Source organism: Amblyraja radiata, chromosome 12, assembly GCF_010909765.2.
Source record: "Amblyraja radiata isolate CabotCenter1 chromosome 12, sAmbRad1.1.pri, whole genome shotgun sequence".
Taxonomy (NCBI): Eukaryota; Metazoa; Chordata; class Chondrichthyes; order Rajiformes; family Rajidae; genus Amblyraja; species Amblyraja radiata.
In genome coordinates this window covers 19377850-19492328 of record NC_045967.1, presented here as the reverse complement: position 1 = coordinate 19492328, position 114479 = coordinate 19377850, and the positions used below count along the sequence as shown (strand labels likewise).

The following is a 114479-nucleotide window of genomic DNA, read 5'->3' as shown; positions in this document are numbered from 1 at the left end:
AACCCGGGTCTCCGGTGCTGCAAGCACTGTAAGGTAGCAACTCTACCACTGTGCCTCCATGCTGCCCATTAAACTTTGGAAATTATGATGCGAAGTGGGGATTACTATACATGATACGCTTAAGTTCTGGTTTCTCTCCAACTGACTCTATAAGCAAAAACAAAGCTTAAGATGCATAATAAAGTACAATGCCCACCCCAAATCTAAGCCAAGTATCATTAATAATCACAACCACATACTCACAAACCACTTAGTTACCATGAAACACTGCTGTTTTTATTCTTTGTGGCAAAATAATAAATCACCAGAATTCAAATATAAATGGACAAGTTATAAACCAATTTTTTCTAAAGAATATTTATTCATGTTTTTTGAGGTTTATACAGAAGCTTATTTTATATATAAAATGTCAGCATACATAATTTTTCAGACTGTAGTTCAATTAAGATCCAGACTTTGCAGTTTCTTAATAACTAGACTACATCTTATGGACTCCTATATCTTCTGAATTATAAACATTCCATATCGGTAAAAAGTGAACAATGCTGACTTTAGGTCATGCTTAAGACAGTTACCACAGTTTAGAGCCCACCTCAATTCCTACTTTACTAATTTAAATTAGTTGGTTTTAAATAAAACTAAACAAATCCACTGGAGGTACAGACAGGACACACTTGTCTTCATTCATGAGCATCAATTGATCATTGGTTTAGCATTGAAAAACATGCCTATCTACCCAGATCACTGACTTTAGACCATGGAACATTTGAATTACACTAGAAAAAATTAATATGTAAAAAACTTGCCAGGATATTTCTTGGTGCATCACTATAACCAAGATTTAGCAAACCGTTTAATCCACCCGATAGTAAGTATTTACAGGCAACATATCACTTAAGTACAGGAAGCTGTTATAACAATTCATAAATTTGACAATCCCTGATTACTGAAATGGAGAATAAAATGTGTTTTGGAAGAATGACAATTCAGATGTAATCAATGTCAAACTTTTTTGCCCCCAAGATTTTTTTTGTCCCAAATTGTGTTACATACTGCATTACAAAGCCATAAAACAAAAATAAACTCAGTCCAGTGATTAAATTAAAAGTGCATTCTTAGAACACATCATATTACAATTTCTGATCTTCATCAGAAAATCTTCACCAATGTAAAATTCATATTCAGATACTCTTCAGATGTCCATTTGGGGTTACTTCCAATCAGTTTGTTACCAACTTTTAATATCAGAGGCACAATAGTGTAGAAAGTGGTTTCAATATGGATTTATCAATCCAACTGCTTAAATATTTCTTCACAGCTTAATCAGTTCTTCAGATTTTTTACTTCAATTAAAGAACTATCTGTAGTATATCGAAATGCCAGCAATTCAGGCACTGCATATCTTACACACTGTAAAGAGAAACACAGAGTGTTACTTTCAATGTTTATTGAACTAGTGCATCAGACATAAACATAATAGATAGCTAAAAGTAATCAGGAAAATAATGAAAAGGTCTGTGGACATAAAGGATACTCATTCATTAATTATTTACTCCAAGTTTAAAGCAAACTGGTTTCCTGTGAAGCCAAATTACTTTCTTGGATACTTGCTTTGGCTAAAAAGAACATTTTTAAAAGTGCATTAAGTAATCACATTTAGAAAGATTCCTATTATTTGAGTGACATATGCAGTGCATGTATAATAATGACAGGGGCTTACTACCAACTTCTAATTACAACTTATTTTTACCCTTAAATATTGATAACTATTGGATTATTGGAATTTAATTCAAAAGATTTACTGTGTAATATATGCCACTTGCTAAAGAAGGATAATAAAGAGGTAAATTATTAGTGAACTCCCTGGAAGATTAAAAGCTAAATAGTTAGAAGCCAAAGTTGCCTCGGTTTTCCTATACAGTAATGAAGAACTGTTTAGGTTTAGCGGTACTCCAAGTCAGATTACTGGTGTCAAACTGTACAGAAGGCCGAAATGTGGCCTGAGTTGCAAGAATCATTGAAATCACCTTAAATTCTTATAATTTCAACAGATAATCACATTGTTTCAAATAGATTAGCAATTCCCTCCAAAATGTGATTGCATCTCAGCTCAAAGCTTTATTTTGGGCTGTATTTTCTTGTGCAATTAAGATGCTGCAACTCCCTGCAAAATGGATTTGAAACTAAATTTACAAAAATAAGGGATATTAATGCCTTAGATGTGCTGGAGTAACTCAGCGGGTCAGGCAGCATCTCTGGAGAAAACGGGGTGATGTTTTGTGTTAGGACCCTTCTACAGACTCCTTGTTGCCATATTTTGCTCCAATCTGTGTTAATTACAGTTTCTTTAAAATATTGCTATTTATATATCTTTCATCGTGCAAATTTCTTAGTTTTAATCTTTCTTAGACTCAGAATTACCCAACTTCAGGATTATTTCGACAACTGAATCAGGAATATTAATTTACTAAATTAAATTTGCTTCCAACAGATTTGAATGCACAAATAAATGCAACTTCTCTAACGTGTGTTGGTGTAACGGCAACCTGATAATTAGTGGCATTACATTGTCAAGAGAAATTGTTGTTCTTTTAAATTCCTTCCTTCCACCAAAGACGAGCACATTTTTTTTTAATGTCAGGGATAGCCTTCTAAAATGGCTTTTTTTTAATCCGCTTGGCAATATTGATGTTCTATCCGGTTCCCAAATCACGAGGTTACACAAATTTAGTATTCATGGAATTCAGAACTGATATATTCTAGGTCCAATAGAGATAACGTTCAAATTATTTCCAACTTTGTGAAGGTCTAGTTTTTCTTTGCCAGCTAATTCTGCTTGTAATCGAAAAACAATAAAATTGAAATGAAACAAAGTCCTTAGATAAAAAAAGTAGCTGGTCCATCCAAAATCAAAGGACATTACAAGTTACTGTACTATTTTAAAAAAAATGGTATGCTTAACATGCAGTAATTAAATTCAAAAACAAAAGTATCAAACAGGTCTTTATTTCTTTAAGACAAGAAAGTCCAGGAAAAACACTAACACTGCGCAATTTCCAGGTTTGTCTGGAATATCAAATCAAATGAAAATCAAAAAGTAGCAAGAGAAAATAGTGAGAAAAATTCACATCAGGGCAATATCAAAAGTAAGTTAGATTGACTGAAGGCATGTGTTTAGACTTTTGCCAAACCTTCCCCCCATCTCAATTTCTACCCTTTTTCCCCTTGCATGTTTGCTGCTGTAGAACAAAAGAAGTTTAATGTGCAAAAAAGTCATTTGCTTGTGCATCTACCCTGGCATTTTCCTGATTGTACAATGAATACAAATCTTAGCATTGGAGTTGTCCATTTCAACCCTTGAATCCGTTCCACTCTTCAGAGTGGTCTCCCAACTGATCTCCATTTGCAGATTATACTTACATTTTACACAAATTACATATCTTCCTTTGGCCACACATGGATAACAAAACCCCATCAATCTCATATTTAAAATTAGTTTATCTGTCTCCAACCGCAGGACACATAAGGGAATTTATCCTGTGCTACACTCTGCTAAACTCATCCCAATACAAAATATTCATCAGATTATTTGCAGTAATACCAGAGCTAGAAAGGGCTCTTAAAGATAGCAGAGTCAGGGGATATGGGGAGAAGGCTGGAACGGGGTACTGATTGGGGATGATCAGCCATGATCACATTGAATGGCAGTGCTGACTCGAAGGGCTGAATGGCCTACTCCTGCACCTATTGTCTATTCCCCAGTCAGCAGCCGTTTCTCTCCAGCCACCTTTAATTAATTTTACTATCTTAGAATCATCTTTTTCATCAAAATGACAATATAAATGTGTGCATGCCCAAAACAATAAATGTGCTAAAGGGTTAACATTGAAACTGAAAATGGGAATAGGCCATTCGGCAAAACAGGACTAACCAAGAATGCAGTGGGATCGATGATCCGCACTATCCGGGCCATACCCTCTTCCTGCTACTACTGCACAACAGGAGGCACGGAAGCCTGAAGTACCACATTACCTGGCTCAGGAACAGCTACTTTCCTACATTGGTCAGGTTTCTGTTCCAACCTGCACAACCCAAATCCTACCTCAGCGATGGAACACTTCGGCCCACCTCATTCACTATCATGAAACTTTTTTTTTGAAATTGTTTTTCTGCTAGTGCCTTACTTTTTATGCATTTTTTCCTTTTAGAATTTGATATGTAATTTCTGTATAATTTATGTATGGTTTTGTATTTGATTGAATCTATATGCCTGTGATTCGACTGAAAGCAAGATTTACAATGTACCTGTGCTTCATTGTACCTGTGCATTTGACAATGTTTGACTGGACCTGTTAGACCATTAAAAAATCAGTGATCTGCACTTACTTTCTTCCCATAATCTTTGATTTCTTTAAATATGTGCAGGAAGTATTATGCAACTAATAATCTGATTTCTGTAGTCGACAATTCTACAGGTTTGACATTCTCTGGCGAAGAAATTTCCCCTCATCCCAGTCCTAAATGGCTTATCCCATATCCTTTGGTGATAGTCACAGAGTAATACAGTGTGGAAACAGGCCCTTCGGCCCAACTTGTCCACGCCGGCCAACATGTCCCAGCTACACTAGTCCCACATGTCTGCACTTGGTCCATATCCCTCCAAACCTGTCTTATCCATAGAACCATAGAAACATAGAAACTAGGTGCAGGAGTAGGCCATTCGGCCCTTCGAGCCTGAAGCGCCATTCAATATGATCATGGCTGATCATCCAACTCAGTATCCTTTACCTGCCTTCTCTCCATACCCCCTGATCCCTTTAGCCACAAGGGCCACATCTAACTCCCTCTTAAATATAGCCAATGAACTGGCCTCAACTACCTTCTGTGGCAGAGAATTCCAGAGATTCACCACTCTCTGTGTGAAAAATGTTTTCCTCATCTCGGTCCTAAAAGATTTCCCCCTTATCCTTAAACTGTGACCCCTTGTTCTGGACTTCCCCAACATCGGGAACAATCTTCCTGCATCTAGCCTGTCCAACCCCTTAAGAATTTTGTAAGTTTCTATAAGATCCCCCCTCAATCTTCTAAATTCTAGCGAGTACAAGCCGAGTCTATCCAGTCTTTCTTCATATGAAAGTCCTGACATCCTAGGAATCAGTCTGGTACCATGTACCTGTCTAACTGTTTCTTAAACGTTGGGATAGTCCCAGCCTCAACTACCTCATCTGGCAGCATGTTCCATACACCCACCACCCTTTGAGTGAAAAGGTTACCCCTCGGATTGCTATTAAATCTTTTCCCCTTCACCTTGAACCAATGTCCTCAATTACCCTACAATTCCCCAAGAGACACTGTGCATCTACCCGATCTATTCCTCTTATGATTTTGTACACCTCTATAAGATCACCCCTCATCCTCCTGCACTCGAAGGAATAGAGACCCAGCCTACTCAACCTCTCCCTCTTGCTCACACCCTCTAGTCCTGGCAACATCCTTGTAAATCTTCTCTGAACCCTTTCAAGCTTGACAATATCTTTCCTATAACATGGTGCCCAGAACTGAACACAATATTCTAAATGCGGTCTCACCAATGTCTTATACAACTGCAACATGACTTCCCAACTTCTATAATCTGACTGATGAAGGTCAATGTGCCAAAAGCCATTTTGACCACCTTATCTATCTGCAACTTGACCATGAAGGAACCATGCACCTGCACTCGTAGATCCCTCTGCTCTACAACACTCCCCAGAGGCCTACCATTCACAGGGGGACTATGTATAAACACTGCTGTAATTTCTACATAGTGAAACCAAAATGTATAAAAATGGCCTTTATCAAAATCTGACAATGTGCACTTAAATTACATGTGATTTTTTTTCTATTACAAATCTCAAATTGTGGAGTACAGAGGCAAATAAATAAATGATGGGTCTTTGTCCCAAACATTATGGAGAGCACTGTATCGCTCCTTGGTGAAAATAAAGCAGCCGTAACCAGAACACTTTCAAAAGTTATTCCTTAGCTGCATCATGGTTCCTTCAAGTCAGGATATTCCTACCCAAATAATTTGAAATGACAGCCAGCAGATTCAAAAAGGGTAGATCCTGTCTGACTAACATCAGACGTTTGAAATAAAGCTCTGTTGAAATTAACAAGACATGGGTAAAACATAGAACAGTGGCATTCCCATGAAACAAAGAGGACACCAGGGATCAATAACAAGATGGACAGTTATGACCAAGCTACTTCAGGCAATATCATTTAATAGAAAATATAATTAAGGTGGGAAGAAACCATTTTGATCAAAAGTCAGTTTACTGAAATTACAGATAACTCCAATTAGCATTTTTATCTTTAAAAAAAATAAAGCAGAAAAAGCCTTATTACATTTAAAAAATATTGACTACTTCAATGTTGAATTAGCAAATAAATGTTGGGGAAGGAGCCAACCAATTTGTGCACAAAGAAATCCACATTATTTTTAAAGATTAAAAAAAATACTTGGATGGTATTGTTTGCGAAAATATTTGGTTTAAAGCTTTCAAAGTGAATAGAAATAATGAAGTCTGTTTTCAACATTCACTTGAAATTGAATTTTCTCCCAAAAGGTTGACCATCTAATGATGTGGTGCTTTCTCAGAACCTTATTGGAATATTGAGCCAGAAGATGCATCGTTGGGTGGAAGCCTAGCTGATTTTAAGTTGGCTGACCACATTAAAAAATTGCATTGCCTGCATTAACAGTATACAGTTTAGATTAGAAACCAAAGGCAGTGCTGCAGATGTTGGAAGTCTGATATAAAAACAGAAGCTCCAGGAAGTACTCAGATCTGACATTATATTAACTGTTTCTCTCTCCACAGATGCTGCATGACTCGATATGCATTTCCAGTGTTTTGTTTCATTTTGAATCAGATTGTGGACCATACTCAGCACATGGTTCCTCAATGGACATTTAAGCATTTATTATTTTATCTGGGTAAAAGGTACCCTGATCTACAGTTACTGTGTTACCATCAATAGAATTGATGGCAAATTATTGGACAAAGTCAATTCCAACTACATGAGTGTGTGCTTTCTAATCATACAGATTACAGGGGACTCACATGATGGAGCTCGATAGCAAACCAGTTTCACTGATTCAAGGCATAGCGCGATGAAGGGAAAAAAAGGTTAATTTTGCACAAGGACTTTACTAGTTCCTCAACATCCCCCCCCCTCCCTCCCCAATAACCAAAGTTAATGCACCCAGAAACTACCTAGGTCCCACTCATTTTACATTTGGTTCATTACTGTATATTTTCTCAAATATTAAATATCATATTAATGCATCTAGTTCAGAATACACCACAGAAACATTACATAATAGGATATCACATAAATGGAGGGCAACAAATGACATGCACATGATGCTCGCTCAACAATACTCCGTGCTGGATTATCGTGCATCTCTTTATAGCATACCTGGCATTCACCAAAGCAGTTTTGCATGCAACAGATTGAGCTGAAGCCATATTCATGGGTAATGCATGAGTAACAAGCCCCACACCAACAGCAAATAAAAAACTTTGCACAACTCTGAAAACTGAAGCACAGTGGCTGTTTATTCATCTGTACCTAGAGATGCAGGTTGATAGATTGCACAATTTATTCTTGATATTATTAAAACGATTAATCAACCTACTTAAATGAAAATCAAACTAATCCAAATTAAAGATCAAACTAGGAGATAACTATTAAAATACCAGTACCTGTCAATGCCAATCATGATTCAATTGAGAAAGATCTTGCAAGAAGTGGTTCAACAGGGGATCTGGGGGTCGTAACTGAATCAGCAGCCTTGTTATAGACCAAATATCTCTGTAACAACGAGGTGAACAACTTAGAAAACTTCTATAGCACAGATTGTGTTGGTAATAGTTATCTAGGAGATTACATCACTACAGAAAGGGCGTTTTCAGTCTTAAGTTTACAATAAAAATCTGAATAGCTGCCACAAACACCTGAGCTAAAATGGAAAAAAATGAGTGGTGTAGATACTCCGCCTCAAAAATTAATTTGCATTAATATGTTTCTAGCAGCATAAGAGAAAATGAATCAAATTGATTATAACACAATAATAGCTTGGCGAATGTTTAAAAGGTACTACGGGTTTACCAATTGATCCCTTCAGCTCCTGTTGAACAGAGCACAGTTAAAAGCCTAAACACAAAATGCTGGAGTAACTCAGCAGGACAGGCAGTATCTCTGGAGAGAAGGAATGGGTGATGTTTCGGGTTGAGACAATTCTTTGGACTTAAAAGTTAACAGTTAAAAGCCTTCTTTCTAGCCACTCGCCCTTTCCAAATCTCACTCAAGGGAACACTGTTCACATTGGATGGTTAGCCATCAAACTGTACAACTACAAAGGCATAATCGAAGACTACAAACATCAGACTTCACTGACCAGTATCCCTATCTTGAGTCTTGTTTCATTTTGTTTGAAGCAAAAACATTCAGACATACAGTGCCCTCCATGATGTTTGGGACCCATCATTTATTTATTTGCCTCTGTACTCCACAATTTGAGATTTGTATTAGAAAAAATTCACATGTAGTTAAAGTGCACATTGTCAGATTTTATTAAAGGCCATTTTTATACATTTTGGTTTCACCATGTAGAAATTACAGCTGTATTTATACATAGTCCCCCCATTTCAGGGCACCGTTATGTTTGGGACACATGGCACATGGCTTCACAGGCATTTGTAATTGCTAAGGTGTGTTTAATTGCCTCCTTAATGCAGGTATAAGAGAGCTCTCAGCACCTAGTCTTTCCATCACCTTTGGAAACTTTTATTGCTGTTTATCAACATGAAGACCAAAGTTGTGCCAATGAAAGCCAAAGAAGCCATTTATGAGTGAGAAACAAGACTAAAACTGTTAGAGACATCAGCCAAATCTTAGGCTTACCAAAATCAACTGTTTGGAACATCATTAAGAAGAAAGAGAGCACTGGTGAGCATTCTAATCACAAAGGGACTGGCAGGCCAAGGAAGACCTCCACAGCTGATGACAGAAGAATTCTCTCTATAATAAAGAAAAATCCCCAAACACCTGTCTGACAGATCAGAAACACTCCTGGGGAGTCGGGTGTGGATTTGTCAATGACCACTGTCCGCAGAAAACTTCATGAACAGAAATACAGAGGCTACACTGCAAGACGCAAACCACTGGTTAGCCTCAAAAATCGGATGGCCATGTTACAGTTTGCCAAGAAGTACTTAAAAGAGTAACCACAGTTCTAGAAAAAAGGTCTTGTGGACAGAAGAGACGAAGATTAACTTATATCAGAGTGATGGCAAGAGCAAAGTACGCAGGAGAGAAGGAACTGCCCAAGACCCAAAGCATCCCAACTCATCTGTGAAACACAGTGGTGGGGATGTTATGGCCTGAGCATGTATGGCTGCTGAAGGTACTAGCATAATTAATTCTGAAGTGTATAGACACACCCTATCTGCTCAAGTTCAAACAAATGCCTCAAACCTCATTGGCTGGCAGTTCATTCTACAGCAAGACAATGATCCCAAACATACTGCTAAAGCCACAAAGGAATTTTTCAAAGCTAAAAAATGGTAAATTCTTGAGTGGCCAAGTCAATCACCCGATCTGAACCCAATTGAGCATGCCTTTTATATGCTGAAGAGAAAACTGAAGGGGACTAGCCCCAAAACAAGCATAAGCTAAAGATGGCTGCAATACATCCTGGCAGAGCATCACCAGAGAAGACACCCATCCATGAATCGTAGGCTTCAAGCAGTCATTGCATGCAAAGGATATGCAACAAAATACTAAACATGACTACTTTAATTTACATGACATTGCTGTGTCCCAAACATTATGGTGCCCTGAAATGGTGGACTATGTATAAACACTGCTGTAATTTCTGCATGGTGAAACCAAAATGTGTAAAAATGGCCTTTATTAAAATCTGACAATGTGCACTTTAACCACATGATTTTTTCTATTACAAATCTCAAATTGTGGAGTACAGAGGCAAATAAATAAATGATGAGTCTTTGGAGGGCACTGTATTATTAAAACCCTACCGTTAACTTGGGCAGCAGCTGAAGCCCTTCTGGTATCAAGGTCTGTGCCATAAATACGCTAGATTCACTGAAGTTCACTAGCTAGATTAGCTTGGAAACTGTTCAAAACAATGCATTTTAGTTTAAAGGGAAAAATAGTGATAGATTTGCACAGGGCCTTCCAATGCAGGCATGGGTGTGTGAATTATGAGAAGCAGGCCAATTGCCTCTCAAACCTTCTCAGTCATTTAATAATATAATTGCTAAAACATCCCTTTCAACAAAGTGATCATGGTGTTAATTTGCCTACCAGTGAAATTTACAACTGCAATCTTTGATCCAATGGTTAGCTGGTTCACAAAAACCTTGTGCTAAATCTGCATTAACATCATTGTGTTTTTTTTTAGTACATTACAACCACAGCACAATCTATTATTTGGTCAATGATATAATTACCATGATGTTATTGAACTCTCCTGTGGGCAAACACCAAATAATGGACTAATTCTTAGTCAATCTTTTCAAATTAAAATGTAGGCACTTAGTTTATACTTTGTGGGATTTTCACTGGAATTCTCCCTTGCTTGGCTATAGTCAGCATAATAACTAACTGTAGCAGATAAATTGACATGACCTCAATTAAGCATTTAAATGGAGAAAATACATTTACATTTCATTAAATTTTTGTCAGCACAAGTATTTAAAAATAAAATCATGTGCTGCTCTTGCTTACTGACTCAATAAAGACATGATCAATTTTTAAAGTGGTGACACGCACAAATAAAATTGACTAAGAGTTTTCAAAGTGTTCAACCAAGCTAACCAAAAATCTGTGCAGATGTAATGTGTCTCATCTCTAACCAAATCACAAGAAAGCAGGTTCACTCCTGGATAGCACTTTGATGGTCTCTTCTTCTTGCGAATGAAACATAAACCAAAGGAATAGTTAGATCTCAAGCCGGGTGTTGAGCAGCCAGGTTGTTGTCTCTGCGTCAATGTCTGCCAGGCCCTGAGCTCCATTTGATGGTAGAGTCCTGCAACAACAGATGCTGTGGGTCTACCTCAAGGGGGCGGAAGCTCCACCTGGTAACCTTAATTAGGAATCATCTTTAGGATGTCAATGGTGATAAGACATTAATCATTTGGTGGCCTCAGGATCAATGTTGGCTTTACAAATGTTTATTTAATTAAAATGGGGAAATCTTTCATGCAGTCAACAGAATAGAATTTGGGCTGTCTTAGTGAGTATATGTTACTGTTTTGATCTGACAGGGTTTTTTTTGCTGAAATGTTTCTACTTGTGAGTGCAGATATAAACAGCAGAATTTATTTTCTCAGTTCATGAATCTCTCAAATTTTCCATCTCAACACTGTAGAGGATGCAGCAGTGCATAGACAAGCCAATTGTTGGACTGCAGGTGAGCTGAAAGTTACAGAGAACATGGAGGAAAGTGGAGCTGAGCGAGAACCTGGCCTACTTTTACTTATTATTCTTGTGGATGAGTTAGCTAGAGCAAGTTGGATTAACAATCCACCAACTCAGAATCACGATCCACAATGGATGTAGTTTTAGTTGCGATGCTATAGGCACTATTTATTCTTAACAATCATGCATGGAGAACAAGAGCTCTCCACAACCTGGTTGGCAAACTACTCAATATAACAAAGAATTATAAAGAAATGTCACCATCCTTCTGATGATGACATAGTCACAGGCTATACCATCTATACTATACTATCACTGTTTGGAGTGACAGAAGCAGTTGTTTATCAGCTACAAGTGTCATATTTTATATCTAGGCATTAGCTAACAAATACTTTGGCCTCCAAGCTCAGGGTTCCACATTTGTTACAGCACAGCTTGGCTGATTCGCTATAGCTAGTATGTGCCAACTACTGATATTATCTGAAAATCCGAATGAAAAAGAAGTGGCTTGAATTTGATTAGTAGCCAGCTTCTGCCATGTTGATGGTATCGAGCAATCTGAAAATCAATAGAATTAGGAATCAAAGCAACGTAGGTACTCTCCTGAACTGGAGACTCCTCAAAAAATTAAATACACTGCTAGTGTGAGGCATGAACGACAAAGCAAATAGCCAAGCACATACAACGTCAAGGCATGTAGATGAAAACCAACATTGAACATGCTTTTTAAAATGCATATGAAATGGGAAATGAACAGAACCAACCATGATACTACTTAAATTACGCTCTCACACTTTTTGGGGCATCAAAATAAAATAGACGACCCAGTTTTAATAACTTGCCATTTGCTATGTACAACATTGTTATTAGCTATTCTTCCCACATGCAAGGTATACTTTTGCATGATGAAAGGTATATGACTTCCCTGAAAAGGTAATTAACTGGTATCATTGCTAGTTTTAATGTGCTACCATGTTGAGTTCACTTGGCGTTTTCAGAAAAAACAGAATGAGAACCGTGGTAACAATTTACGAGATAATCTAATCCCGTTATACTGAGATTACTTCAATAGTTACTTATTGTGCTGTTAAGTCTTTATTTTCATGTTTTTGGTCAGCAGATATTACACTATAAATGTCAGAAATCTACTTCCAATAGCTTGATTACTGCTTGCAGATCCAGTGACACTGAAAACTACTGGACTGCCACCAGGCAATAGAGAATAGATATGCTGGCTCCCAATTCAAATTAAAATATATAAGCAGTCTTAGTTTATAAGCATCATCACCCACGATTGTCTAGTACAAGATTTCACAATAAAATATATATATAGCTTTTCACAATTTTATACACATGTAAGACCAGTGTTATTTCAGAAAGGTGCATTTAAATAAGTAAACATGCACACAAAATCCATCAAAATAAAAGGTGGAAAAATCCATGACAGGCAAAAAAGAAATACAAGTTATACATGGAAAGGAAGAGAGATCACCTCAATCATTCCAAGAGAAACTCTGGTTGCTGGAGGTTTGTGAGAGCATAAAGACTGTAGACTGTCTGGAAGAAGGCAAGTGATGTCTTGCCTGGTTCAGAGTGAGAAAGGAGAGGGAAAAAAGAAGAGACCCAAATGGGGATTATCAGGAATATTTCAGGCAGGCATGTTAAAAGATTTTAAAGAGAGAAGGAATTGCAAGAAATCAAGAGAATCCCACAAATTAACACTGCTTTGAGCAGTCATGCACCACAAAACTTAATACAGCACAGATTCTTCTGATCATCGCCATTCAGATGCAATTGAAAATATTGTGAATAACTGCAACATTAATTGCCATCTTAAGTTTAGCATTAAAAATATTACATTGCTTGGAAATATTCTCACATTGGAAAGGTTGGTGATTTTTCTTACATTTTTCTGGTTCTTTAAAATAGTGCGCTATTTGATAGAGAATTTTGTAATTAAGTCCAATTATGCCATGCTAGCGATTGAAAATACTGCATCCTTGGGGGCAGATATTTTATTAGTGTATCCTCAGAAAAACTTGAATACATTCCAATAATTAAGTCTGCCTCATCTAGATTTAATAGTTATTATTGCCACTTAACGGAAGAATCTGTAACATTATTCAAGTGCTGTGCAAACATTTGTATTTAACGAGTCAATGTCTATCATCATTTAAATTTACGATCTCTGGTTTGTTCCTCCAAGAGCTCATTTATAGGATTAATGGAATATGAGCTCAGATTTGACGACAATCCAGTGCACATGCAAACAGATCCTTTGTAAACCATCAAATATTTTAGATAGGTACATCAAATCACATGACACATTGATGAAATACCAATAAAATTGTAGATTAAAAATGAAAACAATTTATCTGTCAATTAATAATTTCATTCTTCATTGCAGCTCAAAACAGAATAGAGTTGTTACCTATAACAGAATTCTACCAGCATTGTCCTTATCCCTGCTGTTTCAATATTATCTTGATGACTTAATTTCTCCATCTCCACTATTCTCCTTTACAAGCAATTTACCATACAACTGTAAGAAAAGCAACACTGCTCTTTTATCTCTTCCCTTCCCACCACCCAGGGACCCACCAAGTCTTTCAAGCTGAAGCAATTCACATGACTTCTTGCAAATTAGATAGTGCATTCGCTGCTCATAACATGGTTTTCTCGACATTAGAGAAATTAAATCCAGATTGGATAGCCAGTTTACAGAAGACTTCCTTTCAGTCCACAAGGATTATCAAGTATTCACTTAAAATTCACTTATCACTTAAAATTCTACATCCCAATCCAAATCTGATCTCTATCTATGGCACCCCTTACTCCAATGAAGCCCCATGCAAGATCAAGGAATGGCAAGTCATCTTTCACCTGGGTATATTAAGGCCAATCAGACTCATCATTGGATTCATTCTATATCTTCAAATCACAGTGCAGAGAACAGTCTTTCTAACTCTTTGAAGTTAGACTGTAATGCTCCAATCTGAACACTAAATGTACTTTGATTCACTTTTTTAATTTCTATCTGTAACTGGAAACTTTTATAGTAATTGGTACCATGATAACCATGATCTGCATCCTATCACAGACAATCTTGTTCTCTCCACCCTTTCTGCAACTTAAAATCCATTTGTCTTCTCATTTTCCAGTTCTGATGTAATGCCCTGGATCCAAATGGCGACTGCTACTCTGCCCACTGATACAGCTCACCTTTCTAAGTACTTTCAAGTTGCTGCCCTGCAAATCTCAGTGTAACTTAGCATTTAGTTGCATTCAGATCACTTTGCATGGCCCTGTGCAAAAACACTACTGGCAAGGCAAGAATAAAATGGCCCATGAACTTTTAAACAAGAGTCATTCTAATATATTCATGAAAATGACTGCACCATTTCCTTGTCTGGACTCTTTAAATCCACCTCTCAGCAAGTGAACACTTATTGTAATTGTGTTTAAACATTAATGTTTCTTCTTTCAAGATTAATAGTTAAAATTTAAAGATGAACCGAGGGACATTTTTCCATGATATGAAACAAGTTGCCAGAGGAAGTGGTAAAGGCAGATACATATAAGAGGCATTTGGGCAGGTACTTTGATAGGAAAGGGGTACAGGGATGCAAGGACTAATGAGGGCAAATGGAATTAGCAATGAAAGGCTTCTGGGTCAGCATGGTCATGGGCCCAATTTCTATGTTGTTTACACTGACTCTGTAAGACTAGTTACGTTTAGTTTGGACTTATACCCAAACATTTCCCATCTTAAATTGTCAGATACAAATACCCCATTTGCTAATTTTTGTTTTTTGAATTTTCCACTTGTTTCGCTTACCTTCACATTAAGAAAAGCTACCACTTTCTACCATCAAATCCCGTTCTTTAAGTCTGTACAGAACAAGCTGAGCTATGGTGAATAAGGCTCAACTACCCTGGGTGCTCTAGTAAACATTAAATGGAATACGAGAAAATTATTTTATACCCAAGTCGTAAGAGTTCAGTTTATGGTTTTAAAATTCCAAGAACAGAAAATAGTTTTTCCAACTGTTAGAAGCTAGATTTTAATGCTCCAAAACATCAAAACCTATGCACAAAATGTATACATAACTGCAAGTTTGCTCGGCTTAGTTTCAATAGAGTTTACGAGTAGGAAAAAAGTAATTTATTTTGCTGCTGTCTTATTCAGCAGGTTACCTTACATCATTATTCCAGAAGGGACACATTTCAATGTAGGAAATGTAGCAAATCTGCTTCAAGAATGCACAAAATATTCCTGTATTTTAATTAGTTTAAGATGAAAAATCTGTAGGTAGGAAAACCGCATTTGGTCAATGAAACACAGCTTTTCCAGATTTTGAGAGAATCTTATGTGAAAGTTAAAATAAAACACTTGAGTTTTTTGGAAACCATTGTGGTTAAGAGAACAACTAATGCGTTGCAATGGTTCACAGAAAGAAAATCTATGATTAAGACACAATTTTATTGCACTTTAAGAAATTATACTGTGAAGAACCATATTACATTGCTAAAAACATTTTTTCTTCAATAAATAATATCACCAGCAAAAATGTTAAGAGCCATCAGCCACAAAGGAATACGACCAATTCCCATCGTTAAGTTCCGTCCTTACTGCTTATTAAATGCATGTTAGAACGTTTAAATTTCTAGCAGAACTAATGAGTGTAAATTAAACTATCACTTCTGGTTGCAAAAGCAACTATAAGTATCTTCAGGTTTTGGGTATTATGACAGCTACTTCTATATTATCTGCGTCTAGTCTACCATTTGCACAAGAGTTCTCTAATAGCCACTGTGAATTAAAAAAAGTTAAATACAAGTAGATCAGTCCATCACATTCTGAGGGCTTGACACTTACCTGCAGCTGTCTTCTGCCCACTGGTCTGCTCAAGAGTTTTACCACAATATCAGGCACCAAGCTAACAATTATTAATAAAATTATAGCCAGCCATGCTGAAATAGAAGTCAGCATTTGTGCAAACACAAAGTGCATTCTCTGTTGTTGCAGGAAAGGCCTGTCAAAAAGAAATTAAAACAATTAAGTTTAGTGTTTTCAGGCCATATGTGTTATACCAAAGTATAATGCAAATCATGTGCCAACGTTGATATAGTGATAATATGAAGGTCTAAATGGTTTAGCAAGAAATACTGTTGAAATCCACATTCAAACAACAATCTGTGAACTGTCCTGTTACTCCCACACTTTTTTATATTTTAATGGATTTCTTCAAATCCCTCCATGGCCAAAAATGGTGTATTTGGTAAATACACCAACAACTTTAGCAAGATACAGCTTTAATGGAATTACAAATATCCTTATCTACTTACCATATAATGCTACCCCAAAAGAAAGAGAAAACGACAAAAAAGGCTAAAGAGCCCCATATTACAAAGTGGTTGGCCCATGTCCAGTATCGTGTGTCCAATACCAGCTGAAAATACAGTAAGACAAAATATGAAAAATACATTATCCACCGAATACTACTGATGCAAACATGCATGACTTTCCTTTAGCATTTTGCAGCAAATAAAAAATACTGGAAAATTGTGTTTCAACTAAAGATAATATTGGGAAAAATTAAAAAACACAAAATAACATCTGCATGTTCTAAAGGGAAAAAAGTAAGAACTTTTCTAACCAAATCAGTGCCAGTTGACAAAAACATGCACACTCCACGTACAGTATCAATTTAAAATACATTCCCAATTAGTTTGAGGAAATGGAAAGTTTGAGATTGCAAACACAGAGAAATTAGCTATGTAGAAATAACTGCCAACAGATGTTTAATGAAGCTAGAATATGGGAAACTGAGGTGGCGATCTATAGTTTGTAATCGAGTAGACTGGAACAGGTTTAAGACCATTTCTTTCAGCTTGAATGAGGATACCTTTTGTCATCACTGGTGCATTGCTGACTGTGTAACAACCAAGACAATTAGGGTCCATCTTAACCAGAAAGCTTGCATGATCCAGGAGATTCACACTCTGCTCAAGACCAGACCCAAGGTTTTGAGATGACGGCTTCATACTGTGCAAGAAGGCCAAGTATAAACTCCACAAAGGTGATCAGGAATGGTGAGAAGGAATTCCCAAACAAGCCAGAGCTCAATTCAATCGAGCAAATGCCAGACTGCGGCGGGGTCTGAATATCACCCCCTCTCACTTTGATAGTCTGGTGTTTTTATTTGCTTCAAAGAAACCACTGTCATTACAGTCCACAAGAAAAATAGAGTGATCTCTCTCAATGACCACCACCCAGTCCTTTAACATTATCCATAAGTGCTTTGAAAGATAGATAATGGCCCACATCTGTGCCCAGACACCTTGGGAAATGGATTGGAAGAATATCTCTCTTGCACCCCATTTAGCTCTTAATACCCTTAGAATAAGAACACCAAAGTCAGGATATCAGCTTAGCCTTCAACGCCGAATAAACACATCCCTCAACCTCTGGATCTTGTTCTTGAAGCCCTCATCTTCAATTGGCTGCTGGGCTTCCTGACCAGCAGACATCAGTCGATTCGAATTAGTTATAACATTTCCTTCACCTTTACCCTCAACACTGCTGCTCTTCAGGGCTTTATGCTCAATTCCTAGCACACCCATGAGTATTTGGCAAGTACGACGCCAGCTCAACTTCAAGTTCCTTGGCATCTATATCACCAGCAACTTAACCTGGTCCATTTACACTGATGCAGTGATCAGGAAAGTGCATCATTGTATTACTTTCTTAGGCATTTGAGAAGATTTGGCATGACCAAAGGATTCTCTTAAACTTCTACGCATGCGCAATACAAAGTATTTTGACAGGATGCATCTCAGCCTGGTTTGACAACTGATCAATTATCATAAAAGATCAGGGTTCAATTATAAGGAGCAATTACAAAAAGTATTGTTTTATTTGCTGTAATTTACACGATGGGTGATTTCATTGAAGTTTTTGAAATATTGAAGGGAACATTGTATGAAGAAAGTTATTTTTTCTCATTGAATCTCAGGCTACTATTTTGAGCTTGTTGTTTCAGGGGTAATATTAACTGACTCTTCCACAAGCAACACAAAATGGAAGATGTATCTGAGAGTATTATCAATATGGGCCAATGTATATGGCCACAGATCAGTCACAATCTGATAATTGTGCACTGGTTCCAAGAGTTATGAAGCTTGTTCATGATCTTAGGACATCACTTAACTCGATAAATCAGGAATAAAATTATGCTGGGACACTGTGCCAGGAAGTTTGAAGAGTGATTTTCACAAATGCAAGATAATTATAAAAAGCACAGACCTTGAAATTAACTGTAAATACCAAAACCGTAAAGACAATTGTTCCAAAAGTCCAGTTCCCATAAACCTGTAATAGATAACACAAAATCAAATACAAGACCACATAAGAATGCAGCCAACATTTAATTGTTTTAAAACCCAAATTAAAAAGACTAATGATAATAATTTCAGAAAAAAACTCATTTTATTGCTGGCTATGGTCTAGAAAATAATATAGTACTCATTGTTGCTAGTGCTTTCACAGATACACAGGGTGGTAAAGAAGGCTTTTGATAGATTGGCCTTCATCAGTCAGGGTATTGAGTATAGAATGTAATAAAAAAAAAGAACTGCAGATGCTGGGTAATACCAAAGACAGCAATTGTTTATGTTAGGTATAGAAGTAGGAATATTATGTTGCAATTGTAGAACATGCTGGTGAGGCCACATTTGGAGTATTGTGCTCAGTTTTGGTCACTCTGCTATAGTAAGGATATAATTAAACTGAAAAGAGTGCAGTGAAGATATACAAGAATGATGCTGGGACTCAATAGCCTGAGCTATAGGGTGTGGATGTGCAACCTAAGAATGTATTCATTGGAGCAAAGGAGACTAAGGGACAATCTTGTAGATGTGCATAAAATCATGAGTTATTGATAGAGTGAGCACATATCCTTTTACACAGGATAGGGGAATCATAGATTTAAGGTGAGATGGAAACATTTAATAGTATCTTAGATTCATATATTAGAGGGGCAACTTTTTCATTCAGAGGTTGGTGGGTACAAGAGATGAGCTTCCATACGAGGTAGTTGCAGCAGGTAGTACAACACAATTTAAAAGACAATTGGACATGGGCAGGAAAGGTTTAGAGGGGTATGGGCCAAATGCAGGCAAATCAGACTAGTAGATGGGGCATCAATGCCCAATGGACGTTGGGTTGACAAAAAAAAGTTTCAATACAAGTTGCAATGGGGATTAAATAACTATGCATTATCCTTCAGCAATAAAACAGGCACATTTTCCAAATTTCAACTGCAGATAAGAAAATAAAATTGGAAATTCATCAAACGTAACTTTTTGTTTTCACAAACAGCACAGAATGTGAAATGCAAACTTATAACTAAATTCATTTTCAGTTTCACCCCAGGGCACACTACTGCTCAGTGAGAATCTGAACATTCTCACCGTTACACCATTTGCGAGGTCAAGAGCAAAACAAATACAGAGCCACAAACATCTCACTTGTCACCTTCACTGTAGTCTACACAGAGCCTGAAGCAGTTTTTTTAAATCGTGAAGAATTAAATTTTACCAAGGATCATCGGCAGTCATAAAATGCAAGGTCATTATTCAATTTGCGGAACATTGACCAAACTTCTAAGAATCAACACAACCATTTGATGAAATACCAAATGAAGTCTTCATCTATTTCTGTGATTCAAAGTACAAGATCACTGAATGTTTAGAATGGTTGGACTACTTCCAATATTCTGAATAACATCAAATGAACTCGAGAGATGAACTAATTATTTGTGTTTTCCGTTTATGGGATGAGCTGTGCTGCAATCTGCCTACAGCAGCAAATGGCTCTATGCTATCAATTTTATGACAGTACTTGGAAATGGTTCTGAAAGGCCAATTAAAATATAGTCCTTTTATTCCTAAGTACTGTTAATAACTGAAAATTCAAAATATTTACATAAAGCAAGATTACCACTTCATATTTATTGTACACATTGTTTAAATGATCAAAAACGGAAACAAAATTATACTATCACTAATGAAAATATTTCTATACTGACCTGCCCATTCCCTGAAAACAATGATGTATTATCGTAAAGGAAATATGCTCCAAAGAAAAATACCAGTCCATTGAAAAGCCCGAGAATGGTCCAATAAAGAAAAGGTTTCCACTGAAGCAATGCATTTTTGGCAATGTTCCTGCGAAAGATAAAAGAAAAGTCATGCATTTGAAACATCTACAGTTAGATTTCAGATTCCTTCAGAACTTTACTTAACATATTGATAGTAAAGGCGTATATTGCATACATTTATTTGTACTTGTATTTGCACTGTTGAACACTAGCAACTGAAGTGGTGTTAAGTATCTGGCTTTTGACCATCAATACAAAACCGATTTAAAAGTACAGGCTGTGAACTTAATTCAGGCCTGTTTCTCAAGACAAAAGGAAAATCGCTAACAAAAATGCCATTGGATAAACAGATAGATCATCTATGGCAACATATTAGGAGTGCGATGCAAAATAAAGCAAATGCCCACACATCAAGGCAACAAAGGCCACTGAATATGGACGAACAGCAATAACAAATGTGAAATACCAAACAGCCTCAAGCTTGATTTCCAAATTAAATTTACAACAGTAATTGTCAAAAACATATTTCAAATTTGTGGTGACACTCTTTGACACACAAGTATCCATGACAAATAAAATTATTCTTCATGTACATTGTTCCATCCATCAATTTTCTAAAACAATCTCATAAATTCCTCCAGAGTCCTTTCATGTTTCATTTAAAACAGTTTTGCGGTTCATTCTCAAGCTACGCGGATGGTTCATACACAAATCTCAGTTAGAAATATCTAACTATCCAGAACAAATTAATTTCTTGAACTGAAGGCAATTCTTAAAAACAACTCAAATGTGACCCAGTCTCCCAAAGACAAAGTATGCATAGGCTTGGTGAGAGTAGGGGCAGGAATAATACTTAGAATGGCATTAAAAGGTAGACATTTATACCAGAGAGTGAGGAGGAGAATCAGTGTGACAACAACAGCAAGAAAACACACTCACTTGCTCTTCCTTCTCTTTGGAAATGACTGAAGAGAAAGGTTGAATCAAGTGTTAGGGCAACAACAGGGTTTGCCCAATACTAGTTTGTACTGAGACTGGATCTGTTGTGGATTGCAGGTTGGATCTGAGGCTGCACGGTATCATGAAGCAAAACGCGGTGGAGACAAATTTCTGTGGGAAGCTGATCCATAGGACGGTTCATTCATTCTGGTAAAAAGAGTCAAAGGCTTCAGAAAAGTTAACAAAGGCCACGAATAGCGTTTGATGCCATTTCCTGTGGATTTATTGAGGTGTTACACGAGGACAAAGTTGCAGTTGTGGAAGATTTCAAAGTATTTTTCCAGGTGGCGTTGACTGCCTCCATCCTTGATACTCCCATGCTTGTCACTCACTGGATGGGGGCTTGGATGTGTGGGATAAAGATGGATTTCACCATACTGAAGAATCTGTGCGTATCCTGGCTGTCACTGAACTGTTGGGTCACCTGTTTTCTTATTTTAATCTGCTTTTTTATTTTAGGTCACAGATTTTCTGCTGGATGTCAACAGGGGTGAAACAAATTAAGATTCATATTGGCATGCGCATAAACATGTTCAACTGAATTTTACCCATTTGCATTGATTGTTCCATTGATGCTACACAACTCAAACTAAACTCAAACTCAAATTCTATTCTAGTTTATTTTTATCTCTAGAACTCAATTGTCCATAGAATTACTTATTTTCCTTTGAGGCTTGAAGTTTCCAATTCAGAAATACCTAGTGTTTATATCAACTGACTCCAGGATCTCCTGATCACTATCAAATCTATTCAAATTTTCTTGGTAGAGAAGACGAGCCTCTTCATAAGTACTGAACCAAGTTATCCTCTTTCCCCCTTGGTTGTGCCAGTTTTCCCAACAATGAATCAGTGAATCACCTGATAAGACTTTTAATATTCAGGGGATGCCGTCAACTGGAGTCAAAACAGATTAATAAAAATAAATTAAAAACTTAGAGTTAGATCTTTTAATAAGTTGCCATTGTTAGGGAAATACCGAGGCAACACCCTTTTAAGAAAAATATTCTGAACAGAGAACATGCTTAAAAAACCCCACAGGGTTATCACAAGTAGCTGAACAGGTTTATTGGCCGCAAGCCTTACTATCCTGTGTATGTTACATCATGATACTTGTGGGCTAATTTTACAATCTGCTTCAGGAAACTACCATTAAACCAATAAATAAAAATAATTTCTACTAACCTGTACAGGGAGGGGTCTTTTTTCAGTATTTCAATGTTTATATGCTGTTCCAGCAGACCGTACAACAGGATTGGCAGAGAAGTGAAGCTGATATTATAAAGTGTAAGATAAGTTGCATCATAGAGTGGCTTGAGTAAGGGATGGAGGGACAGAGAAAATAAATATAGTTCAGTATAAAATTCTCCAACTTTTTTAATTAAAAATCGTCAACTAAATTGTCAACTCTGTTTTAGGTTTGCATTTCATATGAATAAGGATGGGGGTGGATGTAAAGCATTTAATTTATTACTAGATTGATTTACTAGATGTGACATTACAATTTAGGTTTGAGAACTATGGCTCCCAGCAGTCAAACACTTTCCACAGGGTCAAAAGCAAGTTTACAAACCATCCAGCCAGCTAGGTAGTGTCACCACCAATCTGCACCATAAACGGATCAGACAATACTAACCTGCTGAGAAAATCCACAGAAGAATTGGTATAAAAACTGAGGTAAAATGAAGCATAGATTCTGCAAAATAAAATGAACACCATATAAATGTTGCAATTAGCAAAGACCTTTAATGTTCTTTTACCACAAAGGTGATAAAGCCAATTATTTAATTAATTTGAATCATGGGATCATGGGAAAAAATTCCTCTTCACATCCCTCAAATATTAAGATATATACCATGTTGAGTAGTTATTGGTACAAATATCAAATTATTACATTAGAGCAGCACAGAGCGCCAGAATCCCAGGTTCGATCCTGTGCTTGCGTGTTGCCTGTGCGGTTTTCACATTCTCCCTCTGATCATGTGTTGCCTCTGGATGCTCGTTTCCTCCCACATCCCAAAGACATGGGGGCTTGTAGGTCAATTGACCTCTGTAAATTGTTGCTCCTGTGTAGGAGTGGATGTGAAAGTGGGATAATATGGAACTAGTGTGAATGGGTAATCAATAGTTGGCGCGGACTCACAGGGCCAATGGGCCTGTTTCCATGCTGTATCTTTCAATCAATCAATTATTGGGGCCCGTAATTAACATAGATGCAATCAGTATTCAAATATTTTAACCATAGACGGCACTCGGAAAAGGTCCAATTTTCTTGTATTGACAATTCGGTTTATTTTCAGTTCATGCTTAGCAGCACAAAGACTGTTAGTGGCAATTCCAATTATAATACATGCACTGGTACTTCACTTATCACTCAATATGTGCTTCTGGAAATGAGTGCGCTGACTGAATCACCCCCTAAAAGAGATTAATGCATACTGCACCAATGAAGTAATGTGTTTGCATTGGCAAAGTGAATACAAGTAAGAGCTCTGTCCAGAAAGCTGTGAAAGTTTTTCATTGATTTTATCTTTATATGTTTCTCACATATTTTAAGTAAAATTCCTCTCCCACCCTTTTCCCACCCTCTTGTCCCATCAATCCTCAGGCCAAGAGCACTATAGTGGATCTGAGATCTGCAGGACAAAGAGTAGGATACCATTCAATTTTTAAATCATAACTTTTCACAGCAATGCAAATACTACCTCATACATCCCTGCTTATCTTCCCCATTCATATAATCTATTTTATACAATATATTGTAATTGACTTTTGAAAATCATTCACCTGTTGTTCTACAGAAGCTGCAAAATTCTTACAAAAGCGTTTAAATGCCTTCAAAGTGCCAAGCTATTCAGCAATCCACATTCCACACGTTGATATGGTACTGAAGAGCACTAACTAAGCCAGAACTGTGATTAGCAGTCCAAAGGAGAAGAGAGTAGCCTGTGCTCTCACTTTCAAGTTCCAAGGTTATTGAAGACACAAGGAACTGCAGATGCTGATTCACAAAAATAGACTAAATGCTGTAGTAACTCAGTGAGTCAGGTAGCACCTCTGGAGAATATTGATCAGGACCTTTTTTCAACAGAGGTCCTGACCTGAAGCATCACTGATCCATGCTCTCCAGAGATGCTGCCTGACCCGCTGAGTTACTCCAGCACTTTGTGTCTTCCTAAGGTTATTGGTTTGTCCACTCCGAGACGCAAACACATATTTCATCTTGTCAATGTAAATTAACAAACTGCAGTCAGATCTTTCTCCTCAGATGGATGTAAAAAATCTTACATTATATTATGAACAGGGGTAATTGTCAATATTATGCCAACCTGAAGCCTCAACAGGTTTGCTGAATGCCACTGTGTTTACAAATTCAAACCTGATTAGTTTGGATCAGGATACCATTCAATTTTAAAATCATAACTTTTGCTGGAAAGTTTACTGAGAAAAATTAGATGTTGCAATTCCCACAACTACAATAATTTGTCTGAGACAGGCACATATGACATACAGAGCAAATGTGCTATTACAAGGATCTTAATATAATTTACAGACTAGAAAGTTAATAGGGTAACAGAACAAGCTCAGCTCATAACTGACGACATTGGGACGACAGATGGCACAATGGGCTAAGTGTTCGTCTGGCAACCGGAAGGTAGCCGGTTCGAATCCCGCTTGGAGTGCATACTGTCGTTGTGTCCTTGGGCAAGACACTTCACCCACCTTTGCCTGTGTGTGAATGTGTGTGAGTGATTGGTGGTGGTCGGAGGGGCCGTAGGCGCAGATTGGCAGCCACGCTTCCGTCAGTCTGCCCCGGGGCAGCTGTGGCTACAGAAGTAGCTTACCACCACTGAGTGTGACTGAGGAGTGAATGAATAATGCGATGTAAAGCGCCTTGAGTATTAGAAAGGCGCTATATAAATCCCATCCATTATTATTATTATTATTATAACTGAGGACCACATTATTAATGAAGCTGTAAGTCCATAACTATTAAAAAAAAATACTTTGTTGTGATAGTTCAGTACCAAACTACAAAAGCAGCAATTAAATGGAACACAAATGTACATTGTTTAAGAAAGAACTGCAGATGCTGGAAAAATCGAAGGTCGACAAAAATCTGTAGAAACTCAGCGGGTGAGGCAGCATCTATGGAGCGAAGGAATAGGCGACACCTCGGGTTTGAGGAAGGGTCTCGACCCAAGGCGTCACCTATTCCTTCCCTCCATAGATGCTGCCTCACCCACTGAGTTTCTCCAGCATTTTTGTCTACCTACAAATGTACATTGAATTTTTCACTGCAGTCAGCATGGTTTTGTATGTGGGAGATCGTGTCTCACAAATCTGATTGATTTTTTTTGAAGACATGAGCAAAAAGGTTGATGAGGGCAGAGTTGTAGATGTTGTGTACATGGACTTTAGTAAGGCGTTCGACAAGGTTCCATATGGTAGGCTGCTCTGGAAGGTTAGATCTCATGGGATCCTAGGAAAGATAGCTGAATGGATAGCAAATTGGCTCCATGGAAGGAAGCAGAGGGTGAAGGTGGAAGGTTGCTTCTCAGACTGGAGGCCTGTGACCAGTGGTGTGCCACAGGGTTCGGTGCTGGGCCCATTACTGTTTGTCATCTACATCAATGATTTGGATGAGAACATACAGGGCAAGATTAGCAAATTTGCTGATGATACAAAAGTTAGTGGTTTTGCAGATAGTGAAGATGGTTGTGAACGATTGCAGCAGGATCTGGATCGATTGGCCAGGTGGGCGGAGGAATGGTTGGTGGAATTTCTTACAGAGAAGCGTGAGGTAGGACACGGAACAAGGGCAGAACCTACACAGTAAATGGTAGGACTCTGGGTCGTGTTGTAGAGCAGAGGGATCTAGGAGTACAAGTGCATGGTTCCATGAAGGTCGAGTCGCAGGTAGATAAGGTGGTCAAAAAGGCTTTTGGCACTTTGGCCTTCATCAGTCAGAGTATTGAGTATAGAAGTTAGGAGGTCATGTTGCAGTTGTATAAGACGTTGGTGAGACCGCTTTTAAAATATTGTGTTCAGTTCTGGGCACCATGTTATAGGAAAGATATTGTCATGCTTGAAAGGGTTCAGAAAGGATTTACGAGGATGTTCCCAGGACTAGAGGGTGTGAGCTATAGGGAGAGGTTGAGTAGGCTGGGTCTCTATTCCATGGTGCGTAGGAGGATGAAGGGAGATCTTATATAGGCATACAAAATCATGAGAGGAATAGATCGGGTAGATGCACAGAGTCTTTTACCCAGAGTTGGGGAATCGAGGACCAGAGGACACAGGTTCAAGGTGAAAAGATTTAATAGGAATCAGAGAGGTAACTTTTTCACACAGTGTGGGTATATGGAACAAGCTGCCAGAGCAGGTAGTTGAGGCTGGGACTATCCCATTGTTTAAGAAACAATTGGACAGGTATATGGATGGACAGGTTTGGAGGGTTATGGACCAAGCGCAGGCAAGTGGGACTAGGGTAGCTGGGACATTGTTGGCCGGTGTGGGCGAGTTGGGCCGAAGGGTCTGTTTCCACACTGTATTAATCTATGTCTCTATCTAAGTCTAGTTCAAAATCTATAGCTGAATTCATGAGCTTCAAGTCAGTAAATCTGGCATATCATTGAACATCTAAGCCAGAGCTGATGTCCAGATAAATATTTCGGCCACAGGTAGTAATCATTCTAAACAACCAGTGGTACCACCACTGCCATGACCTCTGCTTTTAATATAAAGGTTATCTCATTTAGTCAGCAATTTAACCACCCATACCAACAAGGGGGCTGAAACAACAGAGTATGGATCAGGTAATCAGGTGTGCGACAGAATACCCATCAATAGGCAGGATACGTGCAGCTGCAACAAAGTTCAAGACACATATTCAAGACAGAGCAGTTCAATTAGTCATCTCTCCGGCTACCAGGACAATATGCTAGCCAGCCTCCCCCACATTGACTTCATATATGCTTCACGCTGCCACGGGAAAGCATAATCAAGAACTGCTTTGAGATAAATCGCTGCCGTCCCTGGATTATATTGTGAAATTTGCTGGCTACCAATGTAGAAATATCACAGCCGGAATAGTGGCAGTCCATTTCTACCTCAGTGAACTTGCCAGTTCCATTCCCTATTCCAAGAGATTTCAATGTGTGCTTGTGTTATTGTTGGGCTGAAAAGGATTAGACCTGGCTTAAGTGGTGAACAAATTTGTCATCACTGAATGGTTACTCAGTATGGCATCCTGTCTGAGGGCCAGTGGCAACTGTTGAATAGACTGAAGAATGTCGTGACTCCAGAAGGCAGAGAACAGGAATGAAATTTGAGGAGGGGCAGCAGGCAAAATATAATTCAATGAAGACATGCATTCATATGTATGTACTGTCCTAAATGGCAAACCTTGTAAAAGAAATATTGCACAAGGTGTGATATCCGGATATAGTACAAATGTCCATGAGTGAGCAGCAGTTTTTGTAGGTGTTTAAACTTTGGTATTGCATAATCACTATTTCTGGCTGCTTGACGTCCTTCCTTGCCCTTTAAGCCTGAAATACAAGAAAATAAATTTAAGTGTTTCAAGACATATTTGCATCTCTACTGAAATAATCAATAAAATAAAAGCTGCAATCAAAAAAATAGCAGCAATGCAACAAATATAAAACAAATACTAAATGCCAAGGACTAAATTACTTTATAGGGATTTTTCTCAAATGTGGGTACAGGTTCTATTGTTGCTCTGTAACTATAAAACATCAATGAGATAAAAAGTTGCTCTGCCCGTTGAGCTTGTCCCAACATTCAATATTGTGGTCAATCTTCCCCTTCCTTTTCTCACCTGATCCCACATTCCTCAGCTCCCTTCATAACAAAAAAATATTAACCTCATCCTTGATAATATGCAATGAAGATTATCGAACCTCCAGCAGTAAAAAAATATACAGAGGTTCACAATTCCATGCTCGATAATCAAACTCGTGCTACTTTACAGCACCCTTCTAGGAAGAAAGGTCCACCCTCAGGGGTCTGAAATTATTCAAATACCTCGGAATGTAAAAGGGTTATATACAGTATTCACAATAGAACTGATTCAATAATCAGTTCCCTGGATTATGTGTATTGCTTAAATGTTGATGGAATGATGCCAGTGAAAGCTACAAATGAAATCACAAACTATTCACAAATAATGCTGCCAACTGGTTGGTGATTACTCTTATTGTTCTGTTCTGACTCCAGAATATTTTCTTACCAATCCCAACATGTGCCTCCAGAACCATACTGACATCATTTGCACCGTCACCAATGGCTAAAGTAATGGGATGCTCTTTTGTGTTTTTCACCAGTTTTACAATCTGCAATAAAAAGACGAAAGTGCTTTGTTTCTTTGTATTGTTAAAAGATTCCCACTAACAGGATCAAAATGTTATAATTCATATATACAGAATGATATAGATTGTGATACCATGTCACCTTAATAGTACTAGTATTTCCGAAGGCAAGAGATGAAATTGATCTTTCAACAACAAAGTGGGTGGGGACCAAGTTTTGTTTTATAGTATATTTTGAATTAATGGACAGCAAATGATGAAAATTGAGACATGGGATAAAGAAGTGAATATTATGAGTCTGAAGAAGGGTTTAGGCCCGAAACGTTGTATATTTATTTCGCTCCATAGATACTGCCGCACCAGCTGAGTTTCTCCAGCATTTTTGTCTACCTTTGATTTTCCAGCATCTGCAGTTCCTTCTTGAACAAGTGACTATTATGGACAGGATACCATGATGGCTGAGAAAGCTTTATCTTGTAAGTGGAAAGGGGAGATCATAATTAGCCAAACAAATTATCCCATGTTAGTGATGAAGACCTGTTCAATGTAAACATTTGGTATCATCATCACTGGCATTAATTCTGATGAAGAGATTGTATTGTATGGGATGACCACAGAAAAATGCATGCATATAACAGTGAAGGATGGAAGGATGTATACATGAATAGACAACAGTCAAACAACAGCAATAAGTCAGTATACCTGCGCTTTCTGTAACGGTGCCATGCGGCAACACAAGACAGCAGTACACCTCTGGCATATTTGCAACAACAGGTTTTTGTAGTTACTTGTACCACCGTCTTGGGTTGGTTTCAGTATTAAGGACAGGGCAGCACCATCAATGATCAAGCCATATTCCTGTGTAACAGACCAACTTCTAGAATAGAAATTAGTGGAAATCTTTTAAAATGTGATGAACAATTCTAATAGAGAAGTTCCCCTCCACACCCCAACATGTCACTGATGTGATCAAAATAACATTTGATGCAGTTCATATGTTCTGCCACTAGATGCCACTGCCCCTCAAGCACTGAGCCGGCATTCACTGAAGCCGTTGACTTGACTTGCAACAATCACTACAAAGGGTTTAAATGTTCATTGCTTAATTCGCAAATGAGAATATTTCACCACATTAATTAATTTATTTGGCTTTCTTACAGTAATAAAGATACTTCACAGTATTATTGTCAGGAATCAAGAGTGTTTAATTGTCATAGGTACTGACAGTAGTCTGGCATGGAACTTCATAGATATATTCGGGAAAGTGACCAATGCTTGGTCAAACAGATTGCAGGGAGTGACTGAAAGTAATTCAAGAACTGAAAGACTAGGCAGCTGATGCTCTGCCACCAATGACCGACTAAAATGGAATATGCACCTTATAATAAGAACACCAAACCACCAGCAGTCCCAATATCATCAAATTCAGGGCTGAACTCAAGTGTTACAAAACATAAACAAGATCGCAATTTGCCAGGCTATAACAGGAGATTAAGGTTTTTAAAAGGACTGGTGTGATAGATAGACAAAACTTCTGCCTGCATGAGAGTCATCCACAAGGGATCATGGCCATGGAAACAACCTCGGGATCTGATGTGACCTCAGTTGAAGGTCTCGCCCAAAAGCAGAACCTCTGTGCAATACTTCATCAATACAGCATTGGTGTGCGAGCTTCTATCTTTGTGTTAAAATCTCTGGACTAAGAATTTAATCCACAACTTTTTGACTTGGGTGAGAAATAAAGAGAAAGTTTCGAAATGTCATACCTCAAAAGGCTTGCAGAGGAACATCGCTTGTCTTGGACAACCACCTTGTGGAGTTCTAGCAGCAGCTCGTGGATTTTCTCCGCGCCTCTTGCTCTGTACGTCTCAATGTTTTTGGTCGTCAGCTCTAAAAGCTTCATATTGGTATGAAAAAGCCTGCAGGCAAAACACGTGGCCTTTGCAGTTTCCATCTTGTCCCCTGTGAGTACCCAAACATTCATACCTGCAGAGTGCAGGGCTTCTATAGTTTCTGCAGCTTGATCTTGGAGCCTTGCCAAAGGGGAAAATAAAGGAAAACTATCAGAAATTTGATTTGTAAAAATTAAATATACCAAGAATTAATTTGCATTTTTTCCTTGTATGGACAAATATTTACTGTATGCCCAAAATCGCTGCAGTTGTCGTTATTAACCATGCCTATTTCTGGTTTTCCAGTGGATATGTCTCCAAACTACCCAAAGCAGAAAGTAGATTAGTTATTTACTGTAAGTATAAAATAGGCAAAAATACCAAGATCACTCAGGTCGGGGAGAAGAGGAAAGTTACAGATTTAGGACAATGAGTCTTCCCCATAATTTGGAGACAATCATTCATTCACTTGAACTATTCAATCTTATGCAGTTATACAGCACAGATAAGACTCTCTGGCCGCACTTGTCCAAGCCGACCAATATGTCTATCTAGCCCTATTTGCCTGTGTTTTGCCATATCCCTCTAAACCTTGTTTATGCATGTACGATTATAATGTTTAAAAGAAGTTTAGACATGTACATGCTTTCTCCAGCAGTTCATTCCATAAACCAACTATCCGCTGTGTGAAAGTTGCCCTCTAGTTCCTTGTAAATCTTTTTCTTCTCGCCTTAAATCTAGCCTCAAGACTGCCCTAGCCTGCGGGAATGACAGATCATCCACATTATCTATATCCAGCATGATTTTATAAACATCCAAGATCACCCCTTAACCTCTGATGCTCCAGTGAAAACAACCCAGGTCTATCCTGCTTCTCATAGAATATAATATAAAACAGTATAGCACAGGAACTGGCCCCTCAGCCGACAATGTCCGTGTCGAATATGACAGTTCTGAATCCAAACAACCACGTCACTGTGAATCCTATGCATCATATTCTTCAGGATCAGTTAGCCAGGATGGACCTTGTCAGATGCCTTACTGGCATCTATGCTGTCCACATAGAAAACATCCTGTGCTCTACTGTCACTCAGCTTTGTCACCTCTTCAAAAAACACAATCAATCCTTATAACTCACTCTCGAGTCCTAGTAACATCCTGGTCAATCTTCTCTGCACCCGTTTCAGATTAATGACATCATTTGTACAGTTGGGTTTTTCTTTAATATGATGCCTGACCAGAAGGATCAACTTTAATTTTTACTAGACCAAGTGGGACCCGTTGGGTCCCATCCTCTCAACGCGCGGTTGCGGGGGAGGGCGGCCTGCGACGTCACACACACACACTAACCACCACTCCCCCCCCCCCCCCACACACACACACACCTCTTGATATTATATTAATATTATTTATTCGCTCCTTTTACCCCATCCCCACCCTATCCACTCACGCAAAGCCTCCAACTCGCAGGCGCGTCTAGAGAAGGAGAGGGAGGGGGTAGAGAGAGAGGGCAGAGACAGAGAGAGAGGGGCAGATACAGAGAGAGGGACAGAGACAGAGAGAGAGGGGCAGAGAGAGAGAGACGGGCAGGGACAGAGGGGAGGGGAGAGAGACAGGGAGAGAGAGGGGGGGAAAGAGAGGGGAGGGGGGAGAGAGAGGGGGAGAAGGAGGGGGAGAAGGAGGGGGAGAAGGAGGGGGAGTCGGAGGGAGGAGAGAGAGGGGGAGAGGAGGGGGAGAGAGGGGGGGAGAGGGTGGGAGGAGAGTGAGGGTGGGGGGAGAGAGAGGGCGGGGGGATAGAGTGGGTGGGGGGAGAGAGGGGAGTGAGAGAGGGTGGAGAGAGGGGGGAGAGAGAGGGTGGAGAGAGGGTGGAGAGAGGGTGGAGAGAGGGGGGTGAGAGGAGGGGGGAGAAGAGGGGGGGAGGAAGAGGAGACAGGGAGAGGAGTCGGGGAGAGGAGGATGAGGAGAGGAGGGGGGGAGAGGAGGGTGGGGGGAGAGGGGGAGGGAGAGGAGGGGGGGAGAGGAGGGGGGGAGAGGAGGGGAGCGGGGCGGGGCGGGCGGCAGCCGGGAGAGCAGCCAAGCCCAGCCGAGACAGCGCAATGAAGAATGGCACGCGGAGCAGACCCATTGTGACATCTTCATCGAAAGACAGCGGTTTTTAATTAAAGTTTTTCCAGATTTTTGAACATTTTCATTAATAACTCGAGAAATAAATAATTAATTTTTCAGGTAATGCTATTTCGGACTCCACGGGAAAAATATGTAAAAATGTTACCGTTAGCACGTCGTTTTTTCGAGAAGATGTGATTACACACAAACAACACACACACAAATAACTACACATCCAAGATCAAATGTTTAATAGTTACTAGACCAAGTGGGATCCCTAGGGTCCCTGTCACACGGGAGGCCTGGTCCCTCGACGCAACCCATTCCCTAACGCAATATTCCACCACTCACCCATCGCCCCCACGGGAGGCCTGGTCCCCCAACGCAACCCCATTCCCCAACGCAATATTCCACCACTCACCCATAGCCGACAACTGCGCAGGGACTGCTCATTTCGCCTTATTCACCCTCCCTCATTTTCAAACTTAAAAACAAAATCCAATTGCAACTTGCTAGCTAGCAGAACTTAGTGTACTGTGACTTAAAAAAAAAGCATTTGCGCTTGCTAGGGTTAGCAGGACTCAGTGTACTTAGATAGCAACAATGTTGTGAGCAGGGTTACAATCCCATTGTGATGTCACAGCTGTAAGCACAGGGAATAAGCGAAAGACAGTTGTTTTTTTCCAGGTTTTTTGAGATTTTTGAACATTTTCATTAATAACTCGAGAAATAAAGCACAACATTTTGAGATAAGGCGCTTTTTGACTTCACTGGAAAAAGAGAGGAGGGAAAGAAAGGAGGGGGGAAAGAGAGGAGGGGGGAGAGAGGGGGGGAGGGGGAGGTGGGGGGCGAGAGGTGGGGGGAGGGGGGAAGAGGGGGGTGTGGAAGTGAGGCCGGGAGAGAGAGCCCGGGGGGAAGAGAGCCCGGCGGACAGAGAGCCCAGGGGGGAGAGAGCCCAGGGATAGAGAGAGCCCAGGGGGAGAGAGAGCCCAGGGGGGAGAGAGGGCCCGGGAGGACTCTCTAGAATTTAGGAGATTGAGGGGGGATCTTATAGAAACTTACAAAATTCTTAAGGGGTTGAACAGGCTAGATGCAGGAAGATTGTTCCCGATGTTGGGGAAGTCCAGGACAAGGGGTTACAGCTTAAGGATAGAGGGGAAATCTTTTAAGACCGTGATGAGAAAAACATTTTTCACACAGAGAGTGGTGAATCTCTGGAACTCTCTGCCACAGAAGGTAGTTGAGGCCAGTTCATTGGCTATATTTAAGAGGGAGTTAGATGTGGCCCTTGTGGCTAAAGGGATCAGGGGGTATGGAGAGAAGGCAGGTACGGGATACTGAGTTGGATGAACAGCCATGATCATATTGAATGGCGGTGCAGGCTCGAAGGGCCGAATTACCTACTCCTGCACCTATTTTCTATGTATCTATGTATCTAGGAGAGAGAGCCTGGGGGGGGGGGAATAGTGAGTTGGCGACCTAGTTGCCGAGAGAAAGCCCCGAGAGAAAGAGATGCCCGAGCGTCTTTTGAATAACGGGGGGGTGGAGGGAGAGGTGGGGGGGTGACGTCACTTGCAGCGCTAGCAAGACGGCAGCAAGCAGATCCATTGTGATGTCATCACCGAAAGAGCCGGTTTATTGTCAAAGTTTTGTCGGATTTGTGAACATTTTCATAAATAACTCGAGAAATAAAGCTTGGAATTTTCAGATATGGCGATTTCCGACTCCAGGCAATAAATCTCCATCGGAATATGTGAAAATTTTACTGTTAGCGCTTTGTTTTTTCGAGAAGATGTGATTACACACAAACCCACACACAAATAAAGAAACATGATCAGTGTTTTAAGTATATAAGGTATGTTATGGAATTCAAATTAATCCCTCTGGAGCATTATTTCATATTGATAAACTTGGAATATAAACGGAAAATGTTGTGGCCACCCTTCTCTCCCTCACCTGACTCATCTGCCAATCAACCCATCCTTATCTGGATCCACCACTTACTAGCTCTCACCCCACCCCTTCCAATCACTTCTTTTTATCAGTTATCTTCCCTCTACACTAACAGTCCGAAGGGGGGTCTGACCTTAATGCCATGGTTCATTTCCCTTGAGTGATGATGCCTGATCTGCTTCATAGGATATGAGGATGGACTGCCTGCAGTCATAACAGACACAGACACCATTTGGTTTGAAGAAGGAAACTTTACTAGAGGTTATCCAGATAACCTGCACCCTGATCTCTGTATTTATCACTGTGCCCCTGCTGACTACAGCTGATCACCTTCCATTACTTTAAAGGTCATCGCTTTCACTCAATACTTAATACCCAGGCTGAGTTTAGAATTTTTTGATTGTCCCTCTCATTACATCAATTTTTGATTCAACAGAGGAAGGGAATTAGCAATTCAAGGAGGAATATCTCAGAATGAATACATCCTGAAATAGGCTTAAATATAATGATTCATGAAATAAATATTTGATGTATGATGTGATGCTCGCTAGATTGACTTTGCACAGTACCTTCCACCTAACAACGGAACAGTGCAGCAAGTATAAAAATAGGAATTTTTGTATGAGCTACATTTCAATAGTTTGAAAACTTTCCTTCAATCAAATTTTTTTCTGATCATCAAGTTTTCCTAGAATTTACATAATATTAACTATGTCAGGGAGTGATGGTTGGGATGTTTACACATAATTTACATTCAAATATTGAAAAATCCCATTGCCTTTCTTTCCAAATATGGATTGATTGAAGAAGGAGCAAAGAATTGCCGAGGCTGGTTTACACAAAAAGACACAAAGTGCCAAAGTAACTCAGCAGGTCAGGCAGCATCTCTGGAGAAGTTGGGATTGGTGACGTTTCAGGTCGGGGCGCTTCCTCAGACTCTTCTTCTTCCACCACAATCAGTCTGAAGAAGGGTCCCAGGGAAACATCACCTATCCATGTTCTCCATGCTGCCCGACTCACAGAATTAATCCTGCACTTTGTGTCCTTTTATAGCTTGAAACATTAACTATTTTCTTGTTCACAGATTACATTGCCTCAAGTTTCTGTCCTTTCCAATGAAAAGGCAATTAACAAGGGTCATTTCAAGATCAAGGTCAGTTTATTGTCACATGTACCAATTGAGGAACAGTGAAATTCAAATTACCATTCCAATTGCTATCCACATGAGAAAGCCATATATGTTTTATCACCAAACCACCACCCTTCACCTTTTTGCTAATAGTAATAGAGATATGCAGTCCAGCTAGAAGCATCCAAGGACAAAGGCTCCTAGCATAGAATATACAGTTGCATTATTAATGCAACTGTTCACTCAAAATACTTACTTATCCTCCACTGCTGTTGCTCCAATTAAATGCAAACCATTTTCAATATCATCATAAGCTTCTGCTAGCTTTTCGTCTCTGTCCTTTAGAGCCATTTGGGCAGCATGAAGCTGTGCACTGATCTGGTCATATTCATTCTGAGTAAGTTCTTTATAAGCGACACATAGTGTTCTTAAACCATCCTGAAAAGATATAATTGCAGCACAAATCATGCAACAGGTATTTTTAATCATTAAATGTTATTCATTAATGTAAATCACAAATCACTTTGTGGAGTTTTTTTTTCATTAAATGTCTTATTTTACTGCATTTTGGCCAGTTCAAAATAAACAGATTGCAAACTTGACAGAATGTGTACATTCAAACTGCTAATTGCTAATTTACTGGAAGATCAGCCAGTAAAGCGATCCAAATGAAAAATATAATTCTGTTCTTTTCCACCTGAGCAGATGAGCAATTTGTCTTCATAGCATGGAACCTTTTACAAACTAGTATATGTAGACAGTACATGAAAACAGATTCTTAGCCCAACTCATCCATGCCGACCAAGATGTTAATCTAAGCTGGTTCTATTTGCCTGCCTCTGGCGTATATCCCTCTAAACCTTTCCCATCATGTACCTGTCCAAATGTCTTTTAAATGTTGTTATTGTTCCTGCCTCAAACACACGATGCATATTCCTCCACTCACTATATGAGCTATCTAAAAGCCTCTTAAAATTCCGCCACTATCTGTGGGGCAAGTGTAAAAAACCTACCTCAGATTTCCTTTAACTTTCCATCCTACTTATGCCTCGCCTAATTTTATAAACTTCTATAAGGTCTCTCATCTTTTAATGCTCGAGAGAAAACCACACAAATTATCCAACCGCTCCTTATAGCTAATACCCTCAAATTCAGACAGCAACCTAGTAAACCTCTTCTGCATGCTCTCTAAAGGCTCCACATCCTTCCTGTAATGGGACGATCAGAACAGCACAAAATACTCTCAATGCAACCTAACCAAAGTTTTATAAAGCTGTAACATAACTTTCTGATTCTTACAATCAATGTCACAACCAATGAAAGCAAGCGTACCATATGTCTTTTTTACCACTATCTGCTGGTGTTTCTAATTTCAGGGAGCTATAGACTTTAGAAGTTAAGATTTGAGAATTTTAACTTAGACTAAAGATATATTCAGTCTCAGAATGTTACCATACAGGAGGCTATTCAGCACAGGCTCCTGCAAGTGCAATTCCCTATAATTCAGCAAACTCTTTCAATTCCTGAGTTGTCCTATTCTTTTAAAATTTAAATTTTAAACATGGAATTTTCTAAGTGCGGGAAGGGGGAAATTAAACTAATTCAAGGAAATATAAAATAACTTTTTTTTCCTGAAAAATCTTCAACATATCTTCATTTCAAGGAAGATCTACTCAGCTTCAGGAAAATGTGTTTTTGCTAAAACATCAGTCTAATCTGGACCATGAAACTCAAACTTTGACAAATACAAGTCTGCGAGAAATTGAGATATTCTTCAAGTTCAACCACTTTTTTTGGAGAGATGGAGGAATTACACAAAGATGATTCCATAAAGTATAATGTACAACAAAGTAGCTTTACCTGGAAAGATCATTAATATTCAATTTTATCACCTTGCCAATTAGAAAATGAAGAAATTTCAATATAAAAGCCCAAATTAAATGTCAAGAAAATCATTTATAAAGACACTTTAGATAACCAGGTCTTACCACTGCACAGTGTTCCACATGTAGTTTTATTTCCTCTTGTTTTCCAGCATTCACCCTTGGTAAAACGGAAGAATCCGCTCCCTTACAGAAAAGGAACATTTTTCCTATGGCACAATAAAATAAAGATATCAGAAGTAATGGATTAACTTTTAATAGGAACTAGAACTTGAAGAATTAATGCAACATACAATCTTCTGGAGGGGTTAATAGAGTCAGGTGATAGAGGGATGGTTGAAAATAACCATGGAGGCAGGGAGCTGATAATGGCGACAAAGGGTCTGCTAGTAATAGAATCTGACAGGAAAGGAAGGTGAGAAAAGAACCAAATAAGTGAGGTGCACTGAACATCACCCATACACCCCTCCCATTGGGTTCCCTATAGCTGCTGGTGTACATATGGCTGTCGGAAGGGAGAGTGTACGCTGGCGCGGTTTGGCTGCCGCTGCTCTCTCTTCACATTGTGTTTTTGATTTTTTTGTCTTTGGATCGAATTCTGTCTTTAATTTGTGTATTAGTGATGTCTTTATTATTTATTTTATTCCGATTATATGTTTTTTTTACTCTTGTTAATTTCTGTAAGGTGTCCTTGAGATTTTTGAAAGGCGCCCACAAATAAAATGTATTATTATTATTATTATTATTATTATTATTATTATTATTATTATTATTATTATTATTATATGGTGTACATATAGCTGCTAAATTTGTATAAGAAAATTATAAGCAGTTGAATAAGGGGTGGGAATTAATAAGCTTTGGCTTCTTCCTGCTCCTTTTCGGACACATACAATTTCATTTATTTATAAATATTGTTTATGACACTTTATAAATATTCTTGTTTTGTTTTTTGTTTTTTGTATGCTGTTTCATACTTGCTTTTTATTCTTATATTCTGTTCAAAATAAAGAATTAAATAAATAAATAGATAAATAAATAGATAAATGGATAGATGTTCCCACTATTCCCATTTTCCCACCATACTATTTCGGTCCATGCTTCACCTTCATTTCCTACCAGATTCCATCACCTGTAGCCCTTTGTTACCTCCATGTCAGCTTATCGCTATCTTCTCCTTCACTCTGCCACCTGACTCTAGCTACTCTTCAAACCCTTCCTCACCTGGATCCATCTTATCGCCTGCCAGTTCTTGCACCATTCCTCCTCTTCATATTCGCTAATTCCCCTCTTCCCTCAGTCCTGATGAAGAGTCACAACCCAAAATGACCACTGCCCATTACTCTCCATAGGTGTTACTCAACTCATTGAACTCCTCCAGCAGATTGGTTACTTCAAATTCCAGAATTGGCATTTTTGTCATTATTAATGAATCAATTATATTTCAATCAAATTTTCCAAAATAAAGCTACACATCTACCCATTATTTGTACAAATTGTTAAGCAATAATTTATTTCTATTCTTGCAGATAGTTTTTACTATTGTCATTAAAAGAACACTACCTGAATGATCTTTTACTATTACACTCATGCGTCGGCGAACAGGGTCAAAGCTAAGGATCTGCAGAAGTTCATACCTGTAACAAGATCAACATTTTTTTTACCCTAAAAATCAAACTAAGAATAGGTGACACACAGCAAAAAGCAAAGTGCTGGTGCAACATAGCAGGTCAGGTAACAACTGTACAGGATGCTCGAGGGGTAGAAGCTTGTCACCTCAGTGCGACAAGCTCTTAGATGATATTGCATTAACAATTATTAAATCAACTCATATTTAGTAATACAAACTGATTAAATGCATATGGATCACAATAAAAGGGAGAAATATACATACATTTCAACTTCCTCGTCTCTGTTTTGTACTTTCATCAAATTTTTCTTCATTCCTTGGAAGGTGAAGCCCAACCTGTTATGGAAGAGTCAAGACTTTAATTGGTCGTATGCACATATACACGTTGTGCTTTATTAATACACGAGGAAGATTAGGTTTCAGAGTTACTCAAGAAGTTGTACCACTGGATTATCACAATAAACTTCAAATGCGACCCTGTGACAACTTTCATTTCAGATTTTCATGCCTTGCCTATTTTCTGTGCATTCTTTGGTTCCTTCTTGCCAAGTACTAAAGTAGACAGACACAAAATGCTAGAGTAATTCAGCAGACCAACAGCATCTCTGCAGAGAAGGAATGTGTGATGTTTCGGATTGAGACCCTTCTTCAGACTTGAAACGCCACCCATTCCTTCTCCCCAGAGATGCTGCCTGTCCTGCTGAATTACTCCAGCATCTTGTGTCTATCTTCGGTGTAAACCAGCATCTGCAGATCCATCCTACACAAGTACTAAAGTAGTTTGTCGTAAGGACAAAGTGTAATGATGTACCCTCAATGTTATAATTAAAAAATATTTTGCGGAAGTGACCATTAGGTAATAACATCGCTAATGAAGCTGCCTGACCTGCTGAGTGTTTCCAGCTTGCTTCTTTCAAAAAAGAAAAAAATGTTACAAGTTACAAACAATACAGTCCATCAAACAAAATACTCTTTTTGACCCTACTTAGACAATAGGCCTGACTTTGGGGTGAACATGGGGTGGGGACTGGACATTGTGCCTTCCTCCACAGTGCTATCCACTGTGGGGGGATGATTTTTTTTTTTTTGTCTAACTGTAGTCCTGTAGGTCTGTGTCCAAGATGGCTGCCGTGAAGGGAGAGTGGACGCTGGCACGAATTGGTTGCCGCTGCTCTCTCTTCACACTGTGTTTTTGATTTTCTGTTTTTGGATTGAATTCTGTTTTTAATTTGTGTCATTGTGATGTCTTTAATTACTTGTTTTACTCCGATTATATGTTTTAATTTCGATTACTATGTAAGGTGTCCTTGAGATTTTGTATGAAAGGCGCCCATTAAATATAAAATTTATTATTATTATTACTTTAAATGTTTGGATTCTTACGCTTTAGCTCCTTGTATTAAAGCAACTTCATCAGGAGAGGATGAGATGTATGTGCATTGGGTCCCTTGCTGCTTTACCAAGCCGTCAACTTTGTCCTCGACTTTTATCTGAACAGTGTGGCATAGACACAAAGCACGAAAGAACAGCTCTTCTTTTTCCTAAAAAGCACATTTATTGCACCAAAGATGAGATTTGAACCAACATTCATGCTCAAATTAAAAGATATAACATGCTACGAGTTTCAAAACATTTTAGACAGTCAAAAAGGATGATTAAACAAACTGACCAGATCGATCCGAAAGATCATTTACTTTATTGCTTAGATAAGTTATGCTGGTTTGAAACCGACAGTCCCCATTGACTGAACAACGCAAGGCCCAGAGGAATTTATGCACCTTCACCCAGATTCACTCCCCCTCCTGCTAAAAGGGATTTGGAAAGACACAGACTACATAGTTAGTCTCTAAAACTGCTTATTGTTGCCCTAAATGTAGCTGAATGGCTATATGAAATAATTACACACATCGTTGGGATAGTAAATTCAGATCAGCTATCAGAAATATGTAATGTGCCAAGTAGTATAACAGAAATGACCAAGAATCATAAATATGTTATCAAGTTAAATTAAAAGACACAATACCTACACAGCTGAGGGATTGGTTTGAAATTGTTAGCAAATCAATAATAACTATATTTAAAGTTATAAAAGACAGCAAGATTATTTACCTTTCCAGCCATTCCACAGATTCTACGATGGGGACCATCAGTTGAAGAAAGGCCATCTACAACCGACAATTCAACTCCTACGTGTTTATATTTGAATCCATCTATACAACATTCAATAAATTCCATGTTGTTCTCTGTCAGGGTTCCCGTTTTATCAGTGAACACATACTCGATCTGTAATCAGTAGGGTGGAAGTGGGGAGAAAATACATACATTCACAATCTATTTATGTCAATTCAGGAAGTACTAATCATTTTGAGCTGTCTACAGTGAAAAGTACAAGATTTGAAAATTAATGCAACATAACAAAACTAGCAGAAATTAAAAAAAAAAGTTAAAACACAGCAGGAAACATGTTTTAAACAAGTTAGCCTCTAAGGGATTATTTTTTGCATATAGCACAGAAACATGCCCTCGGTCCACCAATTCTGTGTTGACCACCAAGCACTTATTTACCATTAGATTAAAAATAACATCATGAAAATGAAATTGCATTTTAACCTGGTAAAATCATTTGCAAGTCAATGTAAGAACGTGCTCACAAGACGTTAAATGGCAAGTCCACAATAAAGATACTTTTACAAAAAAATCACAAAATAAACAAGAACAATGGAAAGTAAAATTGAAAATAAACAAGAAATGTTCTCTGATACGAACCTGTCCCAGCTCTTCGTTGAGATCAGATGTGTTCACCAGTGCACCTTCACCCAAATGATCATCATACATATCTTTATCCCATGTAATGAAGTATGAACCCAAGAATTTCTGCATCTCCACAGTGACATACATGGAGACAGGAATAATGAAATTGAAGAGTACCATGTAGGAGAGGAAGTCGGTGAACATCTTGATAAACTGTGAATAGAACAGATCATAAGCTAACTGTTTGGAAACAGTTGGCTGACTGCCTATATCTCCCAATATAAAATATTTTTTAGTTCTATCCTTTTGTCTTAATGTCTAAAAATTGCTTGATCAACCATTGATCAACTTGGTCAATCATGGTTGTTACTTCCCAATGTTTACACGTAAAATTGAAAGAAACTGAAGACAAACATTACACAGCAATCAATTCCAAACTTAAATGTAACCAATTCAGTCTTGGAGTTATTTATTATTGCAACTAAATGCTTTATCTGGTGTTTGTCAAAGCCTGTCCATGTTGATAACTCTTTAGATCAACTCCATTCAAGACAAAGTTTAATTTTACCATACATTATATAATGTTACATATTTTATATATAATAATACTCAACAGCAGCAGTTTCCATACATCGAGGTTTTTTTTCATACAGATTTTTTTTTTTTATTGTGCATTGTATCCTCTAACAGTTCCTTTGTGAAAATTAAATAGGAAAGATTGCTGAAAATTGATTTGATGGTAAACAGTACTACCAGATCCTTGTGTTGGAACGATCTGCAGATGCTCGTTTATATCGAATATAGACACAAAATGCTGAAGTAACTCAGTAGGTCAGGCATTTCTGGAGAAAAGAAATAGCTAATGTTTTGGTCTAAAGAAGGTCTTCAGGGTCTGAAAACAGGTTCCAGGTACAGCAAGCAGTGACAGGTACAGCAGGCAGTGAAGAAAGCCTTCATTGCGAGAGGATTTGAGTTTAGGGGCAAGGAGGTCCTACTACAGTTGTACAGGGCCCTGGTGAGACCGCACCTGGAGTATTGTGTGCAATTTTGGTCTCCTAATTTGAGGAACGATATTATTGCTATTGAGGGAGTGAGGCGTAGGTTCACCAGGTTAATTTCCGGGATGGCGGGACTGACGTATGATGAAAGAATGGGTCGACTGGGCTTGTATTCGCTGGAATTTAGGATGAGAGGGGATCTTATAGAAACATATACAATTCTTAAGAGGATTGGACAGGTTATATGCAGGAAAAATGTTCCTGATGTTGGGGGAGTTCAGAACCAGGAGTTACAGTTTAAGAATAAGGGGTAGGCCATTTAGTACTGAGATGAGGAAAAATGTTTTCACCCAGAGAGTTGTGAATCTGTGGAATTCTCTGCCACAGAAGGCAGTGGATGCCAATTCACTGGATGTTTTCAACAGAGAGTTAGATTTAGCTCTTAGGGCTACGGGAATCAAGGGATATGGGGAAAAAGCCGGAACGGGATACTGATTTTGGATGATCAGCCACAATCATATTGAATTGCGGTGCTGGCTCGAAGGGCCGAATGGCCTACTCCTGCACCTATTTTCTATGTTTCTATGTTTTCTATGTTTCTGTGGTTCCGACCTGAAGCGTCACCTAATCCTTTTCTCCATAGATGCTGCCTGACACGCTGAGTTACTTCAGCATTTTGTGTCTACCATCAGAATCTTAATTCCTAACAACCCAAGCCCAAAACACAATATAAAAAGAACTGCTCCAGAAAAAGCGGGAAAGGACTCAGTTGGGAAATCCAAGCTATTCATAACTTAAAAAAAACACAAAGTGATGGAGTAACTCAGCCGGTCAACTCAGCAGGTAGAGTAACTCAGCAGGCAGCATCTCTGGAGGACATGGATAGGTGACGTTTTGGGTCTGGATCCTTCTTCAGGCTGATTGAAGTATGTGGTCTAATCGCAGTTGTTGTCCCGAACCAAAACATCGCCTATCCATGTTCTCCAGAGAAGCTGCCTAATCTGCTCAGTTACTCCTGAACTATCTGTTTTGGTAAGCCAGCAATTGCAGTTCCTAACCATAACTTTTCTTTTAAATAATGATTTTGTGGGTTAGGATTATTAGTGTCTTGAACATTTGATATAATGTTTAGTTCATGAAAATGAAATTACAATTGGACTGTTGAAATGAAAAGAACAGAATCAGTAAGATGGTTAATCATCCTTAACTACCAACGAGCAAAAGTTATTAAACAAACATCATCACCATCCTTATTTAATACAAATCTTCCATTTGAGTACAAAGTCATTGTTTTAAATGTACTTGCCTTGTTTGTATTTTTTTCTTTTAAGCTATACCATGGTTCATCATTTGTAGGATCAAGTTGCCAGATGTGCTTCAATGTAGTGCCTACCAAAGATTTACTGACCAATATGCTCAAATATACAATTAAAAATGCATTAATAGACCTGCAAGGGAATAGCAAAAATAAAAAAAGGGAAATTAAAATGATTGTACCAGGAATCGTTGAGAATACAACAGGAACCATTATTGTGTTTAATGTAGATACTTCTAGTTTCCATTGTCCCTTGCACAATGACCCAATCTCTGCTGTTGTTTCGCTTTTCAACATTCTGTACTCCGACAACTTAATACACCTGGTTTACTACTGTATCAAATTATCTGCTGCATTCTAACAAATTAATCAGTCTTCATTTGAGGCATTTCTCTCTGCATCTCTGTATTTTTCCTATACCGCCTCTTCGATTGTTATTAAAATTCACAATCTACAATATGTGTAAAAACTAACCTGTCAGTAACCTTCGGGATCTTTATTAATCTCAAAAGTTTTCCCTTAAAAATATTGCACAATAAAGTCCAAACTTGAGTCAATTTCAGAACATATATGCCAACATGTTAAGTGGAAGAATTACAAAATTCCACAAATAATGTTTATGTTGGAATGATAAACCATTACTTCTCCACCACTGATCGTTTCTGTGATTTTCCTTGGTAGTTCAATGCCATTTTGGTTTCCATCCCAGTATATATGGAAACACCTGCAATCCACATAATAGACAAAGGAATGTTTTTTCTTCAGTACACACAAGCACTTTATTATTGAAAACATTTGAAAAATAGCTTTAGTTCTGGAGTATACAGCCTTGCAGAGAACATAAAAGATTCACAATGAAGCAGATCTTCTAGAAAAATAAATTATAACTAAAGTCTTTCCCAATGCTTTACGTAAATACAATTATTTTCATATTTAGGCATACAAATTTACCATATATCTTGTCAGTGTTTTTCAAGGTTGCTCCTCTCAGCAGCAGGTTCTCGGGACCCAAAGATCTAACATAAATAGGCAAAGCTCAAATTCAGATTTAAGGTAGAAAATAATCTGAACAACAGCTGGAACATCCCTTGAAACAAGTCAGTCAGGAACTTGGGCAAGAGCATCTGCACATACTTCTGAAAACATGTCTTTGATCAACCAAGCTACTCAGTGTCTGCAGGCATATTTTAAAGACCTCATCATTAACTGCTGTAAAAGAGTACAAATAAAGCAAAGCCGATGCATCCCATGGTGCAAAGGATTTGTATTTTTCAAGGCGGGTATAACTGGATGAATATTAGTCAGCAGACTGTTTATCTGCATAAAATTTACATTGTACTGTAGGAGTATTAATCAAACAAATATTCATTTAGATTGCACTATGAAACTTTCAAAGCTAACATTTGAAAAATGGGACCACCAAATTGGATTACAATATCAAATATAATATTCTGCAACCTTTTATTTTAAAACTTAAGAGAATACATCCATCCAGATAAACTGCTGTTAGAAACCTGAAAGTTTTTTAAATCAATAGTCATAAATTACATAAGTAAATAGCAACCATTCACATGTAACATTTACCTTGCAACTGGCTCTTGTATATCACTGAAAACATGAATTCGTCCAACAAACCTGCAATCAAATGTCACATTACTGTTTTTAAACCCAAGAATTTGATTTAAAATACAAAAGCAAAATACATATTTTCTTGAGAGTAAAGGCAGTTGCCAAAATAATGCATTGATGTGCTTCTGTTGCAATGACTAAATTATTGCAGTCACTAAATTAACGTGACCTCATCTCAAATTCCCAAAATTTGCAATACGCATGCCAGTTTGTTTTGGACTATGGCAAGACAAGAATAAACATTTCAGGTGACATTTAACCAATTTTCAATATTACCAAAAAAAACCATGGAAACTGAAAGACATGCAGCATCAGTAACAACCGCCCACGGATGTGGCCATTTAATGATTCGCTTGGAATATAATCAAATCCATCTGATGCAGCTCATATTTAAACTCGAACTGGAAATGCACCATGCTAAAAATGATTTCTCCCCCCGTCTTTATTTGCATCTGACTTTACACTTTTACTTCCAACCCTGGTTTTGATATTTACCACAAAGCTGTTTTCTCCTGTCTGTTGGCACAAGTGTTAACATTCTTGTTTAAGTGGAAAAGTTTTAAGTTTAAAGTTTTTTCCAAGAACAATGAACGAGTAAAAAATGTTAAAGCAACATGCGCCCGCCCTCGGGCTCCTCCTCCTCCCCTTTTCCTTCTTTCTTCCCCCCCCCCCCACCCCCCATCAGTCTGAAGAAGGGTTTCGGCCCGAAACGTCGCCTATTTCCTTCGCTCCATAGATGCTGCTGCACCCGCTGAGTTTCCCCAGCAATTTTGTGTACCTATGAACGGAGAGCAATTGCTACTCTTTAGATGAGACATTGACTGAACTCCACATGCATGATTAGGGCATGAAGTTCCTCTTGGGCATGGACAGTATTCGTGCAAATGCAAAAACCAAACCATCAAAAATATTCATCACATTTTCCATCTGTAGGAGCTTGTCATGGTCAAATTCACTGCTGCATTTGGTTATAAAGGAAAGATGTACAATCTTTAAAATAACTCAAAACTATAGAGTATATTAGGGCATCGAGCATGTTATGAGAAATGACGTTTTGCTGTAAGAAACTGATTATGATTTTTGCTGATTTTTATCTTATCTTGTCAGCGAAATCTTGTTTTTACAAACTTCCTCTTTCCTTTCCATCACATGAACAAAAGTCCATTACCTCATCCCTCACCCCCAGAGGGTTTCATTACTCCAAATGGCCACTCTTCACTTGGCACATGGAGAGCTTTGGTCAATCGCAGGAACGTAACAGCTCATCCCAACCTTTCCCACAATGAAGTGCAGCTTAATAGATCACAATGGGAGAGGAAAAAAAGTGCAAATGACGGATATCTGAAATAACAGAAAATGCTGCAAACACTCAGCAGGTCAGGCAACCTCTGCGGAAATGAGACACGGTTTATGTTTCAAGTCGTAAATCCTGTGTCAGAAGAGTTTTTGTTTTTTCCACACCAAATGCAACCCTTATAGCGCTTTCTCACGGGGCGACTTGACGCAAGATGTAACCAGAGTGAAGTGTTCGTGGTCTAGCACGATATCACTCGATATAACGGGGGGGTAGATAAAGAGTTCCCACGGTACACGGCATTTCTGTTATTTGTGCGAGTGACTTGTCCGTCTCCCGAGCTTTCCCGTTAAATCTTGAATGAACATTGTGAACTGTGAAGTGTAGTTAAATCATCACGTGGCACAAATGATATCGCTTTTTTTTTCACACACTATAAATATCCTCCCTTGGTTGAATTGGCTCATTTGGAGACATGCCTGTACTAATGCCGTGACTTTACTGCAGGAAGATGCCACATTACTTAGGAGAGAGGGGGAGAGAGACAGAGAGAGAGGCACAGAGGCAGTGTGATGTACTTCGGGGTGACTGGCGGAAGAGAAAGAGCGCACATGACCTTGGTCTATCTGTGTGTGTGGGAGCGAAGAGAGACTAAGCCAAATACATCGGTCTTATTGTGTGTGGGGGGAGAAAGAGAGAGGTGGGGGAGGGGGAGAAAGAGAGAGGTGGGGGAGGGGAGAAAGAGAGTGGGGGAGGGGGAGAAAGAGAGGGGTGGGGGGGAGAGAGAGAAATGAGGGGAGACGTATATACACACACAAAGCAGAGTTTTACTGTGTATGTGGGAGACACAGATGGACTGAGCACAGTACCTCGGTCTTACTGTGTGTGGGAGAGGGGGAGAAAGAGACGTACACTCACAGAGGCAGAGTCTCTCAGCCTGTGTGAGAGGGAGGGAGGGAGAGAGATAGAGGCACACACAAGGTGGATGTGAAATCTCACCTGCCTGTTTCAGTGACAGACACCCGCCGCCAGTAAATGAAGACACCCCCATCTGTCTCCCCCTCCTCTCCCTCGACTCCCCCACCTTTCCCTCCCAATTCCAGTCCCGTCCCGACCCTCTGGTAAACTGAAGGGAGCAACAATCAACTGCTGCCTGCCCGCTGAGTTAAAGAGTTCCCACGGTAGTAAGACGATGTTAGTTGCGCCCAAGTTTAAATTTCCAACATGTGTTTCAGAGTAAAGAGTCAGTGCAGAATCCTTGATAATCAAAAACTGTCTGAATTAGCAAGTTAGACACAAAATGCTGGAGTAACTCAGCGGGCCAAGCAGCATCTCTGGAAAAAAGGAATAGATTCCATTTTTGGTCGGGACACTTCTTCGGGATGATTGTAGGGGGGAACTGGAAGCAAGAAAAGACCGGGACAAATCAGGGCCAACAACAGATGACTTCAGCAGGGTATTTTGAAAAGGGGTCCCGACCCGAAATGTCGCCTAATCCTTTCCTCCAGAGATGCTGCCTGACCCACTGAGTCACTCCAGCACTTTATGTCTATATTTGGTTCCCTGATAGGCCAATTGTTGGCTGGGGATAGTGTGATCCCAAGAGGGAACCATCGTTGCAAACCTTCGACTGGTTAACCGACATTTACTGCATGGGGGAGGGGGCAGGAGGGGGTGGGCGGGGGAGAGAGAGAGAGTGTATGTTACCTAAAATTAAATAATTCAATGTTCATAGTGAACACAGACACAACATGTTGGAGTAACTCAACGGGTCAGGCAACATATCTGGAGAAAATGAACAGGTGGCGTTTGTGTCTATCTTCGGTAAAAACCAGCATCCGCAGTTCCTTCCTGCACAATGGATCTCAGTGTCAAGTCTCTGACTCCCGTTGGCAGGCCATTCGGCCCACAGCCCGCCCAGCGATGACTAACCCATGTCACAGGGGGATGGTGTGAAGGCGGAGTTAGACAGAGCTTGATTAATGTTACGGTTGGGGAATGGGCCATAATATGGCCAGGGAAACGCTGTTATTCGTGACGCCCCCTCCGCACATTCCCAGCTGTTCTCAATCGCACCCCTGGCCACACAAAAATTTATACTTTAAGAAGGAATACACGGAACATTTAAACTCAGAACGCTTCTAACAGAGTGAGCCATGTGAGCACTTTGATCATTCTCCCTGTATTTGCATTTGACAAATTAGTCGGAAAATAATGTTTAAAAGTGTTCATACCTTTTGCTATGCCTAATTGGCCCTTACCTCTGCGAAAATAGTCCGATATTCGTAGGTGAAATGTCACCAACAATAATTGATTCTATTATTAATTGACTAATAATTGGCTCTATTAGCGGAAAGATGCAATTCTGATCTAATATTATCAGTGCCTCTGTCTTTGGAAGCAACACCAGCAATTTATTAAATCTGACTACATGCGGCACAGTGGTAGAGTTGCTGCCTCACAGCCCCAGCAACCGTGGTTCGATCCTGACCATGGGTGCACCGGTTTCCTCTCACACTCCAGAGATTACAGGTTTGTAAGTTAATCGGCTTCGGTAACATTGTAAAATTGTCCCTGGAGTGTATAAGAATAGGTGGTCGGCGCGGACTCGGTGGGCCGAAGGGCCTGTTTCCACGCTATATCTCTAAAATCTGAAGTTAGGTAATGTCTAAAGGAACTGCAGATGCTGGTTAAAACGCACAAAAGGACACAAAATGTTGGTGTAACTCAGCAGGTAAGTCAGATCTGGGAAGAAAAACATAAAAAGCTGGAGTAAGTCAGCGGGTCAGGCAGCATCTCTGGAGAAAAAGAATAGGTGGTGATTCGAATCGGAACCCTTCTTCAGACATCCTAATCGGAATTGAGTCTGAAGATGTGTCTCGTCCCGAAACATCACCTATTTTTCTCCAGAGATGCTGCTTGACTCGCTGAGTTACTCCAGCTTTTTGTGTCTGTCTTCGGTTTAAACCAGCATGTGCAGTTCACTCCTTTACACGGGTCTCTGGAGAACATTGATTGGTAGCGTTCCGGACCCTGCTTCGGAAAGGCATCGATCGCTAGTCGGTGAGGACTCCGAGCTGTATCTCTCAAAGAAGTACATGTGAAAAATTTCTCACGGACCATAAAAATGCGGGACCTTTCAGTAAAGTCCCTTTTAAAGATTATAGTTATTTTCTTGAATCTCATTAACATAACTCATGAATAAGTTGATGTCCATATGCGGATGCAAATCTTTATTTTTTAAATTCAATCCCACAGAAGACAACCTTCTGTCCCCTCTGTCCAGCTTCCGGGTTCACCGTTCGCAGGAGTTCCCACGGTACACGCAAGAGTTAATACGGATATCGCACTGGCCACTACGTGCATATAATGTTGCAATGTTCAACCACAAGTGTACAAGTCACTCTTGGAGAAATTCAAGCTTGTTTGAATTTTCTCCCGAGTCACCAAGCTACACGAGTACCTGCCATTAGCGCCACGGTGGTCCACGGTGGTCAACGAATGCCGTACGGTTATCGCAAGAGGTTCCCACGATGTTCAACTCTGGTTAACTCTTGCGTCAAGTCGCCCCGTGAGAAAGCGCTATTACTAATTAACTGCAGCTTAAGAAAAAAAAATAATACCATGAAGCTGCAGCATTTTAGTTCTACATAACACAGTGCTGTAATAATAATGATGCATGGGTTCTCCAGATGTGTCTGTAAATAATCAAATCCCAAGGCCATAATCCATTGAGCAAATCCTAGGTTTGAGGAAGAAGCCGTAATAGTAAGCGATCATAAGTACTCAAATGCAGTTCGGAGCAACATAGTAACACACCTAGAAGACATCATAGCTCAGAGCGCCAGTGACCTCAGATGCTATCTGTCTGCATTTCTTTGAGACCATGTGGGTTTCCTCTAACTGCTCTGCTTTTCTCCCACATTCCAAAGACATGCAAGTTGTTAGATTAAGAGTGTATGTCTGTGTAACTTCAATTCAAATCTTAAATAAGGCTTGTATGTTCAATTGACAATTGGCAGAAACCAGTGCACACTGGGTTTTAAGAACAAATTTGCTATTAATAAACTAAACAAATTTCATTACATCAAATGCACTTCATAAACGTTTTAATTACATTCCACAAGAAGCCTTTAGAATAATATGAAGTAACATTAATTCAATTGATATTCCCAGAGAAAATAAAAAGCTCATAGACCGAGAACCACAGGTTCATTAAAAATGCAGGAAGCCGTCTCCAGAATCAGATAGTAAGGTTGTTGAATGAGACGACTTTGTGGCACCAAACTGAGTGGAACGCTGTTGGTTCCATTTATCAGCTCTTTTCCTGAAACTATCGCCTGAAGATTTTCACTCAATTCTCTTTTGAAAGTGATGATCAAGTCCAGTTCTACCTAGTGACAATGTTCTTCCTCGGGGCACGCATTATTTTGTGTCAATCACTCCAGCCTCCAGAGGAGGTAGTTAAGGCAGGTACAATAACTACATTCAAAAGACACCGGACGGTACATGGGGCTGGTAGGTTTAGAGATATATTGGGCAAACGCAGGCATGTGGAACTAGCTCAGATGGGGTACATTGTGCAGCATGGACAAGTTGGGCCAAAGTGCTTGTTTCTGTGTTGTATGACTCAAGTTCACTCTAGGCCATTGGTCCTTGAACTCTCTTACAATGGGGAAACTATTTTCTTTCTTTTGTCTCAAACTTGGATCAATTTGAGGACTGTTATCAAATCACCTCTCAACTTCCCCTGATCCATTGAGAATGATCAGGTTCTTCAGCTTTCTCTACTAGTCTTTATCTCGAGACATTCTAGTAAATAATTTCTGTAGCCCTCCCCACCTAACCTCTCTGGGCCTTTACATCTGTCCTAGGCCAGACTCATCAGCCACTCAATCCCTCCACCTGGATCCACATGTTATTACCCACCCCCTCTACCAGCTATTTCATCTCTACTAATTAGTGTGAAGAAGGGTCTGAACCCAAAACATAATCTGTACATTTCCTTCTATTGATGCTGCCTGACCTGCTGAATTCCTCTCAGTTAGTACTTTTACCCAAGATTCCAGCATCTGCAGTTCCTTGTCTTTCGAAAAATGAATCAATCTATATAACTTTCTTGGTTTTATATTCCTTGCAATCCCAGGATCTTTTACAATTTTCACAACTTTTTTTGCAAACACTCAGTTGTATGCACATATATATCCAGGTTTCTGTGCTCCTGCATCGACTTTACAAATGCATCTTATAGACCACCCCACTTTATCCGTCCTTCAAAACATCACTTTGGACCACTGCATTAAATTGCGTAGGGATGCATTCACACAACCCATCAGCATAAAACAAAATTCCTTATTTATTCTGTTTAGGAAGGAACTGCAGATACTGGAGGATCGAAGGTAGTCAAAAGTGCTGGAGAAACTCAGCGGGTGCGGCAGCATCTATGGAGCGAAGGAAATAGGTAATAGCGTGGGCAGTTTATACCCCCTCATATTTCGCTTGGGTAGTTTGCACCCCAGCGGCATGAACATTGAATTCTTTAATTTAATGTAGACTTCACTGTCTCCTCCCCTTCTCAGCTCTCCCTCAGCCTTCTGGCTCCTCCTTTTCCTTTCTTCTTCCCGCCCCCCCCCCCCCCCCCCCCTCCCCCCACACCCTACATCCATCTGAAGAAGGGTTTCGGCCCGAAACGTTGCCTATTTCCTTCGCCCCATAGATGCTGCCGCACCCACTGAGTTTCTCCAGCACTTTTGTCTACCTTCCTTATTTATTCTCCTCAGTTTACAATACTTAATTTCAAAATGTATTGACGATAATATTTTGGTGTCCATCCTAATACAAAGTGAATCCGTGGCTCCTGTACCAACCCTCAGAACAAATACCTATCTTCCACCAGCCTGTAAATAATTCACTGGTCGATTCCCTGCCTGAGATTTATTTTGCATCTACAATGCTACAAATTCACAAATGTTGGCAACACAAAGAAAAGGGTGATTACGTACAGAGGAACAGAAAAAAATGAGTAGATGAATATGGAGACGAGTTAATCTGGCAGTCATCCCAGTATTAACAGAATTCTTTAAAGCTGGGCATAACTCTCAAAGACCACTACAGTCGGCTCCTGAAAGACGAATCATGTTTGAGATCTCTCCTGTAAACAGCCTGATTGCAAGGATGGGAATTTGCGTTAAAAACAGAACCACAACAGCAAACCAAGTGTGAATATTGTGAATAACATGTCAACAAATAAAGACTGCTATTTAAAATCCTACATGATGTGAGGGGACATTTAGAAATAAATCCTAATGTCAGGTGGATCCTCTGGGGAAGAGAAGCAAAATGTTATCATATTGTGATTGAAGTATGACAAACCACAGACAGAATAAAGCCCCTGTCCCACTTTCCCGAGTTACTCACGAATTCTCCCGAGTTACCCCTTGCTTCAAACTCGGAGAATGTCCGTAGCGAGTCCGTAGGAGGCCGTAGATATTTCGTAGCGGCTCGTAATGCCAGCCGTGGGTACTCGGGGCATCAGGTAAGTCGGGACGTTTTTTCAGCATGTTGAAAAATGTCCACGAGTAAAAAAAATAGCCCCGAGTACCTACGGCTGGCAATTACCGTAATTCTCTGAGTTTGAATCAAGAGGAAAACTCGGGAGAATTTGTGAGTAACTCGGGAAAGTGGGACAGGGGCTTAAGTCTTTAAGTTAATTACATGGACACGAAGCCCCAGTTGGTGAAAAAAGATTGGGTGATTAAATTATCACATCTACTAGTAGATAAAAAGTAAAGAAATCGTTCACAAACAAATAAACTAATGAGAAATGAAAACGAGTGATCCTGGATTTGTTCCCATGTTCTTGGAGTCAAAGTCATTGAGCTATACAGTATGGAAGCAGGCCCTTTGGCCCGACTTACCTAACTGAGCCATTTGCCTGTACCTAGTTCATATCCCTCCAAATAATTTCCATGCATCTACCATCCAAGTATCTCTTGCATGTCTTCATTGCATCCTCCTCTCCCACTCCTCTGACAGCTTGTTCTGTAAATGCACTATCCACTGAGGCAACTAGTTGTTCCTCAGGTCCCTTTATATCTTTCTTTCACCTTAAACCTATTGTCTCTAGTTTTGGACACACTACCCTTGGCTATGCACCCTATCCATGTCCCTCATGATTTGGTATGCCTCTATAAGGCCACCCCTCAGCCTCCTACGCTCAAGGGAACAAAGTCCTAGTCTATCCAACCTCTCCTAATAACTCAAAATCGCCACATCTGGTAATATCCTTGTAAATTATTTTGAACCTTATCAGTTGGCTGCTATACTTTCTATAGGGGGGGGGGCAACCAGAATTTTCCACAATACTCCAAATGTGACCAGACCAACATCTTGTACAGCGATAACATGTCACAACATGTCCCGTACTCAATACCCTGACTGATACAAGCAAGCGTGCCAAATGCCTTCTTCATCATGATGTATATCTGCGTCGCCATTTTCAAGGAACCCCATGTATTGCATGACTAGGTCCCTCTGGTCTACAACACTTCCCACGGCCCTATTATTTCTTAAGCGGCTGGCTTATTTTGATATTTGACACAAGTACATCTAGTCTGTATCAGTATATTTGTCAGTGTTAGTTCTGCAACTCAAAAACATTGCTCTTTCATCCAGTATATTAATAATTAATCCAAATTTCTACTGAATTTATAAAACACCAAAACAATTAGAACACAAATGTAGACATACCTATTGACAAATGTTTCACTAACAGATCATTCCTCACTAACACAAAAGTGGAGTATAAACACAGACTACCTAATCCACATTTTGTTCTTAATTATGGAAATACAATATTTGATCAATGACTTCAATGCTAATGGAAACTCATTTCTATATAGCTGCAAAGGAAAAGTATTGGAACAAGCTTCTAATTTACAGAATCCTCAATGGAACCAAAATTAAAAATTAAAAACATATCAGAGTGAAAGGTTTCTGGTAAATTAAACCTAGCATGGTACAAGAGCACATCATTCGCAACAGGTGTAACCACTACAACCAACAAAATGCAAAACTTAGAAACCAGATTTAATCAAGTTTCAGAATAGATTCTCAGAGGAAAGAAATAGACAACTGTACAGAATGGAAATAATTGGTTTAGATGCATCTCGACTGCTTCTCTTTTGCCCAGAAAACAGAATGAGCACAGGTTCCATTTGTGAACATTTTTTTAATATAGAGTGTATAAATAATTTAAGAGGTCACAATACTAACATATCATCAGCCATCATCATAGATTAAAATTGCCTTTGGCTAAAATTAAAAAGCTTTTATTGTTATTGACAGCAGCTCTCTCAAGAGCATTTTCATATTTTGATTACATTACACCGATGGCTATTTAAAAAAAAAAAATTTCTCTGGTAAGCTATCTTGAGAGATCAAAAAAGCACCATATAAATAAAATTGCATTTGTTTATATTTGGAGTCATACAACATATTTCATGTCATTTTCTTTCTGGATAGAATCAGCATTGCATAAAATCTGAGATAAAAATAAATTATATTGTCAAGATTTATGATTCTATAATCTTTTATGATCTAACTAAACATAATTTGTCAAATATAACTACCAAATATGCAAACACCACTAACTTCCATCTGGCCTCACTGACTTCATCCATTTCACCACTAACTTCCATCCAGCACTCAAATTCACCTGAACCATTTCCGACATCTTCCTACCCTTTCTAGACCTCACTATCTCCATCGCAGGTAACAGACCACTGACCGACATCTACTACAAACCCACTGACTCTCATGGCTATCTGGACTACACTTTTTCCCACCCTGCTTCCTGTAAGGACTTCAAGAGTTCAGAGTCTTTCCTTTGAACATCACAGAGGACACTATCAAGGTGTCCCATTTTAGGCCAACATAAACATTACAATTCGTCAGTATAAAAATTCTCATCCCTTACTTCCAATTCCTCCGTCTATGCTGCATCTGCACCCAGGATGAGGTGTTCCAAACCAGGGCATCGGAGATGTCCTCATACTTTAGGGAATGGGGTTCCCCTCTTCGATTATAGATGAGGCTCTCACCAGGGTCTCCTCTATATCCCGTAGCTCCACACTCACCCCCCAAGCCCCCACTCGTAACAAGGACAGAGTCCCCATTGTCCTCACTTTCCACCCTACCAGCCGTCACATACAACAGATTATTCTCCAACATTTTCGCCACCTCCAACAGGATTCCACCACTGGCCACATCTTCCCATCTCCTCCCCTTTCGGCTTTCCGCAGAGACCGCTCCCTCCATAAGTCCTGGTCAATTCATCCCTTCCTACCCAAACCACCCCCTCCCCTGGTACTTTCCCCTGCAACCGCAGGAAATGCTAGACTTGCCGCTTTACCTCCCCCCTCAACTCCATCCAAGGACCCAAACAGTCTTTCCAGGTGAAGCAGAGGTCCACCTGCACGTCCTAGGTGCCAACTGCTCTACATCGGTGAGACCAAGCGCAGTCTTGGCGATCGCTTCGCCCAACACCTCCGCTCAGTTCGCATTAACCAACCCGATCTCTCGTTGGCTCAGCACAACTCCCCCTCCTGTTCCGAATCCGACCTTTCTGTCCTGGGCCTCCTCCATGGCCAGATGAGCCCCACCGCAAATTGGAGGAGCAGCACCTCATATTTCGCTTGGGTAGTTTACACCCCAGCGGTATGAACATTGACCTCCAATTTCAGGTAGTCCTTGCTTTATCCCTCCTTCCCCTTCCCTTTCCACATCTCCCACAGCCCACTGTCTCCGCCTCTTCCTTTCTTCTTCCCGCCCCCCACCCCCACATCAGTCTGAAGAAGGGTCTCGACCCGAAACGTCACCTATTTCTTCGCTCCACAGATGCTGCCTCACCCGCTGAGTTTCTCCAGCATTTTTGTCTACCTTTGTTTTTCCAGCATCCGTTGTTCTTTCTTAAACAATGTGCAAACATGAATCACTTGACATTTTACTGTTAGTTTATAGGAAATCAAACACTAACAACTCCTGACACATTTTAAACGGATTCCCCACAATCTTTTCATGGGGTAAAAGACCTGTTCACCTTCACACAAATGAGAAAACTTATTTGAAGCCAGATTTCTCTTGAAAAGGGTATTATATTTCATAAAGTGAAATTACTGTTATTTGCAAAGATGAATCTAACCATTTTGAGCCTTACCATTTTATATTGCAAGGTTCTGACCACAGGACTTCTCCAGATTCTTTATGTCCATTTTAGTAACAACCATTTTTCACTCTGCCTCACGCTAACTGTGACTGAAACACTCCCATCTACATAACTGACTACTATCATGCTCGTTCAGTCAGCCTTCTATCACCCTATAAAGTAGAACTCATCCAACATTTTGCTAGCCATATTCCAGACTACATTTGTTCATCACCGGTACTTGCTTCAATTAATCTGGACTACCAAATTCTTAAAATTCAGCAGCAAATTAATTTGCAGTCTTCCATGTATTTTAAGGTTTTCAGTGTTACAATATTCAGATTAAGATTTATTTTCTTTTTACTCTGCCTCTTGTATAATCCTTCACTGCCTTCACCTCATCACTGGCTGACAGAGCTGTCAGCCATTGAAGCATCAAGTTCTCAAATTCTTTCCCACAACTATTTTGATTTTACAATCCCCTTTAAATAGTTTAGAGTCCATTTGTGCATCACAATCATCCTGTGAAGTGGTTTGGGATGTTCCCTCATTCAAGAATTACTACATAAATGCAAGTTGGTGTAAAAGGAACCAGTTCATTCCCAAGGTCACCCTTCATGCGGTAAGAAAATATACAATTACTATATCCAGCCAAAAAGTTATTTATTATTTTCAAAACAAAAGGATCAATAAATATTATTGGCACCACCTCCTTAGATTAATGAATTGCATTACATACAGTGGCTTGCAAAGTATTCATACCCCTTGAACTTTTCCACATTTTGTCACGTTACAACCACAAGCGTAAATGTATTTTATTGGGATTTTATGTGATAGACCAACACAAAGTGGCGCATAATTGTGAAGTGGAAGGAAAATGATACATGGTTTTCAAATTTTTTTACAAATAAAAAACTGAAAAGTGTGGCGTGCAAAAGTATTCAGCCCCCTTTACTCTGATACCTCTAAATAAAATCCAGTGCAACCAATTGCCTTCAGAAGTCACCTAATTAGTAAATAGAGTCCACTTGTGTGTAATCTAATCTCAGTATAAATACAGCTGTTCTGTGAAGGCCTCAGAGGTTTGTTAGAGAACATTAGTCACAAACAGCATCATGAAGCCCAAGGAACACACCAGACAGGTCAGGGATAAAGTTGTGGAGAAGTTTAAAGCAGGGTTAGGTTATAAAAAAAATATCCCAAGCTTTGAACATCTCACGGAGCACTGTTCAATCCATCATCCGAAAATGGAAAGAGTATGGCGCAACTGCAAACCTACCAAGACATGGCCGTCCACCTAAACTGACAGGCTGGGCAAGGGGAGCATTGATCAGAGAAGCAGCCAAGAGGCCCATGGTAACTCTGGAGGAGCTGCAGAGATCCACAGCTCATGTGGGAGAATCTGTCCACAGGACAACTATTAGTCGTGCACTCCACAAATCGGGCCTTTATGGAAGAGTGGCAAGAAGAAAGCCATTGTTGAAAAAAAGCCATAAGAAGTCCCGTTTGCAGTTTGCCACAAGCCATGTGGGGGACACAGCAAACATGTGGAGGAAGGTGCTCTGGTCAGATGAGACTGAAATTGAAGTTTTGGCCTAAATGCAAAACGCTGTGTGGCAGAAAACTAACACTGCACATCACCCTGAACACACCATCCCCACTCTGAAACATGGTGGTGGCAGCATCATGCTGTGGGGATGCTTTTCTTCAGCAGGGACAGGGAAGCTGGTCAGAGTTGATGGGAAGATGGATGGAGCCAAATACAGGGCAATCTTGGGAGAAAACCTGTTAGAGTCTGCAAAAGACATGAGACTGGGGCGGAGGTTCACCTTCCAGCAGGACAACGACCCTAAACATACAGCCAGAGCTACAATGGAATGGTTTAGATCAAAGCATATTCATGTGTTAGAATGGCCCAGTCAAAGTCCAGACCTAAATCCAATTGAGAATCTCTGGCAAGACTTGAAAATTGCTGTTCACAGACGCTCTCTATCCAATCTGACTGAGCTTGAGCTATTTTGCAAAGAAGAATGGGCAAATATTTCAGTCTCTAGATGTGCAAAGCTGGTAGAGACATACCCCAAAAGACTTGCAGCTGTAATTGCAGCGAAAGGTGGTCTACAAAGTATTCTCAGGAGGGCTGAATACTTTTGCACGCCACACTTTTCAGTTTTTTTTATAAAAATGGTGAACAGGTCTTTTACCCCATTTGTAAAAAAAATTGAAAACCATGTATCGTTTTCCTTCCATTTCACAATTATGCACCACTTTGTGTTGGTCTATAACATAAAATCCCAATAAAATACATTTACGTTTGTGGTTGTAACGTGACAAAATGTGGAAAAGTTCAAGGGGTATGAAAACTTTTGCAAGCCACTGTATATGGTCCATATAGCTTGCCCACACTATGCCCTCATTTTTGTAAATCCAATAGCAATAGCAAACAATTTCACAGTACTCAGTCTGTGGTTTCCCATTGGTATTTCTTCTTTAAGTTGTTTGGAGCAGTGGAGCAGATTTCTACTGCCCAAAGAGTGGTAGTTCGGATTTTGCTGTTGAGTAGTCTTGTTCTTGATTTCCCCCTCAAGAGATGAAGGCATTTTTTTTAAATGTACTCATCAAATCATTTATTTTTATATATATTTTGATCACTCAACCCTTTTATCTTCATCTTCAATGTAATACAGGAATAACATATGCATTCAACTTTATGAAGCTGTGCTCTTCACCTATCCAAGGCCAGATCTTCCTGAGGCAGTACATAACATTGAAAACACAGCTGATTATGTCTAGCAGACATGAAACAACTTACTTATAAAGGTCAGGCTGAGGTTGTTCACATTCAATTCTGGAAATCAAAGAATCTATTTCCTTTTCGGTACGGAATGCATTGGTGTCTGGCACAGTAAAATATGTCTGGTGAAGAAATTTGTGAAAGGTTTAATTAATATGCAAAGAACCAATTAAACATATAAATGAATCAAGTTGAAAGACAGTTTAATGGCAATTGATGTTACAAATTTTTGAAGTTAGGGATATTTGGCAAAAAAACTGTCTGATAACCAAGGAAACCACAGAATAAAATAATAAGTAATTCATGGTCAAAAACTGGCACCCCAGCAAGGAGAGTGCACAACTGTTGGACAAACAATTTGGTGCTTTTAAGGAAAAAATTATGAACCATGAATGCCATGAAAATTTAAAACACAGGAGATATCCATTTCAGAACTTGTCTGTTCCAGATAAATAAGGATGCATGTGTCTAGTAAATCTAATCAATAATTATTACTGGTTGAGAAACTAACATGCCAGATATTATTTATAAAATGGCTCATTTCCTTTTGGAGTTTTATTGGCGAGCTAAATATATTGCATCGGAATGTTATTTGCTATTTTGTTCCTACTGTACAATGTTTTGATACTTTGCAACTGCTGGGCATATTTTAGATCCATGGCATTGAAATTATTGTAAAGCTGCAAGTGTCTTCATGGCCCTTAAACAGAATATATAGATGCAGAAGATTTAGACTCTGGAATACTTTCATTGAGTGACGTGCTTTACCTTTTGACTTGACTCCCCATCCAAACTAGCAGTGGTAACATAGCATGTACCATCTTCTCTGCTTGACGACAGAAGGATAAGATCACATGGGAACGTTTCATCTTCCTTCACACAAACAATATCTCCAACCTGAAGAGAATTGAAAACATTTTTTTTGCCTCAGACCTACAGACATCAATGTAATTTGTTCCTATAAAATCAAATGTTGCCTAATCCAACATTATAAAACGCTGAACTTCCATGTTTCGCTTTATCGATGTACTGCATGCTAGACATCCATGAAACAAATGATTGAAACAAGGTCATAGGATCAAATACCTCAATAACAATTCTAAATTCGTGCAATGTCCATTTGAAATCAGTTCATGTTCTTGCCCCAGAAATTCAGCCATCCATTTGCTGAAAATTGTTCTAATAGATGACCATTTAGCTCAACGTGCTAATCAAGTTTATTTACATATTATCACATTAAATACACATATTTTCAACTGGAAGTAACTTACTGTACTAAAGATCATGGTTATTCATCCCAAAAGGTTGAACTTAAGAGCATTCATTTTAGCCAGTGCTGTAAATCAAAGAGCAAGTTGTTGAGCACCAAAAACAGTGCTGACCTTGACATCAAAGTAAGCATTGTTAAAGACATCGAACACCCTTGCTAGTTTCCTGGCTTAGATAAGTAGCATTGAGAGGAAGGAGGTTAGCAAGATCAATGACAGGAGTCATTCCCAAGGGCCTAAGCCTAGTGCCAAAAATGTTTAATGTCCATATGCAGAGTCAGTGTCTATGTACGGTCAAATAAAGGTCATCAAGAAACAACTGCAAAAATAAAGTACCATCACTCTCTGCTCTATCCAGCACATTCACTTTGTTTAATTAAATCCCTAGTCAGCAACACATGAACCTAATATTAATCTGTATTCTGTTTATGCAAGCACAGCAATTCAATTGTAGCAGGCATACCACACAAATAGCAATATACTGACACTCCACCCTCCAAGGGTGGCAAGCATCAACTGCGACAAGAGACTTGTGCCCATAGGTCGAGTCACCTGAAATGCAGGATATTTGTGATCATGGGCTTGGCTGTCAGAAAGGGCTGGTTCAATGGAGGCACCCAAGAAAGTTTGGTGACTGGTATTGTTCAGGAGAAATTTAAAATACAATGGGGTAGACTTCATATGAAAGCTATTTAGTTGAGAGGTATAGCACAGAAACAGGCCGTTCGGACCGTCGAGTCAGTGCCGTCCAGCTATCACCTCGTATACCAACACTATCCAGCACACTAGGGACAATTTATAATTTTTACTGAAGCCAATTAACCTACAAACCCGAACGTCTTTGGAATGTGGGAGGAAATCGGAATACCGGAGAAAACCCATGCAGTCATGAGGAGAACGCGGAAACTCCGTACAGACAGCACCCATAGTTAGGATCAAACCCGGGTCACTGGGGCTGCAAAGCAGTAACTATTGCTGAACCACGGTGCCTAAAGCTGGTTAGCATATACATAGAAATGCTTGGAGCATAGTCTGGTAGACCAAGCAGTCTCCATGAGACATGTAAAAGCATGGGAAAGACAAGCTCCAAATCTGCACATGGTGTTGCACAGAGATTGCTAGCCACCCAATTAGCAGAATGGGTGGAGGTAGCAAAGGCTGGAGGTGAAATGGAGAAGCATGGGTGCCAGGAAGGACGTGTCTCTAGTAGCCAGTCTTGGTCAGAACATTGTCAAAGAGCAGGAGAACAAAAGGAATCAAAGGGTAAGCAGCGAGAGACAGGTTTCATAGAATTCCCGAAGGAGGATTTCACCATCTACTTTCAGAAGAATTTGCAGTGGAGCAATGATACAGAGACACAAGAGACTACAGAACAACAAGAAGGAATCTTCAGGAATATAAGTGGTAATTTGAACAAGCTTACTCTAAATAAGTTTTACAAGCTATGCCCGAAGCTCTTCAATGTGGGTTTAGACTCAACTGGTCCTAAAATAGATAATTTTTATTGATAGTAGATAGAGATGCTAGAAAAATGATTAAAACATTACGTTTTCGGGTCGAGACCCTTCTTTAGACTCAAGATATAGCTCTAAGGGCTAACGGAATCAAGGGATATCAGGAGAAAACAGGAACGGGGTACTGATTTTGGATGATCAGCCATGATCATATTGAATGGCGGTGCTGGCTCGAAGGGCCGAATGGCCTACTCCTGCAACTATTTTCAATGTTTCTATTAGAGCTCAGCAAAGCAGTCACCTAATCTGTGTTTTGTCTCATTTACGTAGATGCCACATTGAGAGCACTGAAATGCAGAAGATAATGTTGGAGGTTGTGCGGGTGAATCTGTGTCACTTGGAAGGCTGTTTAAGCTCCTGAATGCAGGCAAGAGAGGTGATGTACGGTTAAACTTTGCACCTCCTCAGGCTGCAGCAGAAAGAGGCTGGGGGGAGAATGAGCAAACTATTTAGTTGGAGAGACAGTCATGAACAAACCATGGTTCATGCAGAAAGCAATAAAACGGTGGGGAGGGAAAGCTGCATCTGGTGGTGGGATCACATTGTAAACATGCAGATGCAGACGGCAATTTTAAGGCAATTAATTTATGTTTGTCTTCATAGTGAGAGGAACTGATTACAGGAACAGGAATATCTCAATGCAATTACACAAGTCGTTGATAAGACAATACATTGAATATTGGGAGTTGTTCTGGTTTCTTTATCTGAGGAAATATGTTTTTGTTATTGAAGGAGTGCAATAAAGGTTCATTAGACTAATTTCTGGAATGGCACAACTCATATGGAGAGAGACTTGGATGATTCTGCTTATATTTGCAACAATTTAGAAGAATATAGGATGATGTTTAAAGTTATAAATTACAATCATAAATAATATTTCAGATCAAAAGGTCTGATTTCCAAAGTTTATGGCTGGTTTAAGGAAAAAAAACAATAAAAGTTTTTTTTATCTGAGGCTCCTGAATTTCTAGTCAGCAGTGTGGCATATTTAGTCAATTAAGCTCTTTAAACTAAATTGACACAATAAATTGCAAATAGAAAACATTCAGTTCGTATGTTGACAAATTTTCAAAGGAGATAAATCCATGTTGTAAGAACTAAATTTCTAAAATAAAAGTAATTACACAACTATGAACTAAAATAACAAACAACTGCGACCATCTCCAAGGAAAAATAATTGGCATTTCAGAGACTTTTGGATAGGCACATGAATATGCAGGAATGGAGGAATATGGATTATGTACAGGCAGAGGAGATTAGTTTAATTTAGCATTAGGTTCAGCACGAACATTGCGGGTCGAAGGGCCAATTCTTGTGCTGCACTGTTCTATCTTCTAAGAGTAAATAGCGAGATGAATAAATTGCATGAGAAGCAGCAAAAAATAGTTGGCATTAAGGATGTTTTTCAATGTAGACATAACCAGCAAAGTGTTAGATTAATACAGGAAATTCTTGAGACTCGAGTAAATAAGTTGAAGGCTCGGACAACACTGAAGCAGTGGACATGCTGTAGATAGTAATACTGAAGTAATAAATGTCTTGATATGATGGATTAAATGTAGTGTTTGAATCTAAGCTCAGGACTGAGGACGGCACTCAGATTGTAAACATCCATCGGTCTGAGTGAGCAGGTAGGATAATGGTGGAGATATTATAATAGTGCAAGATGAAATATTGTACTAGCCATAAAGAGAGGTTGGACAAACTTGGATTGGTTTCTCTAGAATGTGGGTGACTGAAGGTACACCAGATGGAACTATGTAAAATTATGAGATGGCTGTGGTGGACATTTTTCCCCCAAAGATGAAATGTCAAAAATCAGAGGGCTTGGCTTTGATGTGAAAGTGGGAAAACTTAAAAGAAATGTATTGGGCAAATTACTTTTACACAGGGCGGTGGGTGTCTGGAACACGCTGCCAGAGGTGGTAGTGGAGGCAAATATGATAGTGGCGCTTAAGCTACTTTTAGATAGGCACTTGGATATGCATGGAATGGGGGGGGGGGGGGGGGGGGGGGTATAAGGATCACATGAGGTAGAGAAGATTATATCAGCAGCTCATTCGGGTATAGGAAAACAAGTTTCACTCTGCTCTATGGAATTTACCAAAATTCACAGCATCATGAATTGGCTGCTTGAAATTGCTTTGTTTAGAAAAAAAAACAAATTAACCACAAGAACTAAACAACAAAAAAATCCAAACTAAAGATAACGAAATAGAATTTCTAAAAATGTATAGAAAGTCAAATATTTATCATGAAAATATCAATAATATGCGGATTTCAAAAGTCAGATTATATTCATAACATTATTTCTAATAAGCTTTGAAGACTAGACAGTTTTGATGATTTTTTCCAGAATGGGTCTATGCCTGCAGACTTTGCTTGCCATGTGTTTGTTTAGATTTCACGAACAAAGATAATTTCAACTCATTTCAACATTGAATTCCCATGTAAGTTTACAATAAAGCAGATTTTGGATGGAAGTAATTTGGCCTTCAGCTGACAACTAAATGGAAACAACCGTGACGTCAATTTGTAATATACACCGAGCATTCAACTGAACTTGTTGGAATCAGCCTCAAGGTCAATACATTGTCTCTTTGGAAAATATCAATAATCACACAATGACAAGTTAAATGGAAACTTCTGCTGCAGATTAATATTTGTTGAAAGCAAAGTGTTTTTATTTAGACACAAGTCCTATTTGAATGTTTCAATTGGTCAATGGGGTGGGAGATTGCAACCTTCATGTGGTCCACACTGTTTTCGACTAATGGATTCAACCCGGCGTGCACAAACAAATATATGTAGTGTTTTGTTAGGTTGTGCACGCCATACGCAAGAAGAATTGGTCAACGGTTGATATATGAATAAGAACAATAAATCTTAAATACCAATGAGATAAGAGCAATGTTAAGATACACAATATATTAAAAGGAAATAAATTACAATGGAGATGAAGAACAAAATGAGCTAATCTACTCAGAGCAAAAAACACCTCAGGTACATGGGAAGGAATATGCAAATCATATTACATATAAGTTGTTATGACGGGAATCACGAACCATTGCCAAATCCAAACTAAATCAAAATCAAGCTGTCACAGCAACTACTCGCAAGTACAGCTTGTTAAAGGAAGAGACCTGAAAGTTTACAAAGCACAGGGGAATATGACCAAATATTATGAGGAGCAGGAATCCATGGATCAAACACCATGCCCCTTGAAAAAGATTTGGAAAAATGTCAGTCAGTAATTATGTTCATTTTATTAAGATTAACAAATCTGTTAAATATCCCAATCTTAGTACTGTACTCAGTAGGTCTTATGATTTATTGCAAGATACAACATTGAAACAGGCCTTTGGCCCACCAAATCTACGCAGACCATCTATCACCCATTCACACTATCTCTTATGTTATTTCCACTCATCCACTCCCTCGTACTAGGGACAATTTACAGAGGCCAATTAACCTACAAACCTGCTCATCTTTGGTGTGTGGTAAAAAAATTGGAGCACCCAGAGAAACCCAAATGTTGATTAAACACAAACCATTAGTAAAGGAATGGAGGTGTAGGGACCACGTGCAGGCATGTGCGATTATTTTAACGGCATCATGTTTGGCATGGATAATGTGGGTTGAAGGGCCTCTCCTCATGCTGTACTGTTCTAGGTTCTATATGAAATCCAAACTACATTGCTTGGTGCAACATTCACTTAATTTTTATTACGCAACAAATATTTGCCCAAGTGTACTTGCTGTACTTTGCTCAGAAATCAAAGTTGGAATAAAACATATCTTTATACACAAGTTGGTGTTATTAGGAATGATTGTTTAATTTAGTGATACAGCGCGAAAACAGGCCCCGAGTCCGCGCCGACCAGTGATCCCTGCACATTACCACTATCCTACACACACTAGGGACAATTTACATGTATACCCAGCTAATTAACCTATAAGCCTGTACGTCTTTGGAGTGTGGGAGGAAACTGAAGATCTTGGAGAAAACCCACGTGGTCACCGGGAGAATGTACAAACTCTGTACATACAGCACCCGTAGTCTGGGATCGAACCCCGGGTCTCCATTGTTGTAAATGCTGTAAGGCAGCAACTCTACTGTTGTGCCACCGTGTCGCCCACAGATTGTGTCATTAGAGATAACTACACAGAAAGGAGCCTTTCATACCCATTCATAAACATTGTAGGAAAAAAAAATTGTGTTTAATGCAGAAATGTTTGTATGACACAATAATAACTTAATTCCTGAAACTTTGAGAGAAACATTGGTGCAATCCATGCTGTAAAAAACCTTAAATGATCAATTTTACCTGAATCTTTTCACTTTGTTTTTCCACTATTCGTCCACTATTAACAATATAGACAGGGCTTTTATTCACAGAATTATCTGCTTTATGCCTGAGCCAGTCCTCATAGCCCTGTAATGTGTACAAAGCCACAGAAAAAATGTATAGGTTTAGCAAGTTGTATCATTTTTGCATTATGTGTTATGCTGTACACTTGTACACCACAAATGTTGAAGTTCACAATTAATCAGCACATTATTCACATGTAAAAGACAACAATGTTGTCTTGCAAAGCTACCACTTCTTAAGAGTAAATCAGAAGTTGACTAATAATAATAATAATAATATATTTTATTGTCATTGCACATAAGTGCAACAACATTTGGGTATGCAGCTTCCATCCGACATCATAACTTAAGTAACTACTAAAATTTAGGTTTAGATACCCCGAGAACATGGTTTGTACAAAGAACATTACAACAGTAAAATAGTCAAAACAGACTAAACTGTGTGAAGAATAAAAAAATATTGTTCTTCATAAGATTAAACCAGAATTTTTATATTTAATCCTATATGCATAGCAACAGTAATTTTGTTACAAGTAGATGCATTTTTCTTCTTACTTGTTTGATTGCAGTGACAATAATCACAAAAAAGAGGGGGAGGCCACTTGTTACTGGGCTAGTTGGAGTATCAACAATAACCTGAGGATTAAAAAAAAAGAGGTAGATTAGCTCTTGCAGTATTAAGAATGACTGTGGTGTCAGTAAAACTGCAGCACACCAATTACATTGTGTAAACTACTTGTAAAGCATAATTGCTTCAATCAGATAAATACATACACTGATGCACAATACTACTTGGGATATTACTGCAAAGGCTTTTAGTTTTTTGAAACTCCTTTATGACATGTGGAACTCTTTCACTCAAAAAGGCAGACAAAACAGGAAACTACAGACTAGTATCTATCATAGAGAAAATGTTCGAAGCTATCATTAAAATCATTATTAATCAGTCACCCTAATTAATGAAGTTCAAGAAAGGAAAATCATGTTTGATTGATTTCTTTGAAAACCAATGGATGTACCAGAGTCAAGATTTCCAGAAAGCATTCAAAGATTCCTGATTTCAAAGATACCGCACAGATTACTGGAGAAAATAAGAGCTCACATTACAGAAAGTAACTCCTCTCGCCTAAAGAAGATTGGCTGCAAGCTTTGAGAAGCAAAGGGATTTGGGCATCAAGGCATAATTTGCAAAATTGAGCGTGTAGGCACACAAATACTTAAAAAGCTATAAGAAAGTTATCAATTATTTTTAATAGAGAAGCTGTATATAAAAATATGGAGGGTATCATAATTATAAGAGAACAATAGCGAGACCACATTCGGAATACTGGGCTCCCCATTTGGGATTGGTATATAAGGTATGGGAAGCAGTTCAGAAAAGGTTTTACGATACCAATAAAGGGACTAAATGGGATGTCTTTAATTTTAGTTTTATTGAGATAGCGTGGAAACAGGCCATTTGACCTATCAATTCTGTGCCTCAGGTTTTCAAGTTTTCAAAAACCTTTTCCTCAAAGAGCAGTGGAATTAGTGTCTTTGAATATACTTCAATCAGAAGTAGATGCACAGATTTTTGTTAATGGGGTGAAGTGTTTCTGTGGGTGAACATGTTGGAACGTGTCGAAGATATAATCAGATCAGCCATAAACCTTATTAAATGGCAGAGCAGCTTCACGGGGCTGAGAGGCCTGCTTCATTCATTTGAATGTTTTTTAGGTACAATTGGTTTGACTTACCTGTACAAGGAATATGATAAGAAAGTAAAAATTTGCAATTCTTCTGAACTGTTCAAACAAATTTTTAGGAATAAAATTCCAGTATGTATACTGTGAAGATAAATGATAGAAAAAGAGACGCTTAATCCACAACTCAATGATTGGTTGTTTCAAATAATCATGCAAAACTGTGTAAGAATGGAACCATTCTCCAAGCCCAACTCTCCCTCAGACCCCACACCACTATCTGATTTCTTCAAGCTCCAATTTTAGAACAGCACTACCAGTGAATATTATTTATCATACTGATCCACTTTAAAAGTCTAAGTACATCAACTCCACACTCCATATAACATTTTCCTTGAGATGGCAATTTAAAGAAGATTTTGGTTTAAATTAACAAGTTAATATTAACATTCTATGATTGCAATTTTTTGTTGATTTAAACATTTTGTTAATAGCTATGCGATAGCAATCAAACATTAACGCCTGTGCAGAATACTGCTAAAGCTGGAAAGCTGAAATAAAAACAAATGCTAGAAATAATCAGATGAGGTAGCATCTGTGGAAAGAGTTCATGTATCAGCTTTGTTTTATTTCATAATCTTGACGTGTTGGCTTTGAGCTTTATTAAAATTCCCCAAATAATGCAAAGCATTAAATATTTGTTCAATGACTTAGCATAGCTTAAGTTGGATGTTGCCTCAAAGCATTGCAAGATGAAATACAGCATGGACAAATGCAAGATCAATGCAGGACTGAAACACTATTTTTTTTTAATGGGTTAGTTCATTCACTGATTTTAACAAACAGCTAAAACAAAATTACACCCAATACTTTTTTTAGTTTAGTTTAGAGATACAGCATGGAAACAGGCCCTTCGGCCCACTGGGTCTGCGCCGATTAGCGATCCCGCACATTAACACTATCCTACACCCACTAAGGACAATTTTTACATTTACCAAGCCAATTAACCTACAAACCTGTACGTCTTTGGAGTGTGAGAGGAAACCGAAGATTTTGGCGAAAAACCCACGCGGGGAGAACGTACAAATTCCGTACAGATAGCACCCGCAGTCGTAATCGAACCCGGGTCTCCAGCGCTGCATTCGCTGTAAGGCAGCAACTTTGCCGCTGCGCCTCCGCGATCCGTTGGAGCCACATGCAACCTCTAAGTATTTTAGTGCATTTGTTGAAACAAGTACTAGAAATTGCATTCCATGGACTTTATTGAATTGGTTGCAACAATAACATTACAACCAACTGCTAACAGGCAACATTTTCCTCGTTTCTTTCTGCACTCTTTCATTTTGCTGTGTACTCTAGTTTATAATATTATCCGATCTGATTGCATAGCATGTAAACAAAGCTTTTCACTGTATCTCGGTATACGTGGCAATAATAAACCTAAACCTCAAAGCAACGATCATCTGCATTAACTACTTAAATACCTGAACACAAAAAACATGTTACAATTGTTTTGGTTTATGTTCAATTTAAAACAGCTATAGGAGATTAAAAAAAACCTTCAACAAAGAAAAAATAATCTCTGTTATCCATGTGCTGCATTCACTGTATATTTCTTAAGAACACATAAAATATCAAATGTAGAGTTTAAATTGACTTAAAGTTGATATTTCATTTTGGTTGACAATTTAAATGATTCTGAATTCAGTTTTGTTTGAGCAAAAATACATATGGTCAAATGGAGAATTATAACTGCATGTTGTAATTGCCATGACAACTCCAACATAATTTGTAGAACTCCCGCTGTTCTGGCAATATGAGCTTTAACCTTAATTGAATGCGTGGTCCTGAGCCACAGCAAAAGAAAATGCTGTCAGCCAGTTAGTGGAGAAACTTAACTGTGTCAGACATTTTTGATATTGTCTATTAAAAAAATCAGTAAAGCCACATGTTAACTTCTTGGTCAAAGAAACTGATAGCAATGGTTATGCGTATATCTTTAACTGAACACATGGAGTCAAAAAAATTCAAAAGTATAACGAAATTATTTATATTTGCTTAGTTTTGTAACAATTTAAAAAAGTGAAATTACACGAATAGCATGAAGAGGTGGGCAGTGGGGAAAAGTGACCAAGAATGGAGCTAAAAACAAGTATTTTGCTTTACAGATTTCTCTCGAGCTCTGTATATTTTTCAGGTTGGCAATTGATTGATGCATGGAACCTAGATAATGCAAATTAAGCCATCTTTAAATCGGTATGTCAACGATATGCAACCTTATATTCTGCTGAGCATTTAGTTTTATTGCTGATGTCATGCTACTGCCAAGCTATCTTTAAGATGCATGAATCTTAACTGAATCCATGAAAGCTGCTGAAGTGATGCAGATTAACTTGTTGCTAATGTTTTGTCCCATTGCCTTCGACATTAACCTTCCTTAAAAGGGAAATGAAGATAGACACAAAAAACAGCATCTGCAGTTCCTTCCTGCAAATTAAAAAGGGAAATGGTTTGATGGTCAAAATGGTTATTGCCATTATTGCTTCTTCCTGAATCTAACGATAAGGACAACTCCGTCATTCTTCAGCTTTTATTTCTGCTCAGTATCTGATAAATAAATAAATTTATGCAATATTTTAAAATATCTAAAAATGCCATGTTTTTTTCCTCTCATCTTCTGATCAAGTATTCACATTAATTTAAGAAACCCTATAATTAAATTCACTTCATTATTACTCAGGACTTTAAAAATCAATAATTAGAATAGTTTGATGCAGGACTTGAGATGCAGACTTACCTTTGAAGAAATTATTCTATTGTCACTGAAATTCTGAGGGAGAAATGGTTCTACTCCAGGAATTTGATGGTGTCCAACATAAATTGTGCGATTGTCAACTCGTTTTTCTTCACCAGCACACTTGGAAGGATAAAGTATAATGTTGGTTGATTAGAAAGTGAAAATAGATTTGTACAACCTTTAATTTGTTCTGTGCAACTGAATGGACTCTTTAGAGGGTCAGATGAAGGTTAAAATCAATTTCAATCACATTTTCATCCATAACTGACAAATTTCTGACATATAGCTTATCCTCATTACAACACAAAATATTGGAAAGGATAATTAATTTAGGCATTTAGTGGTTGCAACAGATCAATACGTTAACTCATTTTTAGAGTCAGATTAATGCAGCATAAAAACATGCTCTTTGGCCCATCACATCTATGACCACCTCATCGGCCCATTACAATAATCCCATTTGTATGTTAGGTCCATATCCTTCTCTACCCTGCCTATTCCAGTGCCTGTCTAAATGGCTCCACATATTGGTGAATGTATCCAATTCTACAACCTCCACTGGCAGCATCCCAAAGACATGCAGATTGGTAGTTTAGCTAGCCACTAAGTTACAAGTACCTGTAGTATGTCGGTGAATGATAGAATCTGAGGGTAATTGAAGGATATGTTGGAAGAATAAAGTGGGATTGGGTATTTAGTTGTTGGCACAGACTCAATGGACCGAAGGGTGCATTTCCTAGCTCTATGACTGTGATTCCAAAACTCCTCCCACAACTAGTCTTTCGCCCTGGCTTTTATATTTCATCCCCCGGCAGATAAAGGCAAGCAATCCGTACAACTTCTTCGCGACTACCCGTGTGTTATTTTCATGGCACTATGGATCCGTGTGTCATTTTCATGGAACTATGAACTATCCCTGTTAATCAACATTCCTTAGTCCCCTGTCATGTACTGCACATGTTTACTTCCAAAGCATTTCAAGTATTCGTATATAATATTTACATAAAATATAAAATGTGCAATTGGAAGAAATGATATTTTGTAAGTTAAATCATATGCATTTAAATCATACTACTGTGATTGTTTCCTTGTAAGATGGGCAAAATATAAAAAACACGACAATTGTGGAATTTAAGATTAGTAGTGGATTTGTGAAAAAACAAACACCAAGGTATAGAGACAAAATAACTGCAGATGTTGGTTTATATTGCCAGCATATCCCCTGAAATGGGCAGATAATCTTGGGAGAAAGGATGGACAGCCTAGATTTGCGCCTAAAAACGGAAATTGAAAGGGGATGAGATTGAAACATACACGATCCTAAGGGATCCGGACAGGGTGAAAATTGGGGAATATTTCCTTTGTTGTAGAAATCCTGAACTAGGCGTCATTGCTCAACCTATTAAGAAACACAAACATTTTTTTTTTGAGGATCATGAATTTTCAAAACTCTATCACAAAGTACAGTGGAAGCAGAAGGAGCAAGAAACTTGATAAGCAAGAGGGCAAAGGTTACAGAAGGTAGAGGGGGGAATGGTCACGTTACAATCCAGCCAATCATGATCTTGTTACATTGCAAGCAGGCTTGACGGGCCGAGTGGCCTTTGCCTGATTCATTTTTAACAAAGGAAAATAAGGATTATCAATTTATCCCAAAAGGCACATAAAGAAGCCTATTCAATTCATTAAAAGAATGCTCAACTCTTTTACTTGAGCAACTTCCATGTTATTAATCTACAACCATGCTGACATAGCTGCTCTCAGAAACTTTCATTGGCATAAACAGTGTATAACTGAACCAAACATGGAAGAAAATGTAAATACTGCATCTTTCAAATAAAAACTCAATTATAATATAAACTGCCAAGTTTTGACTTCTTAATGGGAAATTACATTTGTGCAGTGCAATTACCTCAAGCTTATTTAAACAGAAAAAACTGTTTCATAGAATATATAAAGCTTAAGTTTTCCCAAGTTCCACATGTAAAAAGGCAACAATCACATTTCAATCTTCCAGCTATGGTTTTAGGATACCATTTATAAAGGATAGCAATGTGGCAATTATATGCAGTAAACATATTGAAGTCTTTCTCACTCCATATCTCAAATGGAAATGCTTCTGCATTGGTCTTTCATGCTGCAGGAGGAATCCATGTTACCTCCCTCTCCTTTTCACCCTGTCTCCTTCCACCTATATGTCTTTCTCTGGCTTCACAATCCACACTTTTTCTATCCTATCTCACATCTTCTAATATTTCCATCTCTGCCCGTTATCCAACCATCTGCCAATCGACTTGCCAGGCTTTGTCCAGCCCCCACTTCCCTCCCAGCTGTCTTCCCCCACCCCCTCCACACCACAATCAGCCTGAATGGTCCCAAACCAAAACATGTTTTCCAGAGATGATGGGTTACCCACTGAGCTACTCTTTTTGTAAACCAATATCTGTAGTTCCTTGTATCAAAATAATAAAGTGTGTCTTATTGTCATATGTTCCAAAACAGATGTTGAATGCAAACTGTAGTCTATGAACAACAGCATGACATAGGTTTTAGTGTCCAGGTGGTCAGTGCAGAGCCAGCAAGGTATCATCTTCCATTGTTCTGTTGTAGCGGTAGCCATATTGAAGTAGGGCCAGGTTCTTGTTGTGGTGGACATTGATGTGCACCATAACCAACTTCATCCCCACCAGTCGGTCGTCATTGAGGCATGTCATCTTTATCTACTTGGGGTTCTTGGTATCATTGATACCTTTTTAAAGCAGGTGGAAACCTTGGACCTCAGTAATGAGGTCGAAGATGTCCACTAAAACTCCAGCCAGCTGGGCCGCACAGGTTTTGAGAATGTGATTCGGTATACCATCAGAGCGCTCACCCTCTTGAAAGGTCTTCTGACGTTGACCTCGGTAACTGAGATTGCAATACTATCGGGGGCTTTGGGGACACAGGAAGGCACATCAGTGTTCTCCCAATTGAATCGTGCGTAGAATGCATTGAGATCATTGGGAGTGATGCCTCACTGTCACTTGAGCTGCCCCTTGTTTTCGCCTTTTAGGAAAAGGTGGTGTGCAAGCCCTGCCACAGCTACTGAACGTCTGACATCCTCCAGTGGAGAACAAAAGTCCCTTTAGCCTTTTTGATGACCTTATCAAGGTCGTATCTGGACTTTATGAAATTGCATTGCCAGATCCAAGATCCTGGTTCATCCAAGGCTTTTGGTTGGGGAGCACTTGGATGGTTTTGGTAGGAACACATCCCACACATTTCCTTATAAAGTCGGTACCAATTAAGTTTATTTCTCAGTGCACAGGAAATGCTATGGATACTGCAGATGTGAATTAAGGTAGTATATATATATTCAAGTGCCAGCTGACTAATGTGAAATGTCAAAAAAAAAATGCAGTGTGCACCATCCAACTGTATTGTAGATTTACTACTTCAATATAGTTTCAGTTTATATCACCCTTTACAGCCCAGTTTCCTCACCAAAGTACTTTTCTTTTATAAAAGATTGACAGATCAGATAATATGTACAGATCTTAAATGCAACAAACAACATGTCTCTTTTCAAGGTAGCAGAAAAGTAGATTAAAGAACAAATTGAAAGAGAGGGAAAAAATTACATTGGGGATTGCATTTTTAGAAAATTATCTGTTTACAGTATTCCATAACGCAAAGCTGTGGCGTATGTGCATGGATCAGGAAATGCAAGTTCTTAAAATGTGATGCTCCTGCCCTCTTCTCATTACCGTTGGGCAGGAGGGACAAAAGCCTGAAGTCGCACACCACCAAGAACAGCTACTTCCCTGCCACTATCAGGTTCTTGAAACGACGGGCACAACTCTCATGCTTTGATTTTTTTTCTTCCTAATTGGTGATTTGTACTGATGGATTGTTTTTTTCTTTGCAGTCTTTTCTCTTTTTAATGTTCACAAGTTTACGTTATAGGAGTAGAATTAAGTCCACTCCGTGATTCAATCATGTTTGATCCTGCCTCCTAATCCTACCTCAAAAATACTGTTGGAGCAAATTCTTTCCATATCTCAAAATTTTGGGTAGTGATTTACAAATTCTGCAAGGCAAATTTCAAAAATATTCAAAATGAAGACTAAAATGTCATTTATCAAAACAAAATTGTTTGTGTAACTTCACTGATTTGTATAGCTGTTACCATGTCAAGTGCCATGCCGAGCTGTAGTAAAGTGTGAAACATTCCGAACATGAAAAACTGAAACGTATTTCAATCAGTTAGAAAGAGTACAATTATGTGCGGTATTTCATCAGTATTTAATACTTTTCCTTAACCAAGCTTCTGGTCACCTATTAGCTCCGATGTAAATTAACAAAGCACTTAGAATTATTTTCCAATTTTTAAAGTACATTTTAAATTTACAATTTTGCTCCCATGGTTTGGGATTTAAGCTAAAATAAGCACAGTACGCACAACAATCTGTTTTTAGATTTCAAAACGCAACAAATTCCTGTCATGATCACAGATACTAGATAAAAGAACGACCAGCAATTAAGTGGGAATGCCCAAAAGCTTGCGGAAAAGAGATTGGTTTCAAACAGGATGGTTTTATTTTAACGTACTAAAAAGGAACTGCAGATGCTGGTTTATACCAAAGAGAGACACAAAATGCTGGAGTAACTCAACAGATCAGGCACCATTTGTGAAATGGATGGATAGGTGTCTTTTATCCAGCTATTTCAGGGATGGGTAGGGCTACAGAGATGGCATCAGCCGAGGACTGTTGTGGTGGTAGGCATACCACAATGGGTCACGGTTGCTTGGTAGACCGGATTAAATATGTTCCATAACCAGCCTTGAAAAGCACCACGATGGTGGATGTTCCGTAGAAAGCATCCTATCAGGATGCACCACAGTTTAGTAAGGCAACAGCTCTGCCCATGACTGCAAGAAATTAAAGAGATTTGTGGAAATAGCCCAGTTTAATTGCACAGATCAGTCTCCCCCACATCAACTTACATACACTTCACACCTTGGGAAAGCAGCTAATGTAGTCAAGGACCATCTGCACACCAATCATTCTCTATTCTCTCCTTTCCTCTCAGGTAAGATACATAAGCTTGAAAGAACATACCACCAGATCCAGGAACAGATTCTCCCTACCACTTATGAGACTATTGAATGGGCTCTCATAAACTGTGGGTGTAAACCCGATCTCCCAATCTCCCTCAATGCGCTAAATGCACTGTTTTTTTCAATCTGCACTCTTTCTATAACTGTAACACTATATTCTGCATTTTGTTATTTTTCTCTTGTTGCACTTGTGTAAAGCTTGATTGTACTCGTATACTGTATATAGAATGATTTGACAAGATAGCAGGCAATTTTTTAAATGTATCTCAGTACATGTGACAATAATAAACCAACACTATTCTGTATCAATACCAACACCAATTTACAGTCCTTAGCTTGATGATGAGACATTTTGATTGATTCAATAAAAAGGTAAAATGCAATCTTGTCTAAAGATCCTAATATAACAGCATTTGGGAATTTAGTCTCTTTATGACTTATACAGATATACTTTTCCAAGATTTTAAAGAATTAAAAAGGAGAAATGTTGATGGCATTTTGATTAGAATATTTAGCCCTAAAATAAAAGTAATTTGAGAAACAAAAATACTTCTTCAGATCAGAATAACATTAATCAAATTAAATTGTAATTGCTACTTGCTAAATATCACTCATCCCCTTTATTAAAACAAACAAATGCAGAAAGCAAGGCATGCACAAATCTATTTCATGGAACTGACAAAACTGTATGGGAAGATATTCTTGTCACAAAGTTTGTTTACAAGTTATGGAATTACACTGCATTCTAATGATATTTTATAGTTTGTTTACAAGTTATGGAATTACACTGCATTCTAATGATATTTTATAGTTTGTTTTCTGCTTTATTTTAAGCAAAATGTTATTGATGGACTTGCACATCTGAGGAACAAAAATGCTCCATAATAACAAACAAAGACAAATTAGATGAATAGAATAGACAAATTTATCTACAGTTGATTAAAAAGTCCCCATTCATCACTTTTCCACTCCCCACATGACAAAGAACAAACAGCTCGGAGCATTCAACGATTTGGGAGCGAAGTCCAATGAGCCAGAATTTCACAAATATAATACACATAATACAGATTATCCTGTGTGAAACTGAGTTTCTTAGCAAAAATATTGGAAACAAGGTTTTGCCAATCAATATGCCCCCCTGGTCTGTGTTTATCCATTACCTGCCGCACTTTGTCCTGCCCCTCCTGTCTTCTAGCTTTTTTATCTCCCCCCCCCCCCCCCCCTTACAATCAGTCAAAAGACAAATTTTGAACCATACTGTACAACCCTAACCACAATCCTGCCTCAGTGTAGAACTATGGATTTTCATTTAAAAGCCGTTACACTCTGTTCTTCCACATGCACTTTTATGGCCTGGTTACCAAGTATAACTGATAACTTATTGCATTAGTGTTTATGTATATTTATCAGTTGTGTTGTTGAATAAAGCAGTAGTAGGAATTGCATTGCTCTGTTTCAGGCACATATGACAATTCAATACTCTCCACTCATGCCACATTATAAATTGCATGCTAATCGTACACTTGAAAATACAAGGTCTGAGTTAATCTGCAATGGCTGAAGTTATGAATTGTTTGGGAGCTTAGGCTGAAGAGACACAAGAAGATCATTTTCTTCTAAGTGGACAGTGGGCACACCATCCTGGCATAGTCTGGATTTGTACGACATTCACACGGTTAATAAGAAAGTATCAAATTTGGCAAATTCAAAAAAGCCCTAAAAAATTTGCAATCCACACTACATTGCATTGGTGTGATTATACAATGATAATACTTGACAATAAAACCTAGTTTAATCACTGGGAATGGTTATGTTAAAGCAGGGTTGGAAAACATACACATTGGTCACTTTACTTACCATTCTATTCCAACATAGAATCTCAACTCTGACAATATTCTCATATCCTGTCGCAGCGTGTTCAGTTCTCTTTAGGGGAACCAATTATGAAATGGTAGTTCACATAAGCACTCTTATAAAAGCATTTTAACACAAACATTGATCTATATTTGAACAAGTCTTTGTGAACAAAGTTCAAGGACTCATTTTAGAGAAAGAACACAGGAAATAGCAGAGTAGGTTGTTTGCTATCTCCCCCATCATGCCTGCACTAACATTCAAAATATTTAATCTTGACGTCAGCTTCCAGTACAAAACCCACATCACTTGATTCCCTCAATATCCAAAAATCCAACAATCTTGCTTTTAAGATAACTTTGTGCTGAACCTTGACACCTTACTTAGGTACGGAATTCAATACACTTCATATGAAACAAAAATCTGTCCTAATCTCAGTCCTAAATTGCCAAATGTTAACTTTCTAAATGTGCCCCAAATGTCTGGAACGTCTTAGTGAGAAGGAGCATGTTTCTTGCAATTGCTAGCATTGGTTAGCACGCAACAAATGCTTTTCCCTGTACTAGGTACATGTGACAATAAACTAAATTCAATTCAAGCCTATCATGCTGCCTAAGAATATTGTACATTTCAAAGAGATCTTCTCTCATTCTTTAAATAAACTTCATAGAATACTGTTCCAGTCCACTGAATCTCATCACATAGGGCAAGCCTACTATCCCTGGAACCAGTTTAATGAACCCTGGCTCACTCCCTCTAATGGCAATTATATTTTCCTGAGGAGGAATGTTTCCAAAAAAGCCATTGATTTCACAATCTCCATCTTGCACAATTTAGGATGACAAAGTGAGTGTGACATGGCCATCTCTCCTGCAATCACATGGGAAGCAACTGTAGTGTATTTCTCTATAGTAGTGGTACTGTATATCTATAGAAAAGATTTAATGGATGTTGATCAATTTGCAATTTAAATTTTGTTTGTTGAAAATTTATTCCAAGAGATCTTTCTAATCTTAGAGTCTGCCTGCAAGCCTTCATATTAATTAAATACCCTAAAGAATACATGGAGGTGAAGCTTCCTTTGTCATAATTATATTGAATTAAATGTAATCATACAAACTTAAATCAGTGAAATATGATTCCCAGCCCTGAATAATTTACAGTGCTTGGGGTTTGTATGGAGCATTCTGTAAATATGTATTTAAATGCTAACTACCAGCCATAATCAAAATAAACTAGTTTAAATTAAATTATTTGAAGTTTTCCCACAATGCATGTTACCTATTAATTATCAGATGTAAAAGATTACTTCTTACACTGATACATTTCTGCATTTGTAATAACTTTAGCAGCAAAACAGATACCATTTAGGATATGAGAAATTAATCATGCTAATTTCAAACAAAATTCAACACCCCCCACGTCTATGCAGTTCGGAGCTTATTTGGAGATGGTAGTGTTTAATAGCCTGATGGTTGTTGGGATGAGGCTCCTGAACCAAGATGTTAGTTTATAGGCTTCTATGTGTCTTTTTTATAATACTGCACACAAAAATGTGACAAAGGGGGTCAAATTTCAAATTCATTCAAAAACGGTGACAAGCACTTTATTGGGTTCATGCCTAACATAGCATCAACAAAAAAAGAAAGAAAAGATAGCATATCGATGGCGTTTCCGAAAATGGCATCAGAATACACAAAGGTAGACAAAAATGCTGGATAAACTCAGCGGGTGAGGCAGCATCTATGGAGCGGTGGAATAGTCGAGACCCTTCTTCAGACTGATCTCTTTAAAAAAAAAATTATTGGGCCGTGCGGGGCTGGGGAACGATGAGGTTGGAGGCTTGGGAGTGCAGGGAGCTGGAAGCAATGAAGCCAGTGATGGTGCTTGAGATAATGGCCTGGTGGGATCATGGTCCGAGGATAAGTAGAAGGAGGTGTCTGTAGAGGTCAGCGTGCCAGGCTACCGACGTTGGCAGGTTTGATCACCCAGTCGGGGGTGTTGCTGAGTGAGTGGAGGGCTGTACGTGGGGGGAGAGGTCAGAGTGAGAAAGGGGAGTGGCAAAGTTGAGGCGGTTAATGTCCCGCCTTCAGTTTAAAATGAAAAGGTCTAAACCAGGTAGATGGCCATGAAGGGGAGTCCAAGAGGAGGGGGTTCGTTGGAGACGGGAGCAGCGGTCGTCACTAGGGGGTGAGGACTCCTTCCCATGGAAAAACGCTTGGATGCGGAGGCGACCGAAGAAGAGCTCCACATCGTGGCGGACATGGAAGTCATTGAGATGGGGACAGAGGGGAATAAAGGTGAGGTCTTTGCTGAGGACAGACCGTTTGGTATCAGAGAGGGGGACGTCAGGGGGATGGTGAACACACGGCAAGGATGGGGGTTGGGGCCGGAGGAAGGCAGGTGAGTGGACGGAGGCTGAGGCGATGTCTGGTAGAGGGGTGGTGAGTGTTCAGGGAGGAGAGGGCTATGAGGACTATAGTGTGGGTGGGGAGGAGCTGGGGTCACATGGTGGAAGGGGGAAGGGGAATACCCAGTGGAACCCCCATTGAGGTTCCCTGTGTGGGGGAGGGGGGGAGCACTTAGGACTCAGCGCAGTCAAACCACGTGGTGTGAGAGTCTGCAGCGTGGAGACTTCAGGCCACGGTGCTGAGTCTAGGACTTAGGTAAGGTAATGGCTGCGGCCTGCTGGTAGACGGTGGAGTGGTGAGGGTCCTTGGAGTCACTGGTGGAGGCCCGCAGGGAGTGGAGTCTGGATCTGCGGGTGAATCGTCGGAAGCTGGGGAGGCAGCGATGGTCGGTGGTTCCAGTGAGGCGGCGAGGGTCGGGGATGCCAGTGAGGCAGCGATATTCGGCAGTCCCAGTGAGGCAGTGAGGGTCGGCTGTCCCAGTGAGGCGGCGAGGGTCGGAGGTGCCAGTGAGGCGGCGATATTCGGCTGTCCCGGTGAGGCAGCGAGGGTCGGCTGTCCCGGTGAGGCGGCGAAGGTCGGAGGTGCCAGTGAGGCGGCGAGGGTCGGCTGTCCCGGTGAGGCAGCGAGGGTCGGCTGTCCCGGTGAGGCAGCGAGGGTCGGCTGTCCCGGTGAGGCGGCGAGGGTCGATGGTTCCGGTGAGGCGGCCAGGGTCGGTGGTTCCGGTGAGGCGGCGAGGGAGGCACCGTGGGCCAGCGGTGGAGCCCAAGGCCTGCAGGCGGTTGAGTCGCGGAGTGTCAGTGACAAGAACAGTCTGGAGGCGGATGTTTACGATCCTTGGTGAAGTCCAGGTAGGCAAGGAATCGTTTGTTGAAGGCGTGGATCTGCCGTTGGATGAAGTATAGTTGGGGTCTGTTGTAGGTCTGGGTAAGTGAGGCCCGAAGTTGTGGGAGAGTCAAAGCGAGGTCCTACTGGTGCCAGCGCATCACAGCCAGAGTAGATCGCAGGGCACGGAAGGATAACTGTCGTGTAAAACGGCAGATAGACTGTCGGAACCTATAGTCCGGGTTGGGTCCGAACTGGGAGGTAGGGAACTGGAGCTGGAATCCACAAGGTACAAGATGGAGGCACAGGCAAGTCCCGAGAAAGCAAACGTGGCTGTGGTAACGGGTCTGGGTTAAGATGTGGTCGTAGTGTTGGAGGGAAAGGGGAATCACAGAGGGGGGCAGTGAGAGAGGAGGTTGCTAAACTGTCTTCAGAGAGAGAAAGAGAACTTCTTCAAAGTAGACATCCCTTGAGGAGATTTTGCAGTGGAGTAGACGAAATGTTTAAGAAAGAACTGCTGATGCTGGAAAAATCAAAGGTAGATAAAAATGCAGGAGAAACTCAGCGGGTGAGGCATGGAGTTATGGAGCGAAGGAATAGGCGACTTTTCGGGTCGAGACCTTCTTCAGACTGATTCAATACACAAATACATTTTGTGTAACGGTTGTCGCATGGTATCCACCAGTGACCTGGTTGGCAGTTAGTGCACGTATTTCTTAATCCTTTCTGTTTATGAATATCAAATGGAACAATAAAATTGCACAGTTTCCACTTCATTCACCCGATCATATAGACAATAGACAATAGGTGCAGGAGTAGGCAATTCGGCCCTGCGAGCCAATACCGTCATTCAATGTGATCATGGCTAATCATCCACAATAGGTACCCCGTTCCTGCCTTCTCTCCATATCCCATAACTTTGCTATCCCTAAGAGCTCTATCTAACTCTCTTGAAAGCATCCAGAGAATCAGCCTCCACCGCCCTCTGAGGCAGAGAATTCCACACACTCACAACTCTCTGTGTGAAAAAGTTTTTCCTCATCTCCGTCCATCATGTAGTAGAATACTGCATCCATCTGAGTGGACACTGCAACGCGCGTTACACATCATACACACGTTGCAGTGGACACTAAAAGGTTTGGTGTCCCAGAAAACGAACATTACATTATTAGCGAAAACCAAACATTTTCACCAATGTGATCTAAATGGAACATTACCTTATGGATTTGAGCTATGTCAATGGCCGATGACTCGTCAGAACGTTTGATGTGGGCTGATTTTTTAGTAAGTAAAATGTCTCCGTAACAGTCGTTGCGGAACTTCCCGAAGTTGAAAGAATGAAGTTAACGACTTGGTCCGTACGAAAGGTAAACAAGAGACTGTGTGTTGCCAAATTGAAGACTGGCTCAGTTTCTTAGTTTTGATGACCAATTTATGTCCAAACATTTTTTTTTAATGGATTTAAAAAAGTTGGAAAATATATCGTAAACGGTCATTGCGTTTTTGACACCACAATGTTTTTGATATATTAAATTGGAAAATAAGAAAAAATAATTAACTCGACCAAAAATCGCTACTACCATAGGATACCTCGTTGGGTTTTTGAAAAGCATTAAGAGGTTTGGAGCCTCCATAATTTAACTTACAGAGGTACAGACCCCGATAACGGCCATTGTGACAATGGATACCAAGCACAACGACCTTTACAGGATCTTTATTGTACTGTATTATCATTATGTTACTGTATTTTCTCCTGGTATTGATAAAGATGTTTCCCTAGAAGTTTATTTATGAATTAAATATTCATGACTAAATGTGGCAGTTTTTAATGTCACATTTTTGGTGTCCAAACTGGTGGTAAAACAATGAAGATTTGTCTGATTTGTCTGTCATGAAAAAAGTTTTTGACTTTTGGTCTTGAAGAATGTGACTTGAAGCATCTAATTTATTCTGTTATTTATAAGGTTTTACATGATGGGTAGATTTTTTGTTAAGAACTGTGTAAAAAACTGAATAATAATCTTGTTCCTCAAAATCTCTCCAGTATCATTTTCCTGGAGAAACTCAGCGGGTGAGGCAGCATCTATGGAGCAAAGGAAATAGGCGACGTTTCAGGTTTAAACCCTTCTTCAGACTGATGTGAGGGTGGGGGGAGGGGGCGGGAAGAAGAAAGGAAGAGTCAGAGACAGTGGGCTGAGGGAGACCTGGGAAGGGGAGGAGAAGGCAGGGACTACCTGAAATTGGAGGTCAATGTTCATACCGCTGGGGTGTAAACTGCCTAAGCGAAATATGAGGTGCTGCTCCTTCAATTTATGGTGGGCCTCACTCTGGCCATGGAGAAGGCCCAGGACAGAAAGGTCGGCTTGGGAATGGGAGCGGGAGTTGAAGTGCTGAGCCACTGGGAGATCAGGTTGGTTATTGCAAACCGAGCGGAGGTATTGGACGAAGCGATCGCCAAGTCTTTGGTGCGGCAGAGGTTCACTGCACCTCCTCCAACCTCATCTATTGCATCCGCTGTTCTAGGTGTCAGCTGCTCTACATCAGTGAGACCAAGTGTAGGCTTGGCTACACTGTATCACTCTATGACTCTCAAATGTTGCTGCTAATTCGTACTGATTGTGTTCTGTTGTTTAGGAAATCGAGGATCCAGTTGCAGCAGGATGCGCAGGACCCAGTTCTGTGAGCTTGGTAATCTATTTCTTGGGAATTATGGCGTTGAATGTCGAGCTATAGTCTATGAACAAGCGGTCCAGTGCAGAGTGGAGAACCAGTGTGATTAAATTCTCTGTTGACCTGTTGCGACAGTAGGTAAATTGTAGATCCATAATTGTAATATGCACCATATATGCACCATAACCAACTCAAAGCACTTCATTACCATGCACTCCAGAGCTACCGGTCAGTAGTTATTAAGGCATGTCACCTTGCTCTTCTTGAGCACAGGCATTATTGATATTATTGGTATTACTGATGGTATACCATCCGGTCCAAATGCTTTCCAAGAGTTCACCCTCCTGAAGGATTTCTGACGTCGGCCTCTGTGACTGGGTTTTTAACACCATTAGGGCCCGGGACATCAGCGTTCTCCTTTTCAAAGAGGACATAGAACGCATTGAGCTCGTCAGGGGGTGATGCTTTGCTGTCGCAAGAGCTGCCCCCCAGTTTCGCCTTGTAGGAAGTGATGGTATGCAAACCCTGCAATAGCTGCCAAACGTCCATCTCATTCTCCAGTTTAGAACCTTCAAGCCTTTTTGATGGCCTTATCAAAGCCGTATCTGGAATTTTTGAATTAATCTGCGTAGCCAGACTTGACTGCTCGAGATCTGGCTCTCAGAAGAATGCGGACCTCCTGGTTCATCCAAGGTATCTGGCTGGGAAACACTCGGATGGTTTTTGTAGAACCATACTCTTCCACATATTTCTTTATGAAGCCAGTAACAACTGCGGTGTATTCATTCAGGTCCATTGCCCATGGATTTAACAATTAGATCTGTACCGTTTTGTTGGAAGTTTCCTGCCATACTCCCTTCCTTCTAGTTCTGGACTGTTGTTTGCATCTTCTGCAGTGAAGAAAGATGCTAAATACCCATTCAATTTCTCTGTCATCTCCTTATGTTCCATTTTCAATTTTATAATCTCACTTTGTGGGATCAACATTCTTTTTGAACTAGCTACATAAATTCTTACATGCAGACCATTAAAATCCACACAATCCTCCCACAAACATGACAGTACTTTGATATGTAACAACTCTATTAATGAGATAGGCAAGGACAGAAATGTCACAGGAATATTGACAGCATTCACATTCTTCCAAATCATCCAACATCCAAAACATCCCAACTCCTCATAGCTAGTCCACCATGGACAAGATAGAAGTCGGGAGTGTGATGGAATGCGCACCACTTGCAGGTTGAATAACACTCACGAAGTTCAACACCATTGACTCAGTCCACCAGCAACGTAGAGTGACAACAGTTTCTACCATCTACAGGATGCATTGCAGGATCTCACCGAGGCCTGTAAGACAGCAACTTTCCGACCTACAACTTCTACCACCAAGGGCAGCAAAAGTGCGGTAACAGCTTCACGAAGCCATGCAACATACTGACTTGGCAATATATTGCCATTCCTTCACCGTCACTGGGACCAAACCCTGGAACTCTCTCACTAACATCTCTCACTAACATCAAGCACAGCAGTGACTAAAGAAGGCAGCTCTTCTTCACCTTTTCAAGGGTAACAATCTAATGTTGACTCGTGTGACATTCCCAATGTAATATCATTATAGAATCATAAACACCACAAGATGACACTTTAAAATAAATCTTTCTTAACCCTGTTTATGCTTTTGATTGGCTTTATCTCATACTCCAATTTTTCTTTCTTTAATTTTTTAGTCATTAGAGTTTGAGTTCATTTTCGGGTGCAGTGAAAAGCTTGCTAACCAGTCAGCGGAAAGACAATATAGGTTTCTAATCGAGCCATCCACAGTGTATAAATCAATGATAAAGGAAATAACATGAATAACGTTTAGTGCTATTCTTCTGACATGCCACACGTCTTTGTGGAATACCTCCTTAAACCTGACAGTGCATACAACCTTTTAACATAAGATTACATCTCTCCAGGTACATTTTTGTTCCTATATTTTTGACATTGAAAAAAAATCTGCCAAGATGTCTTCCACTGCTAAACCAGAAGTAGATTTGCCACTTCACTCTTCTTTCATACCTGCATAACTGCACCAATAATTCAAGATTTGTTTTCAACCCATCTCGCTCACTCAAGCTGAAAGTAAAATTAATTCATATTATGATTGCTGCCTTCACCACAATATAATTGATTCTTCCTATTTTGTTGCACAATTCCATGTCTGGTGTGGTCTGCTCCCTTGCTGGTTCCAGAATGAGTTGTTCAATGAAGTAGCCAAAAAAAAAATAATAAACAGGCATGTACACCGCTCCCAAAATACTTCCAGCTGTTATTATTTTATCTCCACCCAAAACTCTCCTGCATTCTATACTTCCTGTCCTTTCAAAATGTTTACACACTTCAAATCCTAATCTAAGCTGCAATTACATCTTTGTAATAGCTATCAGATCATAATTCTATTCACAGTTTTATGTTTTCGTTCAAATTCTAGGCACAATCAGACAGAGCACCAAGTTTTGAAATTAATTTTGTAACCAAAGGTTTCAAAGGTCTTTTATTGTCACATGTACCAATTAAGGTACAGTGACATGCGAATTACCATACAGCCGTACGAAAAGAAAAGAGAAAAAAGCAACACGATACACAACTACATAAAAGTTAACATATACATCCACCACAGCAGATTCCCCACATTCCTTGCTGTGATGGAAGGCAAAAAAGTCTAATCTTCTTCCTCTTTATTCAAACCATCCGTCAGGGCGATCAAAGCTCCCGGAGCCAGCGGTCAAAGCCACCGCGTCGGGGCGATCGAAACTCCCGCGCCGGGGCGATCGAAACTCCTACGGCTTGGAGTTCCCGAAGTCGGTCTCTGACAAGAGACTGCGAGCTCCGTGATGTTAAGTCCACAAGCACTCACGGTTGGAGCTCCGAGGTCGATCCCTGGCAAAGGGATCGCGGGGTTCACGAAGTTAAAGTCCGTAGGCTCCCCGCGGTGGAGCTCTCAAAAGTCGGTCTCCATCGAAGGCCGCCAACTCCTCGATGTTAGGCCGCAGTGCGGATGGAGATAGGATGCGGAAAAAATGTAAATCTCGGTCGAGGTAAGAGAATAGAACAATTTTCCCCCAGCTCCCCCCCTACTATTAAAACACAAAGAAGGAAGGGACAAACAGACTGTTGGCTCCGCAGCCAAACCATTAGCCTTATCTAGTTTTACTCTCCGTTACAGATTTATACTCCTTATACCTTAATGTTAATGTTTATCTTTAATCGTCTCTTCTGCCTTGTATCTATTATTTTGCCTTTTATCTATTCTTTAATTTATTGCAACTTTCATCCCTGCCTTCATTATTTCAGCAAGTCAAAAACATGAGGCAACCTTTTGAAATTATCCAATCAGTCTTCCCTTCCCCAAAATATTTCTGAAATATATTAATCTTGAACTCCTTTCTAAATTGCTACAGAACGTTTTTATTATTTGCCAGGTATTGTACTGCTCATCACACTGACAATTATTTATTTTTTAAATCTGGCCATTGACGCTTTCTTATTTGTTACATAAAATCTAAAAACTTGGCTCCTTAACCATTGCTACTCCTAGTTTGAAAATCCCATTTTGTCTGTTCCTTCTACACAACTATAGCACAAATCATATTCTCCAAAGGGTATGATATTCTTCCAAAAAAACGTTACACAGAACTGAACACAATAGTCAAGATAGGGATGAATTCAATGGAATATAAATATTGAGAACATGCATTGTAACCTGTGCCACAGTTTATCAAGCTGAAAGTATTATTTTATCGAAAAATTATCTCAGATGATCCAACCACCTTCAGAAACTATGTGTTTCCAAATGCACAGACAAGGTTCAGGTGGGCCAAGTTGATACTGAAGACAAAATATTTTTTTTTCTATTTAAACCTACTAACTTTTGTAATTATCAAAAATGTTATGCTTATATTAAAAGGAAATTACCTTTCTTACATTATGTGACTTAAACTAACACTGGACATCTTCCTGAAGCTTATTAATAATAACAAAATATATAGAAAATACTATGGATGCACTAATTTCAGAACAAGGACAAAAATGCTCAAAACATTTAGGCCAAGCAACATCTGTGCAAAAAGAGCATTTCAGATCAATAGAATCACGAGTTTTGATACGGAACAAAATGCTCAGAAATTGGACCAAGCTATTAGGAACTGCACATCTACTTGGCCACAAACTGTGTTAGTTGTTGCTGAAGACACACTAGCATTAATCAGGCATAGGCATTTAGCACACAAATATATAATTAAGAGGGCCATTGATAATTATCTGTGACTTCGAAAGACAGAAAAGGACGAAATGTTCATAAGGTTTTATATTTTGGATATTTCACATTTACTAGATGGGGTTGACGCCATGTTTGGCAATGATCACACCGACATTCACAGTAGGGTGAACTCAGGTGATATGGATTATTTGTAGTGACAAGAATGTCGTGGACTGTTAATCCTGGCTAAATTGGAGAGGCTAGGACTTCAAAATGGGGTAAAAGCTTCAGGGCTGCTGGGAGATTTGGTCAATTTGTAATTACTCTCTGCAGAGCTGGGATAAGCTGCGAAGAGGTGCCAGTGTGTCTGGAGCTTGGATACAATTTGCAAGCAAAGAATAAAAACATTGGCAAACCTGGCAAAATGCATAGAATGGATTGGATGGCTGCAAACCAGACATACACATTGTAAATAATTGTAAATAATGTTGCAGAGTTCGACTTTGCCGAGTGTTGATTGGATGAGGTATTGAGCCTTATCTGGGCTTTCTGTAGATCAGGGTAAATGTTTCTAAGTTGGCTTCCTTAGGAAGTCCGGTTTGAATACAATGTATTGAGCTGTTGTATTATTGGGTTAGGGGAATGTCTGTTATGTATGGGGTTAACCGATATCTGTAATTGGGTCATTAAGAGACCACCCCCATGAGGTTCGGCACTCGAGGTCCCAGGACATATAAAAGTCCGCTATCACGAGGTTCAGCGTCGATCTTCTGGGAGAGCGCTTGGGACTGCGTGAACTTCTGGAGTGTCTCAGTCTGATCGAGGCCTAGAGGGCTTGAACAGGAAGACACGAGGATCAAACCCGCGGTGGGATAGGTACAGTAGTTGAACTGTAACTCGCATTTGTTAAAATAATATTTAGTTGTTTCAAATGCTTGATTCAGTGTTTTTACTGAAACTAGACTGGGGGGAAGCTTAGAAACGAGCAATTTACATTGGGGGCTCATCCAGGATCTCAAAAGACCCCCAAACACAAGTCTGCGATCAAGGGTATTGAGCTGTTTCGATCGCGAGTGCAGAAATCGGGCCCACGGTGCGGTTTTCGCATTGATTTTCAGCACTTTGTTAGTCGGAGCGGATCGATCATTCGCGGGCTTGGAAAAGGGTCTAATCGAGATCATTAGAACAGAGTCTAGCAAGCACGGGTGAGTGGTTAGCACGCCTTTGGGTTAGGGGCCCATAAAACCAGGGTGGGGTTAGAGGCCCTGCTGGGGTTGGGTTAGTGTCCCAAAACTTTGGTCGGAGTTGGCAGTGCAGCTGCTTTAACGAGAGCCAAACGCGCTTCATTGGGCGAGGAGTGGCCCAGGGTTAGACTTGGTATCCAAATTGGCGGGGTATTCAAATACAGGTCTCGTCTTCGATCGGATCATTGCCGGGAGTGCGAATTGAAAAGGTGCGCTCTGAAAATCAGCATCGATAACTCAAAGCGCGAAGCAGCTAGGCGGTGGATCCTCGGTGCCCGGCAGAGAGGGGTGTCTGTGTGTAGGTATTTGAGTCTCTCCCTGAAGTGACGGACGAACAGCCTCGTAAAGGTACAGGGCTTGGATGGACAGAGTAACGATTGGCCGGAATACTCCAGTCCTTTCAAGAATTCAACTGGGCAATTTTAGTTAATTCGAGAGCCCGCATAGTAGAAAAGATACACACTAAAATTAGGAGTTTGCGTTTGAGATTATATTTGAAAAGCCAAATTTTCAAACACTGAATTTCATATTGAAGTTCTGCCAGTAAGGTGGAATTCGAATTCCTGTATATAGAACTTCGGAGTTGGTGCATGTCCGTGATCGATTCCGAATAGCAGCTGATCAACAGTGAATAGTAACCCTCTGGTTGATTGTTGATTAGTACCTGATAGCGAAGAGTACCTGAGAGACGGGAACCTGCTTACTTGACAAAATGTAATCCGAAAGCGAAGGGTGCTCCTAATTCTGTCGAACTTAGAGAGGAGGGATAGAGGTCCCTCTATAGAAGTCCAGTCTTAGCAGAGGGATAGTAACATTCGGGAGGAAACGTAATCATTTAAGGAATAGTATCCCTCAGCAAAGAGTAAACTAGGAAGGGGAAAATCTTCGGTATCAGAGGGATAACAGCGTGACGCGGCTCGAGATCGAGTATTCGTGAACTGTGCGCTAGTGCTTTAAATCATTTTGTAAATTGTAAAAATCGAGCTTTTCTTATTGTCATAGGATCCGGATTTTGTAAATATTCTATGTATGTAAATAAACTTAAGAGTATATTAAGAATTAAAAGTTAAGATTTAGATCGTGGACCGTCATTTGTGTTGCTGCTTGTGCGAGTGTTTACGGATTTAGAAACTCGAAGTAAGAGTGTGTTTAGGTTAGATATTCGTATTTGTTTAAGATTATTTTGTAAGAATATGAATCGGGGTAGTTTGATCAGGGGTTGTACTCCTTCGATCGCTGTGTCGAGGGAGGAGTCATCCCACTGATTGATTGCGCCACGAGGAAGATTAATTGGGTTATTGATAATCGGGGGAATATTTTCGTTCTTAATTATAGTTTTGTTAGCGTGGTTTGGGTTCGTTTCGAATGTGAAAAAGTGAATTGAGAGAGAGATTACTGCGTGAGAGACTGCGAGTGGGAGTTAGACTTGGATTAAGATCCTTTGTTTGAAAATTTGGAATTGAATGCAGTGATTGTGATTTAACCGATAAGAGTGGGGAGAGAGACTGAATAGGAGCGAGTGTTTTGAATAATTGAATAGGAGTGATTGAATAGGAGTGACTGGGTAACAGTTGAAAGGAAGCGATCGCTAGAGTAAGTGTGAATCGGAAAGACCGCTGACCATTGTGTGGGAGAGATTCCATTGACCTTAGAGTCTGAGAGGAGGAGTGATTGAAAGAGGTGTTAGTGTCTGGAACCTGTATTTTGTAATTTGTGTTTTGACCATTGCTCCGAGAATGTGGAATGTCTCTGAGAAGGATTGATCATACAGATTAGAAAGCCCGATAAGGACAATTTGCAGGGAGCTTCCAAATGAAGCGGATAGACAGAGGATTATCGGGGAAATTAAATGCAATTTTGAAAGACCAACTTTGGCAGTTGGGTGGACTAAAGACTATATAGATATATAGGGATAAACTATATAGAGATGATCGTTTAAAAAAATGGGAAACTAGTTAATTGGGATGTAGGGGATATTCTTCACTAAAAGAAATAATAAATAAATTGTTTTGCTGTCCACCCTAAGAATGGCAGCTTGTAAATTGGGAATAGGAGAAAACGATAGAACTGATCCTTCTCAGGACATTTCAGAGCGGCGACAGGGAGAATTGGTAAGCCAACAGCAGGAGCAGGAGCTGGAGAGTATCATCTTTTGGAAGGGAGGCTCTTAAAGGGAAGGTGCCGACGAAAACTAAATCGGCTAAATTCAGTAAAAGTGAAACAGGGTCTGCACATCTTGAAGGGAGAGATATTTATCATATGACAGGGTGTGCAGAATTCTTCGGAGTGGGGATAGAGCCACATTATTCCTCACAAAACTCTCATGTTCCCATTTCGGAAAAACCGTGCGCAGCTTGCAAGCGGGGCACACGGGAGGAGTCAGCATTATCTGCGGCTCCTCCCCCTACATTTAAATCTGAAATAGAGGATCTCTCCCCGATGTCTCTATCTCCTATGATTGCCCCACAGCTGGAGGACAGTAGGGGAAATCAAGGAGCTAGAAAGAAGACTCCATCGACATGGGTGCCGAAATTAATGAGGGATTCCAGTAGCGAAAGAATCCTTCTTGAAGTGTCGGGATAAAACAAATAGGGTGATTTCACTAAAGGTCACTGGAGCGTAGATCCGCATCCACGTGACCGCAAAATTTAACTGGAGTACATGCGTCACTTCCGGTGGAAAACACGCATTTTCACACCCGTTAAAAACATCGAAAACGGCCCGTTTTTGAGCTGCAATTAACTGTGCCAGTCAGGGTGACCGTGAGGCACAGCTACCTAAATTTACAGTCCAAAAAAAAGATAGAAACTAAGGTAAATTCAAGAGGGAGCTGAAGGTGCAAAAACAGCGGAAGTGCTTAGCGGACATTTGCCGTGGAGATTTAATGATCGAAAATATTGGGAATTATCGCGTTTGCTCGCTGCATTTCATCAAAAGTAAGGCATTATTGACTTTTTATCTTTATTCATTTGTTATATGAAAAGTTTTAAAAGTGAAAAATCCGTCAGTAAAATTGAAAAATCGCCCATGGTTCTCAGGTGGGTTTTAACATGCAAAATGAAAACGCTTCTGAAGCGCCATTTACCATTTAAATAATCGTAAACTATCAATGCGTTTTGAAATAAATTTTACTCAGATGCAAGCTAAGAAATGGGATAATTGTCAGCTGTTAGTTGGACAAAATTAGTACATTTTATTATTTGCCAAAATATATTTCTCAATGTTTCTTGTTTAAAGCCTGCACAATCAGTAAAATTTATTTCAAAACGCATTGATAGTTTACGATTATTTAAATGGTAAATGGAGCTTCAGAAGCATTTTCATTTTGCATGTTAAAACCCACCTGAGAACCCATGGGCGGTTTTGCAATTTTACTGACGGATTTTTCACTTTTAAAACTTTTCATATAACATAGATACATAGAAAATAGGTGCAGGAGTAGGCCATTCGGCCCTTCGAGCCAGCACCGCCATTCAATATGATCATGGCTGATAATCCAACTCAGTATCCCGTACCTGCCTTCTCTCCATACCCCCTGATCCCTTTAGCCACAAGGGCCACATCTAACTCCCTCTTAAATATAGCCAATGAACTGGCCTCAACTACCCTCTGTGGCAGAGAGTTCCAGAGATTCACCACTCTCTGTGTGAAAAAGTTTCTTCTCATCTCGGTCCTAAAGGATTTCCCCCTTATCCTTAAGCTGTGACCCCTTGTCCTGGACTTCCCCAACATCGGGAACAATCTTCCTGCATCTAGCCTGTCCAACCCCATAAGAATTTTGTACGTTTCTATAAGATCCCTTCTCAATCTCCTAAATTCTAGCGAGTATAAGCCAAATCTATCCAGTCTTTCTTCATATGAAAGTCCTGACATCCCAGGAATCAGTCTGGTGAACCTTCTCTGCACTCCCTCTATGGCTATAATGTCCTTCCTCAGATTTGGAGACCAAAACTGTACGCAATACTCCAGGAGTGGTCTCACCAAGACCCTGTACAACTGCAGTAGAACCTCCCTGCTCCTATACTCAAATCCTTTTGCTATGAAAGCTAACATACCATTCGCTTTCTTCACTGCCTGCTGCACGTGCATGCCTACTTTCAATGACTGGTGTACCATGACACCCAGGTCTCGCTGCATCTCCCCTTTTCCTAATCGGCCACCATTTGGATAATAACAAATGAATAAAGATAAAAAGTCAATAATGCCTTACTTTTGATGAAATGCAGCGAGCAAACGCGATAATTCCCGATATTTTCGATCTTTAAATCTCCACGGCAAATGTCTGCTAAGCACTTCCGCTGTTTTTGCACCTTCAGCTCCCTCTTGAATTTACCTTAGTTTCTATCTTTTTTTTGGACTGTAAATTTAGGTAGCTGTGCCTCACGGTTACCCCGACTGGCACAGTTAATTGCAGCTCAAAAACGGGCCGTTTTCGATGTTTTTAACGGGTGTGAAAGTGCGTGTTTTCCCATTCACTAACATGTACCGGAAGTGACGCATGTACTCCAGTTAAATTTAGCGGTCACGTGGGTGCGGATCTACGCTCCAGTGACCTTTAGTGAAATCACCCTATAGCCTTTCAGAGGGTGAGCTAGGGAGAGAATATGGATGGAGTGATCCGGATATGGATAATATTATTATGTCGGAACAATTCACCACGGAAGGGGATTTAGTAAGGACTCCCCGTAGACAATGTGTTTGTAGGAAGCTACCCGCATTAGGTATAAATGTCCCCTAGACCACAGACAGTCAGACATCAAGGCAGCCTGGTTCAATGGCAGCCCGGAAATTAGAGGTTCGGATAAAAGAGATAAGAACAGACGAGCATAAGGAGGAAGACGACCTCAAGGCCTGGATAGACCTCCCATTCAAAGAACTGACCTTTCCTTGCTTTGGCTGGTATAGAGCAATCTGGCCCAATTAGTGTTACAGTTGTGGGGGATTGGGACACTGGAGTCGGTCGTGTCCTATGAGAGAATATTATCAGGAAGGGGGCAGAGTAGGAGGCCACGGGGTCACAGAAACCGATGGATTCCAAGAAGGTACCAAGACTCTTGGGACCCCGAAGGTAGAGGACGAGGATGATAATTGCTCGTTTCTAAGCTTCCCCCCAGACTAGTTTCAGTAAAAACACTGAATCAAGCACTTGAATCAATTAAATTTTATTTAACCAAAAAGTGCATCACAGATCACACACTGTACCTATCCCCACTTCACACTGTACCTATTCCACCGCGGGTTCGATCCTGTGTCTATCTGTTCAAGCCCTCTAGGCCTCGCGCAGACAGAGACACGCCAGAAGGGTACGCAGTCCTGAGTGTTCCTCTAGAAGATCGACCCCGAGCCTCGTGATCACGGCCTTTTATATGCCCCGCGAACCCGAGGGCCGAACCACACAGGGGTTGTCTCTTAATCACCCAATTACAAATATCGATTAACCCCATACATAACAGACATTTCCCAAACACAATGATACAACAGTTCAATACATTGTATTCACAATGGGCTTCGAGATGAAGTCAACTTGGAAACATTTACCCTGATTAACTGAACTCTCAGACAAGGCTTAACACCCCATCCAATAAACATTCAGCAGTCAGATTCTGCAACATTATTTACAAGGTGTATGTCTGGTTTGTAGCCACCCAATCCATTCTATGCATTTAGTACCAGATTGACAGGGCTTGCAAGGCATCCCATTCTTTGCTTGCAAATTGTATCTAAGTTCCAGACTATGTGGCACCTCTCCCAGCCTGTCCCAGCTCTGCAGAGAGCAATCCCAATTTGACCAAATCTCCCAGCAATCCCTGAAACTTAACACCATTTTGATGTCCTGACTGGTCCAATTTAGCAAAGATTAACATTCCTTCCTGTTATCATAATGATAACCCATCATAAATGATAACCAAAGTGGCTCAGTAATCAGCTAACCAGATATACATATGTGTGCTTTACATTTCCCATCCATCAGTAACACAAGATGTTGTTTCTTCTCAGAATCTTGTAAAGCGTCCCGAGTTTGCATGGGCATGACTTCGCAAGTCCTGTCTGAGGAATCTTCACCTCCCGAGTTTTTGTGGGTGCAAATTCCCTTAATCTGAGTCTTCCATCACCTTCCACAGTCGAACCTAAACCCTAGAAAAATCCTAAGAAACTTGTAACAAAGCAAGTTACCATTATGAACTCATGCTTTCCCACACACTCGCTATTCCCATTTCACTTGAACCTAACCCTATTCTATTATCTATTGCCTATTTGTTCCCTAACCTACTCTTTATTATTCTAGGATCGACATAGAATCTCCTTCTTCCTCACACGACAGTTATATGTGCCACTCAGGAAAGAAGACGACTATTCTCTAAAATCACTTCTGTCTTGTCTTGAGGACATTAAGACCTGGATGGCCTTAAACCTTCTGGGACTTAATGAAGAGAAGACAGAGGTGATTTTGTTTGGCCCCAATGGCTGCCGTGAACCTCCCTTTGTTGACTTGGGTCCACTGGCATTGTCTGTAAAGCCAACCGTTTTGAACCTGGGTTTTAGGATGGACGGTGATTTTAAACTAGATAAACAAATAGGCGCGGTGGTTAAGTCCAGCTTCTTTCACCTAAGGAAGCTGGCAAAGGTGAAGCCCATTCTCGAGCGGGAGCATTTTGAAACAGTAATCCATGCCTTTATTACATCTAGGCTGGATTACTGTAACGCACTCTACTCTGGAGTCGCACGAGCTTCATTGGCTCGTCTCCAGCTTGTTCAAAATGCTGCCGCTCGCCTTTTGACCGGAACTCGAAAGAGGGAGCACATTATGCCAATTTTGGCCTCCCTTCACTGGCTCCCAGTGCACTTTCGAGTTCATTTCAAAATTATTTTATTTGTTTTTAAATCGTTGAATGGGCTCGCCCCGCCTTACCTCTCTGAGCTGCTCCACCTATATGCTCCTGCCCGGTGCCTCTTTGGCTTTCGACACTGGCTGAGGCATTGCTCCTGTTTTTAGTGCTTTTAATGTCTTAATTTTTAGTGTGTTTTTTATAGTCCTTCGTTTTACGGTTTTTAATGGTTTTTAATTGTTTGTAATAGCTTTTTGTTCATGAGTTCTCATGTACAGCACTTTGTGGCAACTGCAGTTGTTTAAAGTGCTTTATAAATAAAGTTATTATTATTATTATTATTATATCTGGTGACAGGAAATTATATACATTTCAGCTGGGTTCAGTCCAGATTCCCCTAAAGGCATGACTTTAATTTAAAGCAAACCATGATAAATGTTCCAATTCAGTCCCAGCCTTCAATTTACTACTCTGAATTTCAATGCCCATTTCTCCTTCTTAATTCAACAGCATTGTAGCTGATAATACAATTCCCTTCCAATTCCTGTGGAATTCCCAGCTGTTCAAATTTAAACAATCAATTTCTTATTATTACTAATTTCATCCTAAGTCCGATCAAAAATGCCAAATCGAGGGACAATTTATTTCCACCTTGATAATATAAACCTCTTTACCATCAAGGGTTAAACAATTCAAATCTATCGGGCAAATACACATCGGCTCTGCTAGTTCCAATACAATACAAGTTTCCCCCCTCAGTTAATCAAGTCTGTCTTCATTCTACACTTATATACTCGTTACTATGATAACTGATTACTATGCTAATTCTTCTCTATGTTGTTTCTTTCTTTGATTAGCTCTTAGTATGTTATCTCTTACTATGTTATTTTAACTTTTCTATGTTGGCTTCGTTCTCTGTCTAGGGGTTCTCGTTTCTATTCTATTGGCTTTGTTGTCTTTATTCTATTTTATTTCATTGGCCTCGCTGTCTGGGGTTCTCATTCTTATAGCTCCCAACCACTGGATAATGTCTCTTAAAGGGAAATCCTGTTGCTCACAGTTCCTCTTTTGACCATGTCAAATCATATTCCAATTCCACTTCTTACTTTAAGTTCCAATTTTATTCCAATTTTCACTTCCAATTTTAATTCAACTCTCATATTCCCTAAGTAATTCCATATGATCAGGTCTTTCCAAGTTCCATCCTTCTTGGTACCCTTTGAACAATCTTTTCCATCTTTGTCTGCCTTTCTGAGGATGAGATAATAACAATGTCAATTAATCATCAAACTCCAATTGGTCCTACGTCAGATTCTACAAGTCTATTCCAATCTAAAAATGTCAAAGTCTCTCCAATTCATCACCCTAACCCAATTTTGAAACCAAATCCAAAATTTATAAATTTACTTCTAAACCCCATAATTTGGATGCAATTCAGGTGTTGTGCCCCAAACCAGAGAAATATTTTCTTCTAAAACAATCCTTCAGAGTGAGGTCTGTCCCAAAAGTAATTACAAGGTATTGATGTTATTTCCTTCAAAGATGTTTGAAGTGTCTTTCATTCTCCTTCCTTTTATCCTTACAGTAGCCAGGTGATCTGGTTAGGCACTAGGAAAGGTCCTTTCTTTCTTCTGATGGTGTCTGTTGCTAGGGAGTGGGGATTGCTGGCCTTCCCAAGTGTCTTAAAGGGGCAGGACAGTGTCAATTCTTCCCGGCTGGTCACCTTTTCCCTGGGGAGCTACATTACCTTCTGTTGTTTTCCTCCTGTTCTTAGAGGTCTGTGTGTTCTTTTTACCTCACTCCCCAGGCAGTCTCTTGCTGACCCACTGTCCTGCAGGCACAAAACTCAGCAATATATTAGTGCAATATCTTCTTTTCCCACTCCCATTCCTCCTGTGCAGTAAGTTTATTTTTTCTCTCCCTAGTGCCTCTTTCATTCTTCAGTTGTTATCTTTCCCACCTAGCTACTATGTTACTTGCCATTCTCCCTCCTTCAGTGAGAATTCTCTGAGTGTCAGTTGAAGTATCTTCCCCAGTTAGGAAGGGGTGATGCCACAGTACTTTTCTTATGCCAGAGGACGCCTTTTAATTTTTAGATGGTATGGTCACTCACTGGCTGGTCAGAGCCACTGAAATGGGTTAGACTGTTGGTCTGTCTCTTCCCCTTGGTCTCCCTGATTCCCCTGCCAGCATCCCTGTCCTCTACCTTCAGGGTCACCGGGACCTCGGTTTCCTTGACCCCGTTTCCTCCTTCTTTGTCTCCTTCCTCCTCTGGGGTACGCCCACATGGGACAAGACCTACTCCAGTGCCCAAGTCCTCCACAGTTAAAGCATTGATCGGGCCGGATTGTCCTACAGCCTTGCCAACCAAACCTGGGAACGGATGGTTCTGTAAATGTGAGGTCTATCCATGCCTTGAGGTTTTTTTCTTTGTCCACACTTGTTCTTATCTCTTTTATTTGGACCTCTAACCTCCGTGCTACTGTTGGACCCGGCTGTCTTTACATTTGATTGTCTGGGGCCTGGGGAACATTTACACCTGAAGCGGGCATTTCCCTACATACATACTGTCTTCGGGGGTTTCTTTCTAAACTCTCCTCCGTGGTGACCCGTTCCGCTGCCATAATATTATTTATTTCTGGATCATTCCACTCATATTCCCCCTATATCTCGCCCCCTGGAAGGCTACCCGTGTTATCCTTGTATCTCAAGAAGGATTCCTCTATTTTGTCACTGCTGGAATTTTAGCTCCTAGCTCCTGGGTTTCCCTTACTATTATCTTCCACCCGTGGGGCAATCCCAGGAGTTAGGAAATCCCTTCCTGATGTTTCTGTGTTAGATTCAAATTTAGGGGGAGAAGCCGAAGTTAACGCTGACCCCTCCCGTCTGCCTCGCTCGCAGGCTGCGCAGTTTCTCTGACTTGGGAACATGAGAATTTTCTGGTGGATCCAGTGGCTTTCTATCTATTCCTACAAACTCTGCCCAATTTATCATTTCATTCTCTTCAAGGGGTACAAACCCTTTCTCATCCTTACCTGATATACTCGATTTAATTCCCTTAGGCCCCTTCCCTTTAAGAGCCGTGTCAGCGATCTCACTTTTAAAAGACAACATTTCCCTTGTTCCCGTTTTGGAATATCTTGAGAAGGATCGGGTATATTGTCTTCTATCCCCGATCTACAAGCCTCCATTCTTCAGTTGGACAGCAAAACAATTTCTTTCTTTATTTTTCTCCTAGTGAAGAATTCTTTCCACATCTGAATTAACTCACTATTCCCATAATCTCTAATGATTCTTTCTACATAGTTTATCCCCATCAAAGATTTTACTCCCCCTAATGACCAAATCTTATATTTTAAAAGTGCATTTAATTTTCCCGATAATCCCCTCAGTCTCTTGGCTTCATGTGGAAGCTCTCGCAAATTATCCTTATCGGGCTGTCTAATCTGTTTGATCAATCCTTCTCAAAGACATTCCCCATCTCGGAACAATGGACAAAACTAAACTTGTGAAATAAAGATTCCCAAAGACTAACATCTCTTCCTCTCGCTATTTCCCCAGACTCCAAGATCAATGGAATCTTTCTCTCACAATGGGTAACGATCTTACAATTAACAACCGCTCTAGACTATTTTCCAGTCACTCCTGTTTAATTATTTAAACTCCCAACTCTCTTATCGGTTAAATCACAATTGCTGCTTTCAAATTTTAAACAAAGGGCCTAACTCCCACTCGCAGGTTTTCATACAGCAGCTTTTTATACAGCAGACTTAAAGTGGCACAAGCAAATATCTCAACCCATGTCAACAAGACTATAACCAAAAATGAAAATATTCCCTTCGACGCAGCGGGTACCCGGACGTGGCGCCGACAGACAAGAAGCCGAAGCAAAGAAGTCGAAGCCAAAGAACGGAATGGAAACGAGGCCGAAACGACAATAAACCAAAAGTGTCCGAAGACGAAAAGCCTACTAACTGAAAGGATGGGACGCCTAAATGCAAACTAACCGAAAGGGCGGGACGCCTAAATCCCAAGGAACCGAAAAGCTGCGACGCCTAAAAGCAAACTTCCCGAATGGCCGCTCTGTCAAAACGTCACCTACCCGAAAGGCTGTGTTGCCTACAGGCCAAAGGACCGACTGCCGCTCAACAGAAAAGTACAATAACAGACTTGACGTTGCCGGGGGGGCGGGACTTGTTAGCGATTGGTCCAGACCCCCGCGTTCATCACATCACTGTGAAGGCATGAACAGTGTCCCAAGCCTCCGCTCCACCCGACCAGCAGCCCGCAGAGGGTGGCCGTGGGAGATTGGGGACTGTCCCGAGCGATGCACACCTTCGGCCGCTTTCAACTTGAGCACAGTCCTGAGGTGCCCCTGTGCAGATGGTTATTGAGGAAGTGTTGTTTTCAATTCATTCTGATTGTGGTCTATTGATGAGGAAGTCAAGGATCCAGCTGCAAACAGATGTGCAGAGACTCAGTTCCCCAAGCTCGATAACAGGTTTGGAGGGAATGTTGGTGTTGAATGACAAGCAGAAGTAGATGAACATCAGCCCGACGTATGTCAGGAGGTTGCATCTTTGCAGTCTGTTTGCTCACCATTTTTCATTTTACAACCCTCTTCTTCACATGCTTAGGAAATATTTTTGGATCATCTTTTATGCTTGCCGTTGTTTTTTTCTCATACCTTCCTTGCTCCTTTTACTCCATCTTTGAACATTCTGTAATCATCCTGCTTCTCATATATTCACTTTATGGCAGTCGTCGTATGCTCGCAGTCTGCTTCATTTTGCTCTCTTCGCTCTGCCTTTAATTTCCACATTCATCTCCTTCAGGGAGTAGAATTCCACATTCTTCTCCTTCAGAATGTATGTAGACTATAGTCAAAACATTGCCATAGACAAAGGCAATGTTTTGGCTATAGTCTACATACATTCTGAAGGAGAAGAATTGTTTAATTATTATTTGCTCCATAATTATTGTTTGCTCCATAGGATCCAATTCCATTTTAGAGGAGCAGGATTTGTTCTCATCCTGATTAAAATGCTTCCTTCTCAAATAGTTTTTTTTTTTTACTTTGGAGTGATTCATGAGCTTTTGCAAAACTATCCTAAATCATAACAGGCAGCAAAACAAGAATATTGCAATTCCATTTTTTGCATTCAGCATTTTTTCTCTCTGCACAACCAAAGCAAAGTATCCCAACCAAATATGATTATTATATATTTAATCCTAACAAATAAAACAGCTGGTGGAAATAAAGAAACAAAATCCAAATTAAACAATCAACAGCACAATGTGCATTAAAATACAGCTTATGATACTGACATAAGAAAGATGTTGATAAAGTGACTTGTCAGAGAAAGGAGGGTAATGTAAGCTCAGCCAATAGCATTGAGTAGATAAATTTTGTGGAGAAAACGACTTGCAGCCATCTCATACATTAAATACAAAATTTTGCAGCCTAGAAGACTTTGGATCCAATGGATTCCACATACTAAGATGTTAATCGTTCCAACAAGGACCTTTTCATTAAGGGATAAGTAAGCAGCAAGTAGTTATTTAGCAAACACAGCCGATGCAAAGTTAAAGATGGGCTTATTGCAAATAGTCCATTGTACAGCAAAGTGAATTAATTTAGTCGTAGCAACATGGCCTTTAAAATACCAACCTTAAAATGTGGTTTATTATTGAGGATGTGCTGAATGCAAAGATAGATATACAAGTTGAACACCGATTTTCCAGCACCCTCAGTTCCAGCGCCTTTCTGGATTATCTGTTTCTCTGGGCCAAGAGCTCACATGATAATAAAATGACAATCACTGCTGGCCAGCTAATGACACCGCTCATGTGTCTCTGAAGCACCGTGGAGTGCCAAAAAATCAATACATTCAACCCTCTAAAATGTAAACTGAATGTGATTGGTGACTTTAGGAGAGCTCCCCCTCCCCTCCCCCCACTCATCAACAACACTACAGTCACAACTGCGGTCATTTAAATTCCTCAGAACCATCATCTCCAGGGACCTTAAATGGGAAGCCACAGTCAAAAAGATCCAACAGAGGATGTACTTCCTGCGGCAGCTGAGGAAACACAATCTGCCACAGGCAATGATGGTTCAGTTTTACACTACCATCATAGAGCCTTCCTCACCTTCTCCATCATGGTTTGGCTCAGCCACCAAGAATGACATCCGGAGTCTGCAGTGCATCGTATGATCATCAGGCTGCAACCTTCCCCCCCCATAGATGAACTGAACACTGCAAGGGCCAGGAAGCAAGCGAGTAAGATCATCTCTGACCCTCTCACCCTGGCCACAAACTCTTTGAAGTACTTCCCTCTGGGAGGCGACTCCGGACTATGAAAGCCTCCACAGCGAGTCATTAAAACAGCTTTTTTCTACTCAACAGCCAAAAGTCTGTAGCCTCTTTTTACTCTGGTACTTTATCTTCACGATTAAATTATGTTTTATTTTTAATTGTCTGATGTATATCGTGTTTTTACCATGTATATCATGATTTTACCATGTGCGAGCAAAGCACTGTCAGATTCCTTGTATGTATACATACTTGACTAATAAATTTATTCTGACTTCTGACAGGAATGACCTGCCATCCCATCCCCGGCTCCCCCAGCCATTTAGAGCCTAGGCGTCCGACCCCACTCCCGACTCACAAGTTGCACCAGTGAGCTCCTCTCACCTGTTACGGTTTCTTGAGATCGGCAGTGGTTTTCATAAGTTCAAACGGGATTTTTGGCCATTCAGCCCATCAAGTCTACCCCGCCATTCAATCATCTCTGATCTATCTCTCCTTCCAAACCCCATTCGCCTGCCTTCTCCCAATTATCCCTGACACCTGTACTAATCAAGAATCTATCTATTCCTGCCTTAAAAATATCCATTGACTTAGCCTCCACTGCCTTCTGCATGACCACCGCCGCCTGCTTCTCCCATTGCTCTGTCCAGTCAGCCTCACCTACCCACCGCCGCCACCTCCTTCTCTTCCAGAGTCGCCACCATACTCCACCTTGGAAGCGACAGCAGGTGAGAGGGGAGGTTGCCGCATGGTAACCGCACCTAGTTTTAAAGTAAAACAACACAAAGTGCTGGAGTAACTCAGCCAACTGAATTAATCTGAGGAAGATCCTGATTTCACCTATCTTTGTTATCCAAAGATTCTGACCCACTGAATTACTCCAGCACTGTGTCCTTTTGTCAAGGATATTAACCATCATCTCCAGTCATTGGCAATAGCAGACACTACTCCCTCCGCTATGGAGCGTTTACAGTAAGCCCTGCTAATAATGTATCACAGCGCAGGGAGTGGTGTCCGCAAGGATCCCTACCGTGGGGCCATGCCCTATTCTTACTGCAACCATCGAGCAGGAGGTTTATACACCTGGAGTATCAGGAACAGCTACTTTCCTATAACCTTCAGGTTCGTGAACCGAGCTGCACAACCCTAACTCTAACACAGCAAAGGAACTCTACAGATTATATCTTGCATTACTATGGGGTTGTTTTTCTAAGTATGTTAGGCATTCATATTTTGTTTGTGTACTTTCTTGTTTTTGCAGCGTCTATCTTTACACTATCTTGTAGAAGTTGTGTTTAATTTATGATTTGGATAATTTATACGTTTATGTGTTGTCTGAGCTGACGTTCCTGTGATTGTCATTGTGCCAGTATCGCGTCATACTGGTGCACAACAATAAATGTAACTCGATTTAATTTGACTATTGCAGAGACCCAGCTCACGCAATTGTGGACACACCCACACTTAGCATATCGATGGCACTTTAACCACGCACTGGGAACAATTTTTCCCACATTCTTTCTCATAATGCACTCCTTCATCCCGATCTAAAGACCTCCCTGCATTAGCCTCCCTGAACTTTGGTTCCCTTCCCCCAAAACCCTCCATTCCCCCTTCTACTCATCACCATTCCCATTTTGCAATTTGAGATCTCCATTCATCATACTTCCCACACTCTTCCACTCTCGCCCTTTCTCCTGCTTTCAGCTAATAGCTCCCTCCAGAGGCAGACTGTTACCACCCATCTTTTGATTGCCATTCACCCTCCACCACGATTGTCCCACCCCCCTAGAGCCAGCAGCCATGTTGTTCAAAGCCTGTGAACTAGCCCAGAAGGTGTGGACTTCTTCCAGCAGGATCCTTAGTTGCTTGTGGGCTTCCACATCTGAGCAGATTGCAGTCTTGTTTTGTGCATCCCTTCATGAGATTGTACAGCACATGTGGGAGATTGTTTCTAGTGGCAGCCAGGGTATCGCACTCAGCACACCATCATCATTCATCACATGTACCAGCAATCGCCCCGTACACTAGCACTATCCTACACACCACGGGCAATATACAATTTTACCAAAGCCAATTAACCTACAAACCTGTACGTTTTTATGGAGAATGGGAGGAAACCTGAGCATCCAGAGAAAACCCTCGCGGTCACAGAGAGAACATACAAACTCCACACAGACTGCACCTATAGTGAGGATCGAACCCGGGTCTCTGGCGCTGTAAGATAGCAACTCTACTGTTGCACTACTGTGCCATCCTAAAAATACAAATCTAAATAAACATAATGAAAATGCAATGAAAAACTGATGTTTGGTTTAACTATATCCATCTCCTTATCTTTCAATACAAAACTAAACAATTGAACAAATTATATGAACAAACAGGGAATATCTAAATTTTAACAATGCACCTCATTTCCTTATTATGTTCTCTTCCTGTGTTCACGAAAAACCCCTCACACCGTAACTATTCCCCATAGCTGGCAAACAGGCTGTTATAATTTAAGTTGATTTTGCTTGGTTTGCGTACATAATAGTCCGATTCTAAAAGAGGTCAAACAGCAAATCCACTTTACAGTCTAATCTTCGATTGATGAAAATAACCTAAAATTGTAAGATGTATTCCTAGGCAGTTACTCATGTCAGTTAAGCAAGTCTCTGCTAAAAGCTGATATGCTTGTGCCTAATCAGTCACTGTTAGAGATGCTCACCTTGTTATGAACACCTAACTAATGTACAGCATTTACATATAGGCAAATGTGACAATGGTGGGATGGATTTGCAGGCTGCGGCCAAGGGCTGCAGGCATTTTCTACCAGGTGGAAACTTGGCTTACTGCAATATTCAAATGGTAGATTAAACCCTGGTTTAATCATGCATGGCTTTAGTTTTACTAAGTTTTTATTTTAATATTGCTAAATTGTCATCTTTCCAACTTGGAAACTATTCAGGTTACAAACCGTTCTCAGGAAAACAGAATCCTCTCCTGGGGAGGAACTGCACATGATAAAGCTGCAAAATTTGGATTGATGTCTTTCTACCAACAAAATCAACTAAGAGTGCCGTTATTCACCAGTACTCATATTCATTACTGTACATGTGAAGTATTCTCACCAACTATAACATTTAAATTTAGCAAATAAAAGCAGGATGTGTTTTCAATACATCAAAAGAGACAAAACTGAAATAATTTTTCTCTCACACTTGTGGACATTGTGTCGAGAAAGATCAGTTAGTGCCAAAAACAAAGGTGGAGTTTCGACCATGGAAGTGAAATAAAAATCAAAATAGCACATATTAGGAAAGGCTCCAAGGAGATCCACAGACAAGCAGCACAGGCTGAGACAGCAACGATTGATTTTATACAATTAGAGGTGGAAACAAATGGTCTTGACATTTTGGGGCAAGGGAGAAGATAAAAATAGACTCACCAGAGCCTTCAGGAGGGAACAACAGTTTATGAAATTAAGTGACGCAAACACTTTCAACAGGCTCCGTTTATCGTTTGTTATTTCAATATGAATCTTTTGTCTTTTGTGCTTTGTGGTTTTAGCGAAGTTAAACACAGCACGTTGTGACTTGCTCTGCCGAGTAACGTATTATGACACATTTAACACAGATAAAGTGATACATTTCTTTGCCCTATGCTATATTATGCAAATTGCTATAAAGTTTACATTTATTGTACTTCATTTGATTAGAGATGACAAATGGTTGTGACTGGCACAGAAATCTAAAGATAAGTTCTTCATTGGAGTCGATATCATTTGAAATAGCAATATTACTCTCACTACACCAATTAGTAATTCAGCCAACTGCAGACCTTATGTTTGATATTGTTGCTGCATTCACAATGAACTAATAGTCCTCACTCAAAGGATGCTCCAAAAGACCAAAAACTCCCCTCATCTGCCAATTCACATGGACATCTTCAACCCACCCACTGCTCGACTTCCATCTAGACGACCAATTTGGAAGAACCCACCACCAGCTGATTTCACCATCCAATCAGCTTGGAAAAGGGAATGGGAGTCCAAGGACGTCCCAAATAAACATCTGGTGTCAGACCCCACCCTACCGGTCCCTGGCACCAATCTCCCAAGGAAGCAGTGGACGACGCTGAATAGATTCAGGACTGGACATGGCCCCTGCTTGGCCAGCCTTCACAAATGGGGCAGCAGTCCAACCCCATGGTGTGCTTGTGGAGAGCAGCAAACAATGCAACACATCATTGAAGCATGCCCTCAACAAAGACTCAAAGGAGGACTTGTCACCCTTCATACAGCAGATCAAGAGGCAACTGCTTGGCTAAAGGACTTTGCATTCGCTAAATAAATAAATGAACTAAGGAGTAAGGAAGGCAAATTCAATGCTAGCATTATATCAAGAGGACTGAAATACAAAAATAGAGATGTAATGCTGAGGCTCTATAAGGCAATTTATCACTTTATCTGTGTTTAGCTTCGCTAAAACCACAAAGCACAAAAGACCGCATTTGGAGTACTGTGAGCAAATTTGGGCCCCATATCTGAGGAAGGATGTGCTGGAGAGGGTCCAGAGGAGGTTTACAATAATTATTCCAGGAATGAGTGGGTTAGCATATGATGAGCATTTGAAAGCATTGGACCCTCTACTCACTGAAGTTTAGAAGGTTGAGGAGGGACCTCATTGAAACTTACAGAATAATGAAAGATAGATAGAGTGGATGTGGAAAGGATGTTTCCACTGGTGGGAGATTCTAGGACCAGAGGTCATAGCCTCAGAATTAAAGGGCACACTTTTAGAAAGGAGGTTAGGAGGAACTTATTTGGTCAGAGGGTAGTTAATCTGTGGAACTCATTGCCATAGAGAGCTGTCAGTGGATATTTTTTAAGGTAAAGATAGACAATTGTTTTATCAGAACGGGTGTCAAGGGTTATGAGAAATCGGATTAAGAGGCATAGATCAGTCATGATTGAATGGCGAAGTAGGCTCGTTGGGCCAAATGGCCTAATTCTACTCCTATAACTTGTGAACTTAAGCATAAAAATGTTGCCCGTGACACAAATTCAACTGTGAAATCTTTGGTATAAACGTTTTCTCCGAAAGTGCAGGTTTTTGTACTCAAAATTCAATTTATGGATGTTGCTCCAGCCATATACAACTACCAATAGCCAACTAAAACACAATGAAACTCTCTGGTCAAACATTCTGACCTGACTGACTCATGATTCTATTCCTCCTAGCACAATAGTTCCCAGGTTACCTAAGAGTTCCAAGAATTGTCCCCAACCCTTTTTATTTATACAAATCAGAAATGTTGCCAGCTGTAATCGTAAAAGTTGTACTGGTAGATTATTTAGCCCAACTTGCAGATTAGTACTGCTCTTAGTTAATATTAGACCAGTTAGAATTAATATGGATCTGCAGTACAGATTTTACATTTTATGAAATAGATCAACATGAATATTAATCATGGCACAAAATTATCTCAATGTGTGCCATGAACCTATCATAATATTCAAGAGACATCTGGACAGGTACATGGATAGGATAGGTTTAGAGGGTTATGGGCCAAACGTGGGCAGGTGGGACTAGTACAGATGGGGCATGTTGGTTGGCATGGGCAAGTTGGGTTGAAGGGCCTGTTTTCACGCTGTCTGTCTCGATGATCCAACTATAAACTCTCTTGACTTGTCTTGATGTTTGAAATTCTCGATAAATATATTAATACTCTGAAATTCATCCCAGCCAAACTTCGTGAAAATTCCAAAGTTTAATAATTTAAAACTTGTAATACCGAGCACACAAAGTTGTTAATGTCTGCGATTTTGATTCCAAAAGCTGTAATTATTTTCAAGCACAATACAAAGCAAGTACAGGCTTCACAAAGAAAGCATGCAAATCACCATGAAACATCAAATAGTCATGTTTCCATTTCGCCATCCTCCAATCTTATCAGAAACAGCGTCCACATGAGTCAGATAAAGTGAGCACATGGTTATCATACTATCACATCTGAATGGCATCTACATTCACCCACATGTATAAAAGTGTTAATTCGTCACAATAGTGGAGGATGATCATGCATCGGGGGGGAGAGTGCAGTGGAGAGATAAGTTTTTTTTTGCCTTCCATCACAACGATGTGATGGATGTTTGTGTAAACTGTGTTGTGTCTCGGGTCTTTTTGTTTTGTAATGTATGGCTGCAGAAACGACATTTCGTTTGGACCTCAAGGGGTCCAAATGACAATAAATTGAATTGTATTGTATTGTATTGTATCTAGAGTATCACAGTGACCACAGGGGGGGGGGAAACTAAATTCTGAAACTAGTCCACGTAATTCGCAGTGGGAATATTAATTCAATAACTAATAATTATTTCCAAAGATGTTATGCAGTTACATTCAGTGACACACCATTTTAGCACAAAATTTAGAACATCAATCACAAAATGTGCCCTTCAATTTCAACTAAACATTGGATTTCAAATAACTCTCTCAAATTCCGTCTTGATTTTCCACATTAAATACACAAAAGGTGTACGTTTCAAACTAAAATTATGATTCTTTTGAACTAAATTGGCAGAAAAGTAATTTTATTTTGTAAAATTCACTTCAAAATGTGTATAAATAAAAGTAGCTGACATGATAACATTTTAGACTTTAACATCACTAGTAACTCAGTTTGCTTCAGGTCTCCAGTCTTATTAAAGACGATGTATTAAAATGCTGTAGCATATTTTAATAAATGAAAATTAAGGACGATTCAGATGCAAAATGCACAGGACCAAGACAGAAAAGCGAAATGAAAATAAACTGAAAGAAACACGTAGAAGATGGCCATACAACAACAAAGACATGTATTTCCAACTTTCCAACAACACCATGCCTCACTGGCAATTGTCATGCTGATTCACCGAGGGTACAAATTAAAAAAATATCAGTGCACCAGTGCTGTCTTTGGCTCTCTATGGAAAAGAACTGTCACAGATTAAGCTCTTACATCAGATACCAAGTTCACAGTCTACCACGTAGAGTGCAATTTCTGTTCCCTTCTATACTCAAGACAGGAACTCCCTGCAGCATGCACCTGAGCAACCACACACAGCGTCTTCAAATCCAGCAGCAGCAAACGGCACCAACAACATTCTCTCTCAGGCAGAGATCCAGCACCATGACTACACACAGCCAGCTCCCAAGGGTGGGCCCCTTCAAGTGTACGCCAACTGCAGACTCCCAAAGCACACACTTTATTCAGAGTTCTGTTACGGCAGGAGATTCCCAGATGAGAGAAGAAATTGTTCTTAAAATGTCACCACCAGCCCCCTCCCCCTTTCAGGAACCCCTGGCTCATAATCACTCAGAGCAGATGAGGTGCACACAGACACTGATAAGAGTCTATTCAGCTGGAAGCCCACAGAAGAATGAAGCAGGAATCCATCAGTTTTATTGCACCACCCACCAGGTGGTGGAACGAGATAGAATAGTGGTGTTTGTGGTATATAAACATACAGGAATGTTGATATTTGGATTACATGCAGGCAGATGAGATTGGTCAGTCTGAAGAAGGGTCCCGACTCAGAACGTCACCTATCCATGTTCTCCAGAGATGCTGCCTGACCCGCTGAATTACTCCAGCACTTTGTGTCCTTTTGGGATTTGTCAGGGTTAGGGAATAGTTGAATTTTGCATCAAGATCAGCAGACATGGTGAGCTGTTCCTGCTGACAGGCAATATTTGCAGAAGGTAATTCATCCTGGACCGGCAGTTCTGCATTTTATTAATTTGTTTGTAAAAGGGGCTTTTGTGTGTTAAATGTGTGTGTTATATATACACACACACATATATACGTGCAGTGTGGGAAGGAACTGCAGATGCTGGCTTACACCGAATATAGACACACAATGCTGGAGTAACAGCGGGTCGACGTATCGGGTCGAGACCCTTCTTCAGCGAGTCCGAAGAATGGTCCCGACCCGAAACGTTAACCATTCCTTCTCTCCAATAACTGTCCCACTCAGTTATTCCAACATTTTGTGTCTATATACACACAGTGCTTCAGAGTGTGTGTTAGAGTGCAAATATGCATGTATTAGAGAGAGTGTGTGTGTGTGTGCAGGTAACCCCTATTGCAGGAGCGCTCTATTGTTGCCGTGCGCGGCAGGTTTGCACCCCGTGCAGGAGGGCGCGCGGAGCCGGGAAGGAGGGGATCGGGGATCGGGGATGGGGACGCGGACCGACAGTTGGTGCGTCGCTGCCCGGGGGCTGAGGGGCTCGCACGGCAGAAGCGGGTGGAGGAGGAGGAGACGATGCAGGCAAGGCCACTCACCCATCGGTTGATCGCGTTGCGGAACATGTCGCGCCTTCCTCCCCTACTCTCCCTCTGCTCCCCCCTTCCTCAGCCGCTGGGATCCGTCGGCGTGGCGGCTTCTTCGGCAAATAGTCGGCGTGCCAGCATTTCCGCGGCCCTTGTCTTCCACCCGCCTCCAAGGGGGGGGGGGGGGGGGGGGTTTGGTCAGCTTCAGCTGTCACCCCGCCCAATGTCCCCGCAGCTCCTCCCCTCAGGCAGCGCCTTCTCCGTGCGCGGGGAGACGAGAGACGCCGCCGGCCACAACAACCTTCCTCATTCCGACAATGCCCACACCATTGCGCATGCTCCACCGGAGCCCGCGCGGAGGCCACTGGGAAATGTAGTGCGTACACCGCCTGGCTCCAATAAAGCACGTGCCACTGCGCAGACACGGCCGGTCCCCAGCGCGGGGCCTCCAGGGAAATGCAGTCTTACATCGTTGCTTCAACTTCAACGACCACCTCATGCTCTGCCGAACCTCGCGCGCAACCTCCTGGGAAATGTAGTCCCGTCCCATTGACAAGTACAGAGACTATACCACCAGCGCACCAGGGACGTGCGGTCAAGGGGAGGCAGGAGAGGCAGAGCCTCACCTGTCATATACTCCCAATAAAAATAGCTGTGAAGAAAAGTAAAGAAAAATAATAATAAAATAAAATAAATATAAAGATTTTTCCACTGATCTGTTATAAATGTCATTTCTATATGAATCTAATCATTTTTTATAGTAAAAATCGCAAAATTTGCACAGCTCCGCTGCAAATACAGGGAGAGATGACAGTTGAGGCAGCGGCAAGCTGAGCCTCCCCTCTGATTGCGCAACCCCTCAGAAACTGCATGGAGCGCGGGCAATAAGTGTATGCCTGTTACTATCTCTATGTATGTCACCAATGTAATATGTGTAAACCCCTTCATTACACGTCCTTACCTTCCATAGTCCAGGTAACTTATTTCACATATAAAGATATTAAATTTGTGTTCGCTGGTCTCACATAAAACTGCAATGAAAAAGCACCAGGGGAGGCAGTGGTCGTGTCTACCTCACAAGGGGGCGTGTCTTGAGCCCAGTGGAGGAAGAGCAAGCGTCAATTACGTAGGCTCACAAAATTGATGCTGCCTCACTCTCCCTCCACGTTAGCTAGCTTCAGCAGCGGCGGTGCAGACCAAAGACCATGGAGCAGAGCGAGATACGCCACTTGGGAAGGTAGACTTTGTCGGTACATTAGAAAGTTATTAGATTTTTATTTAAATAGATCTATACTTATCACAATAATAAAGTCATCAATTTTTGTGCTTCTGTACATTTTTGATTAGTTCATGTAAGGCAGGAGTCTCCAAAATATGGCCCGCGGGACACATCAGGCCCACCACCTGATTTTTCAAGCTCAGATTCGGGTCGCGGAGCGCGGCGGCCCGGGGTTGCTCTTAGTGTTGTTACCGGTTAGATCCCTCGAATTGTCAGAGCCGAGACATCACTGGGCCATCATGAGGAAGGGCGCAATGATGCGGTGGGGGGTTCGGCGGCGGTTGGAATGGGACGGCTGTGGGTTACAACGTGCCATCGTTCCTCTCTCCCTTCTCTCTCTCTCCCCCTTCTCTCTCTCCCCCATTCCCCCTCTCTCATTCTCTCTCTCTCTCTTTTCTCTCTCCCCATTCTCTCTCTCTCCTTTCTCTCTCTCTCCTTTCTCCCTCTCTCCCCATTCTCTCTCTCCCTTCTCTCTCTCTCTCTCCCTTCTCTCACTCTCCCTCTCTCTCTCTCTCTCTCTCCATTCTCTCTCTCTCTCTCCCCCTTCTCTCTCCCTCTCTCTCCCTCCCTTCTCTTCTCTATCCCTCCCTCCCATCCACGGTTCCACCGCTCTCTCTCCTCGGGGGGACGCGGTGATCAATTCAGGGAGGGCCGGGCCACTGATGGTAGCCAGTGCCTTCCCAAGCCATTGACCTCACCGCACGTCACTGCAGCGCACATCCTTTTTGTCTGTTCAGATCTGTTGGACTGTGCGCGGTGCCGTTTGGAAAGTGTAGACCCACACCCACTCTGGGAAGTGTGGACCCACGCCCACTCTGGGAAGTTTAGACCACGGCCTCTCTGGGAAGTGTAGTCCCATGCCAACTCTGGAAGTGTAGTCCTATGCCCACTCTTGGAATTGTAGACTCATGCCCACTGGGAATTGTAGACATGCCCACTCTGGGAGGTGTAGACCCATGCCCACTCTGGGAAGTGTAGTCCCATGCCCACTCTGGGAAGTGTAGTCTCATGGCCCACTCTGGGAACTGTAGTCTTATGTCAACTCTGGGAAGTGTAGTCTATGCCAACTCTGGGAAGTGTAGTTCCATGCCCAGTTTGGGAAGTGTACACCCATGCCCAGTCTGGGAAGTATAGCCCGGCAACAGTTCTGATGAGAAGTTAAAGACCCTGAAATATCGACTGAGTTTCTTTCTGGTATGTACCTTGTCAACA

The 114479-nt window shown here is 40.3% G+C and overlaps 1 protein-coding gene across 4 annotated transcripts; it reads right to left on the bottom strand.

The window, feature by feature from the left end:
* Window positions 1-341: 341 nt before the first annotated feature.
* atp11c (ATPase phospholipid transporting 11C) lies at window positions 342-112313 on the bottom strand. 4 transcript variants are annotated; one of them, XM_033030297.1, is made up of 31 exons: window positions 112001-112313; window positions 99121-99204; window positions 72202-72321; window positions 69459-69548; window positions 68278-68358; window positions 67679-67786; window positions 61337-61465; window positions 60587-60690; window positions 46232-46282; window positions 45599-45663; window positions 45290-45371; window positions 44639-44780; window positions 42350-42547; window positions 41693-41866; window positions 40967-41124; window positions 39848-39919; window positions 39517-39590; window positions 38059-38162; window positions 36327-36508; window positions 30757-31023; window positions 29693-29867; window positions 28912-29014; window positions 28065-28210; window positions 23293-23352; window positions 22842-22969; window positions 20589-20727; window positions 18806-18871; window positions 16846-16949; window positions 16376-16532; window positions 7755-7863; window positions 342-1410 (listed from the first exon to the last, which is right to left on the bottom strand). In XM_033030297.1, exons 1-30 carry the CDS (start codon window positions 112025-112027, stop codon window positions 7768-7770), a joined length of 3486 nt encoding a protein of 1161 aa, XP_032886188.1. In that variant the 5' UTR covers window positions 112028-112313; the 3' UTR covers window positions 342-1410; window positions 7755-7767. The 4 variants fall into 4 exon arrangements, with proteins under 4 accessions (XP_032886188.1, XP_032886190.1, XP_032886189.1 ...); XM_033030299.1 differs by lacking the exon at window positions 99121-99204 and adding an exon at window positions 79160-79228; XM_033030298.1 differs by lacking the exon at window positions 7755-7863.
* Between the last annotated feature and the right edge of the window lie 2166 nt (window positions 112314-114479).

Bases quoted from the DNA above. Each gene is read 5' to 3' on its own strand.
- atp11c (XM_033030297.1), bottom strand. From the start codon at position 112,027: ATGTTCCGCAACGCGATCAACCGATGG. The intron at 99,205-112,000 runs GTGAGTGGCCTT...TTGTGCCTGCAG, and splicing joins GCAACGCGATCAACCGATGG to GACAGTGGGTCAGCAAGAGA. The intron at 45,372-45,598 runs GTAAATTTGTAT...TGTGGATTGCAG, and splicing joins AAACACTGACAAGATATATG to GTGTTTCCATATATACTGGG.